At 39.9% G+C, this 121,896-nt stretch overlaps 1 protein-coding gene, 1 non-coding gene and 2 pseudogenes across 3 annotated transcripts; 2 read left to right on the forward strand and 2 right to left on the reverse strand.

Annotated features, from left to right (window-relative positions):
• Positions 1–1,676: 1,676 nt before the first annotated feature.
• On the reverse strand, positions 1,677–113,965 carry Mib1 (mindbomb E3 ubiquitin protein ligase 1). Of its 2 annotated transcripts, XM_032886102.1 has the most exons (21): positions 112,984–113,965; positions 80,442–80,613; positions 78,413–78,542; positions 72,940–73,044; positions 71,221–71,287; positions 68,564–68,768; positions 65,228–65,411; positions 58,198–58,342; positions 54,638–54,771; positions 48,893–49,000; positions 45,046–45,243; positions 42,361–42,512; positions 25,232–25,364; positions 24,780–24,866; positions 22,418–22,579; positions 18,268–18,449; positions 15,184–15,376; positions 13,351–13,429; positions 9,271–9,384; positions 5,988–6,088; positions 1,677–2,349 (listed from the first exon to the last, which is right to left on the reverse strand). In XM_032886102.1, exons 1-21 carry the CDS (start codon positions 113,210–113,212, stop codon positions 2,209–2,211), a joined length of 3,021 nt encoding a protein of 1,006 aa, XP_032741993.1. In that variant the 5' UTR covers positions 113,213–113,965; the 3' UTR covers positions 1,677–2,208. The 2 variants fall into 2 exon arrangements, with proteins under 2 accessions (XP_032741993.1, XP_032741994.1); XM_032886103.1 differs by lacking the exons at positions 1,677–2,349; positions 5,988–6,088; positions 9,271–9,384; positions 13,351–13,429; positions 15,184–15,376 and adding an exon at positions 17,605–18,182 and having other exon boundaries at positions 18,227–18,449; positions 112,984–113,563.
• On the forward strand, positions 19,405–21,511 carry LOC116884883 (annotated as a pseudogene).
• LOC116885111 lies at positions 63,331–63,464 on the reverse strand. The gene has a single exon (XR_004385976.1). It is a non-coding gene; the product is annotated as a small nucleolar RNA SNORA70 (small nucleolar RNA).
• On the forward strand, positions 87,596–96,761 carry LOC116884884 (annotated as a pseudogene).
• Positions 113,966–121,896: the final 7,931 nt, after the last annotated feature.

The following is a 121,896-nucleotide window of genomic DNA, read 5'->3' on the forward strand; positions in this document are numbered from 1 at the left end:
GGTCAGGAGGTCTATCCCTTGTCAGACATAATCTTTACAGGGTATAGGGATTAGCACTGCAGCTTGGGAGAGAGAAAGGAGTGAAGTGGGTGCAGCTGTGGTGCACAAGTTCTCGGGGCAGTGCACCGTGTAGCAGCCATCCCTCCTTGCCTGAGGACAAGTGGAAAGAGTTGGGCAGCCTATGGCAAGAGAGAAAAGATCCTCGTTTCTTCTCTTTCCAAGTCTGCAAGAAGATAGTTTGTCTCTTTTTTTGTAAACATCATATCAGATGTATCTTTAAAAAACAAAAAATCTTCGAATTATACTTAGAAAATAGCCTCATTGCTTCCTTACAATATTCCTAATTTGAAACCAATAAGGACTGTACCCTCCAAAATGATTAACAGTTGTTAAATATAGTGGGATCCCCTCCTATAATCCCACAATTGGAAGGCAGAGGCAGGAAGATCATGAGGTTGAGGCCAGCCTGAGCTACACAGTAAGTTCCAGGTCAGCTTGGAATACACAGTGAGACTCTATCTCAAAGACACAAAGGAGAAACAAAGCAGTTACTCAACTCAACACAGACACAGAACTGCTGAGTCTGCATGGCAGCCAGCAGCTCAGCTCACCGCGAGGCCTGGCCAAGGCACAAAGTACAGCCAGGCTGGACACTGCTCTCCCACGTTTAGTTGCTATAGCAAAAAAGAAGAAGAAAAAAAAAAAAAAGGAAAAAAAAAAAAAAAAAAAACAAAAAAACAACCCGATACAAGCTAGCCAGATTCAAACGCAGGGGAAGCTATCCTCAAAGAGCACTATCCTTAAGAGTACATGCTTATACACAGCAAATAATAGACACTATTGTAAATAACGGAGAGGTTTTTTACAATAAACACTTATGCGCATATACTTAGGCTAGATACAAAGATTACTCATTTAAAGGAGACAAAATGCTTAGCCCCCTAACCAAGTCAACATGTATTTCCCATGCTTTTCCACATGCCCTGGCACCCTTTTCTAAGTATCTGACACTAACTTTATAGTAAAGTTACTATCCAAGAGAACGGAAGTAAGTCTTCTGATGAAGGCAGAATCCCTAACACTGTCAGAATTAATAGACATACAGAATTAATAGACATACAGAAAAGACTGCTGCCTCTAACAATGCACCACCCAGCTGAAGAGACCTCAGAGGCACAGAAAGGATGGTGTGCACGCATTGATTAGATCAAGCCCAGGTCAACGGTCACAAGGAAAAATGAAAATTACTTTTCGCAGATCTTTTCCTATAAATGGCTGAAGCAAACAGTGAGAAGTTAATACAAGAAGTGCAGCTGTGACGACCAGGTAGAGGTGTGCTTGTGTCTTTCTGAGCTAGCCTGCAGTTCTCACTAGAATTTTGCTTAGCCTTTTCTTGTCTACTGGTGATTTTGAAATTATTCACTTATTTAAGTTAGTCATTTTTCCTGTTAAGTCTAAAAAATAAGGTAGTCATTATTCTCTCACCCTATATTTCTACTTATTTAAAGATTCAGAATCATTTGGATAATGTCTAATTATCTTGAAATACAATCTTTCCTTCAGACGCCTGACTCAGCCAGGAGGTATCTCTACCACACTTCTGTCACCGAGCACACATGACACAGTCACAGTGTGTCACCCAGCACACATGACACAGTCACAGTGTGTCACCGAGCACACATGACACGGTCTGATTTGCCCTGCACTCACCTTCCGCATGACTTTTTGGAACAGTGTGTCATTTCACCATGTGAAATCATGATAATCATGTGGAATACTGACCTTGTAAGCCAACATCTAAGGTTTAACAAATGTGTACATATTTAAAAAGAAAAATGCAATAGAAAAATGTAAAAGGAGGTCCTTAAAGGATATTCCTCTTCAAAGCCAAAAGCAAATTTTCTATGAGTTACCATGGATTTGATATTCCAAATTCAAGAGGAACACACATACACATACACACACATACACACACACACACACACACACACACACACACACACGCTCTCACACTCACTCGATCTGGCAATTTCAAACACTGTTATGTTTTCGTTGTAATGGTGGTCCACATATAGTCTAATTACATTCTAAGAAAGAAATTATGAAATTACCAATTAACCCACTAGATTAAACTCCCAACTAGCTTTAGAACTTACAAAGATCTCATGATCACATACTTTAGCTAACAAGACACTCTGTGTTTCTTAATCAGTACAAAAGAATCCTTCGTTCTATTGCCTTGCGACAAATCGGGCATTCACTCATTCGGTCTCCACAGAGCTGGCACGTTCCGTGGCCACAGAGGAAAATCATGTTCTTCAGGCGGTCCAAGCACACAGGGCACATTGTCTGAAACACAATGAGAGACTGAGTAAGTGGGAACCATTTTATACTTTAAGTGTAACATGACAAGTCTTTTCTATCATTAATTTTCTATCCTAGTTTTAGTTAATCTACTGCTTTTCAGAAATAAATTCTTCAGGATTTGAGACTAGGCCTTATTATATTGCCATAGCTAGTGAACTCAGTCTGTAGGCCAGGCTGGTCTGCCTGTCTCTGCCTCCCAAGTACTGGAAGTAAGGTGTGTGCTACAATGCACATCTTGAAAATAACTTAGTTATTTACAAGTTAGTTGTTCAAAAATAGTTATTATAATAAAATGTGATCCCTACAAAATAGACACCAGTTATCATTTCAAAAGCAGTATAGAGGTAGCACATAAAACAAATATTAGGGGGATGGAGATAACACCTCATAGGGTTACAAATGCTTACTGCTCTTGCAAAGGACCTGAGTTTGGTTCCCAGCACTCACATGCTGGCTCACAGTTCCAGGGTATCTCATCTCCACTGGCTTCTGCATATATGAAATACACTAAACTCTTGCAGCCAAACATATACAACATAAGTGATAATAAATCCTAAAAGTAACTATTACACAAAACAAAGAATGCAAATACAAAAAGAACTTGAGCAACAACAGACAAAGCAGCTCCACTGCACCTAAAGCAGACTTGCTACTGCAGGTACCCAGGTGCGTGTCACTGGCGTGGCGAGCAGTGTAGACACGCAGCTGACAGCCCTTGCTAGGACTACACTCCTAGACACAATACAGCCCCAGTCCACTTGAAAAACAAACTGGCTTACCATGGTTCAAAACATCAAGACATGTCAGCTTGGAACTTCTAGCCCCAGAGTTCTTGCTCTCAAAAACTGTGCAGTACTACTCTGTTATCAAGACTTGGGAAAACATTAGGTGCATGCTTTTAGCCACTCTAGTAGAAAATCATTATTTATTCATAAACATAGCTTACACTAATAAAAATCCATTTTACTCGGCCATGAGGTTGCTGGGAATTAAACTCAGGATCTCTGGAAAAGCTGCCAAGTGGCTCTTAACCATTGAGCATCTCCAAGCCCAAAACTGCTTTATTTTGTTAGAATAAGTCAAATATGTACCTATCTACATTAATAATCTTTAATAAATAACAAACTTTCTCTGAGCAAAAGAAGCTGTCAGCAAAGAGACAATCTACAGCCTGTCATGGTGACACATATGCTCCTAGCACTCTGGAAGCTGAAGCAAGAAGATCACATTCAGGATCAGCTCGGTCTACACAACGAATTCTAGGCCATCCATGGTTACAAAGGAACCATGTCTTGTCTAAAATATTAAACAAATTACAGCTAAGGAGCTGATCCACCAGAAAAGCGCTTCTTAGGACAAGCAGTGGACATGAATTCAGATCCCCAACACTTCACAAGGGGCAGCCTACGGCAGCTCATTTCAGTGCTAGGGTGGGGGGATAAATAAATAAATAAATAAAGTACCTGAAAATGACCACTGGCTTCCTCGTGTGCATTCACACATATATGCATACTCATGAACACACAGACTGCATAACTAATTAATCAGGAGATGACTTACACCAACTACATTATACAGGAAATTAATATGTAGAGAATACAAAACTCCAAACATTAAACAAATTATCCAACCAAAATGTGTTAATGAATCAAATAATTCTCAAAAGAAGAAATATATGGCCAAGAAATATCTGAAAAAGTTTTTCTCATCTGAGAAATGTAAATTAAAACTGTTCCCATCTCACTCAAGTGAGAATAGCTGTCAGAGTCAAGTGCTGGCAAGGCTGTAGGGAAAGAGACCCTGATGAGGGGACACAAACTGCTACCACCTCTACAGAAATTAGTATGAAGATTCTTAAAAACAAAACAAAAACAAGAAACAAAATTAAACAAGCTAAAACCAGAACTACTGTAAGATCCAGCTATCCCACACCTGGGACTCTACATCAGTATACCAGAGACTTGCACATCCATGTTCACTGTCACACTATTCATAATAAGTGGAACCAGCCTGGATGCCTATCAACAGATAGAAAATGTGGCACATAAAAATGAAATCAACCATAATGAAGAATGAAATCATGGTGCTGGCAGGAAACTGGAAGGAGCTGGAAATCACAGTACATGAAACAAGTCAGCCTTAGAAAGCCAAATATTCCCATATTTCTCATACACAGAGTCTGGATTTAAATGTCTACAAATGCCTGTGTGTGTTTATCCATACTGACAAAGCATAAAGAGGAATGTAAGAGGGGAGGGATATATGTGAAGGCAGGTAGCCAAGAGTGCAATGGAACACATGAGACACAAAAGCAGTAAGAAACCCTAAAGTAGGGGAGGGGATAAGGGACAACCAACAAAAGGAAGGTTGACTGGTAGGGATGTGGGGAGGGTTACAAATAAGAGCAAAGAATAACATGTATCTATAAAAATGTCATAATGAAACCCAAAAGTCTGTATGCTAACTTAAAAATTAAAGACAAACAAGGGTCAAAGAAATGATTCAATAGTTATGGTTCCCGAGCAAGTGAGGACCAGGGTTCAGAATCCCAGAACTCATGTGAAAATCCAGGTAAGCACACTGGCCCACTGGCAATGCTGGTGTGCAGGAGGCAGTTAGGGAGTCCCTGGAGCATGCTGGTAGCCACCCTAGCCAGAACAGTGATTTGCAGGTCCAGGAGAATAGCTGCCTCAACAAGGCAGGCAGAGAGCTACCAAGAAAAACATATGTCAACCTTGCACATGCACACATACAAACATGTTCAGACACCACACATGAAACACATGCAATAGGACAGGGGGGAGGGGAAGACAAACAAAGAGGAAAAAACACCTTTAAGTCCTTATTTATCTTTACTTAGTCACTATTTAACAATTATTGCTAGATGCTGATTCTATAGAAAAAATCCAACTCAATATAAAGTTTTCTCTCTTTAGATATGTGTTCAAAGGCTTAGTAAACACATGCATTCAGTTTTAAACTAGTTTTCCTATTTTCCTCTGGTCATGAATTATCTGCTGCTATTGCCATGGTTCTCAACCTGTGGGTCACGACCCCTCTGACGTATTAAAGTATATACAGATAGAAATGTACACAAGTCAGAGAAGTCCACAATATGACCACACTCTTGTACCAGGCCTTCTGCTTCCTCATAGCGGAGAAAATCACTGCCCAGCCTGTACACGCTGATGTCCACCAGGCCTGTAGCTGTAAGCAGCATCTTGTCTAGGTAACGACAATGACAGCGTCTAAGTGCACCGAGCAGGTCAGCCTCGGCAGCAGCCTCTCCTAGCAGCAGTGCAGGAAGGAGCACTGCTGCTGCCCACTCTGCTTCAACCTGTCCCAAGAGTCTTGCACAGCTGTCAAATGTTCAAAAGGTGCCTCACTGCGCTTCTCAGGGTTTGTCCAACCATGTCTGTTGCTATCTGGGTTCCATGTTTTGGAAAATGTCTGACTCCATCTCAAGGTCAGACACTAGTCATTGCTCCATTTGAACACTAAAAGTGACCTGCTATGGCAAACCGTGCCTAGAGACAAGGTCACTGGACCGACAGATGATCAACAAATGAGCGTCACTTGGGTGAGGAGGAGTCACTTGGGTGCTGGGATGCAATCATTACCTGCTCCTTAATGTCCTGAAGCTGCTGCTGCAGCTTCTGCACGTCTGCATTGACATTTGTGTTGTCTTTGTCCTTCTGCAGCACTGGGATATTCCCACTCGCTAGAATAGAATTTGAGAAAAACCTTCTTAGTTATTACTGTTTTAACATAATGCCATATTTCTAAACTTTTAATTATTAAAAAAACAAAAGATGATTGGTAGAATGCCTTCATGCCATGGGTTGTATAAACTTAACAACAGAAGAAAGGCATAGAAGAGGCTAACGTTTAGGGCCTTCTTCAAAACTGCATTCCATTCAGAGAGAAAAGAAACAGTAGTGACATCTACATAACCGTCACTTACATCTTAAAGAGAAAAAAGTTTGGGGGCTAGGGAGGGTTGCTTGGTGGCTGAATGTTCACAATGTTCTTATGGAGAGCCAGAGTTCAGCTCTCGGCAGCCAAGTCACAGGACTTACAATCAGCTCAGTAACTCCAGCTCCGGGGCCTTCAACGCCTCCCGAGTTAATAAGCACCTGTACATATGTTTCCACGCGTTTATAAGCACCTGAACATACGTTTCCGCACATATAATTTTTTAAAAAGAAATAGAGGAATCCAGACATGGTAATGAATGATTACAGCTGCACACTCACAAGACTGAAGACAAGAGTATTGCCATTAGGTCAAGGTCAGTCTGGACTACATAGAAAGACCTTATCTTCCCCCCCCCCACCCCCCAACAAAAAGGCAGAGGTAGGAAGAGAGAGAGGTTTGCAGCAAAAGAGAACTTCTAAGTTTTGAAGGGTTCTACTTGCTTCCTCTGGCAAGTTCAAAACATGCACTCCTTTTTCTCTGCTCATTGGCCACTAGAATCATAACAAAATAACTACTAAAGGAATGTTAATCTGTCTCCTGATAACTTTAAAAAAATGTATATTCCTTTCTAGACAAAGTTCACATTGTCCAGACTAGCCTTGAACACACGATGTAGCCCAGGCTGGCCATAAACTCCTGATCTTATTCTACCTCCAAAGTGTTCAGATTACAGGTAGCACCCACCATACTAGGATGGGGATGGGAATAATGATGATGACGTCAATGGTCATTCAGACAGGGTCTAACCCTAACCCTATGTAAATGACTGGCCTAAAACTCACTACACAGAATATGCTGGCCTTAAATTTAGAGATCTGCCTGCCTCTGTCTCTCAGGTGCTAGAAATAAAAGCATGTGACCCACAGTCAAACATTAAGCAAGGCTCAAGGAACCCCATACAAGAAGGGGAGGAAAAATTGTAGAAGCCAGAGGGATTGAGGACATCACAAGAACACTCACAGGATCAACTAAGCAGGGCTCATAGGGGCTCACAGAGACTGAAGTGACAATCACAGAGCCTGTATGGGTCTGAGATAGGCCCTCTGCATTTATGTTATGGTTGTGTAGCTCTGTGTTCTCACTGAATCCCAACAGTAGGAGTGGGCTGTATCTCTGACTCTTTGGCTAACCCTCGGGACCCTCTTCTTCCTACTGGGTTGCCTCATCCAGCCTTGATAGGAGGGTTTGTGCCTGGTCTTATTGCAGCTTGTTATGCCACATTTGGTTCATGTCCCTTGGAGGGCAACTCTTTTCTAAAAGGACATGGAGGAGTGGATGGAGGGAAAGGAGTATTCTCTACAGTGGGATGGCAGGCACAACCACTCAAGCCTGACCCTCCTTCCTTTATGCCAAGATTTCCTTATCGTTAAAAATCCGGTCTGAAAAGTTCAGAAAGCTGTAAATATGAGCGCTTTGATTTTATCTGCCCTGCTCTGAACATCCTTGACTTTTTATTCTAGCTAATACCCATGCCTCAGAATTGTATTCTTCTCTCTTTATGAAAAAGGCAAAAGGCAAGAGCTTTGGGCAGAGGTGTATGTAGCAATGTTCTTCCTCATCTATTTACCAAACATGTTTAAAAAACCAAGAATCCAATAAATCCTTAGGTACCTGTACCTAGGGACTGAATCGGGATGTCAGGCTCACATGGTGTGTTCTCTACCTGCTGAGCCAGCTCTCTCACTGTGGTGGCTTGAACAGGAATGGCTCCCATGGGCTCATGGGTTTGAGTGCTTGTCATCAGGGAGTGGCACTACCTGACAGGGAATAGGAGATGTGGCCTTGTTGGTAAAGAGTGTTCCTGGGGGTAGGCTTTGTGGTTCCAAAAGCCAAGCCAATCCCAGAGCTGCTTCCTGCTCCCTGTAAATCCAGACAGTGCTCTCCACTACTTCTTCAGCATCAAGCCTGCCTGCATGCAGCACGTCCCTACTATGATGATAATGAACTAACATGAAATTGTAAGCAAGCCCCAATTAAATGACTTCCTTTACAGGAGTTGTTGTGGTGATAGTGTCTCTTCACAGCAATATAACACTGCCTAAGACACTGACCCAAAAGGAAAAAAAATTTTTAAACATATTATAACTGAAAAAGTAGGAGGCAGGATTTAGGAATAAAAGCCAACAGGTTACTGCTTACTAAGCATGAGCAATGACTTGATTTTGCCAGCACAATGAAATAAAAGGAAACAATGTGAAAGTTAATTATTTTCATCTCTCTGATTGTCTGTGTTACAATTCAGCTTACTCTGTCCCTAATAATTACTATCCAAGGTAATACATGCAAATTAGATGATCTTGCAATCCTATGTAAAGGGACCAAGTTAATACATTTGTAAACTGAAAAAAAAAATTAAATTGGAATTCTGTGCCCCATTTCCAAATATACTAAATTCGTCTGGTACACAGCTCATTGGTATAATATATGCTGAATTAATCTGACTCCCAGAAATAGATGTATAAACACAACCACTAAATTTCATCTTTAAAACAAAAAGCAAATATTCTTTAAGTAAGAATATAATGTTCTTCATATTGCAAAGCCTCAGAAGTGTAATGTTAAGCTGGCAAGATTGGCTCAATGGTAAAAAAGCTTGGCTCTTGCCCCATAAACCTAGATCCCCAGAACCCAAGTTAAGGATGAGGGAGAGAACCAATTCCACAGAGTTGTACTCTGATTTCCATTTACACACACACACACACACACACACACACACTTTAAAAGTCTATAAGCATACTACAAACTAAATAAAAATTTAATTTTACATTTCTTATAACTAACAATAGCACCCAAAAAAATCATCCCTACTCCTCTTGTCAATAGACCTCACCACCTATCTTAGGTTGAACAAGGCCACAGCATAGATAATGGAAGGATATACCCAAAAAGAAAGCAAACTAAGAACCCCTCAACGAGGACACTCACAGATGTCATCAGAGGGCTCTTCCGAGCTCTTGCCACCGCAGCATGTGATGAAAGGCACCCTCCGCTCAACCACTGCCCGGCACTGCACACACTTTTTCATCAGGCTAGCACAGTCTGAAAATGAGAACACTTCTTTAGCTTCAGCTTAAGAACAGTTGCCTTTCTCCGCTGTATTTCTATAAATTAACCACATACTGAAGCAAACATTAAAGAAACATACAAGATCCTAGCAACAAGTTATAAAATAATATCCTACCTTAATATCATGTTATTAACCTAAGGATGGGAACTGTCCACTGGAACAAAGAACCTTTTAGGAAAACATTTCCTAATGAACTGAATAGTAAATTTTTTTTCAAATAAATATTTCCAAATCATAAAATTTAGCTGGCAATGGTGGTATACAAATTATAATCCTGTTTTAAGGTCCATAAAAAAAAAAACAATAAACAAGCAAAAGAAAAAAAAAGATCTTAGAAAAGGCTTAGACAATGGAGAGAAATACTGTTGACACATTCAGTTAACGTTGGACCTGTGAGTGCTATACGCAGATGTGCACATCTGAGAGGAGGAACCTACAGCAGTCACTGCACGCACTGTAAGCATGTGCACTTGCTATTTCCCATCAGTCTGAAGCTCTGGGGCTGTTGATATAGCCTTGCCCATTTAACATGACGTATTCACTTGGCTCTTCACTCTCTCAGGGATTCCTCTGCCTCCCTAAAATATGACGGCTGAATGTTAATTTCCTAGAAACATTTTCTATAATACATGGTTTATTCTTCCCTTCCCTGGGGTTCCCTTCTGTTACCTGAAGCACTGCTTCAGAGTAACTAGGAAAATGTTTCCATAAGACCTTCTTTTTCATGAGAAATTTTCAAAAACTGTAGTTTAGTAGCCTTTCTCACTATAGAAAAGAAACACTGCAGCTGGAGAGAGGGCTTAGGGGTGGTTAAGAACACTAGCTGCTCTTCCTGAAAATCCAGATTCAGTTCCCACAGGGCAGCTCATCAGCAATTCCAGTTGGGGCAAGCTAGCACCCCCTCCTGGCCTCCTAAGGCACTGCATGTACACAGGGCACAGACATAACATTCAGGCAAAACATACACATAGAATACAAATTTAAAAATCTCTTAAAGAAAGAAAAATATCACAATATTAGCACACTATACATTATTGAATATTCATATCATCTTACATTTGAACTTGTTAATTATAAAATAAGAAACAGTAAGTTAACATGTTCTTTTTTATCAGCATTTACCACGTAAGTATGTTTCATTTCAAACTTTATTAAGCCATGGAATCGTGGATGTGGACAGGGTGTTATATACATCTAATGACAACACACTGGGTAGAGAATTATTATCCAGTCTGACATCGAAACATGAACATAGACCAGTCCCACACTTGGTGATGCAATATGCAGTTACATGTAGCCCAGTCTAACCTTGGGCACTAACAAATCTAGTCTGAGATTTGTTTTCAGTCTGGGGGATTAATGTATTATATACTAAAAAAACAACATACCACCAAAATCACATGGACGTTCTGTAACTGTTTATATATTTCTAAACAATGGAATTTTCTAAATAAATAAATAATTAGCCTCTTCAAAAAGGTTGTAACACTCTTCCTTTGAATAGTCAAGGTACTTTATATTCTTCAAGACTCCAACGCTCTGCTAACATCACTGTGGCATTGGTTCTGAACTAAACACTTCAGCATATACTCATTATGAGAGGACTGTTTGCCTCAGCCATAAGTAAGTGGTCAATAGCATGCTTAGAAGCTGGGCAGTAGGGGGCACACAGGCAATTCCTGTACTTGGGAGGCAGAAGTGGAAAGATCAAAAGTTCAAGGTTAGCCTGGGCTACATGTAAGACCCTTTCCAAAAACCCAAACAAACGCAAACTTTCGGGCTGCGGATGTAGCTCTGCAGCATTACACTTACTCAACGTGCAAGAGACCACAGGAGTGGTCCCAAGAACCATAACTAAACAGGAAAACATGGAAAACTCACCTAACTATGATTGTGCTGAAGATTAAATTATGATACATTTAAGAAGAGAGTAAAATGTCTAGTTCAGAGTTAAAAGTTCAAAGTTAGCTAGTACACTACAAAGTGAGAATCTTGTAAAAGTTTTGGAAATCCTTGGGGAAAAATAAAATATTAAGGCTCAAGGGACTGTGTACTTAACTATCTTTCAAATCTCACACAGGCATTACTTGGTCTACAGTAGGAAGGAGTCAACAAGTCACTGCCCCAAAGCCTGTCCACGTGAATAAGCTTCTATTAAAACCCAGACAGTTACATCGCTCCTATGGTCACTTCCGGACTGCAGTGGCGATGCTGGGCAGTTGGGAGAGGTGAGTGACCACTGCAAAGTCATGTGGCCTACAAAGCCAAGGGACATTGTTTGTTCTCAGACAGAAAAATGTTTGCTAACCTCTGGTCTACAAAAGTTTGCTAAAGAGAGAGTATGTCTTTCATGTTGTTGTGACAGCTGATGACAGCCTTTACACCTACCTCAGTAAATAGAAACAATTACTTGAGTTAGACTGTCAACAGTACAAATCCTTAACCTAATATTTAGTTTTCTATCAGAATGAAAAAAAATTAAAACAAAAATAAAAACAAACCACCAGTATTCCTGGGACCTATAAGACAGCTCAATGGGTAAGACATTTGTGATCAAGTTTGACCATCTGAGTTTGAGCCCCAGAACCTACAGGGAAGAAGAGAGAACCAGCTCAGATTCCCCTACACACATGTTAGTTACAGACCCATAGGTACATGTATAACCCACAGACATACACAAAAATAAATATAAATTATATATAAATATAAATAAATATAAAATAAAATTTAACATTTAAAGGGCATCTCTACCAATAAGACAATGTAATTTGCATACTATTCTAGTTATATTAAAAACCAATACTTCCTGACTAACGTATTTTGTAATATGAAATACCATTTAAACAAAGTATTAAACTTTTTGAGATCTTTTACTGATAAGTAAAACAAAACAAACAAAAGCCAACAAAAGAAAGAGAATTTAAAATATTGTAAGATATTAGAGGGATATAAAAAGTCAAGGCCTTCAAAATAAATGTCCTTGGGCTGGACAGATGGCTCAGCAGTTAAGAGCACTGTTTTTTCAGAGATCTTGAGTTCAATTCCCAGCAACCACATGGTGGCTCACAACCATCTGTAATGGGATCTGATGCCCTCTTCTGGTGCGTCTGAAGACAGCAACAATGCACTTATATATAATAAATAAATAAAATCCTTTTTTTTTTTTTTTTTAAGGTAAATGTCCTTAAGGGAGACGTTAAAGCAGTTTCTCAACCTGTGGCTTGTGACCCCTTGGGGGTTGCACAACCCTTTCACAGGGTTACATCAGACATCCTGTACATCGTATTGTAATAAAAGTCACACTGTGATTCTTAACAACAGTAGATCACAGTTATGAAGAGGTAGCAAAAATAATTTTATGGTTGGGGTCATCACAACATGGGGAACTGTATTACAGGGTCACACAGCATTAGGAAATTTGAGGACCACTAATTTAAAGCATCTCAAAAGCTTCAATATTGTCTTCCCAAAGAAAAGACTTACTAAATTCCCTAACCTAATGTTAACATAACAAGATTAGAGCCGAGGAACTGGGCGGGACACAGGGACAGCAACATGGAGGTGAGGACATGGAGGTCTCTAGCACACACCAACCACTGCCACATGCAAAAGGAGGGACTCGATGCTGTAACTGCTGCGGAAGTCTCTACTGTGTGTGTCCGGGGGCTGGGGAGGAGATCCTTTTGTGGTAGCACAAAATAAATAACAATTCAAAAATAAATAAGTAAATAAGCACACACCAATAAAAGACAGAACATAGAATTTCAGTAGTCAAATTATTCAGTATACTCTGTTGCTCAAAAGTAAAGACCAAAAAGGTACTAAATGCTTGTCCAGCTTTTCTGCAGATGGGTTAGCCAATAAACAAACATCGGAGATGCAGTCCTTCACTGTTGTCGCTATGATAACACTGGGCAGGTTCCCAATAGGCTACTTACTCTCACAAGCACACATGTGCCCACAAGGTTGAAAGAGAACGGCTGCTTTCTTGTCAGAACACACCACACATTCTTCAATCTACAGAGAGAAAAGGCAGAGTGAACAACTGCAGAGAAATCATGTCACCCCAGCAGCTTACATGGCCGTGTCTCTCTCCACTCCAGAACCTGACATGAAGAGCTGTGTAGAGAGATGCCATTGCAGCTGAGGTCAGGGACAAGGAGCTAAATGTTAGTTTCCTTTTTTTCAAAAACTTTAAGGAAATTTTAATAAAATATTAAATATTAAATATTAAAGCAAATGGCTGTGAGGACACCAAACAACAAAATCCTACCCAGATGAGTCAAACTGCTGAGCTTAACTTTAACAGAGGGTGTCTGTGTTGCCTCCATCAAGGCAATTCTTCATAAAAACCCCTTCTAGGATCTGGCCAATCCCCATGCTTCCTAGAGCCCAAAGCATTAGGTCATCCCTCACCCATCCTGTCTCTAAGTCTATAAGTCTTCCACAACCGACTTACAATTTCGGTTTGACCTCATCTACAATGTGTACAATTTGTGTACTATAACAAACCCTTTTCCTTCTAGCTCATACCACTGCCTTAGATTCACGCTTGTTTTCCAAACAGCCTACCTTACTTCAGCACAGTCACACTTAACTACCTTTGATTTATTAGTACTGTTATCCAGAAATGACCATCTCACTATAACACCATCCAAGCACTGAAACACTGTGTTCTTGCTTGCTTTCATATACGTGTGCTCTCCCAGCCTATGACTCAGAATTGTACATGGAGTTTGCACACCTGGCAAACTAGTTTAGTAGAGTAAAACTGTGTTGGTCTCTGATATTCTTGAACTAAAAAACCACCACCAATACTAATAAATTACCTACTAATATTTGTAAGAGTTTGAAATAATAGAGCAAATTGATCTAATAATGACTTGTCTATCCTTCCTCCTATTTAAAAGAAAAGACTTTCTAAGCACAAATATTCCCCTTCTGGATTATTTTCTCAGGTTACACTCCCACCGTGGAACAACTGAATCAAAGCATTTTGTGACTATGAGCAGATGATGTCTTCCCAGCATGTAGTGACGTTACTTAACAAAGTGATCACTTCCCACTTTGATTGCTAGCACTTACAACGAACAAACAAACAAACTTTTACTTCCTAATTCAACAAAAAGTATATATTAATTTGTAATGTATTTAAACTAACCTAATTACTGAAAAATCCAAATGATTCCTCTTAAAAACACCCTTTCCACTAAATATGAGTTTTAGGATTTTTCTTCCATGAAACTGTTGATTCCCCTTTAAATACTTGGGGTCATTATTTCCTCATGGTCAAAAACAGCTAGTAACCCAGAAAATCTGTTGATTGCATAGACATGTCTGTTTTTTTTTTAAATTTCCACAGATTTTAAAACTTTGTAGTAATACAAAGCAGAATTCAATGTGTCTAAGTTGTAAAAGACTCTGAAAGAATGTATCTAAATCGTAAAAGGCTCTGAAAGAAAAACAGGTGACTAATTTTTAAGTACTATACTTTAGATATAAAAAGGAAATGTAAACTAAAAAGAAAGACTTAAAAACTATGTATGGCCTTTAAATTCTGATAACAAAGGTCACAAGGAACACTAGTAAGAATAGACTAGAAATCAATTCAGAAACTCTGAACTAATAATCTCTTTAAATATATAAATTATGTATTATGATATTTAACTTATTTGTAAGAGCACAGTAAAATACCTATCAGAGAGGAGAGCATTACGTCTTACAGAACTCCACAATACACCACAACAGCAAAATACTGGCCAGTTTATTACCTTTGTCCTGGACTGAACCTGTTCTTTACAAATGAGGCATTTCTTGACACGAGGAGAACACAAAGAACACGTCGCAATGTGTCCACATGGACCAAAAAGAGTATCTCTCTTCATGTCTGAGCACACCATACACTCCTCTAAGGTTTCAGAATCATTGCTAATCATAGAAGGACTCCGAGAACCCACTTGGCCACTAATAAAACAAAATATTTCAAATCATGTCCATCCAAATATTCTAAACAAATATGTTAATTTTTTAACATCCAGAGTGTTACCAGCACACATAAAACCAGATTATATTAAAAATCAAATGTCAACAACTTTATTTAAAACTTTTTCTATTTTTTAAATTTATAATTGCTTATTTCATCTTTATTGCTCAAAAGCATAGACCAAAAAGGTTCATTTTCCTATTTATAACCTCTCTGCACATTCACATTCTTCTGGTGCCAGTCAATCTCTAAATTAAGACTCAATGAAAAAGAGTGAACTTATAATAAAAAGCTAAAAACACTAGCAAAAGGTAATTTAATGAGCTGGTTGTAGGGGTACATGCTTTTAATCCCAGCATTCAAGAAGCAGAGACAGGTGGGTCTCTGTGAGTTCAAGAACAGCCTGGCCTACACAGTGAGTTTAATAAGTCAGAGCAACATAGTGAGTCTTTGTCTCAAAATAAACAAAAAAACAAATGTAAGTGAAATGTTCTATCTACACGACACAGCAGAAGCCGCCAGAGGAATGGAACAAAAATCTCAAGTAGCACTATATTACTATATTAATAATATATTAATAAATCACCAGGGACTGGAGAGATGGCTCAGTGGTTAAAAGCACTCACTGCTCTTCCAGAGGTCCTGAGTTCAATTTCCAGCAGCCACATTGTAGCTCACAACCATCTGTAATTGGGATCAGATGCCCTCTTCTGGGTGTCTGAAGACAGCAACAGTGTGCTTATACACATAGAATAAACAAACACCACCAGAGTTCAAAAAGGGTGAAAAACTGTAAAGAAGACACTTTAGCTGCTATTCTGACATTCCACTGAATGTGCTGTTCAGAAGGCTAAAATTATACTTCAGAAAGGTAGACTACAGTTTATAAATATGTAGAAGCAGGCAGGAAATACATGTGTGTATAACTAATATAGCTATGAAAAATTAATACAGGTTTTAGGAACTTATGAATGCACATAAAGGTTCTATAGTAATGCCCCACTGCTCAAAGTTATTATTGTAGTAATGAGAGTGTTTTGTATCTATTTATAAATATATTCTGTATTCCTATATCAGAATGTTAAGTTCCTTAAAAATATAATTATATATATATATATATATATACACACACACATATATATTTTTTTTAAATATATACATTAAAATACTTAAAGTTGGGGTAGCAAGCTAGCTTAGGTTCCCACTTAAGTTACTTATATTAAAAGAGAGATAAAAAGACATCTCAGTGGTTAAGAGAATGTACTGTGCTTCAGAGGACACAGCTCCAGGGGGATCTGAAACCTCCTGTCTTGACAGACACAAAATTAAAAATAACTAAAATGAATCTTTAAAATAAATCCTCAATATATTTTCTTTAACACACACATACTCCTCTGTCTTTTCATTATCAATATTCTCTCTCTCTCTCTCTCTCTCTCTCTCTCTCTCTCTCACACACACACACACACACACACACATACACACACTCTTTTCTGTCCTTTCATCTTACTTTTTTTTTTTTCCTTTTTCTTTTTTTCGGAGCTGGGGACTGAACCCAGGGCCTTGCGCTTGCTAGGCAAGCGCTCTACCACTGAGCTAAATCCCCAACCCCTTCATCTTACTTTTACCCATCACAAGTTCTGTTCATGAAATCCAAAGTAATGTCATTTCATCATTACATATACTTTGTTCTTGTTCTTGTTTATTTTTGTTTCTCTGTGTACTCCTGTGTGCCCTAAAACTCACTCTGTAGACCTGTCTGGCCTCTTTCTCAGAGACCCACCTGCCTCTGCCTCCAGATTGCTGGGATTAGGAGTGTGTGTCACCACTGTCCAGTGGTTACACATACATTTTAAAAGAAGTGAGAAAGGACTGGAGAGATGGCTCAGCAGTTAAGTGCACTGGCTGCTCTTCCAGAGGTCCCAAGTTCAGTTCCCAGCAACCACATGGTGGCTCACAACCACCTGTAAAGGGATCTGATGTGTGTTTAAAGATAGCAACAGTACTCACATATATAAAATATTTTTTAAAAAAGGAGTGACGGGGTTGGGGATTTGGCTCAGTGGTAAGCTGCCTAGTAACACTTAAGGCCCTGGGTTCAATCCCCAGCTCCAAAAAAAAAAAAAAAAAAAAAAAAAAAAAAAAAAAGGAGTGACATGATCTAAAAGAAAAGTTGAGAAAATACAAAAGTAAAGGGAAAGCTACCAATATTGTCGCTAATAAGAGATATAAAGGTCAAAAGAGATGTGTACTTTTTGTATGCCTACTCAGTTAAAAAAATGTATACCAGAAGTTTTCACTAAAATTACTGACATTTCACATAGGAATGTGTGAAGTGATCATCTTTAGGGAAAATGCCCAATCAACCTGGCAGCTCTTTTCTTCATTCTTTTAACCCTTTATTGCTAGTAACTGTCTTTAAGGTCTTGGTGCAAGGTGCTAAAAGTATTACAAATTTTCCATGATACTCACTATATTCATAGAGAGTAAACTATCTGTTGCAGAAAAATATTCTAACATTAGTCAGAGCTCCTTTTTTTAACTCGTAAGGCTTTTTCTTATAGTTCCCAGAGTATGCAGGCTCCCTAGAAGATCAAGCTAGTGTAGAGAAATCTCTTAGGCTTACCCATAGGGTAATATACATAAGTGGGACCTGTAACATGAAATGAGACATACTACATAGAGGAATGGTTTCCAAGGATGGAAGAGGACGCACAGAGGTCTAAGAACTTCAAGGATCAAGATTCCTGCTAGCCCCACGTCCTCCCCGAGGAAGTTACACAGCATCTCGGGGATAGAACAGTACAGTACAGGACAAAACTAAACAGCACCTCGGGGATAGAACAGTACAGTACAGGACAAAACTACAGACCTGACTTTTTCCTTATGACATTTTGCCAGAGCTTTGCAGAGACTTGGGTCAGGACAGAGATCCAGTGGTGACTGACCCTTCTTATTTCGAATGCTGAGGTCGGCACCATTGGCTGCCAAGAAACACGCAATAGATGCTGCACTCTTCTTCTCGGCCCCCTGAGTACCAAGTCCCATTATTAACTGAAATCAAATGAAAAGAATCATTATTTCCCCTTACAGAGATCTGCCATCAATCATTGCTACCAATATGTGCATGTATTAGACATGTAAGAGTTTCAGTCCTAATATAGACTCATCTCTTCCCAATCCCCATTTTCCTTGATTTTCCCACATTTGTGAACTTACCCTCCAGTGTACAAGTGGACCAAAAGTGGCTAAACTCAATTGGATGCCTACCTCCTACATGACTGATTCAGAAACTACACAGAACCAAAGTCAGGTCAATTAAGGCTAAGGAACTCAAGTACAGTTTCTGGTTAAGAAGAAATAGCATTTTTGTTCCTACTCAGTTTAGCTCTGAGGCTGCTACGAACTCAATGCTTCTGAATCAAGGCAAAACTTAAAGAATGAAAAGAACCAGGATATGATTACATCATCTGAGTTATGGACCCAAATATATCTGAAATTGTTAAAAGTATAATGATCAAGACTCAACGAGGACCCATAGAAGCCAGGTAGTGTTTTAAGTACTTCTATGATCTTATACAACAACCTGTGGAGAGAAGTATGCTCTTCTCAACTTTAAAATAAGAAAAAAGAAGATACAAAGAAGTTAAAAATATATACCCAGAGTCTTACAAACAACAACTCACAAACATTCCGGCCTCAGATACATTTATACTCTTTTTTTTTTTTTTTTTTTTTTTTTTTCGGAGCTGGGGACCGAACCCAGGGCCTTTAAACTTTGCTAGCAAGCACTCTACCACTGAGCTAAATCCCCAACCCATTTATACTCTTTATAATGATAATAAAATTCATTTGAAAGTGAAAAGGCTTAAAATAACCGATCATTTAAAATAAATTTGGAGGACTTCCATTGCCTGATTTCAATATATACAAATGCTGAATCACAAAGCTATAAGATACCTGAGTGGGTATCCCATAGCTAAGAAAGAACATGGACAAAAGGAACAAGATGCCGTATGTAAAAGGAAACCTCCAGATAAATAGCTTACTGATCTTGGATAAAGGCAGCAGAAAAAGATGCTACTCAACAAACAGTGTAGGGAGAGTTGGCCATCCACCAATGACAAATGAACTGCCACCTATAACATACACTATATAAAAGTTCCCTTGAACTTAAATGCAGTTACTCAGCCTCATAAGCTTCCATAGCAAGAAGTCTGAATGATCTTCATTTTGCCAAAGATTTCTTAGGACACATAAAGCATACCTAATAAAAAACTAATTATACTTTTTCAACATTAAGACTTTCTGTTCTTCTAAGAACATTGTCAAAAATTAAGCATGATGGCTTACACCATGATCCCAGCCATTCAAAGGTCAAGGCAGGAGGAACAAGAGGATAACTGGGGTAGACTGAGGCCTCATCACAAAACACCACTGTCAAAAGGGAAAGAAACGTGAATGTACAATACAACTCACTTCTTGCCATGCCAGGGCACTACTAACAAGGAAGACATCAACAGAATGATTTTAGACTTCTAGGCTTGTCTGAGTTTAGAGAAGCATCTTGGGGGAAACGCTAGATCAAGTGGAGATCCATCTCTTACAGCTTTCTAAGAAAAGTTTTCTAAGAAGGCAAAAAGGACCAAATATCCATTCTTGACTTTTTCTCCTCATGAAGACAGAAGGTACTGACACATCACACCAGTCATTATACACACAACTGGTATACCTGTACTTCTGACTATTCTCTACAGTGTCTGGAAACTATAGGATGTGTAATTTACAGGGACGCTTTTGTTGTTTTGTTTATTTGAGATAGAGACTCACTCTAGCCTAGGCTGGCTGAAAATTCACTATATACCACAATGTGATCACAAATCCTGCCTTAGCCTAAGTGAGGGATTACAGTCATGAGTTAGCATGTCTGTCTTTACATATATTAATTCTTGAAAGATATCACTGAGTGTTCCTGAGTAAGCTATCCTCTCCATACACGAACATTTCATACTAACTCACACTCGTTCCTAGGCAGCAGCACTGCACCATCAGTCATTACCTTCCACTATCACCCTGCAGAGAAGAGAAGGCAGTGGCTGCATCAGTAGCAACACAAGCCACAGACCAGCAAAAATAAGTGCACATCACATCCTTGCTGTGACCTTGTTTTCACATTAGATAAACAATTCTTGAAATAACTAGAAGAAATAAAAATACCTGGGAAGTGGGAGAGTGCTTGCCTAGTATGCATGAGGCCTAGGACTCAATCCGTAACACCTCAAAAATTAAAACCACAAGAAAACAAAGAATACTAAAATTCTAATGAAAAAGATTTGAGCAGGTAGTTTATCAAATACACATGGGATTGATCGAATGAAAAGCAAGTCAAAATGAACAGACATTAGGGATTTCAAATTAAAATCATAACAGATACTCCACTCCATTCATGCTGAAGTTATAAAGAACCAAACAACTTTTGATAAGATGCAGAACAAAGCGGCAGCTGGGCAGCTCTTGGTAAGAATTTCTCGCCAAACCTGAGCGGGCGAGCTGCGAGCCTGAGCCTGGGCGGCCGCCCAGCACCATATTGGTGAACACCAATGAGCTGCGGCACGACGTCATGATCAACCAGTTCGTGCTGGCCGTGGGTTGCGTGGCCGACCAGGCGCAGCAGCTGCTGCAAGCGGCCCACTGGCAGTTCCAGACCGCCCTAAGCACGTTCTTTCAAGAAAGCAACATTCCCAACAGCCACCACCACCCGCAGATGATGTGTACTCCCAGCAACACCCCTGCCACACCACCCAACTTCCCTGATGCGCTGGCCATGTTCTCCAAACTTCGAACCTCTGAGGGCCTGCAGAGCAGCAGCAGCCCCATGACAGCTGTGGCCTGCTCCCCTCCCCCTGCAAACTTAAGCCCCTTCTGGGCCGCATCCCCACCCAACACCAGGTGCCCTGGATCCCGCCCTCTTCCCCCAACATCTTCCATCTTCACTGCCCACACCCCACGTGGCCCCCGGAGCATCACAGGGGGGCGGCCCTCAGAAAGCCATGGCAGCCATGGATGGCCAGAGATGAGACTGGACCCCGCTGGGCTAGAGCAGGGGGCAGTCCAGGGTTGTGGGGACACGGAAGAGGGCAGGGAGGGGGGAAATACAAGAGGGCGGGGGCGGGGGAGTTCTTCAAGATCGCACTGGAAGATTTTATAAGAGAATTTTTGTGGGTTGGGGGGGACAGCAAACTCCTGAGCCACTTGGGTTCTTCAGGAGTTTCTCTCCAGGAAAGTTTTTTTTTTCCTCTTTTTAATAAATAACTATAATATATATGAATATAAATTTAGCCAATGTTTGTGAAAGAGTGGGGCCTATACACATGTTCCAGTCAAGAGGGCAAGGCTCACCTCTGCCCAGTTGTGGGGAACAAAGGGTGCTCGTAGATGGAGTGATCATGCAGCTGGATGGCCGTGCTGCTGGGAAGGAGAAGGCACACCAGCCATTGACAAGCTCCACCCCCAAAAGAGGTGGTCCCAGAAGGGTCCTCAGAATCATGAACTTTGTATCCCATTACTGGTAGACAATTTTCATCTCTGCTGGTGGTGGCCTCTTGTTGACTCTGAAACTTGTCACCCGATCACCAGCAAGGTGTGCAGAGCTGAAGACTTGGCTGCCCTCTGGTGAATGGATTATTTGATTGTCCCATCCCTTGCTGTTCTGACTATTCCACAGACCCCCAGTCTGTGTGTGTGTCCAGGGCCAGAGGGCCACCACTAAGGAGAAACTACCTTTGGATTGAGTTCCCAAATTAAAATCAATGCACCAGGGTGCAATTTTAATTAAAAAACTTAAAAGACTTTTCTAACTTCTAAAGAAAAAAGATGCAGAACAAATGTACTTCATAGTGACCAATAGTAGTATTAAAGTTTGATAAACCCAAAACCATCTCTGATAAAATGTTTTGTCCAATGCAAACCAGTAAATATAAAACATGCTTCCACTACAGGGAAAGGACATTATTTTTACTCACTGTGTTTTTTGAAGGTTCCCAGGCAGCATCTACCTTGCCCACATCTTGCATGTCTTGTAGCTGACGTAGTTGAGACAAAGTATGATGTCTCAAAGCTTCATGCAGAGGAGTATCTCCATCCTTATCCTGAATGTCTAGCTTAGCACCTGCACGGACCAAAAGCTGAGAGAAAGATGCCGCATTTGCAGAGTGTCCATAGCTTTAAGAAACTGCAGCCTATCAGGAGTGAGCATTCTAGACCTATCTGAAATTTTAAACAACAACAAATGCAAACAATGTTTGCTAAAACAGTAGCAAAATGAATTACTGATTGTCCTGACATGTTTCAACAATCCTTCTTAATCCTTTCTACAACTACCTAAGGCTAATCTCTGTACAGCCTTACCTGTCTTGGCAAATTGTACTTTTTGTCTTGTTTCGTCTCTTTTTTGTTCTAAAAAGTTATATAAAATATAATTCTAAGACTTATTTTTCAAACTTGTGGTTAATGTTTGTTGTCAACTTGTTTAGATTTGGAGCAACCGAGGAAACACACCTCTGGGTGGGTATGTCTTTGAGGAAGTTTCTAGAGGTTTAACAGAGGCAGACCCACACTGAATGTGAGTGGCCCTGTGTGATGGTCTGGTGTACCAGACTGAAAAGGAGAAGAAAGTGAGCCAAGGATCAGCATTCATTTGGGAGGCTAAAAGTGTTTATTCTAAGGTTGTCTTTCTAGAGAATTTAGAAAAGGTCATAATTTAACAGGGAGAATTAGCTAAAATTGATTTTACAGCCATAATCTCATTTGGTTAAAAAAAATATTTGTTGCTAAGCAAAAGTTATAACCTTTTACATTAGTACAGAATTTATTTGATAAAAGTTCAGATTTTCTTTGATACAAATTTCTTATCAATTTAAAATTAATATTGTTACTCTCATATAGAGGCATTGTGCCTATCAACGCAGTGAAGAATAAAAGCTTATTCCTTTACTGCTATTATAAAAGTAATCTGAGGTGATTAAACATGTGAGCTGAGGGCCATGTGAGTTCATGGATCCAAGTTTATTGTTAGAGTGCTTTCAAGATACTTTATTAAGATAATTAACAGACAACAGTCCAGATTACTTATATAGTTAGATGGTTTTCAAAAACGTCAGAAAATATGAAAATTTAATGTTATTTATCTTTTGTTGAGACATGTCTGCTCCTAATAGCTCCCCTTTGGTAGATTCAAAGAAGAAATTGAACATCTACCTCCAGGTGAGGTGATGTATTATGGCGAGACAGCCAGTAGGGCAGAAATCGCTTATTTCTCCTACAGACGAAATAAATGTCCAGAAAAGGACACATTGCAGAAGAGTTGACTGATAATTTCTACTGAGCCAGAATGATCAGCCCTTTGAAATTCTGCAATTCAAAAGTCTGTCAGGTGATCTAGGCCAGAAGGTTGAAGACTTGCTCTCATGTGTTGCTGACAGGGGACTGTGCAAGTAGACAATTGTCTCTTCAAACCTGTTTCAGTTCGGGAAGCCATGTTAGGCTCCCTATATTTTCAGATAATATTGGTCATTCTCAGATTTCTGACAGGTTGAAACTAGTTATAGTCTCATAACCTACCCAGGCTGTTTAACTTTGAGAATACATGTTTTATTAGATAGTATACAAGCTAGCCAGGATATAACATGGATTTTAAGCCTTTTTAAAGCTGGAATAGGTAAGGAAATGTTCTGTCTAACTGATAAAATATTGGACTGAGTGTTAAGATATTTTTTATACTTTATAAGTTACAAAAGAATAGCTGTGCTCAGCTTACATTTGAAAGAAAAGTTGTTTTTTATTAGACAGAAACGGTGAAGTGTAGATTGATGTTATTATGCAGGTGAAGGCAGACAAGAAAAACGAGGCCTGTCATTGGATGATCAAGGAAGGATGGACAGACATTTAATTTTAGAAGCAGGCGAGAGGGGGCAGAGAGAGAAGGAGCTGGGAGAACATGGCAGCAGATGTTAATATTCTTCTCTGCACATAGATACAGGTTGTTATGAATATTTTTAAGGGATAGGTGTGTACAGGATTTTGTGCTATCTAGATGGACAAATTATATCTTATTGATTGGATCAGAGGTTATTGTGTGGTGTGTTCTTTCATGCGGTGACTTAACTGAGTCCACAGTAAGAGAGCCGTGAGGCGGGCTAAAAGAAACCTTCTTTAATTTTTACCAATGCATTTCTCACTAATATTATGAGAAGTCTGAGAACATGGGCTGAAGACTTTGAACTAGGTATTAACTCCCTATCCCACAGACACAAATGAAATGCTCTAAATCTTAGCATGGTTAGAAAGCTTATTACAAGCTCATATTGACATGAATGAATACTTTACCCTGACAATCTGGGTGTGCTGCCGTTCAACAGCAAGGTGTAGGGCCGTCTGCTGGTTCACGTTCTGGATATCCAAGTTTGCATTTCCCTAACAATGAACAGATTTTAGATGGTTACATCTGAACAACAGAGAAGAACATGCAAACTGTTATTTACAAGGAATACATAGCTCTGTCCACCACTACATCTTCCTTGGAAGTTGCCCAGACACAGTTCTCATACAGAGAGTAAAAACTTGACAGACAGACAGACAACAAACCTACAGGTAGAACAGTTAATGTAAATATGAGTATTTCCTTTACAGCTCAGGGACAAAGTATTCTCTTTCACTATCCCCTGAAAGCAATTCTTATAAGCTGTAAGTACTTCTAAAAAGCATCTATGTCTCCATACAGGATTCAAAGTAAATTTTAGTGACCTGAAGTTCTGTTAAAACATAACTGCCTCTCCTACCTGATGCACCAACAGCTCAGCCACTTCCACATGATTATTCAGGGCAGCCAGGTGCAAGGCAGTATAACCATCATCTTTCTTCTCATCCACAATCCATGGTCTTGGTAATTTTGAGAGTAAAACACGCATTGCACTAAAAGACAAATTGACATTGTCTTTACATTTGCATAATATGATTTTTGTTTTCTTTAGAAAAATATTCAAAAGAAACCCTGTTATCAAATTAAGAAAGCCTTTAAAAAATAATGAAGAAAGAAAATTATGTTTCTATACACAGGCAGGAATTACTATCATAATTCTCCAATGTTTCCTTCTGTGATATTCTGAAAGCTAAACAAACTGTCAGCATTTGCAGAATGAAGTCAGCACAGACATTAGAGAGGAAAGCTGTGGTTGAAAGGGAAACCTCCCAGGAGGAACAGAGAGCAAACAGGGTGGCCTGAGGAAACCCATATTCACCTTCAGTAGTTTCTACCCATAAAAGAAGTAACAAACAACAGCAGGTAACAAGGGAGACGGTGGGAAACAGTGACCAGGCACACTCAGAGGCTTGTTAGGAATAGCAGAAGTAAAAGTCTGACTTAATCATAATTCAATATTTACACTTCTAAAATCGTTAATAATTTCAAAGAGCCAAAAAAGTCAAAGACACACTAAAGAACATAAAAGACTAAAATGTCCCAGACACCCAGAGAACCAAATTAAGAAATAAATGCTTCTTGGCAACTTTTCCTCACAAAAATATTTTCTATGAAAAATTCAGATTCTACACTGATATTAGGACCTCAGAGGACTCGGTTGCAAATGTTTTTGATGGCACAATTTTATGAATCCCATGTAGGAAGTGCCAAGAGTCTTAAGAATTGGCTTTGGTTCTGTTTGCACCTGGAGCCACAGCTCTCTGTATCAAGATTCCACTGGGACAGAGCTAGTCTCTGAAGAGTGCTGACACACCTGAGAACACAGATGAGACCAACACCCTGCTCCTCAGGACACAGGAGCCGAGGAGCAGTCTGGGACAGGATCCTTCCAGTTTCCATCTGCGCCCAGAGCTGACCTTGTGACATAGCTAGCTCTCTGTACCCAGATCCTGCTGGGAGAAAGTCGGTCTCTAGTAATGCTGCCATGTAAGCTTACAAGAGGGTCAAGCCACTGTCAGAGACAGCAAGACCAGCTAATACCAGAGATAACCAGATGGCAAGGGGCAAGGACAATACCTAAGCAACAGAAACCAAGGCCACCTGGCATCATCAGAATCTAGTTCTCCCACCACAGGAAGGCACGGATACCCCAACACACCAGAATAGCAAGATCCAGAATTAAAATCACATCTCATGATTACGATAGAGGACTTTAAGAAGGACATAAATAACTCCCTTAAAGAAATACAGAAGACACAGGCAAACAAGTGGAAGCCCTTAAAGAGAAAACACAAAAATCCCTTAAAGAGTTACAGGAAAACACAACCAAATAGGTGAAGGAATTGAACAAAACCATCCAGGATCTAAAAATGAAAATAGAAACAATAAAGAAATCACAAAGGGAGACAACCCTGGAGATAAAAAACCTAGGAAAGAGATTAGGAGTCATAGACACAAGCATCACAACAGAATTCAAGAGATAAACCAGAAACTCAGGGGCAGGAGATACCACAGAAAACATTGACATAATCATTAAAGAAAATACGAAACACAAAAAGCACCTAACCCAAATCATGCAGGAAATCCAGGACACAATGAGAAGATCAAACCTAAGGATAATAGGTATAGAAGAGAGTGAAGATTCCCAACTTAAAGGGTCAGTAAAATATCTTCAATAAAATTATAGAAGAAAACTTCCCTAAAGAAAGAGATGCCCATAAGCATAAAGAAGCCTACAGAATTTCAAATAGATTAGATCAGAAAACTCCTCCTGTCACAAAGTAGTCAAAACACCAATACACAAAACAAAGAAAGAATATTAAAAGCAGTAAGGGAAAAAAGTCACATAACATATAAAGGCAGACCTATCAGAATTACACTAGACTTCTCACCAGAGACTATGAAACATAGAAGACCCTAGGCAGATTTCATACAGGCCCTAGGAGGACACAAATGCCAGCCCAGGCTACTATATCCAGCAAAGCTCTCAATTAACATAGATATTCCATGACAAAACAAAATTTATACAATATCTTTGCAGAAATCCAGCCCTACAAAGGATAATAGATGGAAAACTCCAACAACAGGAGGGAAACTACACAGCAGAAAAAGCAAGAAAGTAATCTTTCTACTAACCCAAAAGAAGATAGCTACACAAACATAATTCCACCTCTAACAACAAAAATAATAGGAAATAATAATCATTGGTCCATAATATCTTTCAACATCAATGAATTCAATTACCCAATAAAAAGAAATAGATTAACAAAATGGATACATGAATGGCCCAGCATTTTGCTGCATACAGGAAACACACCTCAGTGACAAAGACAGACACTTCCTCAGAGTAAAAAGCTGGGAAAATATTTTCCCAGCAAATGGTCCCAAGAAACAAGCTGGAGTAGCCATTCTAATATCGAATAAAATAGAGTTTCAACCCAAAGTTAACAAAAAAGATAAAGAAGGACACTTCATACACATCAAAGGAAAAATCCACCAATATGAACTCTCACTCCTGAATATCTACGCTCCAAAAGCAAGAGCACCCACATTCATAAAAGAAATTTTACTAAAGCTCAAAGCACACATTGCACCTCATACAGTAATAGTGGGAGACTTCAACACCCCACTCTCAACAATGGACAGATCATGGAAACAGAAACTAAACAGAGATACAGTGAAACTAATAAAAGTTATGAACCAAAATGGATTGAACGAATCTATAGAACATTTCATCCTAAAACAAAAGAATATACCATCTTCTCCAAAATTGACCATATAATTGGTCACAAAACAGGTCTCAACAGATGCAAGAAGACAGAAATAATCCCATGCATTCTATCAGATCACCATGGAGCAGAGACTGAAAAAAAGGCCATCCATAGACTGCCCCACCTGGGGATTCAGCCTATATACATACAGCCACCAAACCCAGACAATATTGCAGATGCCAAGAAGTGCATGCTGACAGGAGCCTGATATAGCTGTCTAAGAGGCTCTGCCAGAGCCTGACAAGTAGAGAGGAGGATGCTCACAGCCAACCATTGTACTGAGAACAGGGTCCCCAATGGAGTAACTAGCGGAAAAAAAACTGAAGGAGCTGAAGGGGTTTACAACCCCATAAGAAGAACGATATTAACTAACCAGGCCCTCCATAGCTCCCAGGAACTAAACCACCATCCCTAGAGTACATAGGGATGGACCTATGGCTCTAGCCGCATATGTATCAGAGGATGGCCTTGTCAGGAATCAGTGGGAGGAGAGGCCCTTGGTCCTGTCAAGGCTCGATGACCCAGTGTACGAGAATGTCAGGGCAGGGAGATGGGGAGGAAGAGGGTTAGTAGGTAGGGGAACACCCTCAGAGAAGCAGGGGAAGAGAGTGGGTTTCTGGAGGGGAAACTGGGAAAGGGGATAACGTCTGAAATGTAAATTTAAAAAATCTAATAAAAGAAAAAAAGAAAAAGAATTTAAGTCTAAACTAAAAAGAAAAAGAATTTAAGTCTAAACTAAAAAAAAAAAAGAATAGGCTTTGAAGGAGCATGTAAGATGGCTTAAGAGGTAAAAGTGCTGTGGCTGAGTCTGAGTTTGATTCCAGGGACTCATATGATGGACGGTGGAAGGAGAGAACCAACTCCTGTAAGTTGTGCTCTGACCTCAATATGTACATGTAATATCAATGCACATGTGTGAACACATGCTTACATAGATCCATAAGCTCATCACACAGATACATACATACATACACACATTCACGCACACAAAATAAAACCAGATAAATAACTGTTTTTTAAAATTAAGCTTTGGGAGGCTGAAGAGATTTTTTTTTCTTTTATTGGATATTTTTTTTTTTATTTATATTTCAAACATTATTCCCTTTCCTGGTTTCCCGGACATAAGACCCTATCCCATCAAGACCCCCCCCCGCCGCCCTTTTAGCTCCCCCCCACACATTCCCCTACACTGGAGGTCCAACCTTGGCAGGACCAAGGGCTTCTCCTTCCTTTGGTGCCCAACAAGGCCATTCTCTGCTACATATGTAGTTGGAGCCCAGGGTCAGTCCATGTATACTCTTTGGGGAGTGGCTTAGTCCCTGGGAGCTCTGGTTGGTTGGCACTGTTGTTCTTATGGGGTTGCAAGCCCCTTCGGCTCTTTCAATCCTATCTCTAACAACTCCAACGGGGGATTCCGTTCTCAGTTCAATAGTTTGCTGCTAGCATTCGCCTCTGTATGTGACATGCTCTGGCTGTGTCTCTCAGGATACATCTATATTTGGTTCCTGTCAGTATGCACTTCTTAGTTTCATCAATCTTATCTAGTTTTGGTGGCTGTATATATATGGGCCACATGTGAGGCAGGCTTTGAATGGCTGTTCCTTCAATCTCTGGGGCTGAAGAGATATTAAGAGCGGTTGTAAACACTGACTGCTCTTCTAGAGGTCCTGAGTTCAATTCCCAGCAACCACATGGTGGCTCACAACCATCTGTAATGGGACCCAATGCCCTCTTCTGGTGCATCTGAAGACAGCTACGGTGTACATAAAATACTTTTTAAGAATAAAAAAATAACTTTTAGATTATGTATGCCCATGTGAAATAATGTGATATTCCGATAATGTTTTTAGGTGAGTTTTCAATGAATGCCTCAAATATTTTTTCATTTTCATTCGAGATGGAGGAGTGTATGTCATAGCTCTCTGTTGCATACTGTCCCTACTCTTTCTATTCTAACATGTTGACAAGGCACTGTTCAGCCCACACTCAAGGGGTGCAAAAGCCATGTTCCCTGCCTGAGAGAAGCACGTATTTAGGCTAACAGGTGGGGAATTCACTTTTACTGTGATACACACACACACACACACACACACACACACACACACACACACACTATGCATACATATATGTATGTATACGTACACACACATAACATTCATATATACGGATATGAGTAAATTTTTTAATGATTCATTTATTTTTATATTATGTGCATTGGTGTTTTGCCTGCATGAGGATTTTCAATCTGCTGTAACTGGCAATTTAGAGTTGCCACTTGGGTGCTGGGAATTGAACCCAGACCCTCTACAACAGCCAGTGTCCTTAACAGTGGAGCCATCTCTCCTGCCCCATCTTCAGAGATGGTAATTAGAATCTTATCAACCCTGTTAAAAAATAAACAAAACAACACACTACCTTGAGAAGAGAAACCATTTTTCGGCCCAGCCTGCAAGGTAAGCTTTAAGAAAATAAAGGAAGAGACCCTTGTCCCCTCACCTCTGTACACTGGTAATAGATCAGAGCAGTCTTCTTTCTACAGCATGGGCAATTTTAGGAACACACCATAGAACCTGGGAGGGCAGCTACAGGTTCTTCTCTGCAGCCCCTCCAACTAGTCACTAGCAGAGCCTACTGCTATGCTGCAAGCACTGAGGGCTATGAAATTACAAGAAAGACACTATTGCTAGCTCAGTAAGTAAGTCAACTTCTTTTATTAAGCCACAGACTGTTAACTGCAGCCTCTAAGATTTGGTGTTATTTTTCCCAATAGGGACACACTCTTCCATTTATCAACTAGTTCTTTTCCAACAGGTTAACGACATGGATGTTTTAGAGATAAGATCTTACTACCAGTTAAGCAGGCATTTGTAAATAGTGCCAAAAAAGCATTAAGTTCCAGAACAACTAATAGTGGTGCCTAGCCTAATCCCTGGCACATGGCAGTGCTCAGACATTTGCTGAATGATGAACAAATGAGTTCCAAGAAGCAGAGGGGACAAGCAGCTGTCTACACTGGTATGCAGTGCTCAAATGGTACCAGGCCAATCTCTAGGGCCTGCCATGCTATTTGTAATGTCTTTCTTCAGCAAGAGGGAACATTTCCTTAAATCCAGCAGGTAAACTACAGAAGTCTTGCATATTAGTATCATTTAATGCTAAAAAGATGTTAGAACAGCATTTTACTGGGTGGTCAATAAACATTTGCTTAGTTAATTTAAGAATCCCTTAATAGTAGGTAAAGCAGATTAATACAGAGTCCATGAAGAAACTTAAGACAGTTAGCCCAAACACAAGTTCTTGGAGCCATGTCATACTAATATTATTATAGTTATATACAAAAGGAGATTCTCTGCACATGGAAACCAGAGCTCAAAGCTTTGCTGAGTAGAAAGAAGGAAGAGGCATAGGGCATGACATCACATCTGAGTACCCAGGCTGGGCTGGACTAGCAACACCAGATCGTTGGTGGAAGCTGAGCATAGGAGTTCTCTGACTCATTTCACTGTCACAGCCCAGCACAGGACCATGGCACAGTGTTCCATTGCACTTAGCAACAAGATTGGGTAGTTTAAGACCTGAAAATTTAACTCTTAAAATCTGACATGTATCCTCTCTTAATGTACATCAATTTTGAACATCTGGAAAAGGTAGTTTTCTAAAATTCGCCCACATTCACAAAAGCATTCCTTTAAAATCCTCACCCCAAGGAAGTTAACTGTGAAGACAAAAACTGTCAACTCCAGCTCCTCTGCCTGTGTAAAGTGATTTAGGTCTACTTGACTCTTAGCTCAATGGCTACTTAAAACAACATGTCTGAATTAAGAACAAGGTACACTTGGCTTCTCCTGTCCACTTTCTTAAGCTTTTAATATTTAAATTTTATCTTTTATAAATTAGCTTGGTTTGCTGTTTTAATACTACTCATTTTGGGTTAAAAATAAATATCTATTAAAATTGAACCTGAATAGCAATTAAAATTGAGAACGCTGAAGTAGTTCTTGTTTTTAAGACACATACCATATGGCAAAGTTATGCCAAATTCATGGCCATAATGTCTGTGGATAGGTCATACCTAAATGGTACTTAGAAAACTGGAGTCATGGCTTAAAGCAGAAGAGAGATCACTTTAGACTTGGTTTGGGAGTTTAATCCGCACTCAAAGGCATCTTTGGACTTGCACATGTCCATAGAGTCCAAACCACATCATTACCCATAGGCATCCCTACTGTACTCTCACTATGTGCTACAATCAGGCGACCGCAGTGGACACTGAACTAAGAAAGATTCTAAATATCCTTCCAAAGAATCCCTCATAGGAGTTTCTTCCTGATCTTACCTCACAGCCACTATATAGATTCTACTCACCATTTCTATTCTCCATTTAAGTACTATTTATTATTTTTTAAAATAATTTTTAAAAATAGAAATAGCTAACTCTAAATATAACTGTACAAAACCCCTATAGGCCAACAGCTGTGTAATACATTACTATGCAAAACATTTTTTAATTTCTTTTTTTATTGGATATTTTATGTATTTACATTTCAAATGTTATCCTTTACCCCCCCACCCCCTTCCCCTATAAAGATGTTTCCACTCCCACCCACCTACAACCATCAAAAAAGTCAGATTATGAAATATTTTGGTAGCAGAGGGATTTTTACATCCTGCAGATCTGCCTGAAGACTGTCTTGCTAAAAGCCAGGGCAAATTTGTAGTGCTCCCCGACCCCTGACCTTTTTCTCTGCAGTGCTTCTAAGTATAGTGACAAGCGCGTGAGGTTTTCCTAGTCTCAGCACAAGCTCAGGGAGAATCTGGGAAATGTGAGTGGAAACATGAGACTCGTCTTTATTTGGCAGTACTTAAAAAAAACCAGCAGGACAAATGGCAAAGCGGTGTTGGGACCATAGGAAGAACAATCAATAGGCAGAAAGAAGGATAGAAGCCTCCTCAGCTTTTAGATCGACAATCGACAGCTGAGAGACTATTTTTTGCTATGGCTGACTAAATATGGTCAGGGAAGAGAGAGGCACAAGAGAGCCTGTTTGCCCAGGAGTGCATGTTTCAAATGCTTAGCTGCCTATAAAGCTCTAACAGCCTAGGCTGTTTCGGGAAGTACATGAGTTGGCCTCTGTGGTGACTGTGGAAGTCCTGACCTCGCTTGCAGACTTGACCTCTGGATATGACAAGGTAGCTTCATTCCAGATCTACCACTAACCTTGGAAATTCAAACTCCTGTTCCTCCAAAAGAATCCCAAAGCATGGAAGATAAAGACGATTTCCTGGGGCACCGAGAAGAACCCAGTATATTCTGGTGGGCACAGGAACAGGGTGAATGTTTACAGCCACTTGGGGAGTGTGAGGTGTGTTTGGGGTTTTGCTCGCAGTTTTTTGTTTTTTTTTTTTAATCTTAGATTACAAAATTAACATCCACTGCAACTTTCCCCCTCTTGTGAATCATTTCATCTAACAAAAAACCTAGGTACATTCTCTTTGCCACTGTAGTAACCTCCCCATTACTGAACTTTCTCTATATATCTATACAATAATTGAAATATTACATTCCAAATTATATGACCAATGTTGATTCAATTTTAGAGAGAGAGAGAGAGTGTGTGTGTGTGTGTGTGTGTGTGTGTGTGTGTGTGTGTGTGTCTATGAGGAAAAGCAAGAGAGAAAGGTAAATCATGTAATTTTGTGTATATTTAACTTGTCTTTCAAATTTATCTTAAAAGGTAAGGGTCTGTGTTCATTTATGCATCTGCTTACTTCACCCAGCTCATAAGAGAAGTGCTGAGTCAGCAGCAGTGTGACAGAATAATCATGATGTGGTGACCGCTATGACTCTAGGTCACTGCATCTCTTCCCTGTGAGTGCTGCGGACATTAAGCTCCCAGGTAACCAAGTGGTGAAAACAGACCTGTAAGAATGCTTCTGGCTTTCTGCACGCTTATCTAGTATCCGGGCATAGGTTAATTTCAAAGCTCAAACTGATAATTTTGTTTTTAAAATGCCATTATGCAAATAGCATGTCAGATAACTTCAAAATGTACAAACTGCCACTGATATTAGATCTTTATTGTTTTGGATTAAACAACTGTGTCTCACTTCTCTAGTAAATCTGCATCTCTGCCTCCAGAGCGCAATAGCTTCTAATGGCTATTTCAAGATTTAGGTTATAAAATGTCTCCCCTTGTTTACTATTCAGGCCATAGAGATCTGCATGAAGGTGTATGGCAGTTTTCAGCTGCACCATGACTGAGGCCTGTGCTAGCACTAGCTTTCTTCATGGGCTGCAGAAACCCTTCCTATTCCCCCACTTACTCCTAGTATTCCCTTTTCTATACTTTACCAAATCTCAAAGCTTCTCAAGGTCTCTTTTTGAATTAACCTTCGAAATGTCAGAGTGACTATAGGCTATTCACAAATTATTTTTTTTCTTGTGCTAAATATTCAAGATAAAATCCAGAGATTCACAGATAAAGTGCTTCTGCTCTTTTATGGAGACTGGAAAAGTTATTTTAGTACTTTCCATTATATTAAAAGCCATTTTTTAAAAGTAATCACATACAAACCAAGCACATAACTATTTGAATTTGCATTCAATGCAAATAGAAACACAACAAAAATTTGCCAAGTGATAGTGAGTTTTTAATGTTACCTTGAAAATAAATTTCTATTTAAGAACATTAATTTATGGGGCTGGGGATTTAGCTCAGCGGTAGAGCGCTTACCTAGGAAGCGCAAGGCCCTGGGTTCGGTCCCCAGCTCCGAAAAAAAGAACCAAAAAAAAAAAAAGAACATTAATTTATCCACACAATGAAAGGACCTAATTTCCAAAGCCTGTGCTAACTGTAACTTGTTTCTTCCAATAAGTTTTAACTAGAAGTATCTGGTTTGTAAAAATAATTTAAGCTAAATTATCATCTGTCTATAAAGGATCTAGAAGCAAATTATGAAGACGAAAAGGGACATGTGACGGAGGGAGCGGCAAGCGCGCTAACATTTGTGAATATACCTAGGACTCTGCTGGCTCTGCATCTCCTGAAAAAGAAGGAAGCAGGGCAAAGCATGGCAGTGCTTAAAGAACAAAGAGCAGAGTGGCATTGATGGGACCAGGTAAATCTGTTGTAAAAGTCAGTCTCTAACAAGCTAATCTCTGCACATGGTCCATTACTGCTCCAGAAAAGAAGCCAGAATGTTCTACTAACAAATGGGAGGATGGGCTGCTTCATGTTTCCACAACGATCGGCACAATAGTGCCTACTCAGAGCACATACTTCTTTATGTACCCATATGAACATAGAATGCTATGGAATGTAAAGAAGTGTGTATTTTGGGTAGGTAATGTCCGCCAAGAAGAAGCTAAGCAGAAGATAAAGGAAACCCTTTCCAGGAGGGTGACCTTCATACTTTGGATTAACCTACTGTCAAGAAAATGGCCACTGACAATACTAACAGCCCTATTCCAAAAGTACCAGTCATTTACGGGTGCACACTGGTACCCTTTGTATTATACTTAAGGGAAAAGCTCCATGGAAGTGGATTTTAATTTTTACATTAAAACATACTACACTCTACACTGAATATTCACACAATTAAAATTTGACTACTGCAGAGGAAATAGTATTGCTAGCACAAAACATTGAGACATAAATCAACCATCATCAGTCTTCACAATTGGATATTAATTTTAGTGTATCACATCTATCAAATCAGGACCAATAAATCTAATAAGAAAAGTAAAGCAACAAAAAGCTGATTTTGCTCATATTTAAACAGGTACTCATCACATGTGGTAAAATGTATAACTTATTAAAATCAGAGGACTTTCTAAGCCAAAATTTTTTATTTTATTTTATTTTCTGACAGCTATTGAAACTATAATTTTTAAAGACTATCTTTTAAGTAAAATTATACTGTATACATGAAATCACTGGCCCTTGTCTTTCTCCAGTTTGTCAGTTCTTAACCCAATCTGTACTTGAAGTGCAGTTAATACTTAGAGCATGAAAGAAAATGATAAAAGTGACAAATGCTAGACCACAATGAAAACATAAACAGGATATACAGGATACACTATCAAAAATATAAGTATGTATTATTCTTGCTTATATCAAATGGTATTATTCTCCTCATAATGACTTATCAACAGCTATTATTAGCTTTTTCCACAAGTCTGAAAGGTTTTAATAATTCCATAAGAAACATTTTTGTAACTAAGAATTTGTTACAATCCTTAGAGAATACTAGCTACTCATTTATAATATAAAACTGAAAACTGATTCTGTTGCTTCCAAGTTCAGCTCATGTCTAGGAGTGTTTTAGATCACTCTGAAATGTCACACCAGCACTCAGATCAGCTGTCCCTTCTGAAGCGAGTACATGTTAAACTCCGAGCATCTGCTGACACTGCTCTAATTCAAACACTTCAACTGACAGGGATGACAGATGCTGACACTATCAGGCGTTGTACTATTTTTTCCCATGGCCTCTCCTTGTCCTGATATGGCCAGCACATGAAACTGAACTATCCAAAAGCACACTTGAGCAACTGGACTTGCTGAATGGCTGCCACGTAACTACTAAAAATAGAACCAGGCCAGTGTTATCTATCTTCAGCACTTACGTTCAGGCAATTGAATACCTGTCCCACTATTCGGAAAAAGGGATAGAAAGAATTGAAATTACATTAATTTCACCAGAAGCACAATGATTAACAACAGACATAGACTAGAATGTTAAACTATTTACATATTGTCCCAGATAGTGTTGTCCTTTTACCATATTAGTTAAAAAAATAAATTTATATGATATTTCACTCAGCATTCTCATTTTTACAAACTATAAGTTATCAGACTTTTATCGTATGAGTATGTGTCAGAAAACATACTCTTCAGACAGGAAATCTACAACAGAATCACATTAACAAGTGCTTAAATGCTGAGTTTAAAGTATCACATGGTAGGTTTTAGTATTCAAAATTCAGGGATTATAGTCAACTATCACATATCAATGTATCACTAACCTTATAATAAGAACTAAGTAATCTATACTCAAAACACTGTAGAGTCAAAAAAAATAGACCTTTAAGAAGGTTAATTTCTGAACTCAAGGTTAGTATGCCAACATAAACAAAAGCAAAGAATGACACTGAAGATGTGTGATGTAATAATAAATTAAAGGACAGTTATTTTCTTAAGGCCATTCATATCCTTCCCACTCCCTATCAGCAACTTGCTAAGTCTTCAACTATCACACTAAAATAGAAGCAGTACAAAAATATGTAGCTAATAGCTTTAATCCCAACACTTGAGAGACGGAGGCCGGCAGATCCCTGTTTGAAGCCAGCCTGGTCCACATAGTGAGTTCCAAGCTAGCCAGGGCTATACAGAGAGACCTGAATGGACAAATCAACCTGGTGATAATTTAGAAGCATTACTCTGAAACACATTATGATTTGTTTGTTCTTTAACATGTTGGTTTTGAAAAGCTACTGTGTGCATTTAAGTAAAGATGCACATTAATGTGAGCTGCAAGGATATATAGTAGGACAAATGCCTAAAAATGGGAGTGTCCTATTTACCAACTGGTACACTAGTGTGGGACCCTCTAATACTCGTCATGTCATATTTCTACAAATGAGCATAGAACCTGTTTGGATCCTAAACCAGCAGCGGCAATGCTTTGCTAAAGCTGGTAAAATGGAACCAAATCGCCTCTTCAATGGATTTGGTCCCCTTCAACCAGCTGTAGCTATGCATTGATTGCCACAGGACAGCCAGCGCTCTGTGAATGTGACTTACATCTCAACTGACTGCAACTCACTGAATCCATACAGACTGCAATCAAAAGCAAACAACTAACAACGGTCAGTTTTATGTGGAAGAACTAAACTGGTTAAAGATGTTTCTTGAAAGCTTTATGAAAATGTGTGATAAAAGAATTTCAAATAAAGTTATTTACTTGTGGTTGTGGTATTAACTTTTCATTTTAATTAATAAAATTTAAAAACTATTATAAAAGCACTTCATTTTGGAGGTCACATTGTTAAATTTCTTCTTGTGGAAGCGATAATAAAATGCCTACTGCACTCTAATGAAGATGACAGAAATATCTGAGAATTCATGAAAACTCACCTGAACACATGATAGGAATATCACAGCATTTCACGCGGTCACACATAATTTAAAAGGTTTTTTTTAAGTCTTAAAAAGTACTTGATGTGCATTTGTATGTGTCTGTATGTGGGCCTGTGGACATGAGTGCAGGTGCCCATGGAGGGAGATGCAGACAGGAGCAAGCTGCCTGCGGTAGGCGGCTGAGCCTGAACTGCATCCTCCAAGAGCAGCAGGACGTGTCTGTGACTGCTGAGCCAGCCTCCCAACACATGGCATGTGTGCTCTACGTCACAGGAAACTATAATCCTATTTAGTACTCCACAGGACTAAGCCTTTAATTTTGCCACTATTTAACTGAGTTTTATCAGAATAACAATAAACATCTAATTCTTCTGACCCCGACCCTGAAGCAAAGGCTCTGTGATGTTCAAAACAGAAAGAAAATGCTGACACATTCCTGCTGATTACTTATGACGGCTCTAACTCTCCTCACTGGCCAGCTGACAACCCTCACTAACATGCCACTGCTGTCTTTGTCCTTCATAGGAACTTTCCCCACAAGTCTCTAAACCAGACAAAACCAGAGACCAATAGCCACCCCGTTTTCTCAGTAACTACAAGAGAACTGCAGGTGGCTTCCACTGCTTACTAAGCACACATTTCAGCAATGGGATAGGCCCGCAAGCAAGAACCTGAATAACCTAGGCTGCATGCTCATCCAGATAAATGTGGCTTTCACTTTTTATCAGTATAAACAGTTTTTTTTTAAATCTTGATTTATAACTGAAATCTCCCCCAAAGGAGATAAAATAGTAGGACTAAACTCTAGGGGGAAACATCTCTATAAACATCAAATATCTGGTTGGAGATATAGCTCAAGAGTACTTCAAATATACACTGCTCTGGGCAAAATCTCTTGTACCCCCAATACATAAACAAAACCAAACATACCAAGTATCAGAAAAACATGACCAGTGCTATTCTGAGTTACAGTTCCTAACCTTACAGATCAGCTTTTAAATTTACAATGTTTTGATCTGCACCTTCAAGTCCAGGTCTCAAATAATATTTCCCATAAACATAAGGTAACAAGATTTATTTTCAAGTCCAGGATAATAAAAATTTTTCTTCAGAAAAGCACATCCAATGACTATCAGTAATACGATGCTGCTACTGCACTGCTGAAAAGTTTTGTTATTAACTAAACAGAACCAGAAGTGTAATCAGTTTCCACATACATACACACATACTTACACACAGACACAGACACAATCATACATACATACACATACATACACACACATACACACACATACATACATACATACATACATACATACATACAAACATACACATACACACATACTTAAACACAGACACACACATACATTCAAACAGACACACACATACATACAAACATACACACGCATACACACATACTTACACACACACACACATACACAGACACACATACAAGCATACATACACACAGACACACATACATACACACATGCATACATAAATACAAGTGTGTATACAAATTTTGGAAACTTCCTACATTTTCAATCATAAAGAGTGGAAATGATTTCAAGGAACTTGTCCTAAGACAAGCTTATACAATGTTGAAAACATTGGTGGGAGAAAAAGTGCAAATGTTAAAAAAAAGAAAAGAAAAGAAAGAAGGAAGGAAGGAAGGAAGGAAGGAAGGAAGGAAGGAAGGAAGGAAACTCTCAAAAACATCAGAGAATTATACTAACTAAAGAACTCTTACTAGTTACAAGTGGAATGGAAGTCCAGCATACAAGCACACCAAATAATTTCAGATTGTGGCAAAATAAGACCACAAAAACAGGTTGAAATGTCACAAGGTGGATGGCAGACACATTAACAAGACTAGAAAATAAATGCTCAAAAAAAGGGAAAATGTTAGCACATTTGTTAATATTTGATATTGTATCTTAAAAGAGGGAAAATTTTAGCACTTGGAAATAATAATGTGCCGTATCTGCTTTTTTAAAGTAAGAATAAAGGCCCAAAATCTAGAAACAGAGTTAACTTTAATAAAATATGAAAAAAACACTCAAAACACCCTAACATGCTATTATAATTGATACATATCTTTATATAAACATTTAGTGTTTTCAAATAAAATCTGTATATGGCATCCACAGTCATGGTTGAAAAAAGGATAAAGGAATCAGGTAGCTTTAACCAAAGCCATTTTGTTACATAAATTAAAACATTTTCCTTTCTTTTAAAAATATTTGCCTGTGTATGCATGTGAGTGGGTGGGTGTGTGTGCCATTGTAAACAGTAGAAGTCAGAGAACAACTTGCAAAAGTCACTTCTTTCCTTCTCTACCGGGGTCCTAGGGACTGAACTCGTCATCAGGTAACGAGCACCTTTACCTACACAGCCATCTTCTCCAGCCCCTTTCCTTACTTAAATGTCATCTGATACAAGTTAGCTGGTTGAAGACGCCTCTGTTAAAATGTTCTCAGAATTACACAAGAATTAATTCTGTAATTATACATTATGGTCTTGAAATCTTGTGTCTTTGCTGTAAGACTAATCTGAATGTCTGCTGTGTAAGTGTGGAGGACATGCACCTGAATGTGAACATCCCTAGTCCTCAGGGCAGGGAATATGGAAATGCACATAGGTAGCAGGCCACACTCGCAAGTAATGAACACAACAGAACTCCAGTGGAGAGGAGAAGGGGGCTGCAGGTGGAAAGAAGGGAAAGATGGCTACAATAATATGGTCGTGAAAGAAAACATTTAAGCACCGGAAGGAAGAGAGAAGACAGCCTACTTTAGACAGTAACACAACTGTCTAAGGCAGGCAGGAAGATTTTTAATTAGTGGGGGGAAAAGTCAAACAGAAGTAAGTGTTCTAGACACTGAGCCTATAACCCCAGCACTCAGAAGACTGAGGCAGAAGACGACAGACAGTTCCAGGGGACTTGAGCCACACCATGAAACAGTCTTGAAAAAGAAAAAGAATGCAACCCCAGGCGTATAAATAAAATGAGGCTATCACACCCAACCAAAAGCTGGTCAGAGAGCGGGGACCACAACTTGATGGCACAGTGCTTCCCTCAAAGCTGCCTAAACACAGTCACTAGTAGTGCAAGCAAAACATCGAATTAAGGCTTTTAAAACTTCAGCTTTTAAAAGAACTGAGACAATGTATGTGCTGTGCTTAGAAGAGGCTTATCATGTGGTAAGTGATGTTACCACTGTCCTCATCTATCTTACCAGTGGAGAAATAATAATTACTCTGTCCCTGTTACAATGCAAATGTATGAAGAGTTCAAATATTTGTAATCTGAAAACAATTCAATGTGTACTGGACAATACAGTCCCTCATTTCACCCCAAACAGCTGTCCCAGTAAAACCCTGCTGTCTTCTCTAACTACCCTTAAGTGGTCATCCTAAGAAGAAAAAACTGAAATGATATAAAATACATTAACGAGGGATGAACAAGTAAAAATATTCAAAGAATTAATAACAAAAACCCCACACACACATTAAGGAATTCCAAAGGATAAGAATTCACGATAAATAAAAATCACCAAACATCAAAGTGAACATTTTTCTTAGTCAATATATTACAGGGTTTTACTCAACTATAAGAAAACATAAGTTGTTTATGAAAAGCAGCCCTCTCAAATTTTAACCAGCAAACCCTTTTAATCTGGTAGAATACCCACTACTAGGACATAATTAAGGTTCCTAGGTATTACATATCTAAATAACCCAGTATTACAATGATCATGAATACTTAACATCATGTCAATGCTAAAATAGTGAGATCAGAAGACACTTTGAGAAGGATGTTGAAGAAGCAAACACTCTTAAAACACAGTTAATCAGAATCTTTAGATATTTTATATCTACATTCAATAGGCCACTTCACACTTACAGTGGAGCAGCATGTGCCTAAAGAAAGAAGGCGTGTTTTCCACAGAACTTTATCATTTGAGATGCTGAAATTAGCCAAATCTGCCCTCATCACATCAGGAAAAGGACTACACAACCAATAGGAAGCCATCTTTACATAGCACCTACAACGTTAAAAAGAGGGCCTTTACCTGGGATTCCCTCTCAGGGCAGCATGATGCAGAGCATTGAATCCATTATTGTTTGTGATGGTCACATCTGCTCCAGCTTCCAGAAGAACTGCCAGAATGTCATCCCGTTTCTTACTTATGGCATCATGGAGAGGGGTGTCACCTTCAGAATCCTTTTTTTTTTTTTTTTTTTTTTGGTTTAAAGAGACTTCTATTAGTTCTCCTTCCATTAAATACCACATCAACAGAAAAACTTACACAGAACTACTAAACAAAGAAGCAGGCTCTCTACCAAGCAAACAACTGTCAGTCAGCAATCATGCTCTAGGTTCTTGTTGGTCTGTGTAAGACATGGAGGTGATGGTGGTGGTGGTTCTGTTTGAGACACATTCTCACACTGTAGCCTGAGCTAACTTTTAACTTATTCTAACAGTTGAGGCTAGCTTTGAACTACTGATCCTCCTGCCTTTTCTTTCCAAGTGCTGGGATTACAGGCATGTATTGACACACCCATTGTCATACTCTATTAAATATAAAATGCAGGCAAAAATAGTAAGGGTGGAAATGGCTCAACCAGTAGAGTCCTTGCATACCATGCACAAAGCCTTGGGCTCTATCTCCAGTACCACAGGAAATGGGGCATGACAGTACATACCTAATAGGCCTAGCACTTGAGAGGCGAAGGTACAAAGATCAGAAGTTCAAGGTCATTATCATCTACTATGCCAGCCTGGGCTACAAGACACCTTGACTCAAATATTAAAACAACCAACCTACGGTGGCACTTGTAGGTCCCAATACAATGAGTTTAAGGCCAGTGTTTTCAGCCTGTATTACACAAGTATCAATAATTTATAGGTTTCCTATATATTAATGTAATATGCAGCCAGAGGTGAGAGTCAACAACTAATGTGTTTTTCAGAGGGTGGGAATGTGGCTACTTAGTTCAAAGGAGAAACAAATCCAATCAAAAATTCTAATTTCTGAATCCACTTTTTAAAAGCCTGTACTGTGTGTATGGGGGTACAGTGTGTGGGGCAAGCACAGGAGCGGGTGTGTGCACCCAGAGAAAGACAGCAGCCGCCTTCCTCTGCTCTTCTCACTCACTCCTGGAGGCAGGGTCTCTGACTACGTCGGCTGAGCAGCCGGCCAGTGAGTGGGCTTTGTACCCACCTGTCTGCAGCATTCCAACACTGGAGTTTCAGGCACGCTGTAGACAGGCCCAGGTTTTTGTGTGGGTGCTAAATATCTGAATTCACGTCCCCTTGCTTATGTAAGTGCTCTTACTCACTGAGCCACCTTTCACTCCTTCAATCTACCTTTTTTTTTGAAGGTATTTATCAATTAATCAATTTACTTAGCAATGAATTCTATTTCTAATTCTACCGATCATCTGCAAAAGTGAATTATTTAGAGCTTATGTACAATTTGTAGTTTTACAAAGTCATATACAGCATACCCTCTATTATATACCACAGTTGTCAGATCCAGTTTGCTACCTGTTTTTATAAAATAGATTTTACTGGAACACAGCCATACCCATTCACCTATGTATTAGCTATGATTACCTCATTCTATAATGGCAGAGATGTATGGTCTTGAAACAAAATACATGAAGACCTACAGTATCATCTGGCTTTGTTTAGGAAATGTTTCCCAATCAAAGGCACCTACCTACATAAGGTATTCCTAACCCGAATTCAATCCAATCACCTACTTTCTAATTGATGGCACTAAAAATGTGCAGCCTCTCACCTGAGGTGAGCTAATGTGGCCTGGAACACCTTTCCATGGGTCCCTGGTCTGTTTTGCTTCCTGGTCCCCACAACACCTATTCTAAAGCATGCTCTGTCTATCAAAATCCCTACACACAACTGTCTCCCACTTCAGACCGAAAGGTTAGTAGGTCTAAATTCCTTCTCCTTAACAGACCAACACTCTCAGTTCTTCCTCTGTTTCCTAGTTCTGCCTCCTACAGGCAGGATATAAAGCTACATCCTAGTTCAGAAGAATCACTCCTAGTAACAGCCAGCTACTCTCTTCTACCACTGCTGGGTTTCAGCCACTTCCTAAGATCTAGAATCATTCACACCACAAACTATTGAAGATCACAGTGCTTACTTCTGTTGTCTTCTAATTATTACTGTGTTTTCAATGTAAAGAAAGTAGTTTTAAAATTTGAATAGTGGGGCTGGAGAGATGGCTCAGCGGTTAAGAGCACTGACTGCTCTTCCAGAGGTCCTGAGTTCAATTCCCAGCAACCACATGGTGGCTCACAACCATCTGTAAAGGAATCTGATGCCCTCTTCTGGTGTGTCTGAGACAGCTACAGTGTACTGATGCATAAAATAAATGAATAAATCTTTAAAAAAAATTTGAATAGTGTTTCAAGAACATTTATTTAAAATAATACTCTATTAATATAAATTATTATAAAATATACTTAGAAATACTTTTATTTAAAAATATTTCAAGTCTATTTTGTTAAAGATGATCAAGATAGAGAAAAGGTTAAAATCAATTCCAACACTGACCTATTATGATTATGTGCTATTCTATTTTTCTATGAAATTAAGTATTGATTCCAAATTTATATCAGCCTGTATCTTGGATATTCTTCACAATAACAAATTTACTACAGAACATAGTATGCCACTTTAACCAGTCCTATCAATGCCTACTTAGTAGATTCCTCTCAAGTCTTACCTGGAGACTAGGATGACAACCAAAGTCCAACAAAGTCTTCACAACCTGAAGATGACCTTTATTGACAGCAATATGAAGAGGCGTCTGTCTACGCTTATTACGAGCATTCAGGTCAGCACTGCCTCGGTGCAGGACTTCTATGACAGCACCCTCATCTCCAAAGGCTGCATGGTGAACGGCTCGATCTCCATCTTTATCCTGAAGATCAGCATAAAATTCAATCAGGGAAGAGTTAAGAAAGAAAATCTAAAGCTATAAAAAAAACCACAAACCAAACTAAATACAGTAAAGTTGTGGAAAAATAAATATAAAAATGACAAATGTTAAAATTAAATTAGTTGCATTACACAATATTAAACTAAGCTAATATTAGGCTATTTTATTAAAACAGTAGTACTAAGGATCAAACCTAGGGTCTCATGGGTGAGGCACAAGCTCTACGGCTTATAACCAACGTTTTTTTAGACAGAATCTTAAGCCTCTTCATCCCTCCTGCCTCAGTATCCCAAGTCCTGGCATTTCCCAAATGCACAACTACACCCGGCTTGAGACAACTAGGTTACTGTCAATTGAGTAGTAACAAAACAGATACAGAACAATGAGGTCTAATGACCTCTAGCAAGAAATGGTCATTAGTCAATTACATCCAAACCAGATGTTACATTCTAAGTGAACATACCCACTTCTGAGTATCTGAAAACAGAAAATCTTCCTAATAATGCTTTTTTAAGATTTAAAAAATGAGCTGGGTGGTGGCGGCACAGTCCAGCACTCTGGAGGCTAGGACAGACAGATCTTTGTGAGTTTCAGGCCAGCTTGGTCTACAAAGCAGAATCTAGCACAGAAAAAGCTACACAGAGAAACCCTGTCTCAAAAAATCAAAACAAAAGAAACAAACAAAAAAAATCCAAAATTCTATAACTCTTTCAGAGAAATTAAACTATGTTTGCCATACTGTTTGTAATACTCATACTTCTAAAGAGATGAGAAATAAACTGTTTTTTTACATAAACGAAACTATAAAGGGGCAAATGCTTACACTGTACTATAAAGGTAACATATATTATTATATATTTTTAGACTTTAGATTTATAACATATATATTACATATAATTAGGCTCATTTCCTTTGCAGAGATACAGAGAAGGGTGCGATCATCCTCCTCCTATCTTCATGAGAATACCACACTGCAAACGTCAACACCATTGTGTTGAATGTGAGTCTAGTCTTCCTCCTAAACAGTGACTCCCAGCCTGTGTGTCGTCAGCACCCAGCAGATCCCCGGATCTTACAAGGGGGTGAAAACCCATTTGGTACCCACAATCACTAACAACTACTTCTCAAGGATCACACAAGTAAATACTTCTACAACAAATGAATAGATACAAAACAGGTACTGAATTCAAGATAGGTTTGATTTTTGTTTTGTTTTGTATTTGCCTGTTATCTTTCAAACAGGTATCAAGGGTAGCATTTATGTAGGAATTTTGTTCAGTAATATTTCTTGAAAAGGTAAAAATTTCTACCTTGTGGATATTTCTAGCTGAATCAAAACAGGAGTTGTAAAGAAAATCTCCTGTGTATTGTACATGTATTGCTTGTCAATAAGAAAACCTATGTCAATAAGAAAACCTAAGGGCAGAATATAAGATGGGATATTCGGTAGGCAGAAAGGATTCTGGGATAGAGCCAAATGAGGAAGATTTGGGCCCCAAACATAGAAGATGACGGCTGCACATAACTAAGGAGCAAGTAAGCAGCCATGTAGCAGAATAGAATAATGGGATAATTAAACTATAAACCAGTCTGGGAGCATACCTAGCTATATGGCCTATTTGTAAATATATTTGAGTCTCAGAGTCATTATTTCCAGGAGCTCGGGGGCGGAAAGAAAACATAAAACTCCCTTCTACAAGGAGGCTTTGTTACCTGTCAATACTGAGAAAGAAGGACTAGCAAGCAACCAGAGAAGATTCCATCCTCACACTTCTGAACTCAAGTATCACAAGCATATATGCCTATACACACATCCTGAGAGAGACAGAGAGAGAAAGACAGACGGACAACTGATCTTCCTAACCATCGATCTGGATTTATTTTTCCCTGTAATTTTTAAAAAATATTTTTCTCTTGCTCTGTGTGTGAGAAAGAGAGAGACAGGGGGCGGGGATAGGAAAGAGGAGAGACAGGAAGAAACAGTGTGAGTGTTATAGTTGTAGTTATATGCAAGTGAGTGCGGATTCCCTTGAATGCCAAAGGCATTTTTCAGTCCCTGAGTTAGAGATATGGTCTTGTGAGACATTCAATATGAGTGCTGGAAACAGAATTCAGATCCTACATGAGTAATATACACTCTTAACCAGAGCTACCTCTTCATTCCCTTTATCATCATTTTTTAAGACTACCCATTTACCTTTCCATTTAAAAAGGGAACATCAAAAAATAGGAATTATTTATGAATATGAATTTATTACACTTATGTTATTAGAAAACTATTAACTGAAGCCAGGCATGGTGCTACACACCTATAATCCCAGCACTAAAGAGCCTAAAGCAAGAGGACCAAATTTTAAGGCTATACTCATTATACTATATAATGAGTTCCAGTACAGTCTACGCTATACAGTGAGTGAGACTCTCTCTTTTAAAGACAGAAGCAGGAAGACAGATAGGCAGGGAGGAAGCAGAGAAAATAATGAAAAAAAATGGAAAACTAACAAGAAACCACCAATAGAAGCATGCTATGCAGGCCCTATCAAACTTTTTCATGTAAAAACAAATATTAAAAAAATTTTAAGCCCTGATACATGAAATTAAAGGGAGCAACAAAGATTATACATATCACAGTACCATAGTGTCAATTCTAAGTATTCCTGCTTTCTTCTGAATTACTGTCTGTGCAGGTGCACACAGGGCTCCAAGGAGACTAACCTAACGCTACCCCTCCTCCCCTGCCCCTCTCTCCTTTCAACCCTCTAAAACCTATGCCACTGCAGTTGCCCCATCTTGCCTTAATGAAACCATAGCCCACATGGTCAGCAAAAGCAGTTCCCTACAGGCCTGCATGCATCCACTTTCTCTCTGAGCACCTCCATGTGCTCTTCCGAGTCCACGGTTATTCCTCTTCTGCACCTGCCAGGACTGACTCATGCCCACAGCTCAAAAAAAAGTAACATAAGATCAAAAAGACATTTTAAAAGGATATATAAAAATAAAAATAAATTAAAAAAAAGAGGAAGTGCTAAATAGATACTCTGGTAACTGAAGCATTTTAAGTCCTCCCACAGAAGAGTTTAGAGGGCAAAACTACTACTCCATAGTCTGGGCTAAACTAGAATAAATACAGTCCTGACATCCTTTTTTTTCTACCTCATAGACCAGATGCCCCAGCTGAAACTCCAAGCTCAGTATTAACTGCCCTTCTATAGTATACACAGTTAAGCACGGGCCCATGCAGGGATAAAGACGCACTGCAGAAGTTCAAAAAATAATAAGTAGGCTAAGCAAATGATGATGAAATTGTAAGAAAAAAGATCTTAGTGTTAGGTAAGAAAGACGTTGATCCCAAGTGTATACATCCCCTATACGTTCCTAGTAGGGATCAGGGGTGAGCGCAGTAGGCCCCCAATTAGAAGGAAGCTATGTCTGAAATACTGAGGAATCATTAAAAAGAGAGAGGGAGTGATGAAGAGAAAAATAGAAGAAAGCTCTAAACTAACTTTTCTCAATTTTTCATTTTAATTTGGACAACATGGGATGAATATTAACTTTCAAGAATAAAATTCCATCTTATATAGATTTGTAGAAAAAGTTCACTCAATTTTGTTTTCAAGCTTAGCTTATATACCTCTGCTTCAACATCTACATTTTGCTTCAAAAGTAACTTCAAAATATCAACGTGTCCATTTTGACTAGCAGCTTGCATTGCTGTGTGGCCAGCGCACTGCCCATTCACCTGCGAAAGAAAGAAGAGACATTAACAAACTGCACAGGTCAGAAACAGCCAGTACATATGAACTTGTATGGTATAGCTTGTATAGCACAGGATGCTTTGAGAGCGATGTGTCATCACGAATATCATATCACAGACCATCAAGATTATTAGAATAAATAAAAGAGACAAAGTGTGTGTGCCTCTCTCTACACATGCCTATCTCCTCCCAGGCCCTCACTGTTTCCGTTTTGAAAAGTGTTTATTTATTCAACTTGAATAAATTAACTGGAAAAGATTTTACTTGTCTGCATTACTCAGAAAGCATGCAATAATCTAGAAAACGTTAGTCAATTAAGTCTTTGAAAAGCAAGTAACAGCAATTATGGATACATCACAAAAAATATAAAGTATAGTCTAAGTTTCCTAACATGTATTTTCTGCATGAACTCCAATGATTATGTTTAAAAGAGCTTTAGATCAAAAGTAGTAAAAAGAAGTAAGGAGTCTGAGATCACCCTGGACCACAGGACCAGTGGAAGAACAGTAGAGTGCATAGTAGGACCATGGTCAAAAAATCAAAGGCTAGCGATTCATCCTAATATTCAAATAGATCAAAAAGTAAAGAAAATACTTCAGCACAGTGTGCTGGATAGTTTTTTGTCAACTTGACACAAACTAAAGTCATCTGACACTAGGGAAACTCAATTAAGAACATCAGACTGAAGGCTAGCCTGGAAGGCATTTTCTCAGTGATAAATTGGGGAAGGCCCAGCCCGTTGTGGGTGTTGCTATCCCCGGGCTCGTGGTCCTGGATTCTATTAAAAAAAAGCAGACTAAGCAAACCATGAGCAACAAGCCAGTAAGAAGCACCCATCCATGGCCTCTGCATCAGCTCCTGCCTCCAGGTTCCTGCCCTGACTTTTTGCAGTGATCAATGGTGATACAGAAGTATAAGTCAACTCTTTCACTGTAGCAGTAGAAACCCTAACTAAAACACACAGTAATACAGGGTTTTAATGTTCCCCTTTCAGTAGCAGACAGAAAGATTATCCAGGCAAAAGTTAAAGGGAAAACCAATAAATCCTGTTCTAGATTACAGAGAACTAAAAAAAATCTATACATCCTATCCAACAACTACAAGATACATACCTTTCTTAACACCACACAGAACACTAAGACACATTACATGATTGGCGGCTGCAACACAAAATTCAACGGAGTCGGAAGAATTTAAATAATCTTGAGCTTATTTTTCTAACCAGAGTATGGTAGAAAATAGACTTGGAAACTATATGATGTTTGTGGAAATCAATTTACACATAAATATTGGATCAATAAAGCAAATTTAAAAGCTCTTGAAACGGGGTTGGGGATTTAGCTCAGTGGTAGAGCACTTGCCTAGGAAGCGCAAGGCCCTGGGTTGTTCGGTCCCCAGCTCTGAAAAAAAAGAACCCAAAAAAAAAAAAAAAAAGCTCTTGAAACAAAAATGTAATAACCAAAACTCTATGGACCAGGGCGAACTCACTTCTACAGCAAAGTTGGTACCTAGAGCCTACGCAGAAAGGCAGATGCTAGGCTTTGAACTCAGTGGCAAAATGAGCACTTGCCCAGCACATGTAAGGCTCTGGTTTCAATCTCCAGATCCATCAAAACAAAATGGCAGCAAAAGCCAAACACTGTGGCTCACGCTTATAATCCCTGTATTTAGGAAGGAGAGACAGAAGTACAAATCTGAGACCTCCTTGGGGTTACACAGAGTTCATGGTTAACCAGCCAGATCGATAAAATAAGATCCTGCCTCAAAAAGCCAAGACATACCCGCCCTAAGATACCACTCCCTCTGGCTATAGAACACAGAAAATCAAGCTCAAACTGACTAGAAGACATGCTGTACTGTCTACTTACATTGTGCAGGAATTTGCTATGTAGGCTACTGGGGAGAGAAGTTACCAATGGTCTCAGCAAGCACTGGACCAGCATAGGCACAACAGTGCTAAGACACTAATTTCCCTGTGCAAGCGGGGCATGACAGTGATGTCAGTAACCAACTGCTTTCTGATTAGGTATAAGGTCTGCTATACAAGAAGGATTTCATGCCTGGTATTGTTTAAAAAAAAAGGCTGTGACTGGATCACAGGCTTAAGGGGTAACCAATTGTTTTGCTCAAAGGTCATACTGTGAACTCTGCTTAATACTGTTTCTACCAATAGATTTACTGCTTCATTGGATGACGGTTAATGTAAAGATTCAAAACTGGTCAAAGTGCTGGTTATAGTCTCACCTGTGGGTGGGTCATTTATACCAACCTCCCGCAATCCAAGATTCAAGAACATCACAGACGAGGAGATGGAAACAGTTACAGCTAAAGAATGGGGACGAGAGCATGAAATGCTGGCTCTGCATAGAACACAGCTGTTGCACATTATCAACCTGCAGCACTACAGCCACTCAGTGAAGATCTAGTCATCAGCATTCCAGCATGGAGCTGAGCAGTGGTAGAGCAAACCTTTAATCCAAACACTCAGGAGGCAGAGGCAGACAGATCTCTGATTTGAGGCCAGCCTGATCTACAGACAAAATTCCAGGACAGTCAAAACTAACAGTGACAGCCTGTCTCAAGAAAAAACAAACAAGCTTCCAGCATGGGTGGGGAGGAGCCCCTAAGAACCCACTCCTAGGGGAATTGATGGCTGCTGAAGGAGAGAAATCACTGTCCTTCAGGAACATGGCTGCTGGTAGATCGTCTATGCTGGAGGAGCACCCCACACCCATGCCATGCATATATGTGGGCAGCACTGCTTGACCTCAATGATATCAGCAATTTTCTTAAAGAAAACATGAAGATGAGACAGAAAAGACAGGGCAGAAGGAGGAGAGGAGGGAGAGTTGTGATTAAGACATACTGCACATGTGGATAAAGTTTCCACGAGTAAATAAAAATGCTGTTTAAAAGCCCTCAGGGGCTGAGGTTATAGTTAAGTGCTATAGCATTCGCCTCGGATGTGCAAAGTCCTGTGTCCCAATCCTCACAACAATGAACAAAGAGCTCAGATAAACGACTGGTAGTTAAGACTTTCTTGTTGTGACAAATACTTGAGAATAACAACTTAAAAAAGGAATGATTATTTTAATATATATTTTTGGGAGGGTTTGTCTTTAGACCATCATGGATGGGAAGGTGTGAGGTGGTGCAGAACAACACACATCATAATAGCCCAGGGAGAGAGGGAGGAAAGAAGGGACAGACAGGGGAGAGAAAGAGACAAAGAGAGGGAAAGAGGGGGAGGGAGAGAAAGAGTGACAGGGGGTGGAGGGAGAGGTGAGGGAGAGGGAGGGAAGGAGAGAAAGAATATGCCTGTACTAGGCTAGCTTCCCCTTTTTATCTTATTTGGACTCCCAGTCTATTGGATTGTGTTGCCCACATTCAAGAATACCCCTTATCTCCCCATCAATGCCTTAAGTTATTCTGAAATATTCTCTTCTTACACACACACAATTATTTTACCAGTGTCCTAGATGTTTCTCAATCCTATTAGGTAAATAATCCACACAACTTATCTTTGTGCTCCAAAAGATACAAAAATACAACTAAGTCCTAAATCTATAGAAGGAACAAAATCCTGGTAATCAGAGTGTATGCCAAAGAACAGGTAAGATGTGCAAGGCCATGGGTTTGAATATCAGAACTCAAGGACCAGAGCAGAAATAAATGAAGCAGAAAATTGAAAAGGAAATCAAGTAAAAAAGGAGCTCTGCTTTGACAAAATAAAACAAAATAGACAAATCCTTAGCACAACTAAAGAAAAAAAGGAATACTCAAAACTGGAGATGAAAAGCAAGCATTATAACCAACAGCATGGAAAACAGCAAAGGAGCACTGAGCACCCAGGGATCCTGAACACATTAGTAGATACATAAGGGCACATGCATCTGCCCTATCCTCTCAATACTGAATCTTCACAGCGTAGAAAGCTTGGACAGAAAGTAACATGCAAGACGGAGTCAGTAGCAACCTCCCAGACTTGCTTCACTCAGCCGCACCTCTCAAGGAAGAATGAACATCAATTCTCTCCGATTATTACTCCAAACTCTATCAGGCAAGCATTGTCACTGTATGAAAACTAGACAAGGACACACACAAAGCAATACTACAGAGAAATATCCCTCTTAAAAAGGTCATTCATCACCATCAGTGTAGTTCAGGCAAAGGAATGCAAAAGTACATCAAGATTCAAGATCAATAAACATGATTATACCACCTCAACAAATGAAGGACCAAGAAATTTCATGAGCATCTCAATAAATGCTAAAAAAAAAAAAAAAGTACTTAATAAAATCCAACATTTCTTTACGATGAAAACTGAACAAACTAAATATTGCTAGAATATATTTCAATATAATAAAGGTCATATACAAAAACAGCCCCTAACAGACTAAGTGATGACAAGTTTTCAGAGGTTAAGATGGTATGGTCACTTTGACTGTGTATTTATTCCACCTGGTCCTGGTAGTCACAGAGCAAACAAACAAAAGGAAAACACACACGTAACCATCACCACGACAAAGGGCATCTAACCTCGGAAGAGGTAATCAAACTGTCATTGTCTTTAGGGAACATAATTTCTATAAAGAAAATCAGAAAACCAGACAAGGCAGCATAGGTCTGCTATCCAACGCCTCACAGTCTGCGGTAGGAGACCATCCAGGGCTATACAACAAGATCCTGTCTGAAAAACCTACAGGAAGGAGAAGGAAAGGAACTTAAATACAGAAGGAAAAAAGAGAGAGAAAGACAGACAGACAGAAGACAACTGTGACAGCAGTACTGGCAGACCTCAGCAGCAAGCCATCTGGGACAGGAAGCTTTTCAATCCAGTCACAACCAGAATCCAGAAAGTAGCAATGAATAAAAGATTTCTATGATGGAATTCTGAACTACTAATGAAAAAACTGAAAAGGACATAAAAATACAGGAAGACACAAAAACATCACGTATTATAAGACAGTAAAAGAGCCAAAGCAGGCTACAATGCATCCCAGTGACAACTACTGACAGAACAAAGAAACTAAAAATAGAAAAAAGTCTAAAAGCTCTATGAAAACACATACATACATACATACATACATACATACATACATACATACATACATAGGAGAAAGGGGGGGAGGAAAGGAGGGAGGGGAAGGAGGAGGGAAGGAGGGAGGACAAGCAGGAAGAGCAGAGCAAAGAGCATTACACTACTCTGACTTCAAGATCTATTCAAAACTACAATAACTCAAACAGATAGGTGCTTACACAAAAACAGACACAAAGAACAACCAACCCCTCTATCAATACGCAGCTGATTTTTTGGCACTGCAAGAGGACACATACTAGAGAAAATACTAAAATCACTATCTCCATGAAGAATGAAAATAGGATCAAGGTTCCTACCAACTGCAAGAGTCAATTCTAAATGGCTTGAAGACTTCAGTCTTTTTTTTTTTTCTTTTCTTTTCTTTTCTTTTTTTCGGAGCTGGGGACTGAACCCAGGGCCTTGCACTTGCTAGGCAAGCGCTCTACCACTGAGCTAAATCCCCAACCCCGACTTCAGTCTTTATTAAATTATTAAACTACTATCTTTGCATATGCCTCAAAGTTGTTTTTGAAATGCTCACATCCACATCTGGTCTTTTTAGCAAATCTTCTACTTTAGCCACATCCCCATTGGCAGCAGCCTTAACCAACTCTTCATTGAGGTCACCAGATTCTTGGGTTTCAAATAATTTCTTCAGAAGCTGGGAGAGTCTTTCTGCAAGGCACAAAACAAGCTGTTAATAAAGGAACAGATGTTCTCCATGTTCTTAAACACTTTCTCTGTTTTAGTATTTCTAAATTAATGCTATTTCTACTATGTACAGACAGCAAGTAATAAGCATTAATAACAAGCTCCATTAAATTCATCCATAAATTTTTTAAGAGTCTTCAAATCATGTATTTCAAGTTGTAAATGCAGAAAAAGTAAAGTATTACAAATTAAAATAATTCCAGATTTAGTCATATACTAAATATACTCTAAACCCACTAGCATGGTGATCCCACAATGATATGCCTTTTAGAACTTAATTCTACACTACAGAGCACAGAACATTACACTCTGTAGTAAACCCAACAGAGCAGCAATTGTAACGCAGAAATAATGTACTGTCTAGAGTATCGGGCAAAACAGTTTTAGGGGGAAACCATTTCTAGCAGAAATGAGCATATAAATGGTAAGAGCATGCTGTCAAATGCCACAACTGCCTTTCCTAAACAGTATAACAAATTCCAGGCTTTTAATTTTTTGAATCAGTACTCAAAAGCAAAATAATCACAAAGTGGGGTAAAAGAAAAAGCAAAAGGAATGCCAAATCCAATTATTTGAGATTAGGTATTAATTACTCTTCACTTCTTAGTTTATGTGTAGTCAAGTTAACATGATGCATCTAGATCAAAATAGAAATCAACACGGCTTGACGTAAGTTATTACTATACTAGCAATTGCTCAGACTAGCCTCAAACTCAGATCCCCCTTGCCTCCACTTATCAAATATAACCACTGTACCTCTTAACCCAGTGGTCTGGTGTGCTTGGCCCAGAGAGTGGCACTGTTAGGTGGTTACCTGTGTTAGAGTAGGTGTAGCCCTGATGGAGGAAGCATGTCACTATGAGGGCAGGCTTTGAGGTCCTACATTTAAGGTCCACACAATGTGGAAGAGAAGCTTCCTCAGTGCCTTCGGATCAAGGTGTAGAACTCTCAGCTCCTCCTCCAGCCCCATGTCTACCTGGAAGTTGCCATTCTTCCTTCTATGATGATAATGGACTGAACCTCTGAACCTGTAAGCCAGCCCCAATTAAATGTTTTCCTTTGTAAGAATTGCCTTGTTTATGGTGTCTCTTCTCAGCAATGGAAACCCTACCTAAGACACCATGAGTTGTGAAGTTACATCTGTGACTGATGTAAAAATACATACATGAAGAAAAACAACTTCTAGTAATAATATCGGAAATAAAAGTAAGCTAAAAAAGATTTATTTTTAGCAAAAAAAAAAAATGCAATTTCTGATTGAGGTAAAGACTGAACTTCCTGTTTCTCTGGTACAGTGAAACTTTGATATGCCCAAGGAAGAACACGAACTCATGGAACATTTCCATAAGCACCTTAGCCAGAGTAATGGTTACTTGGTACACTAAGAAGAGGAAAACGGGGGTGGGGGGGGGATAGTAGTATGGGAAGGGGCAGAGAGGGGAGAAGAGGGTGTGAGAAAAGAAAAAGAAAAAAACTTTGTAAAAATTTACAAAGTACCTGGGCAGTAGTAAAACAAGCCTTTACTCCCAGCACTTAGAAGGCAGGGACAGGCAAATCTCTGAGTTCCAGGACAGGCAGGGCTACACAGAAAAACCCTGTCTAGAAAAACAAAACAATACAAACAAATTTAAAAAAAACGTTGAAGTATTTATTCAATGTTCAAGTGAGCCTATGCAATCTGGAAGAAACCTAAGTGCACAGACATGACCATCTGTGCAAGAGAACTGCTTTTCCTGTTTTTATTTTATTAGATATTTTCTTTATTTACATTTCAAATATCCCCTTTCCCAGTTTCCCGTCCAGCAATGCCCTATGCCATTCCCCCTCCCTCTTAAGTTCCTTCAATCCCTTCTCTAACTCTGACACTCCCATTCCCTGTACAATGGTTGGGCTGAGAGCATACACCTCTGTATTTGTCAGGCTCTGGCAGAGCCTCTCAGGAGACAGCTACATCAAGGTCCTATCAGCATATACTTCTTGGCATCAGCAATATTGTTTGGGTTTGGTGGCTGTGTGTATATGGGCTGGATCCCCAGGTGGGGCAGTTTCTGAATGGTCATTCCTTCAATCTCTGCTCCAAACTTTGTCTCCTTATTTCCTCCTTTAAGTATTTTCTTCCCCCTTCAAAGAAGGACTGAAGCATTCATACTTTGGTCTTCATTTTTTCCTGAGTTTCATATGGTCTGTAATTCTATCTTCGGTATTACAAGCTTTTGGGCTAATATCCACTTATTAGTGAGGGCATACCATGTGTGTTCTTTTGTGATTGGGTTACCTCACTCAGGATATGTCCTAGTTCCATCCTATGCCTATGAATTTCATAAAGTCATTGTCTTTAGTAGCTCACTCCATTGTGTAAATGTATCACATTTTCTGTATCCATTCCTCCATTGAAGAATATATGGGTTCTTTCAAGCTTTGGGATATTATAAATGAGGCTGCTATGAACATAGTGGAACATATGTCCTTGTTATATATGCTTTCAGCATGATGGCCATTTTTACAACATTAACCCTACCAATCCATGAGTATGGGAGATCTTTCTATCTTCTGAGAGCTTCTCAATTTCTTTCTTCAGAGTTGAAGTTCTCATACAGATCTTTCACTTGGTTGGTTAGAGTCACACCAAGGTATTTTATATTATTTGTGACTATTGTAAAGGGTGTTGTTTCCTAATTTCTTTCTCAGCCTATTTACCTTTGAGTAGAAGAAGGCTACTGATTTGTTTGAGTTAATTTTATATCCAGCCACTTTTTCTTAAGTTGTTTAGCAGGTATAGGAGTTCACTGGTGGAATTTTTGGGGTCACTCAAGTATACTATCCTAGCATCTGCAACTCGTGATATTCTGACTTCTTCCTTTCTAATTTGTATCCCTTTGACCTCCTTTTGTTGTTTACTTGCTCTGGCTAGGACTTCAAGTACTATATTGAATAGGCAGGGAGAGAATGGGCAGCCTTGTCTAGTCTCTGATTTTGGTAGGACTGCTTCAAGTTTCTCTCCATTTAGATTGATGTTGGCTACTAGTTTGCTGTATATTGCTTTTACTGTGCTTAGGTAGACAGAAAAAGTAGACAAAAAAGAACTATACAAAGAATAAACAAAAGCAGGAGCTGGTTCTTTGAGAAAGTCAACAAGATAGATAAACCCTTAGCCAGACAATCCAGAGGGCAAAGAGACAGTATCCAAATTAACAAAATCAGAAATGAAAAATTTTGTTTGTTTTTCAAAACAGGGTTTCTCTGTGTAGACCTGGCTAGCATGGAATTAGTTCTATAAATCAAGCTAGCTTTGAACTCAGAGATCTACTGGAGTGCTGGGATTAAAAATGTGTGCCAGTATGTCCAGCCTAAGATCTGGACATTAACTTTAAGGAAATAAGACAAACATACCACCAGATGCATTGCTAATGGTTGATCCTGCAGGTGCCACTTTGGAAACTGCTGCAGGGTTATATGTCCACGATGTTCCACAGACTTCCACCTTTAAATCACTGTCCGAATAAATCTGTTGTACTCTGCCCACTTTACCTAAAGTCTTAAAAAAGAAAAATTTATTATTAAATGCAATCACCACCTTCTGTTTTTTAAAGTGTTGGTTTTATTTAGTTACTAACTTTAAAAATTTTCAGATAAACCAATACTCAAATAGATTATCAGTCACCAACTTAATGGTATGTTTTTTAAAATATATGGATAATGGGGCTGGAGAGATTGTTTAACCATTAAGAGCATCCTGCAAGCAGGGGATATGCGTTCTGTTCCCAGCACTGACATGGTGGCTCACAACCAACACTAAATCTAGTTCCAGGAGATCAAACACCCTCATCTGACCTCTTCAAGCATCAACACACATGCGATGCACATACATGCATGCAGGCAAACAATGATAAACATAAAATATTAATTACCCTAAAATAAAAATTTAAAGCAACTGCCTTAAAAAAATAACATGTAGATTAAATCTAGTAGGAAGGTAAGCCATGTACACATATCAGTAGCAACACGAGTTCTCACCAGATGACAAACACTGTTCTAAGACCTTTACATTCATGGGTACACGTAATCCAGAAACAAGCATTTTTATTAGCCCCATTTTAAACTCAGCTACAAAAGCCAATCTCTTAAGCATTACAGAATGAGAAAACCTAAAAATTGGTGAGAACAGAATAGCTGACTGCTTCCTAAAGATAAGATCAGCCTTGTACACTGTGGGTCTGTTTGACTCTTCCAACTTCTTAAAACAAGTCCCGTCATTTCTACACGATGGTCTTGCCTTTTTGTCCATTCCTTCCCTCCTCCTCCCTCCCTCCCTCCTCCCTCCCTCCCTCCCTCCTCCTTCCCCCTTCTCCCTTATATAGATATGGGTATATATATGTACATACAAACATAAATATTTAATAAATACTATATAAAATGGTTTTGGTTTTTTTCATCTTCGCTTTAATGTTTTATTATGGAAAGCTGAAACGAAAGTAGCTAAGAGTTTACTGAATTTTCATGTACTTTCCAATAGCTAAAAATAATTATTATCTCATGGACAATCTTCATAGATTCCCGCACTCATTCTCCATTACAAGATTATATCAGCCTATACATACAAAAACATAAGACATTTACGATAAAGGCATGCTGAATTTTGTAAAATGCTTTCTCAACATAGAATGAGATGATCATGTGTTTTTTTCCTTTGAGTTTGTCTATATAGTGGATTAGATTGATGGATTTCCATATATTAAACCATCCCTGCATTTCTAGGATGAAGTTTGGATACTTTTAACAACAGCTTCTCCATTTTTAGGGGTTATGGGACTGTTTAGATGGTTTATCTGATCCTGATCTAAGTTTGATACCTGCTATCTGTTTAAAAAATTGTCCATTTCATCCAGATTTTCCAGTTTTGTTGAGTATAGGCTTTTGTACTAGGATCTGATGAATTTTTGGATTTCATCAGTTTCTATTGTTATGTCTCCCTTTTCATTTCTTATTTTGTTAATGTAGATATTGTCTCTGTGCTCTCTGCTTAGTCTTGTTAAGGGTTTATCTATCTTGTTGACTTTCTCAAAGAACCAGCTCCTGGTTTTATTGATTCTTTGTATAGTTCTTTTTCTGTCTACCTGGTTGATTTCAGCTCTGAGTTTGATTATTTCCTGCCATCTACTCCTCTTGGGTCAATTTCCTTGTTTTTGTTCTAGAGCTTTTAGGTACGCTGTCAAGTGTATGCTCTCTCCAATTTCTTTTTGGAAACACTCAAGAGTTTTCCTCTTAGCACTGCTTTCATTGTGTCCCATAAGTTTGGGTATATTGTGCCTTCATTTGTATTAAATTCTAAAAAGTCTTTAATTTCTTTATTTCTTCCTTGACCAAGTTTTCATTGAGTAGAGTGTTGTTCGGCTTCCGTGTGTGTGGGCTTTCTGTTGTTTTTGTTGTTAATGAAGACCAGCCTTAGTCCATGGTGATCGGATAGCATGCATGGGATTGTTTTATCTTCTTGTATCTGTTGAGGCCTGTTTTGTGACCAATTTATATGGTCAATTTTTGAGAAGGTACCATGAGGTGTTAAGTAGAAGGTATATTCTTTTGTTTTAGGATGAAATGTTCTCTAGATATCTGTTAAATCCATTTGGTTCGTAACTTCTGTTAGTTTCTCTATGTCTCTGTTTAGTTTCTGTTTCCATGATCTGCACATTGATAACACTGGGGAACTAAAGTCTTCTACTATTATTGTATGAGGTGCAATGTATGATTTGAGCTTTAGTAAGGTTTCTTTTATGAATGTGGGTACTCTTGCATTTAGAGCACAGGTGTTCAGAATTGATAGTTCATCTTGGTAGATTTTTTTCTTTAATGAGTATGAAGTGTCCTTCCTTATCTTTTTTGTTACCTTTTGGTTGAAAGTTGATTTTATTCAATATTAGAATGGCTACTCCACCTTGTTTATTGGGACCATTTGCTTAGAAAAAAATTTTGTAGCCTTTCACTATGAGATAATGTCTGTCTTTGTCACTGTTTCCTGTGTGCAGCAAAATGTTGTGTTTACATATCCAGTCAGTTAGTCTATGTCTTTTTATTGAGGAATCGAGTCAATTGATATTAAGATATTAAGGAAAAGTGACAGTTGATTCCTGTTTTTTGTTGTTGTTGTTGTTGTTGTTAGAGGTGGGATTAAGTTTGTGTGGCTATCTTCTTTTGGGTTGTTGAAAGATTACTTTCTTGCTTTTTGTAGAGTGTATATTTCCCTCCTGGTGTTGGAGTTTTCCATCTATTATCCTTTGTAGGGCTGGATTTCTAGATATTATGCACATTTAATTTTGTCATGGATTATCTTGGTTTATCCATCAATGCCAATTCAGAGCTTTGCTGGGTATAGTGGCCTGGGCTGGCATTTGTGCTCTTTTACGGTCTGTATGACATCTGCCCAGGATCTTCTGGCTTTCATAGTCTCTGGTGAGAAGTCTGGTGTAATTCAGATAGGTCTGCCTTCATATGTTACTCGACCTTTTCCCCTTACTGTTTTTAATATTCTTTCTTTGTTTTGTGCATTTGGTGTTTTGACTCTTATGTGATAAAAGGAGTTTCTTTTCTGGTTCAGTCTATTTGGAGTTCTGTAGGCCTCTTGTATGTTCATGGGCATCTCTTTCTTTAGGTTAGGGAGGTTTTCTTCTATAATTTTGTTGAAGACATTTACTGGCCCTTTAAGTTGGGAATCTTCACTCTCTTCTTTACCTATTATCGTCAGGTTTGATCTTCTCTTTGTGTCCTGGATTTCCTGTATGTTTTAGGTTAGGAGCTTTTGCATTTTGCATTTTCTTTGACTGTTTTTTTTTTTTCCTATGATATCTTCTGCACCTGTGATTCTCTCGTCAATCTTTTGTATTCTGTTGATGATGCTTGCGTCTATGACTCCTGATCTCTTTCCTAGGTTTTCTATCTCCAGGGTTGTCTCCCTTGTGATTTCTTTTCATATTTTCATATTTAGATCCTGGTTGGTTTAATTCAATTCCTTCATCTGTTTGGTTGTGTTTCCCTGTAACTCTTTCAGGGACTTTTGTGTTTTCTACTTAAGGGTATATACCTGTTTAGCGGTGTTATCCTGTATTTTATGTTATTTATGTCCTCCCTAAAGTCCTCTAACATTATCATGAGTTGTGATTTTAAATAGAAATCTTGCTTTTCCAGTGTGTTGGGGTATCCAGGACTTCCTGTAGTAGGAGAAGTGGGTTCTGATGATGTCAAGTAGCCTTGGTTTTTTTTTGGTGCTTATGTTCTTGCGTTGGCCTCTCGATGTCTTATTATCTCTAGTACTACCTTCCCTCAATGTCTCTGACTGGAGCCTGTTCCTCCTGTGATCCTGGTTGTGTCAGAACTCTTCAGAGTCCAGGTGTCTCTGGGATCCTGGGATCCTGAGATCCTGGGTGTGGCAGAGCTCCTGGGTTTGCTCAGGGCAGTGGTGCAAGCTGGAAGGAACCAATGTCTCTGGCTGGAGTTTGTGTTTACCTGGTTCCTATGGGGATCCCAGTTATGCTAGGTGTTGGCAGATGTTGTAGCCTCAACTGTGATCTTGAGTGTGTCAGAGTTCCAGTGTTCCTGGTTGTGTGTGATCTCCTAGAAGATATTGTGGCCTCTTCACCTGTGATCCTGAGCATGTTAGAGCACCTGGGAGTCGAGCTTCCTCTGGGTATTGTGGGACTGGGTGTGGAGCCAGCACCCAAGGTCTGCTCTAACTAATAATTTTATATAAATACAAATATGACCATACATCTCCTTACTTTTTCAAAAAAAGACTCATATACATGAATGTCTATTCTGTAGTATGAGCAATATTGAAGTTGGTCATTTGTGTGTTCTTCTTATATACCCATCCCCCTCCTTCTCCCTCCATCTTCACAAACACACTTTTAAAAAGTAGACTATAGCCTGGCAGTGATAGCACACTTTTAATCCTAGCATTCGATAAGCAAAGGCAGGTGGGATCTCTGAGTTCAAGGGCAGCCTAATCCACAGCGGAAGTTCCAGTACACCCAGGGCTACACAGAGAAAACCTGTCTCCAGAAACCAAATAAATAAAAAAATAAGCATGCAAACAAATGGATAAATAAATACATACATACATATATACATGCATACATAAATACATACATAAAGGCTAGATATAATATTTATTAATGAGCATGACTAGTGGAGTCACACAGTGGAAGCCTTCAGGAATGCAGGGCATTACCAGCTGTCCAGAAGACAGTACTGGGGGTATATTTGATCGTATGGGTATCTGGAACAAGCTACTTCTCAGCTACCATGTCTTCAAATTCATTAAATGTGGTGAAGTCCCACTTCTTTTACGTATGGATGGGCCAGGAACTTGACCTTGGCTCTCTACAGGTCACTAATCATGTTGCTTGTTCTTCTCAGTGCAGATAAGCATGACCTGGCCAATGTGCATCCTGGCCACTAATACCTTAGAACTTTTCAACGGTCCCTGGATCCCTGTCTAGCCTACCTACAAAGAGAACATCATTGGAATAAAAATACTGTCAAAGCTCCCTTAGGGTGACTCACACAAGCAACAGGCTGAGTACTCTACCACAAAGGCTGCTATTTGCAGACACTGCACACAGGGCTTTCAATAATTTTAAATAATAGTAATGTGATAGTTAACGCAGTTAAAAAGCAAACAAACGTTTAAACTCCTCGTTTCCATTTCTGACAGTTGCAGTTATGCTGTTAGAATAAATAATCACTGTATGTGTTCCCCTTTCAAATTAATTAACCAGCAAATCCCCTGGATTGTCTCAGTCTCATTCTTTAGTAGATTATCCAGAAGAGGATTATGAGTACAGGGCCTTTAAATTCTTACATACTCAAAGCAATTTACAATCCTTAGACTTATGTCAGTTTGGCTAAACATACATTTTCTTTCTTTAATTATATTATTACTGTTTTCTACATCAAACCCTGAGATATTTTTCGATACAAAATGTTCCTCTTCCTGTTATGACCAAAAACTTGACCTTTTTTCTTAGCATTTGGAAAAAATGTTCCTATCCTCAAAGACTCAGTAACTCTATCAGAGTAGGTTCCTGAGTATATGTCATGTGCCCGCCCTTTCAAGTTCAACCTCAAATATGTTTTCAATTTCAACAACATTTAGCTAGAATTACAAATGTTAGCTTAGTGGTAGACAGCAGGCTGGCATTCACAAGATGTTATTTAGACCAAAAACGAATTTTGTCTGTTTTAAACCTTTGCTTTTGTGGGACTTACATATGAATATATCACATACATGTCATTTTCTGTAGAATATACTTTTATCTTTTTCATATTTAAATTTTTCATGCTTTTGATGCTTCTATTGCTCCTAAGTAATTATCTGTTGTGTGTTCCTTCCACTTAACCATCACTTTTTTCCCTGGAACTTACTTTGTAGACTAGCCTAGCCTCGAACTCAGAGATCTGACTGCCTCTGCTTCCCAAATCCTGGGATTGAAGACGTGTTCTACCACCACCCAGCTTAATCATCACTTTTTAAAAGACTTTATTTGTGCATGTTTGTATATGTATATATATCTGTGTGTGGTACATAAGTTCATGAAGAGGTGTGCACACACACACACATACTCACATGGATGCCAAAAACCAGAGGTCTTTCACTATCACTCTCCACTTCAATTTTTAATTACACTTTTACTTATTGTGTGTGCAAAAAAGCAAGTGTGCATGTGTGCACATGTGGGTATGTGTGCACTCATGACATGATATGAGTGGAGATCAGAGGACAATTCTCTCCTCCTATCATGTGGGTCCTGAAGATGGAATTCAGATCATCCCTTACATGCTGAGCCCCTTCTCCCTAGCCTCTACCTTATCATCTCAGAAAGAGTCAATTTCTCTTCCTCTTCCTCCCTCCTCTCTCTCTCCCTCCCTCCCCCTACCAACTTGTGGACCCTGGTACTTACCCCCTTGTTGGCCTGGCAGGCCAGCAAGCTCTACTGATGTGCCGCTCCCTCTCTGCCACTCAATGTTGGAGTTACAGACGCATGGTTTTACATGGTTCTGGATGAAGGAAATCATGCTTGCTTGGTAGGTACTTAACAAAGGAGCCATCTCCTCAGCCAATCATTTTTTAAAAGAATTTTTTCTTCTTTTGAATTCTGTCTTATGTTCTAACAACTTGTTTCTGTTATTTCATTCTTCTGTATCTTGGCATATCCTTAATTTATTTTAGCTTATTTTGAATTTTTTGATTGTACCTTTTGTCAGTTTTCTGTGTACAGCCTTTCTTTGCAATTACATTCAGAGTTTTTTTTCTTTTTTTATGTAACTTTCAATTCCAATTGTTTCGAAAATTAATTTTCTTTAATTAATTAGCTAATTGATTTATTTTATAAGTATAATTTTTTTTCCCAAACTATTTATATATACTTACTGGAAGCATTGCTTCAGCCCATTCACCATGTCCTCTTTGGAGAAGTTTAATTCTTTCCAGATCATAACAAACTTGCACAAGATCACCCACTTGAAACTGTGAGGTGCCTCCTTCTGCACCCTGTGCAGCATCCCCACTTCGGACAATGTTTGCCTTAGTGAGAACAGCAGGATTGAAGGTCCATCTACAAAAGCAGAACCAAGCTCAGAACAAGTGAATTCACTCAATATATCTTTAAACACTGCAGGGAGAAAAACACTGCACTACTTCAAAATAATAAAGCAATCCTCTGCAATTACTCTGAATGGTTTCTTTTTATTTGACTGTTGATGTTTACCAGTACATATCATACATAAGAACAACACTACATGTACCTCATCATGCACAAAATTGGCTCCTTTGGAGCAGCTTAAGAAAGCTTCCTGGGGGTTGGGGATTTAGCTCAGTGGTAGAGCGCTTGCCTAGGAAGTGCAAGGCCCTGGGTTCGGTCCCCAGCTCCGAAAAAAAGGAAAAAAAAAAAAAAAAAAGCTTCCTGGTCACAAGTACATATTCACCATCTGTCTTAGCCAAACTCCTATCAAGTATATCCACCCCAATAACAGGGTTCTCAGCCTGTGGGTCACCACCACCCCTTTAAGGGTTGCATATCAGATATCCTGTACATATCTGATGTTTATATTATGAATCATAACAGTAGCAAAATCAGTTATGAAATAGTAACAGAACAATTTTATGGCTGGGAGTCACCATAACAGGAGGAACTGTATTAAAAGGATCCCAGCATTAAGAAAGCTTAAATCATTGCCTATGCCATCGCCAATCTCACAGGTATCTACTTTTAACTTGCCATGCATAAATGTTTTCCATAATTGTAACCCTTGTATCAAAAAAAAATCTTGTCTGGGACTCAGGAATAGTCATTGTCTGTGTTCAATTTCCCAGAAACACACACAAATCAAATTTATTGTTTTGTTTTGACAATATCTCATACAGCCCAGGCTAGCCTCAAATGTACTGAGAACAATCTTACTCTTCAGCCCTCCTGCCTCTGTATCTCAAATGCTTGGATCACAGACTTGTGCCATACATCAATTTATGCAGTGCTGGGAACTGCATTCGTGTCAGCTGAACACTCTACAATTGAGCTATGTCGCTAATCCTAAATGATGACTTCTTTGTTTTACATAAGCATTTCTCTGTGCCACTATCATCTTTCTGTCATTTTCCTGACTCTTCAAACAAATGTACAAAACATATACAACACACTCCACTTAGCTACACACTGAAATCCAGTGCAAAAAGAAAAGATACCTTATCAAAGAAATTCCTAAATTATTTGCATCTTATGCATTGTTCAGAATCCAAGTGCTTATCTGAAATAAGAGAATCTAAAAGACTAGACTAAAAAAAAAAAAACAACTATCCTAAGAACCATGCAAGTTGGGGCTGATTAAATGGCTCAGTGGTTAAGTCAGTGTTTCTCAACCTGTGAGTCACTATACTCTGGGATTGCATATCAGATATCCTGCATATCAGATATTTAAATTAGGACAGCAAAATTACAGTTGTGAAATAATTTTATGTTTGGGGACCAACCACAACATGAACAACTGTATTGAAGGGTCACAGCATTGTAAAACATCAGCAGTCTTACTTACGAGAGCGCCTAAACAGAGAAGTATGAATTAATTCTCTCCCTCTACATAGAGTGTCTCCTACTCCCTTACATTTGTCCTTTCATGTCTTTTTCTGAGCTAACTGATGTCTTCTAAAACATATCCATATCTACTGATATGATGTGTGCACCCTACAGATCTGATGTGGTGGTGGGACATGGCTGTAATTTCAGCATGGAGCAAGGGATGCAAGGCAGGAGGATTACTGAGTTTGTGAACAGTCAAGGCTACAGAGTGACTTCCAGGTAAGCCTAAGCTACATACCAGACCATGTCCCCAAAACACAAATCTAACACACACACACACACACACACACACACACACACACACACACACACACACACACACACACACACACACACGGATATTATCACAGAAGATTCCATACTTAGGCAAACAACAACGTGATGCAGTTTTCCTTACTGTAAATAAAATCCCTCTTATAAAAAAAAAAAAAAAATCAACAGACACTCACATTAGCTACTGCCTTTAACTATAGCTTTTAACAAGGCCCCCCAAAAAATAAAAGGTATATACTCAGCCTCCAAAAACTCAAAATAAAGATATAGAGTCAATAATAATTTTAACAGATAATAGAAAACTTGAAACCATGGAATGTAGAGGGAAAAAGTTGTCAAAGCTCATAAACTTGATATTTACCGATGTAAAGGAGTGAAATCTACTGACAAAGGACAAAAAGAAAAGAAAAGAAAAGAAAAGAAAAGAAAAGAAAAGAAAAGAAAAGAAAAGAAAAGAAAAGAAAAAGCTATTCACCACATGAGGGAGCTGTATAAAAACTGGTACAAAAGGGGGAGTGCACACAGGCCTACAACAGCACAGCTCTCAAACGCATGCTGACAAGACCACGAGTCTGAGGCGAGGAAAGCTGTGCTGCTGAGGCAGGGCCCAGAGATGTGAGCCAAAGGAAATGTCAGTGTCTCTGCTCTTCAGTCACAGTGACTGTCACAGTCTACCATGAGCAAAGAATACTAAACGAATTTTGAACCTAATGTCAAAACACAAAGAATTGCTTTTATTCAGGTTCTGTTCATGTGATAAAATACCAGAATGAAAAACAATTTATACAACACAGAGTATATTTTTGGGTTCCAGTTGCAGAGAAAATCCATGATTGTTGAGGAAGCACGGCAGCTGCAACAGGAAGCTGAGAGATCTCAACCTCAACCACACAATGGAAGCAGAGCAACTGGAAACGGGGAGGCTATGAACTCTGAGAGCCTGCTCTGCTCAAGTGCTTCTGCCAGCAAGGCTCCAGCTCCTAACATCACCACCAAATGGGGACCAAATGTTCAAATGCTGAGCCTGTGGAGGGCATTTCTTATTCAAACCATCACACTGGCTTTGATGTTGCAACAATCCTATTTTAATATCCTCAGTGCTGAGATTACAAGTGTAAGCTACCATGCCACAGCATTCTAAATGCAAACAATTTTTATCGTAAATATGAGAACACACACACACACACACACACACACACACACACCCCTCTCGCTGCCTTACCCATATCCTCTGAGTTTGTTATCAACGGCCTAAGAACTAACTTCAATAAACTCTGAGTTTCAGCATATTGCTTGCTTTCTTTAAAGCTCTTATCTCTGTATGTTAACTTTGTCATCGAAATCCAGAAAACAGTACCAACCTATTGCCACTTGGATACTGTACTACAATGTCATGATCTTCATCAATGCCACAGACAGTTCCAGTTGTAGTTAAAGTCTCAAACATGCCATCGGTCCATCCTCCATGACCGTGCTGCAAAGACTGGACAATTTCTAGGTCAAGGTCTATATTTACCAGGTCACCAATCTGCAATCCACCAGGATTCCTGTTACCATTCTGCTCACCTGTAATTTCAAACACAATGAATGAAAAAAGGCAGTCAGTGCAGTACACAACTGCATTCATGTCTGTGTGCTCACTACCTGGCTATCTGGACTGTTTAGAGGTTAGAGTTGATGGTTTTGTGAATCAACTTGACATAAGCTAGAGTCAACAGAGAAGGACCCTCAGTTGAGGAAATGCCTCCATGAGATCCAGCTGTAAGTAAGGCGCTTTGTCAATCAATGAGGGGTTGGGGTAGTGGCCCACTGTGGGTGGAGTCAACCCTAGGCTGGTGGTCCTAGGTTCTGTAAGAAAATAAGCTTAGCATCCATGGAAATCAAGCCAGTAAGCAGCACAGCTCCATGCTTCTGCATCAGCTCCTGCCTCAAGGTTTCTGTACTGTTTTCCTGACTCCCTTCAATGATGGACTACAATCTGAAAATGTAAGCTGAATTAACCCTTTCGTCCCCAACTTGCTTTATGGTCATGGTGTTTCATGACAGTAACAGAAACCCTAGCTAAGACAAGTCTATGTTATTTTTCCATTTATTTTTTTTATCTTCTTTAATTAATTAGTTGTAGTGTTTTTTTGTATAAGAGTCTGCTCTTTACACTTAGTTGACGTCTCATTTATTGACCTAGAGCTATTTATAATGTTCCCTTAGGAACGTTTTATCAAACAGTTTATTATTACATGACGTGATAATTGTCCATATTCATGGATACACTACGTTTTAATAGACATATACAAAGTATGATGAGCAAATAAGAACAGTAAGCATATATGCATTACCTCAAATATTAATCCTTTATGATAAAAGCATTGCAAATTCTCTTTTAGCTATTCTGAGAAGTAAAACAGACATTACTGTTAACTTGTCACTATGGAGTGCTACGAGACCCCAGAACTAACTGTAATCATGTGAGTGTAAGATTTTAGAATAGAGTTCTCTCAGAAAAGTAAACCAACATAACTCATACACTGCCAAGGTACATGGAACTGAGTGCTGCACCTCCTGTCAGGCAGATGGAAGGTATTGGGCTTGATCTGCAAAACCACAAACCAAGTACAAGAAATTTCTAACAATAAAAATTAAGTAGAAGCAAAATCTATCAAGACTACCAATCCTACATCAGAATTCAGAGTTCTGGGGGCTGGAGAGATGGCTCAGTGGTTAAGAAAATTAACAGCTCTTCCAGAGGTCCTGAGATCAATTCCCAGCAACCACACGGTGGCTCACAACCATCTGTAATGGGATCCAATGCCCTCTTCTGATGTGTCTGACGACAGCTACAGTGTACTCATATACATTAAATAAAAATAAATAGAGCACTCTGAAGGATAAAAGCACTCATAGTTTTGCACTGCACCAGAGCCATGGTAACCATAGTAACTAAATATAGAATCTAAAGGGGAAACCTAGATTTCCTCAAATGTGCTTAGTATTTTTAACAAACAAAATCTGCATTTTTATCTAAAGCCAACTAAAAATAAACATTCTGGGACAAAGATTTAAAATCATAAAACACTCCACTGAGGGATCAAAATGTTCAAGGTGAGTCCACACTTCTCATAAAGGCACAAAAGAAAGTAAGAAAATAAGAGCTAGCCCCGCCCCCCCAAAAGGGCATTTTCCTACACTCTCCTTTAAAAAGAAATAAAAGTATGTCAAAAGAAAATAGCTCTTGGGGGCTGGAGAAATGGCTCAGAGGTTAAGAGTACTGTCTGCTCTGCCAGAGATCCTGAGTTCAATTCCCAGCAACCACATGGTGGCTCACAACCATCTATAATCAGGTCTGGTGCCCTCTTCTGGCCTGCAGGCATACATGCAGGCAGAAAAGCTACATAATAAATAAATAAATGTTAAAAAAAAATCTTAAAACAAAAAAAAAAGAAAATAGCTCTTGACAAAAAAAGGCAAGTCAAATGAAAGCACACACACTACCAGGGAAGGGAGTGCTTGGAGACTGCAGATCTATCACAACACAGCAACAATAACCAATTTGTAAACAAAAGCAGATTTGGCTCCTTTACTCTTTAAAAACATTTATGCTACTTGGAATTATATTTACTATATTACCTTGATCTTGAAGCTGTTCTTTTACTAAGAAATTAGTTTTATAGTAAGTGTGAGGTATTTATAATCACGAAATTGTAATTCTTTCCTCGGTAGTATGGGAAATATAACACTGATATAACCTAATACAAAAAATTTCAATGGTGTAAGTTCAATTAAAAGGGTATTAAATACACATTATGACACAAACAGTACATCAATTCCCAAGACATAACAATTCATTCTAAGCCTAAATAAAACATAAAAAGGAATTATTGTTTTAAAACTAAAATGAAATTAAATATTTCTCTACATAACTTTAATGATAATCAATTTTTTTTCCTGTCCAGTTGAGACATTACACTAATTCTATGAACCTGACTCATTATTTGGAAATTTTCTTTATCTGCTGACTCACCTAACACAGGGCAATGATCTCTGTAGAAAGAACCTCCTTTGGCATCCTGGACACATTTCAGATCAGACTAAGAAGAAAGGAAACCAGAAAAGTGATCCATTAAAACTTGAAATAAGGCACAGTACAAAGCAAACAAGCTCCCCTTAGCACCCGGGGCACAGGCAGTAGAGAGCCAATGTCCACTCTATTTTCAGAACATCTGTGAGAGCAGAGACCTCTGTGCCTTCAGCTACCTAACTATGAAGTTCACAGTCAGCACTGGTCCGTCAACATTACAGTATTTGCAAAAGCACATGACACACACTAAACTCTCAGAAATATCCAATATCTGACGTGTGCACAACACCCTGAATTTTTAAAATAACTTTACCCAAACTAAACCAAAACTCTCACTCCATTTGATCCTTTCACATGTTTATCACAGACATAAGACAAATACAAGTAAGAAGGGAAATTATGTAAAGCCAAGCAGCCTGCAGAAGCAGAGAAGAATGGAACCAAACCCACCCTTTGATCCTTCACAGAAGTTCCCTATTTATTTGGTTAATTAAGTACCTTCCCGCTTATCTCTAGAAGAAAGCATATTCTTACTTAAGTACATGAATAAGAAGACACCCATGGTGAACATTAAGGCAATCTCCGGTGTTACTTATGAAAGTTTTGAAGTGAATTAAAGAAAAACAAACACAAGATGCAGTTAAAAAAAAAAAAGTCTACTAGAGCAGCTGGAGTAAACAGCAGGTGACTGACACACACAGACACATGCTCTGCTTTAATGTGACAGTTTAAACACACATGCAAGCATACTGCCTGCTACCCTGCTTGCAGCAATGGAGAGGAAAAGACAACCCTCAACAGACATCTCATTAAATAATGGTATTAACCACATAGGCCATCAACCTGTATATGTTCATTTAGCTGTCTGAACATACACAGCATATACATCTTCATAGTAAACAAAGTATTAGCCAGTTGGAATCCTAAAAAACAGGAAAAAAAACCTCACAATTTGAAAGCACAGAAAGGCATGAGAGTCATGAATATGCACTAAGAAAGGAAATTAACTGATCCTGTATCCAATGATAAAATTTAACATTAATAACGCATTTGGGAGTTGGGCAATGGTGATGCACACCTTTAATCCCAGCACTCCAGAGGCAGAGTCTATCGCTTTCTTCCTTTATCTCAGTATTTTATTTTTGAGACACTCTCATTATGTGCCCAAGCTGGCCTTGAACTTGAGATCCTCCTGCCTCCAGCTCTGGGATTGCATGTGTCACAAGAGAATCACACTTATACATCAACTCTATACTTAAAAAGAAAAAAAAAAAACTTCCTTAAAAATAGTTAAAATTTTTTATCAGCTACTACAGCATAAAACAACCTCATTTTAATACTAGCCTTCAGGTCTACTCCACAGAGTCCCCTATAGACAATTATTTTTTTTTTTTGTTAGATTTTAAGAGATAAATCCACACTTGTATTTCAAATGGATGTGTAAAATAACATATAGTAAGATGTCCAAACATTGACTATGACAAAAGCATGTTCACAACTAAGCAGTGTAGACACATAGCAGTGCTGTGAGGTGCGGGGTATGAGGATCCCCTGTCCTAGTGCATCCATCCCCAGGGCTCAGGTGTGTCTCCTCAGAGGACAGACAGCACTGCACACACAGAGGGGGCCCAGGACTCACAGGTGTGCTTCTTCATTACTCACCATGCCCTCAAAGCCAACCCTGTAAAGGTTCTTAGCACCGTTATCCCAGAGAACATATGCTGCACTGTGTGGACTGGATGCACTCCAGTCCTGGATTTCCGTTACCTAATAAAAATTTAGGGTGGGAAAAAAAAAACTTTAAAAAAATGGAAAGAGGTTAGAAGCTTTAATTACACTGAAAATTTAGAAATCTTTTCATCTCTCAACCTACATAACAAAATCAAGAAAAATTCTTATTTGCCTATCTGCTAAAAGTCACTTTTAGCATTATTGAATTATCAATAAAGTCCAATTTTTCCAGAATTTTAAGTATTGTTTTGTTAAGATAGAATATCCTGGGGCAGCCCACCCTGGCTTCAAACTCAAGATTTTCCTGCCTCAGCCTCCCAAGGGAAAGGACTGTAGGATGTGTACCACCCCATCTAACTTTCATAATTGTGTTGCTATTGTTTTTGGTGTTTTTCCCCCTTGTGAAATTTAGCCCTGGGCTTTTCTGTATGCTAGGCAAGCACTATACTACTGAGTTGTATTCCCAGCCTGGTGTTTTTGATGTTGTTTGTTTGGGGCAGGGTGGGGGTTGAGACAAGTTGTCAGAATGTAGCCCTGGGTGACCTCAAAGTTTGTGTCTGCATTACAGGTTTTTGTCATCATACCTGACTTTTACCTGAGAGTTATGAAGTGCATTTTAAAATCACTGTAATAAATTTTTAAGAAGCAGAGAAATTATATTAATAGAAAATGAATAATGCAAATTTTAAATTCCTTTCAGAGCATAGCATATTCTTTTTGGCCAATTATCCAAACATAATTTAAAATCTTTAACAATGATAAACCTGTTTTTTAGTTAGAACCCAAAGTCGAAAAGAATATTAGTGGCACTGAGCTGCTCAGCTATCAAGAAAGCAGGCTACTCCAGCTAGAACAACATGCTACAGTGGGCACGCAGACACAATAACCTACCCACTGATGCTTAAATTTAGCTGGTTAAACTCTAACTTGTTCTCTCTCTCCAGGTACTAGTTGCTTAAGGGTCTAGAGTCAAGTGCACAAACTGACACAGTGAACACCAAAGTCGGCACTCTAGCTAGGTCTGCCTACAAGTAAGAAAAGGGAGCTGCTTACACACAAGTCAAATGACTTTCTTCTCCATTCTAACTTTTTGCTGTTGTTGTTTTTTCTAGAAGGATCTCTCTGTGTAGTCCTGGCTGTCTTGGAACTCACTCTGTGGAACAAGGTGGCCTCAAACTCAGAGATCTGACTGCCTCTGCTTCCCAAGTGCTGGGATTAAAGGCGGGTGCCAGCCCTGTCTGGATTCCATTCTGTTCTAACTTGTATCATTCCTATTTCATAAACATAAAAGCAAACTAATATTACTTTAAAGAAAATACATATTAGACTTTCTTTTCTGCTCTGAACTAAAGAACAGTTTTGTGGGGTAGGAATTTGGCAGTGTGTTTTTAGAAATAAAAGGATTTCATTTTTTTAAGATTTAGTAAACCGTGAGAAATGCTTAAAATTACTATTAAGTCTATATACTCTTTTAAAATTTTATATGTATTGTAAATACATAATACAATATATGTATTGTAAATACAAAATGTGTGCTTTTAAAAATAAAAAAGAAATGATCACCCTTATAATTATTCCACTGTCTTAAAAAGTGAATGCCCAGGCTTCTCAAGTCCCCACTGCACCTCATCATCCTCCACTTGTCTCCGCAAAGGAGACAACTGTCTTTCTAAATTTAGTCTAACATTACTCCACTGTACATTAGGATTCTGCCCAACTGACCACTGTACAATCTCACCTAGCAAGTCTGTAAGGTGCTGAAATGAACATGCAGTAATCCATCCATCTGCTACTGCTATAGCCTTCCTTCAGAGTCTAATGTAATCAGTACTTGGTATTGTATATTTAGCACTACCTTAAGTAATTCTGATTTAGATTCAGAGAGAGAGAGAGAGGGAGAGAGAGAGTGTGTGTATACGCATGCACATACATGAGCACACCATGGGTACAAAATGGTTGTATTCATTTTTTTTCTCATTTTGTTCTTAAAATATAACTTGTGATAAACTACAACTAAAACTGCACAGTAATAATTCAAAGCTTCAGGAATGCCTACATTTCACTACTTTTTTAAAAAAGAATTATTTATTTTACATATATGGGTAGTGTACTGTAGCTATCTTCAGATACACCAGCAGGGGGCATCGGACCCCATTACAGATAGTTGTGAGCCACCATGTGGTTGCTGGGAATTGAACTCAAGACCTCTGGAAGAACAATCAGTGCTTTTAACCACTGAGTCATCTCTCCAGTCCAGGAATGCCTACTTTTATTTACGCTTTTTCCTCATTCTCCCAAAAGTGCTGACTGGTTAGTGTTCTGTTGTTTGTCAACTTGATACAAGCTAGAGTCACCTAGGAAGAGGGAACATTAATTGTGGGGTTGCCTCTATCAGACTGCCTGTAAGCAAGCCTGTGTGCTCCCTCACACACACCCCTTTTTTTCTTTTCACGGATTAATGATTTAAAAGTGGAAGGGCCTAGCCCACTAGGGGTGGTGCCACCCCTGAGCAGGTGGCCCTGGGTGGTATAAAAAAGCAAGCTGAACAGGTCATAGGAAACAAGGCAGTTAGCAGCACTCCTCCATGGCATCTACTTCAGTTCTGTCTTGGGCTCCTGTTCTTGCTTCCCTAGATGCTAGACCATAACCTATAACCTGTAGGAGGCAGTAACAGCATCACAAACCAAACTGGTTTTTGCCAGTGTTCTTATCACAGCAACAGAAAGCAAAATCCTGTAACATCCCGATTATGTGGCTTTGGAGTGCCTCACAGCAACTCTCTTAGAAGAACCTTTGCAAAAATTACTTCTAATCTTCTGCCTATATAACTGTGGGAAAGAACATAAAAATCATTTTCAGAATAAAAATATTAATTGTTTTCTTCTTATGAACTTTCTAAAGCTGTGATCTACCAAAAGGATAGAGTGTGTACAACACAATGGACAGAAAATGAGGGGGAGAGGCATCCAGGAAAGCAGCGGGTCATAAAAAGTAGGCTGCAAGATGGTGTAAGGCACCAGGGATATGGGGTGATCCATCCGTCCGTACCACAGCAGATGGGCTGAGCACGTTGTCATCAAGCTCTCCCTCTGCTGGAAGACAGTAGTGCACTCCTTTAACCCAGCACTCGGGAGGCAAAGGCGGGAAGATCTCTGTAAAGTTTGAGGCCAACCTGCTCTACAGAGCAAATTCCAGGATAGCCAAGGCTACCCTGTGTCACAAACACAAAAGAAAGATCTCCACTGCTGGTACAGTTTGCTGACCTTAGGACACACTGCCGTCTATCCCTGACCCACACATATCTCAAATAACACTAGCTAACATGTCTGTCTCTTTCTCCAACCATACACACAGGAGGGGGTATATTATGCTTTATTCTATTTATAAAACTATGGTGGGCGATGGGGAGCTTAGTAAACACTACACAGCAATACATCTTCTCTGACAATACTCCTGACCAGTATCTAGCCCTACTTCTGCCACTTGATATCCTGTACTGAGCTCTGTGTTCCCAGAACTCATTAATGGCTGTACCTACTGACAGAAGGACTGACAAATTTCAGATGCTGAAGAAAGACAAGCTACTATAGGCTACTCTTCCTACTACAGACTATTCTTCCTACTATAGGCTACTCTTCCTACTACAGGCTACTCTTCCTACTATAGGCTACTCTTCCTACTATAGGCTACTCTTCCTACTACAGGCTACTCTTCCTACTATAGGCTACTCTTCCTACTATAGGCTACTCTTCCTACTATAGGCTACTCTTCTTACTATAGGCTTTTTATATACTATTTTCTGACAGCCTTCATCTAAAAGGAACAATCTGCCCTGCCCTTACAACAGCTATGTCTGTGATTGCTACTTTACTTTTCAAAATGTAAATAGCCAACTGCTGTAGGGACAATACTACACAAAAGTAATAAAGGAAAAGAAGCAAGCTATGAAAACAAAATGAGGCTATTAGTTACTTTGGAGAGACAGGGACAGAGGCTTTTAATGAGAACCATTGCATAGAGATCCACCTGCCTCTGCCTCTCAAGTGCTGGAATTAAAGGCATGTGCTGCCATCACCCGGCTCATACATGTTTTATACAGTCTCTGGTATAGCTAATGCAGGGTGACTATGAATTCTATAGAGGATGTCCACATTCAGGGTACCTTGCTGATGAGTGGGGACTGGCAAGGAGTGATGTCTCTCAAATGTTAAGTGATTAATGTTAAGAGTTAAATGAGCCAGAAATCATCTTTAAATGAAGATACTGGTTTAGAAAGTCTGTCATGAATTGCATTTATTACTGCTCAGTTTTAATAACACCTCAGGTGACACCAATGTGGCTGTTCTGTACATCACATCACTCTCAAAAGAAGTCAGATTTCAATATTTTTCATTTATCTCTGTTAATTAAAAGATATACTTCCAGACAGTAAGAACTCATTTCTTAGCACCTTGAACATAATACATGCTAAATAAATTTCTTGAATTAAAAAAGGGAATAAGTTTATTTTCTTAATAAGCTATTCAGAAATATAGTAAACTATACTTGTCTGACTTTCATTTTGCTTTAATGCCCTATTATTTAAAATGAACTCAGTGGTTGGCCGTGATAACTCATCTTTCTCTTGGAGGAAAGCAGTACTCACAGCTGAACCTCGGGCTTTCTTTGCCTCTACTAACTCATTTGTCCTATTCCCCAAGTAAGCTTGTCAAAAGACAGTCATGGATCTGAGAGTGACTGACATGTATATTTCCAAATGCTACCCAACATCCAATATAACACAGAAGAGCATGGACAATAATGTTTGCTGACTAAATAAATCCATTAGTTATCAGCTAAAAGAACATGAAATCCAAAATAGATATAAGCAACATATCCAAAAACTAGCCCTAGACCACCTCCTTCTTATGCACAGGGCTTCAGTTTGAGCCTCAGAACCCCTCCCCGCCCCCCAAAAAAGTAGCTTTCTCAGTAACCGGCCTTTAAAAGAATAGAATATAAGCACGTGGATATATAATGTTTATACTTTTCAACGGCTCTGTGCATCAAATCCAGGACCATCTTAAGGCTCTCTCATTGAGCTACACCTTCAGTCCCTCGGCTAAAATTTTCCTAACAGGAAAATCAAGAACATGGCCCCAAAATGGAGTCTTCAGAAAGGCACATCTGAGCAACAGCAACATGAAATAAACCCACCTAACAGCCTTCTCAAAGAACAACAGCATTTGCAAGTAAGCAGGAACACTGCTTTCTTCCAAAAGGAAAAAAAAAATGAAGATTTTTAAAACTTGTTCCTGGCATGAAAATAAATGGGCACAGACACGTATTTACAGCAGCAATGGAAATGGAAATCTCCTCAACACATGATACTCAGCACGGAGGGTGAACCTTTGAAAGTGCACACCTTTCCTCTACGCCCATTGCCTCCATCTTGATCTTCCCACTGCCAGTCCACTCCTCGCACCACTCTGGCACCAGCAAAGATTCCTCTGGCTGTGATCTTCTTAGATTTTCTACGAGACTCTAACAGAACCCTAAAAATAAAAGTTTTGTTTTCACAATCTTATAAAACTAAGTAATAGGAATCTATACATAAAAGCATTCACATGGGTTTAAGTGTTAGTGCCTTAAAAGAGAGACAACATTACACTGCCCATTTTACAAAGGAGGAACTCGAGTGTAACAAAAAGATATTGCTCAGTTTCACAAGAGTTTACAGAACCATGGAATCCATCTAGGCACGTCAGGCTTTGACTTTAAGTGTCCTTGGTAAGGGCCTATTGCAGACAGCATCTCCGGTTGAGTGGCAAACCACACTTGCGTGCTCTGACTAGGAAGAATAGTTAGTGGCAGCACTTTGGTCTCCTCTAGAGCATGATCTATCTACAAAGAATAGTAGATCCTCTCCTCCTGCCAAATGCTGTAAAGAACCCAAAATTGGGTTCAGAGTGGGTTGGGGGGCTTTAAGAACCTGTGAAAGGTGAGCAATGACGTGAACACTCCGAGTACTGCATGAATGTCAGAAAATTTACTCTGAGGCACAGGCCTGACTACACTACACTGTCTCCAGAGTATTCCACACCTATGAGCATTACGAACATGAGAGAGATTTCACTTAATTATCCGAGTCAGCTGCTTTCTCCAAGGCCACCTGACCCTTTCTTGTCTATGTGATTTTTACTCAGAGATTTAAGACTTTAGTATGTTGAATGTTACCTTATTGTTATATCCATTAAAAAAAAAAACCTATTGTTCCTTAATTTTAATTGTAAGCAAAAATAACTGTTTGCAAAGTACTCAGTTTGAGTGGCCAGACCATAATTTGCAATGAGACAGTGTGACTCAGAACTCCTACCCTACTACTCCTAGCTGTGGCTCTCTAGCTGGCTGTATTTAAGTGCAGTATCCTGTCTACTAAGGAAAGACTCCACGACCTAAAACTCCAGACCCATTATCCCATTATGCCCTTTCCATTGCTCCTAAAAACTAAAACATTATCCTACCATAATCATTCATGATCCTTCATTCCTCTTAAATTATAACCTCCTTAAGAAAACCACCCTCAAGTCACAAATGCAGTAGCTACCATATGGTCTCTCTCTGGGTACACTCATGTATATATGCATCTGTGTGTGCAGGTGTGTGTGCACGTGTGGAGGCCAGAGGCCAAAGTTGGTTGTCTTTCTCAACCACCTTTCCGAAACCTTATTTTTTGGAGGTCTTTCCCAAATCTGGAGTTCGGAGTTCTGCTAGATGGGCTGCCAGAGTTCCGAGGACCATCCTGTGTCTGCCTCCCCAGTGCTGGGATTATGGAAATGTGCCACTGTGCCCAGCTTCTCGTGGGTGCTGGGGATTCAAACACAGGTCCCCATGCTTGTGTAGCAAGCACTTCAACTGAGCCATGTCTCCAGTCCCTATCCTTAGTAAATACCTGTTGACTCAAGCAGCAGGCCACACTGTTTACTGGGTAGAAATTCATAAAACAAAGAGTGTAACAAGAAAACATTACTCAGTTTTGGGCTGCCCATGCATTTCCAACTGATCAGCAATGCCAAGTCTCCATGCTAGAGAAAAAAATAACTAAAATTATCTATAAAGAAAGAATAATAGTCGGAGGTCAGCATGGTCTACATACGTATTGAGTTCAAGGCCAGCCAGAACTACTCAGTGAGACCATGTCTAGGATGGAAAGGAAAGCGAAGGGAAAAGGAAGGGGAGGAAACAGGAAAGGGGAAGGAAAGGAAGGCAGGCAGGCACATACAGTAAAATTCTACCTTCACGGAGTTTCACAAATCATCAAACCAGATCTATGTCTAGCCTGCTATTCATTTCCCCAACACTAAATCTAAAAGTGTCAAAAGGTACTTCCTAATCTACATTTAAAGCTGACAAGATGAAACAAAAAGTCCTGAAGGAAAACCTCTTTCCCTTACCGTTCACTTCCTGGTGTGGTGATCCTATAGAAGCGATGCCTTAAGTGGTGTTTATCTCCATGATAACAAACAGTGCACAGATCATAATTGGTGCACTCTGCACATTTCCATCGAATGCCAATGATTGGTTGTTGGCGGCAGGTGTCACACATAGTTCCATCATGCTTGATGCCTATGGAAACAACCACATGCTTAAGTCACTCTCAACACTTATTTGTGCACTGCTGTGTTGGGGAAAACACAACAGCATATTATAGGTTATTTTAACAAAGGGCAGGAAAAAACAAGACATCTAGTTTTGAGGTGACAGATCTAAAATACTTTGATCAATATAAATCATAACTAAACATGTTTCTTACTCTTATTTTATTAGTAAGACACAAACCAATAGTGTTACAGGATACTTGATTATTGTACATAGAAAACCTAATTGTTAGCAAAATATAAAAGATTAAATACATATTGCATTTGTCAGATATTGCAGTCAGGTGTGTCCCGAAGAGATACACCATTTGGGTGAGCCTCTGCAAGGCTCCATAGGCAGTGCTAAAAAATGGAAAGATCCTACCTAGTTTAAGACAAATTGCTTGAGAGAAGTGTGGACACAATGCAAGCTGGCTGGCTGGCTAGACCAGCCTATATCACTTGAGCTCTGGATTCACTTCAGAGATTCTGACCCAACAAATGGAGAACACACCAATGTCAATATTGGGCCTCCATATCCACATGTATATGCCTACATACCTGCAAACATGCATGATATAAACATGGACATATTTGTGAAGAAAATAACCCCTCAGGATTTTTTAGAGAACTGCAACATACTATTCATGTAAATATTCCAAAAGAAATGAACTTTTACTTAAGTACTTAGCAGTAAGTGTTTCCCCCATAAACATTAAAGTTTAGAAAATTGTTAGCTATGGGTGGATATGGTGGCATACACTATAATCCTAGCACTTAGGAAATGGAGGAAAGGGATAAGGAATCCAATGCCAACCTGAATCCTGAATAACTGATCAGCAACTTCCAACCACCCTGAGCTACATGAGGAGTCAGCCAGATACCTCAGCAACTAAGAATGCTTGCCACCAAGCTTGACAACCAGAGTCCCATCTTTAAGACCCATATAATGCACTCACTGATAAGTGGATATTAGCCCAAAAGTTCGAATCACCCAAGATACAATCCACAGACCACATGAAGCTCAAGAAGGATGACCAAAGTGAGAATGCTTCAGTCCTTCTTAAAAGGGGGAACAAAAATATTCATAGGAGGGGATACGGAGGCAAAGTTTGGAGCAGAGATTGAAGGAACAGCCACTCAGAGTCTGCCCAACATGTGGCCCATATACACACAGCCACCAAAACTAGACAATATTGATGAAGCCAAGAAGTGCATGCGGACAGGAGCCTGATATAGCTGTCTCCTGAGAGGCTCAGTCAGAGCACGGCAAATACAGAAGTGAATGCTAGCAGCAAACCATTGAACTGAGAACAGGGTCCTAGGTCGGAGGAGTTAGAGAAAGGATTGAAGGAGCTGAAGGGGCTTGCAACCCCATAAGAACAACAATACCAACCAACCAGAGCTCTCAGGGACTAAACCACTACCCAAAGACTATACATGGACTAACCCATGGCTCCAGCTGCATACGTAGCAGAGGATGGCCTTGTTGGGTACCAATGGGAGGAGAAGCCCTTGGTCCTGCCAAGGCTGGAACCCCAGTGTAAGGGAATGTGGGGAGGGGGGATGGATGGGGAAGTGAACACCCTTATAGATGAGAGGAAGGGGAAGGGGATAGGGGGCTTATGGACAGGAAAGTGGTTAATAGAATAACATTTGAAATGTAAATAAAAATATCCAATTAAAAAAAGATTAAATTAAAAAAAGAGAGACAACAAAAAAGGGAACTAACCATTATAGGTGCTAGGACAGAAGATAAAATACTGACTGAGTTTATCTATACAAATCTTCACGAATAACTTTATTATGGTTTTTAACTCTCAATGAACCTGTGGAGCTGTTACAGGTGATGAATGTTTAGCCAGATAATTACTTCTAATAGATATGCATGTAAACATTCATTGCTATGAACTTCTTATTCAATTCATGGTTTGAATGTGTGTAAACATGTGAACTTTTTACCATGTGATCATGTATTCTGAAAGCTGTGTAAGTGCTGAGGACTAAGAGAAGAGACAGAACTGAGCAAAGGAGAACTTTCTGGACAGAATATTTCTAAGAACAGAAGAATTTTCCTTTATCTCTCTTTTTCATTCTTTCTGTTTTTTCCCTTTTTTTTCTTAGGTTTCATAGAAAACTTTTTACAACTTAGTAATAAAAGCTAAAATCACTTTCAAAGTGTCCCTTTTTCTTCCTGTGACTTCTACTAACAGGCTGAAAAGCTAGAGCAGAGCAGTTCCTGCCGAAATAGAACAAAGGCCACATTACTTAATCCTCCGCTGTTAGGCCACAGGTGTCAATCACCTAAGCCAGCAGCTTTTTCCCCTCTGAAAGAGCAAGAAAGTTTTTAAAGGACTTTTTAGAAGTTATCATCAGCATTTCCGTATAGTTAAAGAGCTAGAGCATCTCTCAGTTTTTAAAGCTGCACCCAGTCCTACTCTGTGCCCAGTCTCAACCCTCTCCAGGCTGGGAGGCTCCCAACAATGGTCAGTTTTGATTTTTCATAAACAAGGTTTAAATGAACATCCTGATAAATAAAGGACAGGATTACAAAACAAACAGACGACCAATATAATGAAAAGAAAAACACAATTCCCACAAGTTCTTTTCCGACCTTCACATATTCTCTATGGCACATGTGAACCTATACCACAAACTAAATATTAAAAAACAAAACAAAACGGAAAGATTAGCAACTGGTGCTAAGAGTGGGCTCAGAGGTGGAGAAGAACAAAGTGTGTTTCAGAGAAGTTAGCTCTGATTCCCAGCACCTATGTCAGGCAGCTCCCAGCCATCTGTGACTCCATCTCCAGGGGACCCATCATGCTTTCCTGGACTCTGTGGTGCATCTGCACACACATGAACACACAATTAAAAATGCTTTAAAAAAATATTAGCAATCAAATTTCCCTATTAAGTGAAAAATACTTGTTACCAACTTATAACCTCCCTCAGACTGCTCACATAAGAGTGAAACAGACACTAAAAGAAACTACAACAAATTATTGAAAGTACCTTTAAGGCAGAGGGGGCCAGTCCTCCTTTATTACCTTGCAACACTACTATCATTGTTCAATACATTGAACCACAATTTAAGTGGTTTGTGACTTATGACACCAGGGTCACCACTTTACAAGACATCCTAGCAGGTGAACTCACTGTTGACTTAGTCATGCTTACCTTTGTGTTATTTAGAAAGTTGTTATTATTCAAGTATTTGCATATGAGATATTTATACACATTTAAAAATTAAAGGCAAGCAGAGAAGAAGGTGGGACTTAGATGAACTAAGATCAGTCATGCTAAAGATTCCCAGTGGGTAACATGGAAATCTCTTATTCTGTATTTTGTCTAACCTAGGAAGCTTTCCATAATTAAAGAAAAGGAAGTCTTTTTTACTCTGAAAATTTTAGTCGTCTTTGGAGAAGGCACAATGTTCTTTAGTGGTGAGGCAGTATGCACTAAAACTCTAGGAATGTGCTGTGCAGGCAAGAACTACAGGACAAAAATAGTATTATTATTAAGTTCTAAAAGAACTAGTAACTACTGCTTGCTACTCCCTAATAAGAAAGAAACTGTAATATTTATTTTCTATAACCAGATAACCAGATTCCAAACATGAAACTGAATTCCAGTACAAGCTTGTAACTGTGCTTGTAGAGCTGGGGGGAAGATGGAAGGTGGAAGGAGAAAACACGTACTAACAGTGAACAGAAGTGGCTACTGGACAATCCAAGAGTGTGACATTCCTTTGTCAAATATGTCTTATGAATAACCCCTCCCTCAGTATCCTACTTCACAAATGTTTGACCAAAAGGAAGAAGACGACAGTGGACATCAATGTCTACTAACTTTCAGAATTATTTTTTAACACATGTGTATGTGTATATGTGTGTGTGCATGCACAGACAGGGCAGAAGAAAAGTTCAGTGTCATCCTCAGGAGTATCATCCACTTCCTTTGAGACAGCGTTTCTCACTGGCCTAGAACTCACCAATTAGGCTAGACTGACGAGCCAGTAAGCCTCAGGTTACTCCTGGGATTACAAGCACTCTGCCTGCCATTTTAACATGGCTTCCAGATAGAATTCAGCACTCAAGCCTTACTGACTGTGGTGGTTTGAACGAGCCTACAGGCTCATAGGGAATAGCATTATTTGAAAGGTTCTGGACATGTGGCCTGTTGGAAGAAAAGTGTCATTAGTCACAATGGCTCACTCTCTCTGCTGCCAGCTGATCCAGATCCAGGCAGAACTCAGCTCCTTGTCCAGCACCACATCTGTCTGGACGCTGCCAGGCTTCCCACCATGACAAACTGCACTGAACCAGTGCGATTAAATGTTGTCCTTTGTAAAAGTGCCATGCTGTCATGTGTCTCTAGAGCAAGAGAAACCCTAAGGCACTGACTGAGGTAATGCCTCCCCTCTGTATTTTTCCCTCCTAGTGGAAGCAGGAAGGGGTTCAAATATCACTCTTTCTATAATGCCAAAAGGAGACCTTATCTCAGAGAAAAGGAAAAGAAGAAGAAGAGGAGGAAGAAAAGGAAGAGGAGGAAGAGGAGGAAGGGGAGGGAGGGAGGGAGAGAATATGAATATGGAGGGGAAGAAAGGGGAGAGGGAAATGGGGGAACTATCAACCAAAACCAGTAATAATTTTCTGGTTAGGGCTGAGGCTATACCAAGTAGCAGAGCATATAAGATCTATGTAGTCAACTGTCAGCATCAAAACAAATCAGGAGTAAGAGAAGAGCGCCACAGGAATGACAGACTCATAAGACTCTCAAAGAAAGGACATCACAGAAGGGCAAGCAGGAGAGACTTCATACTTCAACAGGACCATAAACAGAATCAGAACTTGACGATAAATTGCAGAGTTAGACTGGGAACTAACAAGTTCAGCCATGACTTCTGACCTGTATATTTGTAGTGTTACATTAAATGATAAAAACACAAGACCCTAATTCTATAATGTATTAGTTACACAGAATAGTCTAGACTATGTGAGATCTGAACTATACTAGTATCACCTAAAAACTGAGAAAACACTTCCGTTCAAATGGAGGCTAAAGCAATGCAGAGGTAAACACACTACTTAAGGCCCTTAATATGTATTCATTAAATCTGCTAGGTCTTCTACATGAACTTAGTGATCAAAATTACATATGCTACTAGTCAAATCCTACAGTCTTTAAACATAAGTGGTAGAATTTTTAAAGCCCAGTTCTTTAAAGGATACCTGATACTTAAAATCCCTAATTCCTCAGAGAATACTGGATCATTTATGTGTGAATTAAGCCCACTTTACCAAGTACTTCATCTTCTCAGTAGCCCCTATTGCTACTGCATCTCAAGACTTTCCCCAAAGTCTGTTCTGGTGATACAGATCTTTCTAGTGCCTTTCAGCTGTCCTCACTGTAGAACAGCCAGAGATAACAGCTTTCCAGGTTATTAGACAGCCCACCCACCCCTTCCCAGCAGCTAATCACAACACATGTATACCATGGCAAAATAAGTCTTGACTATATCAATCCTGAAAGTTATCATCAGCCACAGATCCCAAAGAAATCATACTCCCATCTAAGTGGGTGTAAACTCAAATTTAAAGTCACAGGAGCACAGCTACACAACTTAAATCCATCAGTATACACAGTATCGCAATGCTACAGTCACTGAGTTTACAACAAAGGGTCGAATGGCACTGTCATCTACTCCTCCCATGAGGACCATACAGCAAAGGCTTTTCCTTTATCATGGAATGATTCAGGGGGAGAAAAGTGCACAAATAATCCTCAAACCATACAAAATATTTGTAATCACCCCTTAGATTAGGAAGAATACATTATACTATACTATATACTATACTATATTTTAAGTCACCATATAGTCAAGGGCATCTGATGTTAATTTATAACAATTCTGTAATTACTTCTGTTGTCATTATTATCAAAAGTTTACAAAGTGAAAACATATTCACTCAAGTTTTATTAGTAAATTCTCAAGTTCATCAATGGATAAATAATGGTCATAATTATCTGGTACAAGACAATAAAAATGATAATTCAGTTTTCCTAAAATAGAAAATTTTCAAGAACTGCCAAAAATCACAGCATATGATTTTAAAAAAAATGCATGGTTTAGAAGTGCTTGCACTGCCTGAGGACATCACTGAGTCTATGGGCCTCACTTAGTGGAAAGAGAGAACCACCCCCATAAGTTGTCCTTTGGCTGCCACACACAAACACACACACACACACACACACACACACACACACACACACACACACACACTTTACAAAGAAAGAAAAACTCACATATTGCAATACTTCAATCAGTGCACTGTTACAAATAGACACTGTACTAGTTACATTACTACGGAGCTGCAGCAAAGTGTTTTTTAAAAAAGGTAATGCGACAACCTGCACTTCAAAAAAATGGCCACATTTGTCCAGATCCCATCCTACCTGCTCTTAGTAGCAGGCACTGACATTCCACTATGAACACTGTGTCACTTGTAATGTGAGATCACGAAAGCCTATGCAGAGGTCAGCTGCCCCTCCCTGACACGCCATGCTGGTTGCTCTCACTGACAGGAGTGCCGGAACTGAGCCTGAAGCTCAACCTTGGCTGCAGTGCATGGTGGAAAAAGCTTTAGAGAAATACCTAAGGATCCTGAACTGCAACCAGATGCCCAGCTAAAGCTTCAAACCATGAACACAAGACATTTCTTGTGCCACCTCCTAGTTTCTGACCTACTGGAGCCAGCACATAAATCACTCTTATATGGTTTCAGAATAATCTTGTTAGGTAATCATGGCAACTGTAACAAAGAAAGTTAAAAATATTTTGTATCTATTATAGTTCTCCTACAATACAATGTATCAAGAAAAAAGAGTTAATAGAGACAGTGCCCCACAAGTAAGAGCCAGTCAGGCACTGGGCGACTCTGTGTCTGGCGGAGGAAAATCAACTAAACATGGGCAAAGGAGATCCTAAGAAGCCGACAGGCAAAATGTCCTCATATGCATTCTTTGTGCAAACCTACCCGGAGGAGCACAAGAAAAAGCACCTGGATGCTTCCGTCAACTTCTCAGAGTTCTCCAAGAAGTTCTCGGAGAGGTGGAAGACCATGTCTGCTGAAGAAAAGGGGGAAATTTGAAGATATGGCAAAGGCTGAAAAGGCTAGTTATAAAACAGAAATGAAAACCTACATCACTCCAAAGGGAAGACCAAAAAGAAGTTCAAGGACCCCAATGCACCCAAGAGGCCTCCTTCAGCCTTCTTCTTGTTCTGTTCTGAGTACCGCCCAAAAATCAAAGGCAAGCATCCTGGCTTATCCATAGGTGATGTTAAAAAGAAACTAGGAGCTAGCTGGTGCCCGACCTCGCTGATCCCGTCCCATAGCTCCATGCTCCCAAACCCCGAGGGACAGAGAGGTCATCACCCAGATGTGTGGACAATCCTGAGACTACAGGGCAGAAGAGAAGTGGCGGTCTCTTCTGCCCACCTTTGACCACATCCCTGGCCCAAGAGGAAACTGTATAGGGCCTCTGGGAGCAGGAAGATAGGGGCAATCAAGCTGCAGGAACCCTGCGGTCCAGACTGCGCCTGGATCTGAACAGACCCGGTCGAACAGCTCCCTGTACCCAAATCACTTGGGAGGGAGAGCAAGACCTTCAGAGGGTCAGACACACCTGGGAAAACAGAGGATACTACTCTCTGCCCATATTTCTGACTCTAGAGGAAAACACCTAGCGGCATCAGGGCTCCCTTGTGCACAGGGACCCAGAAGTAGGGGCAGGCCCTTCTGGTTGCTGCCCTCAAGGAGAGCTAAAACCTAGCCCTGAGGAGTGACTTCAGGCCCAAGGCCAGAGGTAAGACCAACTTTTCTGCTCCAAGTGACCTGCCTGATGGACTCAGGACACACGCCTACAGGAAGAGCTGAAAGCAAATGGACAGGAAGGCCTACACACCTGAAAGCAGAACACTCTGTCCCCATAACTGGCTGAAAGAGAACAGGAAAACAGGTCTACAGCACTCCTGACACACAAGTCTATAGGACGGTCAAGCCACTGTCAGAAATAGCAGAACCTGAGACAACGTGATGGTGCGAGGCAAGCGCAGGAACCCAAGTAACAGAAACCAAGAATACATGGCATCATCAGAGCCCAATTCTCCCATCAAAGCAAACACTGAATATCCAAACACATCAGAGAAGCTTGATATAGATTTTAATTCACATTTCATCATGATGATGGAGGACTTTAAGAAAGACATAGAGAAATGCAGGAAAACACAAGCAAACAAGTAGAAGCCCTTAGAGAAGAAACACAAAAATTCCTGAAAGAATTACAGGAAAACACAATCAAACAGGTGAAGGAATTGAAAATGGAAATAGAAGCAAAAAAGAAAGCACAAAGGGAGACAACCCTGGATACAGAAAAACCAAAGGAAGAGGTAAGGAGCTGTAGAAACAAGCATCACCAACAAAAGAGATAGAAGAGAACATCTCAGGAGTAGAAGATTCCATAGAAATCATCCACACAACTGTCAAAGATAATGTAAAACGGAAAAAGCTACTGGCCCAAAATCCAGGACACAAAGAGAAGATCAAAACTAAGGATAATAGGTATAGAAGAGAGTGAAGACTCCCAGCTCAAAGGACCAGTAAATATCTTCCACAAAATCATAGAAGAAAACTTCCCTAACCTAAAGAAAGAGATGCCCATAAGCATACAAGACGCCTACAGAACTCCAAATAGATTGGACCAGAAAAGAAACTCCTCCTGTAACATAATAGTCAAAACACCAAATACACAAAACAAAGAAAGAATACTAAAAGCAGTAACGGAAAAAGGTCAACTAACATATGAAGGCAGACCTATGAGAATTACACCAGACTTCTCACCAGAAACTATGAAAGCCAGAAGATCCTGGACAGATGTCATACAGACCCTAAGAGAACACAAATGCCAGCCCAGGTCACTGTAACCAACAAAACTCTCAATTAACATAGATGGAGAAACCAAGATATTCCATGAGAAAATCAAATTTACACAATATCTTTCTACAAATCCAGCCCTACGAAGGATAATAAATGGTAAAGCCCAACTTAAGGAGGCAAGCTACACCCTAGAAAAAAGCAAGAAACTAATCGTTTTGCAACAAAACAAAGAGAAGAAAAGCACACAAACATAATCCCACCTCCAAATACGAAGATAACAGGAAGCAACAATCACTATTCCTTACCATCTCTCAACAACAATGGACTCAATTACCAAATAAAAAGAAACGGATTAACCAACTGGATAGGTAATGAGGACCCAGCATCTTTTTTTTTTTCCGGAGCTGGGGACCGAACCCAGGGCCTTGCGCTTGCTAGGCAAGCGTTCTACCACTGAGCCAAATCCCCAACCCCGAGGACCCAGCATTTTGCTGCCTATAAGAAACACACCTCAGAGACAAAGACAGACACTACCTCAGAGTAAAGGGCTGGAAAACAACTTTCCAAGCAAATGGTCTGAAGAAGCAAGCTGGAGTGGCCATTCTAATATTGAATAAAATCGATTTTCAACCAAAAGTCATCAAAAAAGATAAGGAAGGACACGAACTCTCCATCCTAAATATCTATGCTCCAAAGAAAGGGGCACGAACATATATAAAAGAAGCCGTACTAAAGCTCAAAGCACACATTGACATCACACAATAATAGTAGGAGATTTCAATACCCCACTCTCATCAATGAACAGATCATGGAAACAGAAATTAAACAGAGACATAGACAGACTAATAGAAGTCATGAACCAAATGGACTTAAGAGATATTTATAGAACATTCTATCCTAAATCAAAAGGATATACCCTCTTCTCACCACCACATGGTACTTTCTCCAAAACTGACCATTTAATCAGGCACAAAACAGGCCTCAACATATACAGAAACATAGAAATAATCCCATGCGTCCTATCAGACCACCATGGGCTAAAGACGCTCTTCAATAACAATAAGGAAAGAATGCCCACATATACATGGAAGTTGAACAATGCTCTACTCAATGATAACCTGGTCAAGGAAGAAATAAAGAAAGAAATTAAAGACTTTTTAGAATTTAATGAAAATGAAGGTACAACATACCCAAACCTATGGGACACAATGAAAGCTGTGCTAAGAGGAAAACTCATAGCTCTGAGTGCCTGCTAAAGAAACAGGAAAGAGCATATATCAGCAGCTTGACAGCACACCTAAAAGCTCTAGAACAAAAAGAAGCAAATACACCGAGGAAGAGTACAAGGCAGAAAATCATCAAACTCAGACCTGAAATGAACCAAGTAGAAACAAAACGGACTATACAAAGAATCAACAGAACCAAAAGTTGGTTCTTTGAGAAAATCAACAAGATAGATAAACCCTTAGCCAGACTAACCAGAGAGAGAGAGTGTGTCCAAATTAACAAAATCAGAAATGAAAAGGGAGACATAACAACAGAATCAGAGGAAATTCAAAAAATCATCAGATCCTACTACAAAAGCCTATATTCGACAAAACTTGGAAATCTGGAAGAAATGGACAATTTCGTACACAGATGCCAGGTACCAAAGGTAAATCAGGAACAGATAAAACATTTAAACAACCCCATAACTCCTAAAGAAATAGAAGCAGTATTAAAATCTCCCAACCAAAACAGCCCAGGTCCAGATGGGTTCAGTGCAGAATTCTATCAGACCTTCATAGAAGACCTCATACCAATACTATCCAAACTATTCCACAAAATTGAAACAGATGGAGCACTACCGAATTCCTTCTATGAAGCCACAATTACTTTTTACCTAAACCACACAAAGACCCAGCAAAGAAAGAGAACTTCAGACCAATTTCCCTTATGAACATCTACGCAAAAAAATACTCAATAAAATTCTTGCAAACCGAATCCAAGAGCACATCAAAACAATCGACCATCATGATCAAGTAGGCTTCATCCCAGGGATGCAGGGATGGTTTAATACATGGAAAACCATCAACGTAATCCACTATATAAACAAACTGAAGATAAAAACCACATGATCATTTCATTAGATGATGAGAAAGCATTTGACAAAATTCAACACCCCTTCATGATAAAAGTCCTGGAAAGAACAGAAATTCAAGGCCCATACCTAAACATAGTAAAAGCCATATACAGCAAACCAGTAGCTAACATTAAACTAAATGGAGAGAAACTTGAAGCAATCCCACTAAAATCAGGGACTAGACAAGGCTGCCCACTCTCTCCCTACTTATTCAATATAGTTCTCGAAGTCCTAGCCAGAGCAATCAGACAACAAAAGGAGATCAAAGGGATACAGATTGGAAAAGAAGAAGTCAAAATATCACTATTTGCAGATGATATGATAGTATATTTAAGTGATCCCAAAAGTTCCACCAGAGAACTACTAAACCTGATAAACACCTTCAGCAAAGTGGCTGGGTATAAAATTAACTCAAATAAATCAGTAGCCTTCCTCTACACAAAAGAGAAACAAGCTGAGAAAGAAATTAGGAAAATGACACCATTCATAATAGTCCCAAATAACCAAGCAAGTGAAAGATCTGTATGATAAGAACTTCAACCCTCTGAAGAAAGAAATTGAAGATCTTGGAAGATGGAAAGATCTCCCATGCTCATGGATTGGCAGGATTAATATAGTAAAAATGGCCATTTTACCAAAAGCGATCTACAGATTCAGTGCAATCCCCATCAAAATTCCAATCCAATTCTTCAGAGAGTTAGACAGAACAATTTGCAAATTCATCTGGAATAACAAAAAACCCAGGATAGCTAAAACTATCCTCAACAATAAAAGGACTTCAGGGGGAATCACTATCCCTGAACTCAAGCAGTATTACACAGCAATAGTGATAAAAACTGCATGGTATTGGCACAGAGACAGGCAGATAGACCAGTGGAATACTACTGAAGACCCAGAAACGAACCCACATACCTATGTTCACTTGATTTTTTAAAAAGGAGCCAAAACCATCCAATGGAAAAAAGATAGCATTTTCAGCAAATGGTGCTGGTTCAACTGGAGGTCAGCATGTAGAAGAATGCAGATTGATCCATGCTTATCACCCTGTACAAAGTTTAAGTCCAAGTGGATCAAGGACCTCTACATCAAACCAGATACACTCAAACTAATAGAAGAAAAAGTGGGAAAGAATCTCGAACACATGGGCACTGGAGAAAATTTCCTGAACAAAACACCAATTCTAAGATCAAGAATTGACAAATAGGATCTCATAAAACTACAAAGCTTCTGTAAGGCAAAGGACACTGTGGTTAGGACAAAACAGCAACCAACACATTGGGAAAAGATCTTTACCAATCCTACAACTGATAGAGGGCTTATATCCAAAATATACAAAGAATTCAAGAAGTTAGACTGCAGGGAGACAAATAATCCTATTAAAAAATGGGGTTCAGAGCTAAACAAAGAATTCACAGCTGAGGAATGTTGAATGGCTGAGAAACACTTAAAAAATTTTCAACATCTTTAGTCATAAGGGAAATGCAAATCAAAACAACCCTGAGATTCCACCTCACACCAGTGAGAATGGCTAAGATCAAAAACTCCAGCGACAGCAGATGCTGGCGAGGATGTGGAGAAAGAGGAACACTCCTCCATTGTTGGTGGGGTTACAGACTGGTACAACCATTCTGGAAATCAGTCTGGAGGTTCCTCAGAAAATTGGACATTGCACTACCTGAGGACACAGCTATACCTCTCTTGGGCATATACCCAAAAGATGCTCCAACAAATAACAAAGACACATGCTCCACTATGTTCATAGCAGCCTTATTTTTTTTTTGGTTCTTTTTGGAGCTGGGAACCAAACCCAGGGCTCCTTGCGCCCTAGGCAAGCGCCTACCACTGAGCTAAACCCCCAACCCCCAGCCTTATTTTTAATAGCCAGAAGCTGGAAGGAACCCAGATGCCCTTCAACAGAGGAATGGATACAGAAAATGTGGTACATCTACACAATGGAATATTACACAGCCATCAAAAACAATGACTTTATGAAATTCATAGGCAAATGGATGGAACTGGAAAATATCATCCTGAGTGAGGTAACCTAATCACAGAAAAACACACATGGTATACACTCATTGATAAGTGGATATTAACCCAAATGCTCGAATTTCCCTAGATGCATAGAATACATGGAACTCAAGAAGGATGACCAAAATGCGAATGCTTCACTCCTTCTTTTAAAGGGGAACAAGAATACCCTTGGGAGGGATTAGGGAGGCAAAGTTTTGAACAGAGGCTGAAGGAACGCCCATTCAGAGCCTGCCCCATATGTGGCCCATACATATACAGCCACCAAACTAGATAAGATGGATGAAGCAAAGAAGTGCAGGTTGACAGGGACCAGATGTAGATCTTTCCTGAGAGACACAGCCAGAATATGGCAAATACATAGGCGAATGCCAGCATCAAACCACTGAACTGAGAACAGGACCCCCATTGAAGGAATCAGAGAAAGAGCTTGAAAGGGCTTGAGACCCCATATGAACAACAATGCCAACCAACCAGAGCTTCCAGCGACCAAGCCATTACCCAAAAAGACTATACATGACTGACCCTGGCCCAACCTCATAGGTAGCAATGAATAGCCTAGTAAGGGCACCAGTGGAAGGGGGGAAGCCCTTGGTCCTGCTAACCGGACCCCAAGAACAGGGTTTTTGGGAGGAGGGCCATAATGGGGGGAGTTTTGGAGGAACACCCATAGAAGGGAGGAGGAGGGGTTAGGGGATGTTGGCCTGAAACCGAAAGGGAATAACATTTGAAATGTAAGTAAGAAATACCCAATTTAATAAAGATGAAAAAAAAAAGAAATACCCAATTTAATAAAGATGGGAAAAAAAAAAGAAAAGAAACTAGGAAAAACTAGCAGAGATGTGGAACAACACTGTCACGTATGACAAGCAGCCCTACGAGAAGAAGGCCACCAAGCTGAAGGAGAAGTAAAGGGATATTGCTGCCTGAAGAGCTAAAGGAAAATCTGATGCAGCAAAAAGGGGGTGTAGTCAAGGCTGAAACAGCAAGAAAAAGAAAGAAGAGGAAAACGATGGGGATAAGGAAGAGAATGAGGAAGAGGAGGAAGAGGAAGAAGATGAATAAGTTGTTTCTAGCGCAGTTTTCTTTTTCTTGTCTATAAAGCATTTAACCCCTCTATACACAACTCACTCCTTTTAAAGAAAAAATTGAAATGTAAGGCTGTGTAAGATTTGTTTTGAAACTGTCTAGTGTTTTTTTGTATAGTTAACACACTCCCCAATGTGTCTGTAGATGGCCCTGTCTTGGTAGTGTTTGGTACAGTCTGGAGGTTGTAAACTGGCATGGAAAGTAAAACAGGTTCTTGCTGGTGCACAGCACAAATTACTTATATATGGGGACAGTAGTTTGGGTTTTGGTTTTGTTTTTTTTTTCTTTTATTCTCTTTTGGTTTTATTTTTTGGTGTTTTTTCATCTTCAGTGGTCTCTGATGCAGCTTATAGGAAGATAACTGTTGTTCTGTTCAATGAATACCACTCTGTGATTGCAAAAAAAAAAAAGTGACCGCTTTGTTGATATTCGACTACTTTAAGTAAATACAATTTTTATTTAAAAAAAAATAAAGAGTTAAATATGATTTAAAAGGGGCAAAAGAAAATCATGAAAGTAGTAGTAAAGATTAGTAGAGAGCACTTGCCCATGACACTCCACAGGGTTGGATTCCCAGCAGCACAGGAACAAGAAAAATGAACAAAAGGTAACTGGCAGGGGTTGGGGATTTAGCTCAGTGGTAGAGCGCTTGCCTAGCAAGCACAAGGCCCTGGGTTCAGTCCCCAGCTCCTGAAAAAAAAAAAAAAAAAGCCACATGTGGACTGAACACACACACACACATTTGTGCACATGTATTGAAATTGGCTTCTCCAGCTTTTTCTATTGATGCTGAGAATCCAAACTCAGGTTCTCCTGTTTACATAGCAAAACACTTGACTCCCTGAGCCATCTCCCCAGTCCACACCTTCCATTATTTACATTTCTAAATTGCTTTAAACTTTTATTAGAAGCAAATTGCTGTTTATTTTCTAATTTGAGGGTAAAGAAAAACAATGAAGAGCAATTTTATTTCTGAAACTGGCATAGTTCAAAAGTAATATTCCAAAGTTGGGTGTGATACATACATCATAATCCCAGTACTCACCAGGCGGAGGTAGGAAGATTGCCGCAAGTTATGGACCAGCCAAGGCTACACTGTGAGACTCTTGTCTCAGAAGATCAAAAATAAAAATCCAAAGTAAAAATACTATTCCAGGCTTATCCAATGCTAATGAGAAAAAAAATACCCTAATATAACCTTCACTGAGGACATTTTCAAAATGTTTCAAATCATTTATATCTTTTAAAGACACGGATATACTCAACTATTGTATAAAGACAAAAACTTAACAGATGTAGAAAATATGGAACCACATGTATACAAACTATATTAACCCACAAAGGACATTTTATTCAGTTTTAAAACTCATAAAATGGGGGGAGGGGGGGCTAGGAGGATGTTGGCCTGGAAACCGGGAAAGGGAATAACATTTGAAATGTAAATAAGAAATACCTAATTTAATAAAGATGGGAAAAAACTCATAAAATGTTGCCATGGTAAAATATTTTACCTAGTTTGCAAATACCTACAATGAAACATTTTATTTTTAAAATTACATAATATACCCCCATAGGCAAACTAGAAAGAAAATTACCAAAACCTGTTAAGGAACTGCCCTTTGCAGCTTTCCAGAGAATCTACACTAAGTATGTGTTAATGTTAAGAGCACCTGGAAAACCAGGTCAGGTAAATGAAACTGTGAGATATTGGGTATCTCAAAATCTAAACTTCCCAACTAATTACATTAGTAAGTGGGCACACAGCTGCTGCTATTTTTAAGCCTTACATTGAGTTATGTCATACTTAAATGAAGACACTGCCATTCTCCCAGTACATTATCCATATCATATGCAGCAATCTGTCTCATTGTAGGAAAGCTGGCCAAAAATATCAGCATGCTGATACCAATAACAGCAGACATCCACAAAATGGCTGTTTCTGAACAGACAGAGTAGACCTCCAGGTAGTCTGCTATACCAAGAGTAAACTGCACTGACCCAGTCAATACCCACTACAGCTACTGTGCAGCTGCTGAAGCAGCTGAGCAAAGAGGATAGGAGAACTATCCTCACTCAACAGAAAAGCAGTTTGCAACTACTATCATAACTATATATATTTCATCCCTAAGTTAATTTTCTACAAAGTACAAAAATAACATTCATGAACTCATAAACTGCATACAGATTTTCTTTAAAGGAATTCATTTAAACACAATGACAACTGACATTGAAAAAGAAAAGAAGTAACCTTCTACAATTTACAATTCATGGTATGAAACAATACTTTAGGAAAACCACCAGTGCACACAAAAGCACATCTAAATCCTTTCTTGGTTCCCACAGTTCAAGCGCCAACAAAGCCACTGAACAGCTGTGAAACAGACTAGCACTGAGAATTTAAAAAAACAGAGTAAACAAAGCTGGGCACTGAGGGACTATAATGAGAACACAACGGACTTTAAAACAAAACCTGATGGCTAAATAAAACCTAAAGCAGAAGAAAGGGCACCAAACAAGGCCAATGCTTCACTTGATCTTTTAGGATGCTAAGATCCCCCAATTCATTCTCATCTAAAGAATGTTAGCTCCAGCAGAGTTATTTCTTGAGGTTTTCATTTCAACCCCCCACCCACCCTCACCCCACCCCACCCCCGTAATTCCCTAGCTAAACCCATTAGTGCTTTTTCTCCTTGCTGCTGCATGTTGTGGCATTACCCTTCGGAGTCAATGCTCTCTCCCCCCATGCTTTATGAAGACACCTGCCACCATTAAACCAACGGCCTGAGAAAAGCTTTGACTCATTCTACTAAAATTCAAATGACCATCTGTTCTCAGTTCAAAGTATCTCTCCTAAGTTCAACTACAAAGAATTTATATAGCTAACCATTTTTCTTGGAAATATTTAAACACGGTAAATAATAATAAAAAATAAAAAATAAGCTCTTAAGAGAACCATTAAAAAATAACTCAAACTCACAAATTATTAAGATAAAACATTAAACCTATAAAGAGAAGACAACAAACTTGAAGTTTCCCTACAGCAGTTCAATACATAAAGCACACTCAAAGTCAGATAAGAATATCAAATTGGGGGCTGGGATTTAGCTCAGTGGTAGAGCGCCTGCCTTAGGAAGCTAAGGCCCCAAGGTCTGGTCCCCATTCCGAAAAAAGAACCAAAAAAAAAAAAAAAAAAAAAAGAATATCTAAATTGGCACGGTAGTAGTCATAATAGTAGTAGTACTACTAGTAGTAGTAATAGTAGTTGTATTGATTATCTACTTAGATATCTTAAAGATTATGTAACAAATTCTCAGACTTTTTTGATATAAAAAACAAATATCTGCAGTAAACTAGCATGGCACCTGTGGCCCATGAAATTTTCTCCAAATTCAGAGATTTCTAACATCAAAGGGACATAATGTCACATGCCTTTCATCCAAGCACCCATGAGGCAGAGTGACTTTCAGAGCAGCCAGAGCTACTGAGAAAAGACCTGTCTCAAAACAACAAAAACAAAAAGATTTCTCACATCAAAAAAATAATTTAAAAGTCAATTCAAACGTAATTACTGAGGCATAAGTGGTTGCCACCACTCAAAGAGTTCTATGCCTTATACACCGATTAAACTTTAACTCTTTCATTTGTTACAGAAAGGATTAGCCACCTAGAGTCTATGAATGAAACTCCTGAAAAGAAACTATCTTCAGAGAATGGTTGATTAGAATTTCACTACCGTAGAGAGATCACAATGTTGCAGGGCCAAAGGCTAATTATATTCCTTGCCCACTTCTGTGTCAAAACTAAAGTCTTGTGACTAGTAGACACAAACCTTCTGGGGTCCTGGAACTGACACCACTGCTTCTACAACCTAAAAGCCAGAGAAAAACTCCATCCTACCACGATTGCTTCTCTGATGCACCCACCAATGTATTTTAAACCTGCCTTAACTAGGACTTTCTTGTTTTGTAAAAACTATGAAATTTCATGAAACTGCTTCCATGTTGGAATCTGAAGTTTACAGCAACCTAAATCTGTGTTCAGGCCATGATCACTAAAAATAGCTGCAGAGTAAACTATTTCACATTTTCTTTAAGATGAGAGCTCTTGGGCATTGTGTACTCAAGTCCAAACTATTTTAAAATCTTACCAAGGGCAAAGGTTTTATTATCTACCAACTGTCTGGTATATTCTTTAGTTCTTATTCTTGAGAAATGCTGAATTAATTAAAATGCCAGTTGTTATTAATAAAAGCCACTATTTTACCAAACTTGGTGCCCTACATACATTTTACTCAACTTTCCCAACAATCCTAAAAATATGTATTATTATCCCATTTTATTGATGAACAAATTGAGACGCAGAGAAGTGACTTGCCTAGAGTGACACCCTGAAGTCCAAATCCAGTCAGGACTGATCACAACAAGGCTCACCCTTGACAAGCAGTATTCTGAAAGCCTCCCCTTGCCCACTACGGGAATCTAGGGTATATTCCCACTGACCTGGTAGGTTCAAGATATGTCATTAAATTGCAATAGTAAAAGTAAATTCCAAGAGAAATAATTTTTAATATTTAAAAGATTGTAAAATCTGTTTCAATAGTATAGACACACACCATTTACTTCCAGCTAACTAGTGTTTCACATTAAGGAACTGTCTGGAAACATTTCAACCAAATCTGCAACCTAATCTTATCTTCTCTGCTGTATAAATTATTCCTTCCTGTTTTATTCTTTTTTCAAACACACCCAACAAATTATAACTATGCCACACAAAGGAAAAAGAAAAAATGTCGAATTAGCATGTAATCAGAAACTAGTAATTGTTATTTTTAGCATTTGTCATATAGAAGTAAAAAAAAATTATTAAAGTGAAATTAAGAATTGTATCCAGTTTAAAGTGGCACACATCTGTAATCCCAACACTGGGGAAGCAGAGGCAAGGGGGCTGTTGCAAAGTCAAAGCCAGCCCAGTTTACATTTCAAGCTCCAAGGCTGGAGAGGGGAATACATTAAAATAACTGTGCTAAAAAGCCAAAATTCATTATTTGATTTTTAGAAACCAAACACTTGTGCGTACATCCTGACCTATTCCAATTTTATTATGTACATAAAAAAATTAGAGCTTTCAGCCAAGGAGGTGAAGACTGACAAATTAGATTCGAATCTCCACATTTGTGACCTGTCTGTCAGCCCACTCAATTCATTTCATATAGCCTAGTTTGTCATCAACAAAATGAAGCCTACATTCTTAGGAGGATTAAGAAAAAGACCTTTACCAGTGCCTAACAGGCTGTAGCTTGGTTAATGTTAACACATCCGCCTAGTCAACCAGAGTCACTTATTAAAAACGGAAACAGCTTTTGCATTTTCCATTGCTCCCTAGAGACTGGGAGAGGGAAGCCTAAGGCACCATAAAACAAAATACTAGAGCTCCCAACTCTAATCATTTTCTATCACTAGTCCTGAAAAGTTCCCAGAGATCTAATGATTTCTCCTAAGTACAAAAAAAAAAAAAAGTTTCCACTCCACTTGTTTTTAAAAAACAAAATCACCATCAAGTTAGCCCTCAGATGCTGATGAAACAGCTCAAAGAGTAAACTAAGTGTGCTTACTGCCAAGTCTGATGGCTTGAATTCAATACCCAGGACCCAAGGGGCAGAAGGAAAGAACCAACTTCTCCTAGTTGCCCTCTTAAGTCTACTTGAGTGCTATGACACATACATAGGAACACACATAAACACACACACACAAAATAAATGAATGTAAAGAAAATTAAAAATAAACCTAGCTCTGGAATATCCCACGTGTGTTCTGATAATATAAATTAATTCTGAACAAAGTTAAGTACAAAGATAAAGACACTATAAAATGAGGATGAGGAGGAAGAGGAAGAGAAGGGACATCTGGACTTTGCTATTTGCAGTTATTTATGACATTATCTCCTCACTTATTTAAATCCCACCTTATGTGGTTATATCCCAGAAGTTTACTTACACACTAAACTAGAACTGGGTTCTGCAGAGAACTAGAACTCATTTCCCTGGGTGGTGGGGAGAGGGGAGTTTTAAAGGTAATACAAGAATATGACTATTTCACAAAACCTGTTTATTCCAAAATTACAATCTATAGAGTACGATGGTAAAAATGCTGCTGTGTTCCAGTTCCTCTAAAGACACAATTCAATCAGTGTAACCATGGAACAAGACAACAGTGTGGGGACACACTTAAGAACACGGGTAGAAGCAGCAAACCCCTGAACTGAGAACAGGACCCCCACTGAAGGAATCAGAGAAAGGACTGGAAGAGCTTGAAGGGGCTCGAGACCCCATATGAACAATGCCAACCAACCAGAGCTTTCAGGACTAAACCACCACCCAAAGACTACATGGACTGACCCTGGGCTCCAACTACATAGGTAGCAATGAATAGCCTAGTAAGAGCACCAGTGGAAGGCGAAGCCCTTGGTCCTGCCAAGACTGAACCCCCAGTGAAAGTGATTGTTGGAGGGAGGGCGGTAAAGAGGAGGATGGGAAGGGAACACCCATAGAGAAAGGGAAGAGGAGGGTTAGGGGAATGTTGGCCCAGAAACCGGGAAGGGGAATAACAATCGAAATGTAAATAAGAAATACTCAAGTTAATAAAGATGGGGGAAAAAAAGAACATGGGTAAAGACATGGTCTAAAACAGCAGTTCTCAATGTGGGTAAAGACCCCTCTGGGGGTTAAACGACCCCTTCACAGGGGTCACATATCAGATATCCTGCACATCAGATATTTACATTACAATTCATAACAGTAGAAAATTACAGTTTTGACGTAGGAATGAAAATAATTTTATGGTTGAGGTCACCACAACATGAGGAACTGTATTAAAAGGCTGTAGCATTAGAAAAGTTGAGAACCACTGCTCTAGGAGGACAAAGAACTGTCTCCAAAGGCACCTATAGTGCACAGTTCCTGCTTTTCAGTTTCAAAGTGAGAAGCATGACCCAGGTCAATCCTGCAAAATCCAGGGTAAGATGCCCACACTCTTTCCACCTTCAGAATGAGTTTTATAAGGAGAGTGAGCTTTACAACCATGGGAAGGTGCTCAATTGATTGACCTTTAAATGAGGAGAGCAAGCAGGAGAGACGTTATTAGCATCATGATGGGGCCTTGAATCTGAAGAGAGACTTCCCTGCACAACCCAGAGAGGCGCTTTGTTAGGAGAGGTGCCTCAAGAAGTCTGAGAGCATTGTGGAGAGGACTTGAGAGGACAGACAAACCAGTTTCTTATGTGTAATTCCAAACTCCAAACACTTTTTAAAAATATAGCGGCAAACTCACTCATGGAAACCCATGACCTAAGCTAACAAGAGGTTAAACAGACTAGGTAATAGCTGTTCCTCTGGGGATATAGATAATCTTCACTACAGAATTTTATGAAGATGTTACAGAATGCTCCTGTGAACCTCAAGGTGTTAAACGTTATGAGGCAAACAGACCATACAACTTGTTCTACAATCCAAAAGGGAGTAAATGAATCCCATCAGTGGTAGAAGTCCAATAAAACTTTTAAGCTGCACATGTAGCATGTGCCTATAACCCCAGCAATCAGGAAACTGATCAGCAAAATCAAAAGTTCATGGCAGACTGAATTCCATGAGGAGAGCTTGTCTCAAAACAAAACAACTCTCACTTTATATTTACTTCTTCTGACACCCCCCCAATCCAAGAGTAAAATAAGTTTTATTAATTATAAATTAGTCAGCTAACTCAGTCAGTCACAGTTGTCCCTGAGAGCATGAGGGCTTCCCAAGGGCCCTGCCAGCAGTGCACCTCTGGCACATGCTCTCACTTCTGGGTACCCTACTTAAGCAAATTTCCAAAATAATTGAGATAAATGACCAAAGAGCCAAAACTAAAGAGGAGTTCCATTTCTCATTTACAAAATAGACAGTATTCTAAAACTGCACACCTTTTCTGCAAAGAAGGATAGTCATTCCTGGGTCACCTAGATCTTCTTCAAGTACAACTATTTTAATCTAGCCCTCCTACGTACAGGAGAAGTCTGACAATAAATAAGAAAACACTGTCCCATCTTTAGAAAGCAGATGAAGGGGTTGGGGATTTAGCTCAGTGGTAGAGCTTGCTCAGGAAGCGCAAAGCCCTGGGTCTGGTCCCCAGCTCGAAAAAAAAAAAAAAAAAAAAAAGAACCAAAAAAAAAAAAAAAAAAAAGGCAGATGAAGCAATGTGAAACTGGTATTTAAGATGAGGGGAAGGACAAGCTTCACAGGTAGCTCAAACCAGTCTGGAGCTGACTATGGAGGTCAGGTTGGCCCCAACCTCACTGTCCTCCCATGTCATCAGATGCATGCCTCCACAACTGTCCATATATAGTTTGTAGTGCTGAAATGAACTATATCTGTATTCTAAATTAATTTTACTTTATTTTAGATTCAGGAGATTTTTTTAATTGAGTTGTTTAAAATTCAAGAACAAATACTTCAAATATTTTGTAAGAAATGACCAATAACATAGCTCAGTCAGCAAGAACCTGAATTTGATCTGACAGTGGTGGTGTACACTTTTAATCCCATCACTCAGGAGGCAGAGGCAATGGGAATCTCTTAGTTCAAGGCTAGCCTGGTCTACAGAGTGAATTCCAGGACAGCCAGGGCTACACAGAGAGAACCTAAAAAAGAAAGAAAATGGGGTCTAGAAAAGGGGCTGTGGTAGATAACCTAAATTTGATCCCAGAACTCACATTAACAAAAACATTAAGTAGTGCATATTTATAATCCAAGAACTACAAGTGGAGACAAGCAGAGCCCATGGAGCCCTGGACAGCCAGCTAGCCTACTTCACAAGTTCCAAGGCCGTAGAGAAAGCCTGGCTTTTTTTTTACTATGCCTGACGAGTCTGTGCTCTTTACCTACACTGAGTGCATAAGCATAAATATACACATGCACACACTAACTCCTCACTTAGCTGGTAAATAGGATAGAAACACAAAAAGTTTTCTTTAACTGCAGGTTACATCCACATCCCACAATGATCTTCATTGTTTCCCTCACCACACATAAAACTGTAAGTATTAACAGGACAGTTTTCTTCATAAAACAATAGAACATACTAATATTTGAGTAGATAAAACAATGTGACACTTTCAGCCAAAAAGCAGGCTTCAAGAAAGGGTAGGGTGTGGTTTAGTTTTCTTTCTGTCAGTTCTAGTTACTGTATTATCCACCACAGTGTTTTCTTAGGACTCTCTCTCTCTCTCTCTCTCTCTCTCTCTCTCTCTCTCTCTCTCTCTCTCTCTCACGCACACGCACACGCACACATCACTGTACATTTGCTTACATCAGGGTAAGAGACAAAGATTTAGTTTTGCTCTTTTATGTGTGGGTATCCACATGGCTGTAGCTGCACACACTCATTTCTCTATTCTCCACTGGTCAGTGTGTCTGCTTCTGTGCTAGCACCATGCTAGGTTTGCTGCTATGCTCTGGTAAGTTTGAGATCAGGTGCTATGATAACCTTTGGCACTGTATTTTCTATTTAGGATTGTTCTATTATAGAAGGTTCTTCATGCTTTTATATGAGTTCTAGTATTTTCTTTTCAATGAAGAATGCTTTTGGAATTTTGATGAAAATGTGTCTAATCTGTAGATTGGTTTTCATAGTAATTCTGCCAATCCACAAGCACCAGTGAGGTTAACTCTGCCAGTCCTGCAGCACTGAGAAATCTTTCGATCCTCCAGTATAACTGAGATTTTTAATTAATTTATCTAGAACACAGATAAATGTGTATGTATGCACACACAAGGAAGTCAGTAAGGCATAGCAGCGGTATTTCATCAAGCTAGTCAATAATCACACTATGCACTATGCACTATGTACTATGCCTACAGTAGCATTTCTCATCTTCAAAGTGAATGCTAGAAGTTAGTGGAAGACAGTTTTGAAAGGAAAGGGTTTGAAGAATTATCATTCAGGTTTATGAGTGGGCAGAATAAGGCAATAATATAAAGCAAGTTTTGAATCTGCAAGTATTCAAGCATTTATTCTTTCTTTTTAAAAGGGGAAAGAACTTTTCCAAAGAGGGGGTAAGGAGAGATATGAAATGTAAGACAATAAAACTTATAAGTACTAAAACTTCATTTTTGTTTATTTATGGAGATGATGTTGCCCCGTTGATCTCCAATCCCAAGGCTAAAATAAGTAAACCTCTTGCCTCAACCTCCAAAAGTAGCTGGGAGTACAGGCACATGCCACTAGACCCAGCTAATTACCAGTAACAGAACGGTGAAGTTCGACGCTTCTGTTCTTTGTTGAGGTTGTCTGTTTTGTTCTGTTGGTGCTAGAAGATAAAACCTGAACTTTACACATGATAAGCACACAATCTACCACTAAGCTATAACCCATACTTTAAGTTTAATGTAATCTTTTTTTTAAAGATTTATTTATTTTATGTATACATTGTCACTGTCTTCAGACACACCAGGCATCAGATCCCATTACAGATGGTTGTGAGCCACCATGTAGTTGCTGGGAATTGAACTCAGGACCTCTGGAAGAGCAGTCAGTGCTCTTAACCACTGAGCCATCTCTCCAGCCCAAGTTTAATGTAATCTTAAGTGCAATTTTAAGCATTAAAAGGATCATATTCAGGAAGCAGAGGCAGCCTAATCTATATAGTGCCTCCAGGCCAAGGTCTCACAGAAAGATCTTTTAAAAATTATTTATTTATGGGGAGGAAATTATTACCATAAAACCACAGCAATGGAGGGGGGGGACTGGCAATTTTCAGTCAGTTAAATGATAGCTATCAAAAAAATATAACGTAAGATGAAAAATAAAAATTTCCAACTCTTCAGAAAAATGAAACACAAAAAGAAGTACAATAGCAGTGACCAATGTCTACCTGCTAACCTAGAAAGATGTCTAAGACAAAGTACAGAAAAAAGAAAGCTAGAGACCAGGTGCATACCCTTTGTTTACAGGGGAGAGCCAAGCAACAGTGTTTCTCTACAAGTACACAAGCTTAATGCATCAAAAATAATCACTTTATTTACTATAGTAAACACACTAAATTATTTGCAACTCAAACAGAAAACACATATGATAGCAGAAAAAGTATTTAACAGTAGAGTCAACATGGATTCACAAATCCAACTGACCATGAATTAGAAATATCAGGAAAGATTATGAGTGGGACCCCATGTCCACTTCCCTCTCTCAGTGCTAGGACATCATCTGGCTTGAACTTTGTCCAAGCTGCCATTCTCTCTGAGTTCATATGAGTATCAGTGCTGTTCTGCCTGGAAGACCCTGTTTCCTTGGAGGAATGTATCACCTCTAATCTTTCTGTCTCCTCTTCCACATTGATTCCTGAGCCTTAAAGAGAGCGGTTTGACAAAGACATCCCATTTAGGATTGACTGAGTGCTCAAAAGTCTCTCACTCTCTGCATGCTGTCCAACTGGGGATTCTCTGTGTTAGTTTCTATTTACTACAAGAAGTTTCTCTGATGTGGACTGAGGCACTTATCAATGGGTACAGTAGTATGTTATCAGGAGTTAATCGCTATGTCCCTTTAACAAAATAGCAGTAGTAGGTCCCCATAGGCCTGTGGCCCACTCCACAGTGTCAGGTGTGAGTTCCACTGAAGCCAGCGAGCAGGCCTTAAATGGAGTCAGACAGTGGCTGGTTACTCCCACACTTTGTGCTGCTACTGCAGCAGTTTATCGTGCATGCAGCTGTCTGCAGTAGCCATGGGCTTTGCAGACGGATGAAACTGATGTCTACTTACCTCCTCCAGTAGGATTCACCGCACTTCTCTAGTTAGGTACCAGCTCAAATTTTCTATATCCAACGACCTAAGTAAGAGTTGTCTGCAGCAACAGGGCCTTACCATCAGGTTGTGGAGAGCAGCCAATACCCTTGGCAATGCCTTGTGATGTTTTGTGTGTTTAGGGGAAGAGATCCATGGAACCCTTGGCCAATGACAAGACACTATTTGCAACTGATACCCACTGGCAAAGGAAAAAAGAAACAATTTTCTCCAATGGAGTGTAACTGGCTCACCAATCATAGACCAAAACTCCATGGTTTTGTTTTGTGGACTTTTTGTTTTACTTTCTTTTGTTTGGGAATTTTTTGGTCTTCCTGGTTTTTTGCTTGTTTCAATTTTTGGTTTTGTGAAGGGTCTTTTGTATGTTTGTTTTAGTTTTGAAAGAGAAAGAAAGAACATAAAGTTTGGTGGGAAGAAAGGTGGGAAGGATCTGAGAAGAGCTTGAAAAGGAGGAAAACATGATAAAATATATATATATATTAAAAAAAGTGTCGGGCTGGAGAGATGGCTCAGTGGTTAAGAGCACTGGCTGCTCTTCCAGAGGTCCTGAGTTCAAGTCTCAGCAACCACATGGTGGCTCACAACCACCCGTAATGGGGTCCGATGCCCGAAGACAGCTACTGTGTACTTGCATACATAAAATAAATAAATCTAAAAAAAAAGTGTCTTAAATTTTTTTTTTCAGAAAAACATATTACCTCTCCGCTTCCTGAATGCAAATGTCATGGACCAGCCATGTCAGTCCTGCTACCACGATGGATGTGTGTTTTCAAACACTGAATGAGAATAAACCCTTGCTTAGAGAGATTTTCCTTTTTTATTTATACTATGTTGCCAGGCGGTGGTGGTGCACACCTTCAATCTCAGTTCTTGGGAGGCAAAGGCAGGCACATCTACAGGTTTGAGGCCAGCCTAGTCTACAGAGTTCAAGTCCTAGCATCCATACGGCAGTATACAACTATCTATAACATCAGTTTTGGGACGCCAACACCCTCTTCTGGCCACATGGGCACCAGGCATACAAGTGATACACAGACATACATGTAAGCAAAACACCTACATACACAAAATACAATTATTTTCAAAAGTTTTTTTTTTTTTACAAATACCAGGAAAGCTAAAATGCAAATGTGCTGAACATATTCCAATTTCTCCTTGCCACTATTCCCTAAGTAGCACAGCTTCACTACCATATACACAACTCTGCATTGTTAGTCATGGGTATTCAAGACATGACTTAAACAGGATATGCATGATTTATATGCAAATACTATGCCATTTTTATGAAGGGACTTGAGCACCCTTGGGTTCTGGAAACAGTAAGGATTCCTAGAACCAATCCTCTAAAGATATCAAGGGACAACTACCCAATAAAATCTCAAGCATAAAAAGTGCTAAAAGAGAAACTTTTTAACATAACAGTGCACCAAAGTAGCTTTCTCTGTGCAAGAGAATTATGTGTAGCTTTAAAAAAAATTACAAATGCTTGTTACAGAAATGAATTTTTAAATAACCAGCTAATTTCATTATAAAAGGAAATACAAATAAAAAACAACTGTGCTGGTCAATTTATGTTATACCACAAATTTTATTGCTAATTTCTTTAATCTTATGATCAATTTCCTCCCAGTGAAGGAACTAGGTGGTGATTATTTCTGAACTACTATACTATAAAGAGAGGAGGGGATAAGGGGAAATCAGTGATCTATCTGATTGCCATCTCTGCTATCTGTCACCCACAACACATGCACACACACAGAGAGGAAAGATAGATGCACACACACACAGAGAGAGGCAAGGGGCAAGGGAGAGAGAAGAGGAGAGGCTGACTCCTGTACAATCCGAGATGCTGAGTTGCAAACTGCATTCGAAAAGACCCCAGTGTGGTCCATATGCTCACTGCCATCTAGAAATACTAATATAGGTCTACTAAGTAGACTTAGGTCCTCAATCCAACTACGGCATAATCTAATCCAAGGACAGACACTGTGAGAGAACAGGTTTAGATTACTCAAGACTCTGGGCTCCATCCCTAGCCTCCCAATATCCTTGCCCCCGAAACTTGAGTGGACTTTCACTTAAAACACTGTTTTAGAAGACAGATATAATAAAGTCATGTTTTAAATAGTCAAAATCAACTTTCTTTGCAGATGTCACTATCACTAAGCAGCAATCTCAATGCCATTTCACCCTCCCCTGTCTGGCATCTTCTTCTCTATTCTTCCCTAACCCCTGTTTTCTCCTAAGGCTCTGCCCCCCTTGACAATATACTTTTTTACTACAGTAAAACCTAAAGATTTCTTTCTTTTAATCCTAGGTTAGTAGCTTTAAAACCCACACCTGATTACAAACACCTGTGGGGTTTTCCACATGGAACCTGAGAAACATTCTTAGCTAGGAGTAGAACAAGATACAAAGATCCACAAACACCCGAAACATCCTGGACCAACAATGACTGGAGGAGTTGGAATGCACCCGACTTTCCTGACCACCACCTTTTTTACACATACCAAGAATAAGAAAGGCAACTTTAGGAAATCCTAATTCATCTCTCCATGCTCCTTGGTAATAATACAGTACTGCACTCAAATGATGACAAGACAAATCCTGAGTAAAAATATACTTCTCTTCAAATCATCTAAAACCAGTACTTAAAAGATACAGAGTCAACTATACCTTCCGGACCATAAACTTCACAACCTCAAACTAATAACCCATGTATTTCTACAATCTTCTTGGTGACTTCAAATTAGCCAAATGTATCGCTAAGATCCAAGTTACATTATAGAAATTTCTACCAAATGTTCCTCTTCCTAAAGTTTGATCAGTCTAGAACATAAATTCTGCACACTGTAACACTGCAGGAAAAATGATAGATAAAGAAGCCTGATGATCTAATCCGAAGATTTGATTCCCAGAACCCACATAGTAGGAGAGAACCCACACACACACATGCACAATGTAATTTTAAAAATACTCTAATTCATAGTAGTATTTTACATTTTAACATCATCAGACGGCTTTTTTCCTTCAAGATGCACAAACCCAGGGCTTCTTCCCCTGAGGAACATCCTCAACTCCACCCAACATTTGAAAGCTCTGTCCCCTTTCTCTCTCTCCTGCACCATCAGTGGATGACTGTTCAAATACGGACGGCTCTCATTCATTACTATTACTAGTATTATGTACTCTATGTATATATTTTTAAAGTTGTTTTCTTTTGCTTTTACATGCAACCCACACTGCTGTGAACATTTTTATACAAAACTGTTCAGTAGCCAAGTCTCTTAGGAAAGTAACTCCTTCTTGAATAGCCCTAGGACAGACATCTTTGTAGGCATCGTATGGCCAAAGGTGGCATGATAACATGAAAAACATTATTCAAACCTTTCATGTTGACATTGCACTGATAATACAAAAGTCCTAGGAGGTGAAGAACTGCGCTAAGTTGACAGGAGCAAGACAATGGATCGTGAGTCTCCTGATGCAGGGACCATCTCCACCAGAGTGCTGCCACAAAACCTAACCCACATTTAATCACGAGGAAACATTAGACAGCGTGGTGTGAGGGGCAGTCTACGTGATTTGTGGCTGGTACCTCTGAAGACAAATGGGAACCTGGCTCAAAGTTAAAGGAGACCTCTAAATGAGAGAAGAGTGAAACCAAGAAAAATTTACTAGTTTACAATATTTTTGCAAGCCAAAATTACTTCAAGGTGAAAGCAGAATTTTGTCATATTCACTATTATGCATATAACTCTGAAGTACAGAATATAACAGGGTAAATCTTATGAAGTATAGTAAAATGTCAATGGACATCATTCTTCAATATTTTGAAGCAAAAACAAAAGCAGCATTATAAAGTTTAGAGATAAAACCAGAGCTAAGAGTTTATGTTTAATACTTCAGAAAATATTTAATAGATGAAAATTAAACCACAGAAACTAGGATACATCCCAACAAGTATCCCACATGAATGCTACTAACCTGCATGCAGAACTGTTTTCCAATGTTTAAGGGCTAGAACATAGCTGTTACAGAGCATAGGCCTTGAGCTCAATCCCCAGCACCAAAACAGTATTTTCAAAAGGAATCAATCAGACCACCAAGAGCTGCTTCCCATTAGATAATGTTACATCATCCTGAAGTAAACAAAGGCGCTGAAACTGACTCCTTAAAAGCACATGCTTTCATACTAGGTGTGCTAATACAATATACAGACTCCGTACTACAGGACATGGTCCTGAAAAACCGTGACAGAGGAGGGAGGAAATAAGTGCTGACTCTGATGCATGGGAGGGTATCGAAATGACATGTGCTGTAAACACAGATGTTAAAGAAGATGATAAATGTGTGGAGATAAAAATACCTCCACCCTAGAAAGACACTTAAATTTCTTCATAAACCTACAATTACTGATCCTAAAAATTCCTCCAAATAACTATACTATGGTCAGACTTCTGACTGAGCTAGCACAAAAACAGAACGTTACAGTGTGCATAAACAGACATGCAACTGCTGGGAGTATAAACTGGTCAAACATCTTTGCAGGCAATCAGTCAATATCTGTGAGAATACTAACTATGTACACACTTAGGTGCAGCAATTCCAATTCTGCAGTAGGAAGAATTGTAATTCTGTAGTACTTCATCATTGTAAGACCTAAGGTATAAACACCTGTCAATAAACCACTAGGAAAGTACATCTCTGCATCCATCACCTAAAGAATAAAGTAAACCCACACAGAAGTACCAACATGGAATGATCACCAGTATGAAGTACTAGATGAAGTAAGCAGAGTGAAGCAGAGGGCTGGGGCAATGGCTCAGCCTTGATGCCAAACTCAGTACCTGTGCTAAAAAATGCCAGGCAAGACTCCCATACGTGCCTGTTATCCCAGTGCTGGGGGTAAGAGAAAAGAAGACCCCCAGGGCTCAGTCAGTCAGTGAGCTCCAGCTTCTGTGAGTGAGCCTGTCGCAAAGCAAAGCAAAGCAAAGCAGACACCACACATCTGACCTCCACACACTTGCACACCCAGATGTACACCCACCCCATATGCACACAGATACACATGGGCAGGCACACATACAAGTATAGAAAACTAAATATAGTTTATTGCTATTTGTATTTAAGTGGAAAAAGAGATTGTAATTTCAGTATATTCACATCTGTGCTTGCAACTGTAAAAATACACAAGAATGCCCTTTTCAGTGCATTAAAAACTAGCTAAAGCACCATTTCCAGCTGGGTATGGTGACCCATGTCTGTAACCCAGCATTTGTGGAGTCTGTAGCGCAGAAGGATCAGGGGTGCAGAGCCAGCCTCAACATGTCATCCAAGACCAAGATGGTTACATTAGACCTCTTTAAAAATGAAACAAAATTTTATAAATTGCTAGTTCAAAACTGAGTTGGCTCATGTTAACTTTCTTTCTGCTGGTAGCAGTATCCATTTCAAGATTTAGGCTCTGCCAAATTGATTGTCTTAGTAGCACCTTATTTAAAATTCTGAAACGTAATATAAGTTCAATATGAACTTTCTAAATGAATAGTTATCAAGAGTAGATCTAATGAAAGTAGATTGAAATAAATGTGAGAACAACTCTTATGTTTGACATATAAAAATCATAGTGTCAAATAACATAGACACCTATAATGGAGTAGGCCAATATTTTCACTAACTCTCAGGATGAATATGTAAAATTTTAATATGTTATTGAGACAGGATTCTAACTAGAGAAAAATATGTCTATCCTCCTCTTGGAAAGTCACACACACGCGCGCGCGCACCACACACACACACACACACACACACACATACACACACGAGCACAAATAGCTCACAATTTTCCCTCCTCTATTACGTACGACAAAGATATATTAATTAAACAATTTCGATGAAAATGCATTTTCAAGTCCCAAATGGTATTTACCAACTAAACTCATAAGTCATTCTGTGTCACAGGCGGGAAGAGAACAGCTAGCTCAACAAAGCAAAGGCACCAAGAGACAGACCACCGAGCGACTCCACACCATATGGCAAGGCAAGCCTCCCATTAGACAGTTATCACTTGGTAGCTGATTAATGTCAATGCTTATTAGACAGCCTCTCGGGCCCCTGCCCTAGAAGAGGAGGGAATCTGTTGTCTGCAATGCTTTCATCTAGGAAACTTGAAAGCGTCCTGGAAATAAACAATCCGGGGGTTGGGAAGGATGTCCTACTCTGCAAGTTGTTTACCAGGTTTGGAAGCTCAAACTCCCGGTGAGTGGGCACTGTACTGCAGGGCAGCCGACGGCTGCCCTCGGCCCTCTCTCCCACGCGTGTAGTCCCCAGGCCCCGCTTACCGGTGGGCGCGCTGTCCAGGACGCGCAGGTCGTAGGCCCCGGAGCAGCGGTAGTTGGCGGCCGTGCCGTTGTCCCACACCACCACGACCTCCTCCGGGCTCTCGAAGCTCCGCACAGTGCCTACATGGCCCTCGCCGCCGTCCTGTTTGCCCCACTTCCAGTCCGGGCCGCGCACTACGCGGGCGCCGACCCCCTCCACCATCACTCGGTTGTTGCGGGAGTTACTCATTGGGGCCCGGACAGTGGGCGCCGCCGCCGGCGGGGGAGCCGTGAGGGAGCTGGGCCCGGGCCGCACTCTGGAAGTCGGCGGGGGCGGCAGCGAGCCCCGCGGGCCGTGGGGCCGATTCACCGGGGCGGCGGCGGCGCGGTCCCCGAGGAACCCTTCGCCCAGGCCGGGCCGTGGCCGTCGCGGCTCCCACACTGACTGGAGGTTCGCCCGAGGAGGCTCGCAGGCGGCGGCTTGCAGGCCAAGGGCGAGCGGCCGTGGGCGGGGGCTTTGCCGCTTGCCCCGGACTCCCCGGCCGGGCTACAGCGACGCCGCCAGCAAACCTCCGCCTCCCCGGCCGGGGAGCGCGGAGGGCCGGGGAGGTTTGCCCGGCGCGGCGGCGAGCGAGCGGTAGGCCAGGCGAGCTGCCGACCAGCGGCTCCCGGCCGCTCGCTCGGGCCTGACGCCTGGGAGCCGGCTCCGAGGATGGGCAGCGGCGCCAGCGGCCGGCGAGCGGCCGGCGCCGGGGCCCCAGGGCCCGCTTCCCTCAGCCCCCGCGCAGGCCGCCGCGCTCCGCCCCGCCACCGAGTCCCCGCCGGGCGAGAGCGGCTCCACATCCGGGTACCGCCGCGTCCAGGCCCGAGCGGCGCCTCGTGAGGGACTGCGAGGTGCTCCTCAGCGACAACAGGGTGGGAAAGGTTTGTGGGGGCCGCCCGATCCCGGAAAGAAAGAGAAGGAAACGGATCCCCTAAGCGTCCCCGGGACGCCAGCGAGTGCGCATGCGTGGTCCGGCCCACGGAGGAGAGCCCGCCTCCGTCGGGAAAGATGAAGGGCGGGTCCCTGGAGTGCCTCCGGATAGTTTGATGCTTCCCATTGGCTGGGAGGAAGAAGAGCTGGAAGTGGGGCTAAAGGGGGGGCGGGGGAGGAGGATGAGAGCAGGCTGGTTTTCTGCTAATGTCAGCATTATTGATCCCTGGTGTACTACGGAGTGTGAATTGAGGATTGCATACTGTTTTAGGCTTCTTTTCTAACGGGAGTAGGAATAGGCCATATGGCAGCACAGAGTAAAGGTGACTGTATTCCTTGTACAAATAACCAACATTTTAAACCAGAGAGGGTGACTGGTGGTGTGTTTTTAAGCCTTTTGAAAGATGTGCCTTGGCTTAGTGCGGTCAGGATAATAAGCAGACTCCACTCATCATATTATGCTTATATTTGCTATGACATATTTAAATTGGTTTTTAGAAGGGGATGATAGGGATGGAACCTAGGGTTACACTCCCAGACTCTGGAGTTGACTTTTAATTTACTTTTAATGCCATATCGTCGGGGATTTTGTTTGAAACAGAATTTCTCTATGTACTTCAGTCTGACGCTAACCTGGAGACTCGCTGCCTCGGTTCTCTGGTTGCACTGCCACACCCAGCTAACCACAGAACATTTTAATTCCAGCATTTTACACACCTGAAATTCAGCATTTGGGAAACTATAGCAAGCAGATGGTAAATCTGTGCGCAGCCTAGGCTACATGGTAAGACTATGTCTCAAAAAACAAGCAGATAAAACCCAAGGATTTTACTTTACCTTAAATGAATAGCCCCACTTTCTTAAACTGAAAGGGCATTTAAAAGGTAATCTTAGTGAGTTAGTGGGTGTCTTTGCAGGACAGTAGCTTTTTAAGACGTGATCTCATGGAGCCTAGGCTAGCCTCAAACTCCTTAAAAAGATGTTATATTCCACACTGTGCATGTTTCCCTATAAAATAGACATTATAAAATGATTTTTTAACTCTTTAAACAAGTTGCCATGCTCTCTTCTCTCAACTTAGGTCACTCCTACATCCCTGGGTGTTTACATCGGTACCTTCTAGAATCTATACGAGTCATCATGGAAGTTGCGGTATCATGTATGGGTCTGTCATGTTTACAACATATCTAAGTTTATCTTCCATTTTCTAAGGAAATATTGGGTGCCATTAAACTTAAGAGATTTCTTCTCTTCTGACCACAGGTCAGACAAACCCATCCTTGCTGGGCATAATTTTACTCCCTTTAATCAAAGAATTCTGTAAGCTGAAGCAGTTGGATGCTTTCCTCCACATGGTGATTCAGGGTTTCACGCTCTTCACCCACTGTCCCCTAAGACAGATAAGAGAGAGAGAGAGAGAGAGAGAGAGAGAGAGAGAGAGAGAGAGAGAGCTAGAGGACCAGAGCCTTAAGGTCCATACCCAAATGCTACAGTCCATCATCTAGAACTCAAGTCCACCTGCTTGAGAGAGGGAAAATGTAGTCTAGCTGAGTGCTTATTTTTCCCTTTTGAAAATTCAAATCATTCACAAGTAGTCAAATAGCAGAAATTTAAGATAGCGAATTGACTGCAAATAGTGTTGGAAGAGCTGCAGACGTGAAGAGGCAGCAATAAACTATAAAGTGCTACCCCTTGGTACTAGAGAAGCAAAAGAGGGTGTGGCGTAAGAACCACATGGCTACTGTTGAAACTGAGCAGCTTCTGCTGCTGTTGGAACTTTGACTATTTTGCAACCAGCCATGGTCCCTTATTCACAATAACATGGAGATAAGGAGTCCAATACCACCTACCCTGTGGGTCTCTCTTCTCCCTGGGGTCGTTGCTCATTGTGTCACAAGGACAAAGGGAACAGAATCAAACAGGATTTCTGACATCCAGTGAGTATGAATGCTAATAATGATTCACTGGGACCAGGTTTAGAGAGACAGGCCAACTTTACTTGGGATGAATCAAAGATTATATAGTTTTGGGGTTCAGGGTAGGAATATCCAGGGTAGGCAAAAGTCATTGATGAAGGCTTAGGGTCCTGAGATGCCTCAGTAGCATAGGGAAGCAATCCAGGAATCTCAGGTGCTAACTGGATGGGTTCTTATCTGAAGAAAGGAAGCTGAAGCTGTAACCTAACCAAGGCTATGTGACATTCCACAGGTGCGGCTATCCCGACAATGGTGAACTTTGACCTTAATTAGCAGGGAAATATACCCCTACCAGAGACAGGGCTGGTGAATACAGGACACACCCTGATCCTGGAGCTGCTGAAACTGGCTTGCCTGTGTAGGTACACAGAAACGGCCCAAATCTCCCTGTATTAGTTTTCTTTCTAATGCTGTAATCTCAATGACAAGGTAACTTACAGAAGAAAGGGCTTGTCTGGGCTTACAGGACAGCATGACAGCAGATGGGACCTGGAGACTAGAAACGGGCGGACATTGAGAGCTGAGGACTCGAATCTCAAACCAAAAGCAGGGAACAGAAACCAAATGTGAAGTGACACAAATCTTTAAACTTGCAAAGCCTACTTCCAGTGACATAACTCCTCCAACAAGGCCACAACTCCTAAGCCACCCCAAACACAGCCACCAACTGGAGCCCAAGCCTATAGAAGGGGAGCATGTGCAAACCACTACAGCTCCAGCAAAAGCAGGACGAAGCTTGGCTTCCCTCTCCTTCCTTTCCTTACAACTAGCAAGAGGAGCCTGCTGTGTCAGGTGTTCAGCAGTATTGTGACCATTCTACCAAACTTAAACTGCCGTATAACCAAAGTAACACCATGCATGTTCAATTTGAACATTCTTCCCAGTGAAGTCTTTCAAGAGTGTGGGAGCAGAGTCTGAGATTCCTGAACTCCGAGTTCCCTGCTGTTTACTTCCCATGCATACTACTTGGTGACTGTATTAGCTAGGACTCTCTAGAGGAATTGATAGAATGAAAAAAATGTATATATTTCATTCATATATACATTTCATGTATATATGGATAAAAGGGATTATTAGAATGGCTTACAGGCTATGGTCCAGCTAATCCCAATAATGGCTGCCTATGAGAGGGAAAAAATCCAATAATTGTTCAGTCCCACAAGGTTGGATATCTCAACTGGTCTTCAGTACACAACAGAATAATGAAGAAATAGTTGCAATGGCAATGACGGAATGGACTTGCTAACTATGAAGGTGAGAGCAAGCAGGCAAAGAGCAAAAGCTTCCTTTTCCATGTCCTAGATAAGCCTCCTGTAGAAGATGTGGTTCACATTAGAGATGGGTCCCCCCCACCCCCGTGCACAAAAGATCTGGATTAAAGGTGTATGTGTCTTCCTGCCTCAAGATCAGGATGAAAGGTGTGCCTTCTTACCTCAAAGATCTGGATTAGAAGTAGATCTTCCCAGTTCAAACTCCATTTCGGGGTTTTAGTTAATTCTAAATGTAGTCAAGTTGACAACTAAGAATGATGGGAAAGGAACAGAATGGCTCTTCAGGTGGCTCTAATAAAACTTCCGGCCTCTGGACCTGTAAGGCCCAATGTTCTGTTATTTTTTTTCTTTTTTTTTTGGGGGGGGGGTGTTGTGGACTGAACCCAGGGCCTTGCACCTGCTAGGCAAGCACTCTACCACTGAGCTAAATCCCCAACCCATGTTCTGTTATTTTAATCCCCTTTCAACACCCATCCCCAAAATTTATAAGGTAGTTATTTAGTAGTGCAGTGATGAAAAGAGCCAAAAACAAACAAATGAAAACAAAAACAAAACAAAGATTTGGTTCCTGAACCTACTGATTCTGATGATGGGAATAACATATTGGTCATGTAGTCAAAGCACCCACCCTGCTTGATCTAGAGCAGGCATTTGCCTCAACTACATACTACTTTTCAAAGGGAAACTATTACTCGTGTGGATACTTTGCCCCAAAGGCCTAGAGGTGTGGACTCCTTCTCTTCTTGCAGCACTTACCACAGAATCCACGGACGTGCTCCATCTGACGCTAGGTACTTCAACGCACTCCGCTGATTCACATGCCTCACGTGGGGAAAAGCTCGTTCTGCAACCTGGGCCTGTTGCAGAGACCATCACTTGCTTCAGGACTAACTCAAAACAAGTTTGGTTTTTCGATACAAATGTGGCATATTTATTTTGCTTATAAAATACAAATAAGTCCACATTTTTTTGCCTCTTCTTTAGCAACTAAGGTGAAAGGGATACCAACTTGCCATTTTGATGGGATATTCTCACATGTCCCTGGATTCCTACCAACTTCACCAAAATGACAAGACCTGGATTTTCTTAGAATGACTTCTCTATCTTCTGCGTCCTCCTGAAACATCTCCAGTTCTTGACACCTAGCCTCATCAAGGCAAATCTATTTGCTGCCATCCACATAATGAAGCCAAGTGAGGCCCTGTGGGTTGGAAAGACAAGCAAGTAATGACACAAAGTAGCAGAGTCCTCCTGACTCAGAGGGAAGAGCTAAAGCTGCAGTGCCGATGCTGCCACCAGGAGGACGCCATACGCTCATCCTTGTCAAGTGATTTGGAGAAAGAGCATCTTCAGGTCAATGCCTGTGCTAGCTGGAGCTGCGTAATAATGGGCTACAGTGACGGAGCCGCATTTAAAAAGCAGCTACAACTGACTCACCGTCTGAGTCAACCCAAAGTAATACACAAGCATCGTCCTGTTCAGTCTAAATGGGCAACTTAAACAGGAAGGTGGCAGGAACCATTATCCCCAGTGATTCACGTCTTTGACGACAGTATCTCTTTCACCTCTCCCAAGCATAGGATATCACTTGTGACTTGCTTCGGGGGAAGAAAGGATAGTTAAAAGACTCTTGATTTGAACTTTACTACTCACAAATCAAAAAGTCAGTATGTCAACTATTCTGATCCCCAAGTATGGCTATCCCAACTACGTATTCTTTCAGAAGCCAGGGAATTCTTTCAGAAGCTTGTAGCTCCAGGTAGTTGGGAAGCTGAGGCCTGAGGAGCTCTTGAGCGCAAGAACTCAAGGCCGGTCTGAGCAATGCAGTAAGATGCCTTGTGGTGGTTTGAATGAGAATGGTCCCCATAAGCTCGTGTGTTTGAATGCATGGTCCTCAGTAAGTGAAATTGTTTGAGAAGGATTAGGAGATGCAGCCTTGTTGAAGGAGGTGTGTCACTGGGAATGAGCTTTGAAGTTTGAAAAACCCATGCCAGGCCCAATCAATCTCTCTCTCCCTCTCTGCCTGCACCTTGTGGATTAGATGTGAGCCACTGGCTGTGACACTCTGCCATTTTTCCTGCTTACTGCCACACTCCCCACCATGATGATCGGGGGCTAACCCAATCAAATGCCTCCTTTTATAAGTTACCTTTGTCACAGTGTTTCACCATAGCAATAGAACAATAACTAAATACCCAGTCTTAAAATAAAACAAGCAGAACCTCTCAGAAAGTAAAGAAACAATTATAGTTGATTCCTCAGGATTACTGTATTGTACTGGAATCAAAACTAGGTTAATCATAACTTCCTAAGCTACCTCTGACCCATGGACATTAGTGTCTTCATTGCCAGTAGGTAGGCAGTCTTCTCCTTTCCTTTGTGCCCTTCTGAGGGGCAGGAGGCATTTTGGTCTCTTTTTTAGAGAAGAAGGAAGAGAATCACAAGATAGATACAACTATGTCACATGGTCCTTCTCTTGGGGAGCTCAGTTATGTCCAGAGACTAGCTGAAGGCCTCCCCATGTGTCACAAGTCAGAGTTGTGCTTACCAGAGTTGGAGTTTTCTGATTCCATAGATCAAAAATTACTTAAATAAGGTGCATATCTACTTCATTAACTGTGATTAACAGCCACAAGCAAATAACTCTGGGAGCTAAAATGTTCTGATTGCCATGTCAGTACTGTACTCACCTTGGTGTTGGAGGATACATGCTGTTTTCTGTGCTCTGTTAGTGTCGCTTTAATTCAAGGACCACAGTGGTGTAATCTACCGTCACCCCTATTCTGCAGGTATAGAAACTATGCCAATGGCCCTTCGAAAAATGCAAGCAGTACCTTCAGCAGTGTGTTTCTCCATAGCCTAGAAGAATGTCCTCCACAAACCTTTTCCCTGCTCCCAAAGTCTTTTCATTCCCCTTAAGAACTGTGCAAGTGGGGTTGGGGATTTAGTTCAGTGGTAGAGCGCTTGCCTAGGAAGCGCAAGGCCCTGGGTTCGGTCCCCAGCTCCGAAAAAAAGAACCAAAAGAAAAAAAAAAAGAACTGTGCAAGTGATGTAGCTGAATGGTAGAGAATTTTCCTACTGTGTGACAAGCTATGGGAAAGTTGTGGGTTTTCAACGTCCTACTGAAAGGAAGCCAACATTTCAGTCTGCGTTCCATATTATCTTAGGAAAATGTAGTAGATGCCCCCATGTTGCTCAGTTCATCTCAGTGGGGTTTCTGTTAGGTGCTGCTTCTTTGTGTGTAGCAAAATGTGTCACCTGACAGGAATATTCAGAAAATGCATTTGTAATGATGTGGAAACATCATAGACACACTTACGCAGAACTAGATGTCCCAACCTGCATGCATCTGGCTACGGCATAGCCTCCTTTGTATATTGTGTGTTACATAAGACGTTGTCATTGGAGGGAAATAGGTGAAGGGGAACCCAAGAATTCTGCACTATCTTGTAAACTTACCATGAGTTTAAAACTGTTTCAGAATAAGTTTGGAAAGAGAAAGCAGCAGAGGTACATGGAAGAAAGACAGGGAAAGGAGGGGAGGGAAGGGAGGGGAAGAGAGGAAAGGAAGAGAAAGGAAGGGAGATCTTAGAGGGACCTGTGAGTTCAGGTTTCTCAGATTTGTCACAGTTCACCCAAAACCTCACTCTAGGTCTTGGAGTTCCAACTTTACCCAGCCTATGCTCCAAGTTGTTTTTAATTGTTCCTCTTACGTGGATTCAAGCATTCTGCCTGCATGTATGCATGCACCTGTGTGCATACTTGATGCCTGCAGATGCCAGAAGAGGACATCGGATCCCCTGGAACTGGTGTTGACAATGATCATGAGCTGCCATGTGGTTGCTGGGAACGAAACCCAGGTCTTTGCAAGAGCAGCCAGTGTGCCTGACCACTGGTGGTCTCTCCTGCCTTACACTGGGTCTTTAGTAATGTCATTACACTGATTGTGTAATCGACCGTGGCACTTCCCCCACTCTTCTAAACTTTCGTATGACATAATTACCCTTTGATGTTTGGTTTTACTGTGCTTGTTCACAGTGCTGGACATGAAATCCAGGGCTCCACCTATCCGGACAGGTGCTCTACAAAAAGCTGCACATTTATCTCTGACAAGATGCTTTTACGGCTGATTTTAGACGTCATTCTGTCTTTTCGTTTGTTTCGTTTTGGGGGGTGACTTGTGTGGTCGGCTATTTGGCTTATGTTTTTTTTTTTTTTTTTTTTCGGAGCTGGGGACCGAACCCAGGGCCTTGCGGTTGCTAGGCAAGCGCTCTACCGCTGAGCCAAATCCCCAACCCCTTGGCTTATGTTTTGAGACAGGACCTTACTGCTAATCCCAGACTGACCTCTAGCTCATAATCCTCCTGTCTCAGCCTTCCACGTGCTGTGATTACTGATACCAGACCTGATTACATAGTCATTTTGTAACTTGAAACTGAATGTAATCCTAAACAATTCAGATTTTTTTTCTTGCCTTCTTTATTGTTTTATGTACATGGATGTTTTTTCTACACATATACCTGTGCACCACATGTGAGCCCAGAGTTTCTGGAGGCCAGAAGAGGACATTGGTTCACCTAGGACTAGTATGACAGAGTTGTGAGCTATGATGTGGATGCTGGGAATTTAAACCAGGTGTTTTAGAAGAGCAGCCAGTGCTCTTTATTAGTTGCTGAGCCATCTCTCCAGTCCCTGTTTCAAATTCTTAATATAT

The sequence above is a fragment of the Rattus rattus genome, chromosome 15 (genome assembly GCF_011064425.1).
Source record: "Rattus rattus isolate New Zealand chromosome 15, Rrattus_CSIRO_v1, whole genome shotgun sequence".
NCBI classification, from domain to species: domain Eukaryota; kingdom Metazoa; phylum Chordata; class Mammalia; order Rodentia; family Muridae; genus Rattus; species Rattus rattus.

Bases quoted from the DNA above. Each gene is read 5' to 3' on its own strand.
- Mib1 (XM_032886102.1), bottom strand. From the start codon at position 113,212: ATGAGTAACTCCCGCAACAACCGAGTGATGGTGGAGGGGGTCGGCGCC. The intron at 71,288-72,939 runs GTGAGTAATGAA...CTTTCTTCTTAG, and splicing joins GGGTTGGCTTTGAGGGCATG to TCTGATCTGAAATGTGTCCA. The intron at 24,867-25,231 runs GTAGGAGAGGCA...GTTCATTGTTAG, and splicing joins CTGAGCTGTTGGTGCATCAG to GGAAATGCAAACTTGGATAT.